This window comes from Poecilia mexicana, unplaced genomic scaffold, assembly GCF_051168715.1.
Source record: "Poecilia mexicana isolate PSO_F unplaced genomic scaffold, ASM5116871v1 scaffold_9, whole genome shotgun sequence".
NCBI classification, from domain to species: Eukaryota; Metazoa; Chordata; class Actinopteri; order Cyprinodontiformes; family Poeciliidae; genus Poecilia; species Poecilia mexicana.
In genome coordinates, this window is record NW_028263378.1 from 28,572,744 (window position 1) to 28,702,500 (window position 129,757).

At 40.4% G+C, this 129,757-nt stretch overlaps 14 protein-coding genes, 1 non-coding gene and 2 pseudogenes across 26 annotated transcripts in view; 11 read left to right on the plus strand and 6 right to left on the minus strand.

Annotated features, from left to right (window-relative positions):
* LOC148157737 (uncharacterized) overlaps positions 1-1,394 on the plus strand; it is a 1,441-nt pseudogene extending 47 nt beyond the window's left edge.
* Positions 1,395-15,342: 13,948 nt separating this feature from the next.
* LOC106909343 (cytotoxic granule associated RNA binding protein TIA1-like) lies at positions 15,343-28,854 on the minus strand. Of its 2 annotated transcripts, none has more exons than XM_088009099.1 (11): positions 28,597-28,854; positions 27,777-27,873; positions 26,643-26,741; positions 26,237-26,291; positions 26,021-26,108; positions 24,137-24,212; positions 23,745-23,853; positions 23,563-23,658; positions 22,413-22,497; positions 22,001-22,139; positions 15,343-18,423 (listed from the first exon to the last, which is right to left on the minus strand). In XM_088009099.1, the coding sequence occupies exons 1-11, from the start codon at positions 28,620-28,622 to the stop codon at positions 18,271-18,273; spliced, it is 1,023 nt and encodes a 340-aa protein (XP_087865225.1). In that variant the 5' UTR covers positions 28,623-28,854; the 3' UTR covers positions 15,343-18,270. The 2 variants fall into 2 exon arrangements, with proteins under 2 accessions (XP_087865225.1, XP_087865224.1); XM_088009098.1 differs by having other exon boundaries at positions 15,343-18,426; positions 28,597-28,849.
* Positions 28,855-29,144: 290 nt separating this feature from the next.
* On the minus strand, positions 29,145-29,215 carry trnag-ccc (transfer RNA glycine (anticodon CCC)). The gene has a single exon. It is a non-coding gene; the product is annotated as a tRNA-Gly (tRNA).
* Positions 29,216-30,513: 1,298 nt separating this feature from the next.
* rchy1 (ring finger and CHY zinc finger domain containing 1) lies at positions 30,514-36,987 on the plus strand. Its single transcript, XM_014975694.2, has 9 exons — positions 30,514-30,630; positions 32,241-32,360; positions 33,486-33,601; positions 33,908-33,986; positions 34,063-34,107; positions 34,257-34,315; positions 34,471-34,500; positions 34,823-34,943; positions 36,045-36,987. The coding sequence occupies exons 1-9, from the start codon at positions 30,580-30,582 to the stop codon at positions 36,264-36,266; spliced, it is 843 nt and encodes a 280-aa protein (XP_014831180.2). The 5' UTR covers positions 30,514-30,579; the 3' UTR covers positions 36,267-36,987.
* A 4,853-nt stretch (positions 36,988-41,840) lies between these two features.
* lrp13a (low-density lipoprotein receptor related-protein 13 a) lies at positions 41,841-48,475 on the minus strand. The gene is made up of 21 exons (XM_014975695.2): positions 48,365-48,475; positions 48,115-48,261; positions 47,462-47,677; positions 47,185-47,382; positions 46,799-47,014; positions 46,495-46,724; positions 46,270-46,399; positions 45,964-46,148; positions 45,695-45,881; positions 45,290-45,502; positions 45,032-45,215; positions 44,763-44,964; positions 44,493-44,657; positions 44,131-44,331; positions 43,254-43,800; positions 43,072-43,188; positions 42,875-42,979; positions 42,574-42,801; positions 42,160-42,490; positions 41,975-42,083; positions 41,841-41,904 (listed from the first exon to the last, which is right to left on the minus strand). The coding sequence occupies exons 1-21, from the start codon at positions 48,453-48,455 to the stop codon at positions 41,881-41,883; spliced, it is 4,026 nt and encodes a 1,341-aa protein (XP_014831181.2). The 5' UTR covers positions 48,456-48,475; the 3' UTR covers positions 41,841-41,880.
* An 892-nt stretch (positions 48,476-49,367) lies between these two features.
* LOC106930500 (SMAD family member 2) lies at positions 49,368-63,862 on the plus strand. Of its 2 annotated transcripts, none has more exons than XM_015008083.2 (11): positions 49,368-49,728; positions 51,109-51,535; positions 52,668-52,757; positions 52,847-53,040; positions 56,054-56,188; positions 56,290-56,352; positions 56,954-57,007; positions 57,668-57,880; positions 58,066-58,203; positions 58,468-58,612; positions 61,400-63,862. In XM_015008083.2, the coding sequence occupies exons 2-11, from the start codon at positions 51,300-51,302 to the stop codon at positions 61,521-61,523; spliced, it is 1,392 nt and encodes a 463-aa protein (XP_014863569.1). In that variant the 5' UTR covers positions 49,368-49,728; positions 51,109-51,299; the 3' UTR covers positions 61,524-63,862. The 2 variants fall into 2 exon arrangements, with proteins under 2 accessions (XP_014863569.1, XP_087865223.1); XM_088009097.1 differs by having other exon boundaries at positions 49,391-49,728; positions 56,290-56,364.
* Positions 63,863-64,560: 698 nt separating this feature from the next.
* Positions 64,561-66,227, plus strand: LOC106930508 (immediate early response 3-interacting protein 1-like). Its single transcript, XM_015008094.2, has 3 exons — positions 64,561-64,726; positions 64,899-65,000; positions 65,877-66,227. The coding sequence occupies exons 1-3, from the start codon at positions 64,636-64,638 to the stop codon at positions 65,930-65,932; spliced, it is 249 nt and encodes an 82-aa protein (XP_014863580.1). The 5' UTR covers positions 64,561-64,635; the 3' UTR covers positions 65,933-66,227.
* An 810-nt stretch (positions 66,228-67,037) lies between these two features.
* On the plus strand, positions 67,038-70,709 carry LOC106930505 (uncharacterized). Its single transcript, XM_015008090.2, has 5 exons — positions 67,038-67,367; positions 67,459-67,622; positions 68,104-68,340; positions 69,050-69,256; positions 69,337-70,709. Exons 1-5 carry the CDS (start codon positions 67,048-67,050, stop codon positions 69,525-69,527), a joined length of 1,119 nt encoding a protein of 372 aa, XP_014863576.2. The 5' UTR covers positions 67,038-67,047; the 3' UTR covers positions 69,528-70,709.
* A 93-nt stretch (positions 70,710-70,802) lies between these two features.
* On the plus strand, positions 70,803-74,948 carry LOC106930506 (uncharacterized). Its single transcript, XM_015008093.2, has 2 exons — positions 70,803-71,542; positions 73,716-74,948. The coding sequence occupies exon 2, from the start codon at positions 73,830-73,832 to the stop codon at positions 74,409-74,411; it is 582 nt and encodes a 193-aa protein (XP_014863579.2). The 5' UTR covers positions 70,803-71,542; positions 73,716-73,829; the 3' UTR covers positions 74,412-74,948.
* A 2,053-nt stretch (positions 74,949-77,001) lies between these two features.
* susd1 (sushi domain containing 1) lies at positions 77,002-90,562 on the plus strand. 4 transcript variants are annotated; one of them, XM_088009093.1, is made up of 19 exons: positions 77,002-77,305; positions 77,429-77,572; positions 78,838-78,993; positions 79,092-79,244; positions 80,015-80,194; positions 81,991-82,170; positions 82,972-83,151; positions 83,255-83,434; positions 84,359-84,538; positions 85,386-85,565; positions 85,943-86,122; positions 86,477-86,641; positions 87,490-87,584; positions 87,670-87,856; positions 87,986-88,079; positions 89,229-89,484; positions 89,577-89,616; positions 89,692-89,785; positions 90,404-90,562. In XM_088009093.1, exons 1-19 carry the CDS (start codon positions 77,239-77,241, stop codon positions 90,489-90,491), a joined length of 2,799 nt encoding a protein of 932 aa, XP_087865219.1. In that variant the 5' UTR covers positions 77,002-77,238; the 3' UTR covers positions 90,492-90,562. The 4 variants fall into 4 exon arrangements, with proteins under 4 accessions (XP_087865219.1, XP_087865220.1, XP_087865221.1 ...); XM_088009094.1 differs by having other exon boundaries at positions 82,030-82,170; XM_088009095.1 differs by lacking the exon at positions 89,692-89,785.
* Positions 90,563-90,705: 143 nt separating this feature from the next.
* Positions 90,706-97,723, plus strand: zbtb26 (zinc finger and BTB domain containing 26). Of its 3 annotated transcripts, none has more exons than XR_015764298.1 (3): positions 90,706-91,091; positions 94,449-96,586; positions 96,649-97,723. XR_015764298.1 is itself a non-coding variant. In XM_015008089.2 (2 exons), the coding sequence occupies exon 2, from the start codon at positions 94,480-94,482 to the stop codon at positions 95,818-95,820; it is 1,341 nt and encodes a 446-aa protein (XP_014863575.1). In that variant the 5' UTR covers positions 90,706-91,091; positions 94,449-94,479; the 3' UTR covers positions 95,821-97,723. The 3 variants fall into 3 exon arrangements, 1 of the variants encoding a protein (XP_014863575.1); XR_015764299.1 differs by having other exon boundaries at positions 96,680-97,723; XM_015008089.2 differs by having other exon boundaries at positions 94,449-97,723.
* Positions 97,724-99,279: 1,556 nt separating this feature from the next.
* LOC148157739 (uncharacterized) lies at positions 99,280-100,295 on the plus strand (annotated as a pseudogene).
* A 1,100-nt stretch (positions 100,296-101,395) lies between these two features.
* LOC106930498 (P2X purinoceptor 4a-like) lies at positions 101,396-106,448 on the plus strand. Its single transcript, XM_015008079.2, has 12 exons — positions 101,396-102,247; positions 102,335-102,482; positions 102,562-102,633; positions 103,528-103,600; positions 103,684-103,780; positions 103,869-103,949; positions 104,050-104,191; positions 104,777-104,913; positions 105,004-105,097; positions 105,192-105,257; positions 105,333-105,437; positions 106,226-106,448. Exons 1-12 carry the CDS (start codon positions 102,105-102,107, stop codon positions 106,256-106,258), a joined length of 1,191 nt encoding a protein of 396 aa, XP_014863565.2. The 5' UTR covers positions 101,396-102,104; the 3' UTR covers positions 106,259-106,448.
* A 918-nt stretch (positions 106,449-107,366) lies between these two features.
* Positions 107,367-113,371, plus strand: gucd1 (guanylyl cyclase domain containing 1). The gene is made up of 6 exons (XM_015008101.2): positions 107,367-107,706; positions 107,839-107,923; positions 108,082-108,247; positions 108,328-108,419; positions 110,641-110,882; positions 112,230-113,371. Exons 1-6 carry the CDS (start codon positions 107,700-107,702, stop codon positions 112,319-112,321), a joined length of 684 nt encoding a protein of 227 aa, XP_014863587.1. The 5' UTR covers positions 107,367-107,699; the 3' UTR covers positions 112,322-113,371.
* Positions 113,372-113,884: 513 nt separating this feature from the next.
* On the minus strand, positions 113,885-120,504 carry upb1 (ureidopropionase, beta). Its single transcript, XM_015008100.2, has 10 exons — positions 120,016-120,504; positions 118,836-119,007; positions 118,632-118,719; positions 117,315-117,409; positions 117,078-117,236; positions 116,821-116,990; positions 116,134-116,215; positions 116,015-116,057; positions 115,491-115,645; positions 113,885-114,078 (listed from the first exon to the last, which is right to left on the minus strand). Exons 1-10 carry the CDS (start codon positions 120,117-120,119, stop codon positions 113,995-113,997), a joined length of 1,152 nt encoding a protein of 383 aa, XP_014863586.1. The 5' UTR covers positions 120,120-120,504; the 3' UTR covers positions 113,885-113,994.
* Positions 120,505-123,804: 3,300 nt separating this feature from the next.
* c8h22orf15 (chromosome 8 C22orf15 homolog) lies at positions 123,805-127,651 on the minus strand. 4 transcript variants are annotated; one of them, XM_088009103.1, is made up of 5 exons: positions 126,808-127,647; positions 126,640-126,726; positions 125,488-125,610; positions 125,140-125,211; positions 123,805-125,057 (listed from the first exon to the last, which is right to left on the minus strand). In XM_088009103.1, the coding sequence occupies exons 1-5, from the start codon at positions 126,830-126,832 to the stop codon at positions 124,945-124,947; spliced, it is 420 nt and encodes a 139-aa protein (XP_087865229.1). In that variant the 5' UTR covers positions 126,833-127,647; the 3' UTR covers positions 123,805-124,944. The 4 variants fall into 4 exon arrangements, with proteins under 4 accessions (XP_087865229.1, XP_087865228.1, XP_087865227.1 ...); XM_088009102.1 differs by having other exon boundaries at positions 125,140-125,214; positions 126,808-127,640; XM_088009101.1 differs by having other exon boundaries at positions 126,640-127,651.
* Positions 127,652-128,172: 521 nt separating this feature from the next.
* Positions 128,173-129,757, minus strand: part of adora2aa (adenosine A2a receptor a) — a 15,672-nt gene continuing 14,087 nt past the window's right edge. For both annotated transcript variants that reach the window (XM_015008096.2, XM_015008095.2), the window contains exon 3: positions 128,173-129,757. This exon is cut by the window's right edge and continues 213 nt beyond it. In XM_015008096.2, the coding sequence (XP_014863582.2) occupies positions 128,932-129,757 (826 nt within the window). In that variant the 3' untranslated portion in view covers positions 128,173-128,931.

Sequence of the window (129,757 nt, forward strand, 5' to 3'; positions counted from 1 at the left end):
TGGACAGAATCTGCAAGGCTGGACTGAGAACAGAACGCCTCCCATTGAGTTACAGAGAGAGATCCAGAGACTTGGCTCTCTTTTGGAAAAGGAGAGAGCAAGATGGTTTGAGGAGAACCAAAAGCTAGTCTACGTGCAAAGAGACCTGGAGAATACAAAAGCCGAGTTACAAGGGCAGAAAAGATTCAAGGAGATGAAAAGAGAACTACTGACAGGAGAAGAGTTTTCTGATTCAGAGTCTCTCAGACGAGCTATAATCACTTCCAGGGTGCACAGCGACATAAAACACAAGACGAAAAGGTTGCTGCAGAAGGAATTTGAGCAATTGAAGGTAGCTCATATTGTTGGTGAGGAAGCATTCAGGTCACAAATCCAAGTAGAAAAAGAGAAAAGTGACGCCCTCCAACAAGAGCTGGACCAAATCAAGACTCGCTACGAGGAGCTTCAATGGAAACATGAAGCTGCAGGTGAAGGGAACCTGCAGGTCGACATGCAGATGTTTTATGAAGAAAAAATCAAGCAAGAGCAAAAGCTCCTTGAAAACCTGAGAGCTGAGAAGGACGATCTCCAAGAAAAAATGTCCAAGGAGATTGCCTGCCTGCAGGAAACAGAGAACCGTCTGCAGAGTGAGCTGGTGCTGTTTAAGATTTCATACCAAGAATTAAACAGGAGGAATGAAGCAGATGTTTCTGCCCTGTGAGAGAAAGCAGACATTTATCAGTATGAGGTGAATTGTGAGAAAGAAGCTAATTTGGAAAGAGCCAAGAATGACCATCATCTTATCAATGTACTTAGAGCTGAAAAGAACAATCTGCATCAGAAAATGGCACTAGAGTTCTCTTTCCTGCAGCAGCAATCCAGAGACCTTAAAACATCTCCAAAGTGAACTGGAGCAGGCTAAAGTTTCTTACCAGGAACTTAAAATTACATATGAAGGAGATGTTTCTGCTTAAAGACAGCAAGCAGAAATATTTAAGCAGGAGGTAGATAAAGAGATGAAAGCTCACTCACTGAAAATGATGAGGGACCAAAAGATTATCAGCGAACTTGGAGCCGAGAAGGACAGTCTCCAAAAGCAACTCACTGTCCTCCAACAACGGTACTGTAGCTGTGAGGTTAATTATAAAACAGAGCTGGAAAATCTGAAAACGGAGCTCCAAGACAGAGATGAACTAGGACCTCCAAGAAGAAAAGTGGCCAGGCATCAAGAACCAAATGGGGAAAACTACACTATCCCTGTAAAAACCATTTATGACCCTGCATCCATGGATCTGGAACATCTATTAGAGAATATTGAATTTCCTGATGAATCTCCCAATGAGCTAAATGACTTCGTAAAAAAAAAAAAATATATATATATATATATATATATATATATATATATATATATATAAAAAATTCCCCTCTCACCCTCCGTGGGTGGTCTCTTTCATCCTCTGAGCTCGGGTCCTCTACCAGAGGCCTGGGAGCTTGAGGGTTCTGCGCAGTATCTTAGCTGTGCCTAGAACTGCACATTTCTGGACTGAGATGTCTGATGTTGTTCCTGGGATCTGTTTGAGCCACTGCTCCAGTTTGGGAGTGACTGCCCCGAGGGCCCCGATGACCACAGGCACCACTGTGGTCTTCACCTTCCAGGCCTTCTCCAGTTCCTCTCTGAGGCCCTGGTATTTCTCCAGTTTCTCCTGCTCCTTTTTCCTGATGTTGTAGTCACTTGGTATTGCTACATCCACCACAACGGCTTTCCTCTGTTCTTTATCCACCACCACAATGTCCAGTTGGTTCGCCATTACCATCTTGTCTGTCTGGATCTGGAAGTCCCACAGGATCTTAGCTCGGTCGTTCTCCACCACCTTTGGGGGTGTTCCCCACTTTGACCTCGGGGCTTCCAGGCCATATTCGGCACAGATGTTCCTGTACACTATGCCTGCCACTTGGTTATGTCGTTCCATGTACGCTTTCCCTGCCAGCATCTTGCACCCTGCTGTTATGTGCTGGACTGTCTCAGAGGCCTCCTTGCACAACCTACACCTTGGGTCTTGTCTGGTGTGGTAGATCTGAGCCTCTATTGCTCTGGTGTTTAGGGCCTGTTCCTGGGCGGCCAGGATGAGGGCCTCTGTGCTGTCCTTGAGTCCAGCTTTCTCCAGCCATTGGTAGGATTTCCTGATATCAGCCACTTCAGTTATTTGTCGGTGGTACATCCCATGTAGGGGCTTGTCTTCCCATGATGAGACATTCGCTGAGTACATCGTCCGTTGAGGCTTTGTCCTTGATGTATTTATGTATCTTGGATGTTTCATCCTGGACAGTGGCTCTCACACTCACTAGTCCTCTGCCTCCTTCCTTACGGCTTGTGTACAGTCTCAGGGTGCTGGATTTGGGGTGGAATACCACAAGGGTGGTATATACCACAAGCTTGATGTCATCCATGTATAGGAGGTGACTGATTGTGGTATCCGTAGCCAGTCTTGTTGATGATTTGGCTGAGGGGGTTCAGGCCTATGCAGAACAGCAGTGGGGACAGAGCATCTCCTTGGTATATGCCACATTTGATGGACACTTGTGCAAGTGGTTTGCAGTTGGCTTCAAGGGTGGTTTTCCACAGCCCCATCGAGTTTGCAATGAAGGCTCTTAGAGTCCTATTGATGTTGTACATCTCCAAGCATTCAATGATCCAAGTGTGTGGCATTGAGTCATAGGCTTTCTTGTAATCAATCCAAGCGGTGCACAGGTTGGTGTGTCGGGTTTTGCAGTCTCGGGCGACTGTGTGTTTGGCTCCTCTGCTATTTATGCCGATGCCCTTCTGTGCCGTGCTCATGTATTTATCCATGTGCCCGCTTATCTTAGCTGCTATGATGCCTGACATGAGCTTCCATGTTGTAGAGAGACAGGTTATCGGCCGATAGTTGGATGGGACTGAACCCTTTGAGGGTTTGCATGTAGCCCCTCTGACTAGGGTTACTTGAGTAGTAGCATTCCAACAGATCCATGTTTTCGTCTCTCGCCCATTTCCGTCTTGTTCCAGTAGCCCATTTTTCATCAGCACCTGACGCAGACCTTGTTTGGCCGGGCGACGTCTGAGCCGGCATGTTATGCATATCAATGTCTCTCATGGTATGAGGTAGGTTATATAGCTCCAAGGGTCTTGCCTAGGGACCCACACTGCATAGCTCAATTGCACTGTTGTAACTTGCCCCAGCCTGGATTCGAACCCCGGTCTCCCGGGTGGTAGACTGGTGTCTTACCCACTATATATTTTTTTTTTTTTTTTTTTATGGGGGCCCCCTGCTGGTCAGGGGCCCTTGGAATTGTCCTAACTTTTCCCCTTCTACCGCAGCCCTGGTCCTATGGCTCTGTCAGATTGCCAGTGTACATACATTCATCAAGAGTCTGTTAACAGAAAGAGATCAGAACAAAATAATTCCTGAATCAGAATCAGAGCGTCTCCAGCAACAGCTACAAGTGCAAAACACGGACCAGTGTGGAACACACCAATTCAGGTTTTCTAGGACAATGGGCCATTTGTGGTTTTCATAGTAAAGATATGCTAATGACTGCATTTTTTTTTTGGTTTCACATGCAGCTTCACAAGATTTACCATCTAAAACTGTCGGAGCTAATCTGTACAGTATTAATATAATGCTGCCCTATGATGTCCGACATATTTAGGCAGCAGCTGTGGCTGCTGCTTAAATAACCAAAGCCCAAAGGAGCTCTGCCTTTGTGTTGTATCAGTCAGCGCAAATAAGGAACAAGTCTTCTTTTCTCTCAGAAATTGTAGCTGTAGTGACTAACTTATTTCCCAGCATTCCCAGCAGCAGGTGTCTCTGTTGGTTCTAGCCTCAAGGCTGAGTGGCCCAGCACTTTACACAAACTAGATCCAAGCAGCAGAAGAAGGAAAACTGATAATCAAAGATAAACCATTTCATTAGTCATTCTGCCTCACACACATATCCCCACCTCCCCCCAGCCTCCCGCTCTCTTTAGTGGTGCTTTATGGGTAATGTCGAGTGACACATTTAAGCAGGAGCTGTCAACTCTGTGTATGTACTGCTGAGTGGCAGGACCACTGAACGCTGGCGACAGGCACACACACACACACACACACACATACAAAACCCTCCATTACTCTGGCACCCGAAGACTGCAGAGGCCTCGATCCAATTTGCTTCACATCCGGTGACTTTCAGAAGTATTCATACCTTTGAAACTTCTCCAGTTTTTTCCACAAATTTCTGTGTTTTTGCTGGGATTTATGTAACAGATGAACACAGAGCATAACCAAAGAGGAAGGAAAAGGACAGGAGATTTTCAAAAAATGAATGCATTTGTACGAGTTAGGGGGTATCAACCCCCTTTACTCTGATGCCCCCAAAAATATCCCGCATCACGTGCCTTTGTTGTGACCCAATCACAATTCAAAACCTAAATTTAAAAGATTGTTGTTCAGCAAGGCTGTCAAAAAAAAAAAAAACAATCAATGGCAACTCTGGAGGAGCTGCAGAAATCCAAAAACGTATCGTGATACAATTTCGTATCAGTCGATATCGATATTGATTAGGTTTTTGTTTTGTTTTTATCTGAAATACTGCCAAACTAGTGATATGACCACAGGTTTTACTCCACGCTATAGTTTTTAAAATTATTTTTAAGCAGTTGAGGCACGATGGTGAAACCTGAAACTGCTGCTGCGGACGTTACTTAACAGGTTGTTGCAAGGCAACCTAGCAGCAAGCTAAAAATGAAGAGAAATTGTTTTGCAATCAGTCCAATCAAAGAAAATCAAAGTTTTAGAAAGTGCTAACCAAAGTAAAGAACTATATCTGTGAGGATACAGAACGCTTCATGACCCTTCTAATCCCAAAGAAAAACAAAGAGGTTTGTGTCTCTAACCTCAAAAAAAGTGAAAAAGATTTTTGCAGATGTACCTGTAGCTGACCTGGGCCGCTTTTTAAAAGCTACAGTCATGCGCGTGTTCATGTGCATTCAGGAAACGCCTCCCGACGCCATCCCTCCATCTCTTTCTATGAAATGCACTTTCCTCCGCTGTCTGCGGGCCATGAAGCTGTCAGCAGCGCGACCAGTGGGCCAAATTTGTTGAGTAAAAAGGAGGAAAATCTGGAACGCCGAGCTCAGCGCTGTCAGAAAGCTCCTCTTCTTCACTGACGTTTGGATTTACACTTCTCATTTTCCTGAGTGACAAAGTACATAAACACATGCTTCAAGTGCAGGGGCTTGGCAGGGCTTTCTGTTCCAGCACACACACACACACACACACACACACACACACACACACACACACACACACACACACACACACACACACACACACACACACACACACACATCCACTCACACAGCCTTCAGTCTGTCTTTTTGGATGAATTTAAGGAAAGGGAGGGGAGATCTGACATCTCCTCTTTGATCCATGGAGCTCTCTTCTACGCTCTCTGTGCTGGTGATGCGATGAGTCAAGTCAGATGGGGAATTTATATATATATATATATATATATATATATATATATATATATATATACATATATATTTTTTTTTTTTTTTTTTTTTTTTTTTTATTATTATTTTGAGTGCCACATATATTCTCAATGGGGAGAGGGGAGTTAGCCGCAGGCTGTCTTTGTCCTATATAAGACTTCTCCAAGACACCCACTAAACTGAGCATGCACAGGAAGCGTCCCGGCCAGAGGAGCGCCAGCCAACCGCTGTCCTTCGCTGGCGTCTCGCCTCTGCCTGCTCGTTGGCGGGCGCTGACAGCTTGAATGATGAGGTGACACACACCTGTCAGCGCCGAGCCTGTCACGCCCCGACACACACATACACACACACACAAACACAGCAGCGAATCGCTCGCACATGTACAAACAAGGGAGGGGGAAAAAAGCAGGTGTGAGGAGCTGAGCACAAACATAGCTACATTTGACGCACAGGGGCGCTGTGCTGGATGGGGCGCCAAAAATAATGGCGGAAACAAAATGATTTCCAGTCGAGAATGTGCTGGGGCTCCGTTTTTTTTGTTTCCATTTAAATCGTGTTGATGACATGGAGGTAAAGATGGAGAAGCAGAAAAGAAAGTTCTCGCGGGCAAAAAAACAAAACAAAACAAACCCCGCAGAATATGTTGGAGGGATGAATAAAGCTTTTCAACGTTGACAGACAGTAGGTAAGTTACGTCAGTCTGTCTATCAAGAGGAGGCTTGTAAATATTGAGGTTAGCTTAAGTTACTAAATGACGGGTCACTGTCGTTTTGCAACTGTACCATTACAGGTATTTTTTTTAGTGCTTTAACGTTTGTTACAGAAAAGACTTAGCTACGCCCCAGCCGTACAGTAGCGGGGTGTTTTACCCCATGAGTGGATTTATGTGTTTACACTGTGAGCACAAATTCATCTTTATTTGCTAGCTGGAGTATTCAGACGGAGCTTGCCGCAGTAACGATAAATCAGTCATGACTGTCATTGCGAGGACCCTGACAGCCACAAAATCACCTCAAAGTCTATTTACGAATGCCAGGAATGTGACTTGCTGCTCCGGCTGTATACGACACGTATAATAAAGCTGTCAAAGTTATAAACAGGGAAGCAAAGATCTAAAAAAAAAAAAAAAGAAAGAGAAAAGGTTCAGCACATAAAGCTGGTGTATTATCAGCTGTTGGTGTAGTCGTTAGCTCAAATGTCAGGCCAGTGTTGGCATTTTTTTGTGGGGGGTGGGGGGGGAGGATAGCAACCAATTTGATATATTGAATGTTGTTTGGTTAATCTGTGGTTAAAGGGCCAGCTCACCCAAAGCAAACACAGCTCTGAACTTTCTGAATAAAAGACGAGGCAAGCAGGAATTTATTTCTGCACATAAATATTTCAAACGATCCACAGGAAGATGACTGTACAAGCCAACCCTGTTCATTACCTCCCAGGCCAATTGCAGGTTTAGATGAGAAGTACACAGATCAGGCATTGCATTATGACCACATAGAGGTGAGGAATAGGACGCTGATTATCTCATTATCACAAAATATAGGTCGTGGTTTTGATGGACTCAAATTTTGCCTTAAAGACAAACAATCTAAGAATTGTTCCTGAGTTTCGTGTGTCTGGTTAGGTTCAGACATGGATGGAATATTTGAGACATTTTGTCCTTAAAGTCGCTGTGACAGCAGCAGGAAAAGTGGGCAACACACGGACTTAAGCAAGTTTTGGAAAGGGTCAGTAAAGCTACAGTTGTGATGGTTTAGTGTTTACCAAAAGGAATGCAGGAAAACACTAGTGGTGAACTGGTGATAGGTGAATGCCCAAAGCTGACTGATGAACTGTCGTGCTAAAGCTGTGCCCTCGATTCCACAAACGAGCCACTGTAGCTAAAATTGCTGGCGGTTGTGATGCTGGTTCCAAGAGAAACTTATCAGGAAACCCAAGCTGTGTTTCCACCAACATTTTTTTATGCACTTTTCTAAGTATCTTAAGCAAGAAGGTTGATGGAACCAGCAACATTTTTATATTTTCTCAATTGTAAGTGTAAAAACGTTTTCACACTTCCTTGATGTGTTTTTTTTTTTTTTTTTTGGCTTTTCATAAAAAGAGCTAATGCGCTAAAGAAGAGAGGAAACACATTTGCCGAGTAAGTAGCAAATTTTTCCCATTTCAAACTTCCAGCATGGAGGGGAGGACAGTCAGCCTGACGTGGCCAGTGAGAGGCACTCCAGGCTGGGATGGAAGTGGTGGAACCCTCCCATCCACCGGTGGGTCTTTGGGTGCGTTCACACTGCAGCCTGAAGTGACCCAATTCCGATTTTTTTGACGTAATGCGACCTGTATCCGATCTTTTCATGGCAGTGTGAACAGCACAGGTCAGATTCTTTTTCGAATGTGACCCATATCCAATACGTATCCGATTCAAATGCGACCTAACGTTCAGGTCACCTTCATCTGAATTGAACGTCACTGTTTCTCAACAAATCTCACTATTCTGTGTCCTGATATGCACAAGCGGGAGGAAAAACAACAACCATGACGGATTATATGAGGATTAAGTTGTTAATATGCTGCTCCGGCCGGACAACAACTTCAAATATATAAGCTAAGCTCCACCGTTAGCCTCCATGTTTACTTCTGCAAACACTGAGCTTCTTCTTTTTATGGCATTTGGCAGAACACTGAGAATGCTGACGCTATTGCGCCCTCTACTGCGCATGCGGGACACTTTCAGGTCGTTTGCCCGTTCACACTGCAGAACGCATACAGGTCGTATTTACTAGCAGTGTGAACGCCCCGGCAAAAAAAATCGGAATTGCCAAAAAATCGGAATTGGGTCACTTCAGGAGGCAGTGTGAAAGCACCCCTTGCCTCACCAGAAGGCACAAAACTCTGAAATATTTGGCTCTTTGTCTTTTAGACAAAATGAAATTTATTTGAGTCCATCAAAACCACAACCTTGAGATTTTCCATTGCTGAGTCACCGCAGCTCCTGTGTGCTCACAGCCCGCCCACATTCCCACATTCCTTTCCATATTCACACCCACAATAATGAGTCAGTCTTCAAATGAAGATAGACCTAACTTGTCTAGAACCGGACCGGACGCCAACTAGTGAGACTTAACAATGGAGACATGGCTCTAGATCAGGGGTCGTGTTAACGGAACATTTTCCGTATTTGTTTTAAACGATTGAAAAATTTGAAGCCTGTTGGTCATTTTGACAGGTTATAATTAACACCCTTGACAGGTACACATGGGCAGACTTTATAGACTTTTACGTAAAGAGTTAATCTCAGAGGCAACTAAAATCGATCAATAAAAAATCCTTTCTGAATACCATTTCATGGACACTGAACTAAATGCGTCTTTCTGACCGGAGCTGACAGCGTTATGGACCGGATGCTTTGGAGCGTCTGGTTCAGAAGCGTATTCCAAACCTTTGGTCGAAATGGCGCGTTTAATTCCAGTCTCCAGTACAGAACAGAAAAAGTTTAAGAGAATGCAACGTTGTGTTAATCCATAGCCTAAACAGAGGAGCCGGCAGTTTATCTTGAGGAAATAAATCAGTCATAGAACATGACTGATTTTTTTTATGCTGTCCTTTGACAGACAACAAAAATGTCTAGCGTGACCTCCACTCTAGATAACCTTTAACCAAACATAATGGAGACGTCCAAATAGTTGTCTTACGGTTACCAAAAGAAGATTGAAGTAACTTATTTGGTAATTGACTTCTACTATATGGAAATATAAGTGGAAGACATTCAAAACAACTGCTAACACAACCAGGGCAGAATGCCCAGGCTTGAAGGCAAATCCCAAGATGCTAAAGCTAGTCTCAAAACACTCCAAGGAAGAAACTTTTGTTTTTTAAGAAAAAAAAACATAAAGACCAAACTAGATCATGGACAAAGAGCAGGACTTTGGGAACAATATTTGTTGGACTGATGAGCCTAAAACTGAATTATCTGGACACCAAAGAATGGGACATGTTTGGCAAACCAAATAAGAAATGTGAATTATTGAGCTGAGTCACAGCCCATGTCTTCTACTGATTCACAATATCCTGAATGTGTAAGAAAACACCTCCCAGCTGAAACTGAGCAGTGGAGCAAACATTTGTAACACAGATGTCAGAGGTCTGAGGACGGTGCCTAGCAGAACACCTGTTATCTTGTAAATTACATCACAGGTATTTTATTTTTTTTTATTTATTTTTTTTGTCACACCTACTAAGTAATTTTTAAAAGACTTCATCAGAGAACCAAATATTGATGTACTTCTTCAAAATCACCATCAGAACGTTTTCTTACTTTGGTAAAATCAGGTGTTTGCTCTTTTCTGATATCAGGAACCAACCCTAACCCTAACTAAAGACTGTCGTCCCTTTAAGGAGTAGATGCCGTTCGTTACGCCTTCAAGATTTTCATTCCTTAATGTTTTACCACAGTGGTTAAACATACATGATTACATCACTGACAAAGTGGTATTTGCTCAAAATAAAAGCGTCTTTGAGGAAAAGAAACATGACGTCTGAGTTCGCATGAGCTTTACTTCTCCGCACCGACGTGAGCAAGTCTTTCCAACACACACTCGTCAGCGTTCTCTGACAGAGTGCGGTGTGACAGAATGCCTTAATTATGGATTAATTGTGTCATTAGCAGGTTTCTGCTGTTGGCACCACATTGGGCCTGTCAAGGTTAATTACTGGAACATGTTTATTTGCTGTCAGCCGCTGCAGCAAGCCGTCACTCGCATGGAAACACAGACAAACACGCACATTCGCTCAAACAATTCACAGGACACCCGGCGTCCCTCAAGACCCCAACGTTTTCCACAAACCCGTTTTTGCTTTGCCACTTTAACACACCTTAAGTCAGCCACAGCCAGTCAACGACATGCAAAGTAGAAGAAACGCTGGTGGTTCAGGTTATTCTCTCCATGTGGTCATCGTGTATGTTCAACAGCTGTAACAATCTGATTAACTTTTAAAAACTTTAAAGGAAAAATATAGGTTGGAGTGGGGGTAGCTTAAAGACACACACTCCTGTTAGAATGTTTAGTAGAGATGTAACGTAACCGTACACACTTTTGTACTGAAAATATGTGACATAGCCCTATCGGTTCAACCCAAACGTTGACATCTGCTGAATAAAAAGATGCATATACCTTTTACCAGGAGGAGAGTTGTGCAGCAGCTCCAGTCTGGTTCGTCCTTCGGAACAATTGACTGATGCTTGACGGTGGCGCCTTCCTCTGTTCAGACAATTATAAGGAAGTGTAGACATGATGGGAATGTCCAACCATCATAATAATGCTCTGGAAGGAGATTCATTCTGTGTCCCATAGAGGAATATATATTTTTTTCTTTGGTCCAAAATGTGTAAATCAATCCCAGAAATATGTGGAAATATTGAAGCAACTTCTAAAGACATCAACGAGGAAGCAAAAGCTTGGGTCACAGATCGGTCGTACAAATGGACCATAAACCAAAGAGGATACAATGTGGCTTAAATTGGCAGTAGTATGTAAAACTGACATTTTTGAGCTTTGCATCATGCTATAATGTATGATTATTATAGCATACATATATGCTATAATATGTATAGCATATACATATTATAGCATACATTCACTCCATGAATGTTTGAATCACAAACATTCATGGGGTGTTGCCTTGTTTCTTTCATGCATGTTTGAGAAATCCTTTAACAGCCATGGCAACCGTTCAGCTATGCAAGTCACCTGGATGGACATAGCTTCACCATTGAGATGCAGTTCCTCAGAGCTCCCGTCTCACAGAGCGGCCCTCTGCCACAAATCGCCAACTCAGCTCCTTCAGACTAGCCAGCAGCAATTAGCAAACACCTGGGGGAACTGAACATCAGCTGAGCTCATTATAGGAGCTAGCTCTCAATGAAACGCTGGTAAAAACGTTGTTAAAGGATTAATAGAGGAGCCATGTTGTGATGACGTCCTGAAGGCGGAGTTTCAAAAAGAGCAAGAGATTTTAAAGTGACAGAGACACAATTTCAAGACAAATTTCTTTTAAGTCATGTTTGATACAGTATATAAAGCATTTTTTAAACACCTGAAGGTAACATAGTCATTTGATTATGCTATAAAATGGCACCATGTGCCTGGAAAACACATAATACTGTCCCTTTGAGGACAACAAAGTCAATTTGAAAAGTCGTTCTCCAGGAACACCTGTGGAGCTATTTTAAGAGACTACTTTTAATTACCTTTTTCATACTATTTACAAAGTTATTACTGTAGGTTATACAGGGATGTTTTACCCTTTTAATTGTTTTTGTAAATCAATAGAGATCAACTAAATTTGGCCCTCTTTGACAGAGAGAGAGAAATATGAAAAGATTTTAGTAGAGCTGAGGGTTAGATCCAAGAAGATGAAAAGAAAAGAAAAAAGCAGATAAAAAAGCAAGCAAGCTGGGCTCTTTTGATTGATTACAGCTGTAATCTGCTCACTAAGTCATCTCCTGACATTTCTCTCTCTCTCTCTCTCTAACAGACTCTGCGTCCATTAAAGCCCAGTCAGGAAGACACAAACCATTTATCAGCCTGTCAGCTCTTGCTGCCGGTGTTTTTTCAGACAGTTAGGATTTACTCAGACTGTGGAGAACTGGCGCTGCGCTCTGATAGGCCGCCATATAATCTGCACCACACAAAGGTCAGCATGACCCTCAGAATATATATATATATATTTATTTATTTGGATGGATGGATATGTAAAAACATGATATGAAATAGTTTTGGGTTTCTGTTTGGATGAGTTCACATATTCACGTCTCTGCTGCCTAAAGCAGAAGCTGCTGATCTGTGGGACTCCTCTGTTCAACCTGCTTTTAAATGTGGACTGATGGCTCCATCTAGTGCACAAGCATGTAGTCTGCTTTTTCTCATCAGGCATGCTGTAAAAACAAACAAAATATTAAAAAAATTGTCCGAATACACACATAGTAAAAAAAAAAAAAAGCATTAGAAGATGAACACGGGTTATGTTTGAGAAGAACTCAGTGGATCACTGGTGGGCAGTAACGAAGTACAAGTACTTCGTTACTGTACTTAAGTACAATTTTCATGTATCTGTACTTTACTTAAGTAGATTTAATAATGGGTACTTTCTACTTTTACTCCACTACATTTTACAGTAAGTATCTGTACTTTCTACTTCACTACATTTCTACAAAACCGTCGCGTTACTCGTTACATCCAAGTCGCGTTGCGCTTTTTGTCCGTTAAAATGTGAAGTTCAGGGACTTAAGGTGGCGCCGTAAAATCCTAGCAATAACGTGACTTAGTGTCTGTTGTCACCCATCGGCTCCACCTTTACTCGCACGCGGAGCTCCAGACATGCAGTGGTTTCCTCTGAGCGGGAGAAGATGTCTAACTAATCGATAATAGCTGCATAAATCATAAGATATGGCGACATGTAAAACCAACAGCGCTTCGCTTTCACAGACGGTGGGGACTTTATCCAACTTTTAGTGTCACTGGGAAGGAAAGCTTAAAGAAAGGTAAGATCTGTGGACGTGATGCTAGCAAAGCTAGCTGTACGGAGACACATGTTGCATCTGCGATGAAAAAAAGTTGTCACTCATGCGCTGAATTATTGTGTGAAGGTGTTGACTGAGGTGTTGCCTATATGGGACAACGCTGTGACCAAAGTGCAATATAGTGATATGACATTCAGGAAAGATCCGATTCTCCTGGACGGATCTCTACTAAGGTTGATGGGACTGAAGCCTCACTGAGAGCCATTCTTTGTTCTTGTGTACAACTGCAATGTATGTGTGTGTGTGTGTGTGTGTGTGTGTTTGTGTATATATATATATATATATATATATATATATATATATATATATATATATATATATATATATATATATATATATATACACACACACACACATTTATTTAATTGCCGAATGAACACAGAGCATGCTCATTGATTGATTTTCGTCTACTGTCATGGTGGCAAACATGCAGTGGGAGGGAGGATGAGAACAGTCACGGTGCTCCTTCTGCTTGTTGTGCCGATGAACAGTGTTCATAGTGTTGTTTACCGTTAATTGCTATGTTTCATGGTTTAATGGTGCAGACAGTTGTGGTTTCTGACATGGGCAATATGGGCAACTGCCCAGGGCGTTATTTTTATAGGGATGGCAGGAGACCTCTGCGGATTGTAGCACAGCGATGAAAGCAAAACAGAATGAAATAAGTTTTAATTGATACTGGTTAAATATATTTCAGCTCTAAGTATTTAATATCTAGGTGTTTTTATGGAAATGTGGATCTTTCAGATCAATCTGAGAACCAATTTTGATAGGTGCACTTCATTTTATTGTGTCATGTAGCGCAGGGCGCTGGTCTTGGTCTTGGGTTCGGTGGTCTCGACTACAACTCTGCTACGTGGCTCCTTGGTTGCATGTCCTCCCTCACCTACCTTCTTTCCATCCCCTTTCAGTTGGATTTCTTTCTAAATAAATGTCACTAATAAAGTTCATGCTATGTTAGGACAGGAAACAAGATGTTTCCATCCCTGAAATTATGATGCATAGAATCACATATTCAAGTCTAAACTCTTACAGAGAATAAACACAATAAGAACATGTTTAATCTGTGACATTGTTTATTAAAATGGCACATTTATGATGTATTCAAATTAAATACTATTGGCACACTTAATGATAATAGTGATTAGGTTATGTATTCAGCAAGTACTTTTACTTTTAATACTAAGTATTTTTAAAAGCCAGTACTTTTTTACTTTTACTTAAGTAAAATGTTAATGTGGTACTTTGACTTTTACTTAAGAACATTTTTTGAGTACTTTCTCCACCACTGCAGTGGATCAAATATGAAATGCAAGATTTTCACAATAACTTTATTTAAATAAAATAAAATATGGCAGTTTTTAAAGTTGGATAAAGAGATTTTTTTTTAAAATGTCATGTCTAAGTGCTCATACTGTCAGCACTTATTACAGTGTCTAAAGAAAAACTTAATTTTATTGGAACTACAACGAACATCCACGCTTTTGGACTTTATAATCTCTTAAACTAAATTGTAATTTACAGAAGGAATAAATAAAGTACAGCTCATCTTGGAGTGTTTGTTACTTTTGGTATAACAAATGAACCTGTTCAAATGTTGACTGAACACAAACCCCACCTGAACACAGCGGCTTGTGACATGGTTCCTACCGACTGAAACCCTCTATTTAGGCGGACAGACTTGTCTTGGTTGGTTGCAGTCCTACGTTATTTTATTCTTACTAGTCAAGTGATTTCTGAAGGCATCTGGTATTTTTAGGGGCTAGAAATACAACTAGCACTTGTAAAGAATTTTTTTTTTTTTTTTTTACCATTTTACAGACTATTCCCATCCAATACGGCTGAGCTTAAGCCATTTCGCCAAAAAAAAGAAGGGGGGAGGGGAGTATAAATATTACCCCAAAAGATATTTGGTTGTTAATGGAGAAAAAAGAAAAGTTGCTCTACAAAGTCATTGAAGTTGAATACATATGCACTCCACTTTTGGGTTTTATTTGTAAATTATCACTTGCTTTTAATTGTTCATTTCTGAATCAGCTTGTGTTGGTCTATCACAGAAAATCCCAACCAAGTTCGGTTTGGACAAATGAAGCAATTTAAAGGTTCCAAATGCTTTTGAGATTTCTGTTTCGAATTTTGAACGGCGATGGTGCCGCTCATCTGTTCATTCAGTTAAAAAGGTGGAAAAGTGGGGAATAAATAAAATAGGAAAATAAGTGCTAATTGATTTTTGTTCATGGATAATCATTCTCTTGGAGAAAAAAAACAAAGCAAGCATGTGGTATGTGTGCATTAGCATTTTAATTGGACAAAGCAAAGAAAAAAAAAGAGAAAACATTGATTACAGTAGCAGAGTCAACAGTTATCAGGGCTGAACAACCTTCTAAACAAAACCAAAAAAATATATATAGGGCTTGAAAATGTCTGTAGGCACTGCCTAATTAAAAAGTGTTTCGTCAGCTAAAAGAAACCAGCTCTATAAGGCAACAGTTACGATGTAGGCCTCCCCAATTCTCTGGCAAAATGAGCGAGAGTAAAGGTTGAATCCACTCAGTTTCAATATAAAATACTGGCGTTTCAATAGATATTTAAAAAAAAAAAAAATCAACTTCAAACATACATATTCACCTTTTAACATTTGAACTCTGTTAGATTTAAGTATGCACTGCATGGCAATGCCGTCTTATCCCTGCCAGGAAGAATTGTGTTCACTGTACCAGTGTCACATTTAAATAGCGCCACTCTGCTACGTACAATGTTGCCGTTAACTGTTGAATTATCAAAACCGAACTGAAAGCAAAGCACCCACAGTCAACAGTAGCAATTGTTTTTTTTTTCTCCTTTTTTTTTTTTTTTTATACATACATCGTTTCCAAATGAATCAACAGATGGTTATTTACACATGGCGAGAAGGATTTGAGGCTGTCAGAAAAAAATAGGAGGAAGAGAAAAGGAATGCAGAAAGGAAACGCTCCTTGAAACCAAATGTGTCTGCTGAGTACGAGGGGGGGGGGAAGCTGTGCAATATTTACCTGCCCTTACGGAGAAACAGCAGTGGTAACAATCCCTGCAATTGATTTTTATCCAATAATTAAAAAAAAAATCTCAAATAACTCAGTTCACAAATTAGAGTGGGTGGATTCCAACGCAAGAAGAATTTTTTTTTTTTTTTTTTAATCCACCTTTTAGTGGCCGTCAAAGAAAATATGAGAAAATGGATTAATTTGTAAAACCCTGGGGGGGGAGGGGGGGGAGACAAAAAAAACATTTCAAAAGTTTCTTCTTTACATTTTTGTACTCATTTACAGTTAACTTAAAAAGGTAAGAGCCCTGGCCAGTCTTTCCCCACCACTAGTGGGCGCTCCCCGGCTCCCATTACCCCTCCCCTCCCTCACCCGTTCCCACCAATGAGAATCATTTACATTTCACAGATGTCGACCTTCCCCCGTTAGGTTCCACATCCCGTTAAGAGTCTTTAAGTCCTGCCGCAAACCGGGAAGGCGGAGTCTAAACATCCCCCGCCCACACACAGGGCACCGTGCAGCCAATCAAACGGGCCGAATCGCTGACAAACCTCCCGCCCTGCCCACCTATCAGTGCGTGGGGTATCCTGTGGCTCCCATACCGGGCTGGTTGGCTAGCATACTCCCATTCAATCCCTGTGTGGGCTCCATTACCCCACCGTTACTGATGGCGCTCATGCCAGTCCACCCAGCACTGGCCGGTAAGTGACTGCAAAAGAAGAGGAACAGAGAGAGAGAGAGGCAGAGAAAGACAAAATGCCAGCAGGTTAGAAGAGACGAGGTGAAAGGGAGCTAAAAGGACGCTGTGCACAAGAATTACTGGAATTTAAAACAGGCTAGAGACAGGAAGGTGAAGATGAGGAAGGCTGGATTAATAAAAATAAAAAAGTAAACAAAAAAAATAGCTTGTAACAAAATTCAACAGAAGTACAGAAAGAGAAGGTTTAATTTGGATGGGTGGACAAGCAGACCAAAAGCAAACAGGCTTAAAGCTGTAAAATGCAACCTTTATAAGAAATAGATTTTTTATGTTTTTTTAAACTGTCGCTATGTCGTTGCAGTACGGTATGAGGTAATCTTTAAATATATATATATATATATATATATATATATATATATATATATATATATAGCAGTGGATACATTAAGTTGATTGACAGCGCCTCCTTGCTCCAATTGGTAGTTTTTGGTCAGGTGAATTTATAGCTCTGGGAGGAAGTGGAGATCATTTCTTTTCACAGATTATCCATTTCATATTACACTGTCACAACATATTGACAGTTTTAATAAATATTTTTACAGAAGTTGCAAACTACAGCTTTAAGACGCCAAACTAAATCCATCCCATCTCCGCCGCCCTGACAAACATGGCCTCTTTTCACACCATGAGGAAGTCTTCAGCTGGCCCGCCTCACTCAAACAAGATCAGATTAAATCCCATCAACCAGAAAGTAAAGCTATTATTAAACGTTCAAGAGATTTTTACCTTCAAGTTTCAAGTGGAAACAGATTTTCACAGGAACTTAAATAATTCTATTCACCTTCGAGTGGGATCAATTAATACAAGCTTAGACTTTCAGCTTCTCCTTTATTATTGTCGAGTGCACATAGCACTGCACATAGGACATCTAAAAACACAAAACTCCATGACATTCATATTCAGACCAAGTCAGGGAAAAGCAAAACAAACAGAGCAATGAAATAAAGAAATGAATGGTATGAATGGACATAAACATCAACAACAGCTTTAAAGGACAGTCCTGACTAACAAGAATTATTTTTAAACTCTCATCAAGTTGCATGATAAATCATTTTTCATTTCTATTTTTAAGCTGCTTTTTTAGAATTTAGTCGTGGGGACGAGGGGGGGGGACAAAACTGGAACTGAAACATTTTTGAAATAAACTTGTTGAAACAGAAAGTAATGAGCTGTCCACAGGGAGCAGGGCTACAACACGGACGTGTTGAGGCGGGTTAGATCTCAGTTCAGAAGGGGGTCGAGGTGTGTGCTCGTTTCTTAATCTTCTAAAAAAGGTGAGGAAGGGAAGTCAAGAGGGAGCAGGGAAGGTGTCGGGTGATACTGCTCCCTCTTGTGGCCAGAGCTGGTTCTTGCTTGAAGGTGAAGTCCTGTGGTTGCTGAAGTAGGAGAAGGCGGTGAAGAGCAGCCCCCGCTGCCCACCGTGCTACTTACTTAAAGCCCTGCTGGTTCCAGGCCTGGCCGTACACACTGTAGGTGGGGACCTGCCACCCATTGGGGACGTACTGGCTGATCTGGGGCCCGTTGCCGTACCACTGGCCCCAGTGGTTGTAGGGCTGGGCTGCGGCGAAGCCGATCTTGTTCTGCTTCAGGGGTTAAAAGCGGACAAGGACGTCTTGAGTACGGATTTCTGCAGCACTCCAAACATCCACACACTTCACAAGTTTGAGATCTTTTTGAGGCAATAATGAATAGACATCAATACACATACCACCACAGAAATGTACAAACTTTGTCCAGACACCTGAAAATATACTGCTCAAAAAAATAAAGGGTACATTTCACTTTAATTTTGTGTGTGGCTCCAAATCCAGGCCTCCATTGGTTAATAAATTTGATTTCCATTGATGATTTTTGTGTTGTCAGCACATTCAACTTTGTACAGAACAAAGTATTCAATGAGAATATTTCATTCATTCAGATCTAGGATGTGTTATTTGAGTGTTCCCTTTATTTTTTTTAGCAGTGTACATTTGCACTTATCCTTGAGACACACAAAAACAGCTAGCTAGTTAGCAATGGTATGTTGGCAGTGAATCAATAACCCACCAAAAAAATAAATCTGAAAAACACAGAAGTAGAATCTCCTGCACAACCAACAAGCATGCAATTTCTGAAGAGCAAGTTTCCTGCTCATAAAACAGGTAAAACCTGCTGACCAAACATGCTGGGGCTCAGCTAGGGTTGCTAGCTGATGGGGTTGTTGCTAGGGGAGGAGCAGTGTCTGCTGATTTGTGATGGTACATCCTGCAGGTTTTTGAAATGGCACCAAACAACATTAACTTGTTGCCAAAAGCTGGCGGAGTGTTTTTGTAAGCAGTTGGGATGTTTTAGGAGCAGTAGAAACACATGGAAGTACAAAAATGTGCAAAATGTGCTGAGAAATCTTGTACATTTCTGTTTATATTTTGTTACTTCAGAAAAAACAATTAAAACCTCTAAATTGGAGCCCTGTAAGGGTTTTCTATTACAACTGAAACACATTTTCTCTTCATAGCCAGTGAGAATTCAAGAATATGTGGCTGTAATTTATAACAAGCATCTCAAGCCATTTACAGGACAAATGAGTCAAATTTATATCCAGTCTAGTTCAAGCCAAGGTTGTCTTATTTAACCCAATTCAAATGCAGTTTGATTCAGAATTACATCCAACAACAAAACAAAGTCAACCCAATTGATTTAAACCCTGAATTGACACATGTAGCAGATTTAGGTTTAGAGCAATCTTTTGTTTCATCAACTCGTCCGACTGTATTTACGCTAAAGGAGCAGTATTATGCATTTTCCAGCCACTTACTGTTGTTTTATAGAACAGTCAAGTAACTATGTTACCTACAGTTGTTATGATTCTAAATGTATATAAAATATGACTTAAAAGAAATGTTACTTCATAATTTAACGCCTTGAAATAGGGCGTATGTCTCTAAGAATCTCTTTGCTCATTGAAACTATGCCTTCAGGAAGTCATCACATCATGGCTCCTCTATTCACCTTTTATCAATATTTTTACCAGCGTTGAGCTGAGAAATAGCTCATATAATCTCAGCTGATGTGCAGTTCCACCACGTGTTTGCTAATTGCTGCAGGCTAGTCTGAAGGAACCAAGTAGGAGAGCTGAATGGTTGCCATGGGAGATTCAAGAATTTCTCAAACATTCATGACATAATCAAGAGAACACTCTATAGGTATGTTTTTAATGAAGGAATATCGTAACAAGACATTAAGCTGAAAAAAAAAGACTATTTTACATGATACTGGCCCTTTAAATATATATATATATATATATATATATATATATATATATATATATATATATATATATATATATATATATATATATATATATATATATATATATATATATATATATAGGGCTGTTGTAAACGAATATTTTAGTAATCGAGTAATCTATCGATTATTCTTACGATTAATCGAGTAATCGGATAAAAAAAATTATAAAATGAAATATTGGTAAATCTGGCATAATACCGGTGTTACTATCAGATATCAATATCAGTCCAATTTTTCATATTTGAGCATCCCTAACAGTTGCTTTTTTGTAGTTTAGAAAACTAACCTGTAACAATAATAGCTCACTTTCTAAGTTAACCAGAAGAAAAGTTATAGAAAAATCTGAAATTATATTGAATTTAATAACAAAGAGGCAGGCTCACAAATATGCTTATAAAAAATGTCTACAATCCAGCTTTTAGTTTATGTATTCATCTTCAGTGAGTTTAATAGATTAATTAAACTCACCTTGCCACCTAACCTGCCACGCTTTGGGTTTGAAAATATGGGAAATGCCGCCTGGAGTGGGAGGAGAGGGCGAATGAACGAACGTAAGATGGGGTGGAGGGGAGGAAATAGACCAGCGGACTGACGAACCGTTAGACCGGGGGACGAACACGGGGGGAAGCAATACGGGATATTTACGACACCTTCACTGGTCACACTCAGAAACTCATCTACCAGCCATGTACGATGCGCTCCGCCACCCGTTTCTTCAGACCGGGATATGAAATTTATTGTGCGGTTCGTCGGTAAAGCTACATTTACACGGTAAGCATCAGCTACTCAGCCGCCCGCCCTGTTCAGTCTATCCGCTCACCTCAGCGCTCTTCCCGCCGTTCGCTTTCAACCAGCAGCCCCGGAGGAGAAATGCTGCCGTACTCCAGGCATTCCCCCAGTCATTTTAAGGATGCTTATTGGTTCCCCAAAAACGATAAAAAGTCGGGCATTATCATCAATCCATAAAATCCCCACGGGCCAATCTTGAAGATTGGACTTTATGCCGCTGAGACTTAGCTTTTGTCAACAACTCAGAGGCGGAAGTGAGAGCTCCGCGCAACGCAAATGAAGTCCCGGCCGGAACACGGTGCGCTAACTATTAAAACATAAATTAACGAAGCTTCGAGGCAGGTAAATTTTCCTCGAGGAATTTTAGTAATCGAGGTACTCGAATCATTCGAGGAATCGTTTCAGCCCTAATATATATACTTGAACCTGAGAGAAACTGTGGAGGGAGCTAAAGCCTTTGGTTCTGGAAAACAGCAACAATGGAGCCATGATGGGTTTTTTGTCTTTTTTTTTTTTTCACATTTTCTTTTCCACTGTTTCTGTTAAATTTCCAATGTAAACTGAAGAAGGTAACGAGAAACGAAACAAAGTCGAACTACAATTGCTGTGAAGAACCTTCAGAATTAAATATTTGAATTTTTTATGGTAATGCTGATATGCTGCCACCTCCTGGTGTAATGAGGATATTACAGTGTCCTGCAAACTGTGAATGCTGTTTTTTTTTTTATTTAGTTTTTTTTTTTTTAAACCTGAAGGAAAAAATATCAGTTTGTATAAATATGAAATTGCTGAACTTGTATGCCGATATCAAATTGGGCAAAAAGATAAACTGACAGGAAAATAAGGAGCGGATAAAACCAGAGCCAGTTTAACCCCACAACAGAAAGGCTCACACTTGCTAGTCCTGTTACTGTAAATACTAGCTTGTGTCCAACATCACATACACTGACTGATTACACAGACATTGACCACAACAATTACTGCCTATGCCAAAGGAACAAGGTAAATTTAGACCGTCAGTCCATACTGTCGAAAACAACTCGTCCACTAACAGACGCTGCTCTTCTGCAGAATCCTTACCTGGGGCATCGACACCTGCTGCATGGAGTTCATCATGTCTGGCGTCTCTTTACCCCAGTAGCACTTCACTATGTGGCCCTCGATTGAAGAACCATTGACGGAGACGATGGCATGGGCCGCTGATTCATGGGAGTTAAACCTAAACACAAAACAGTTGGACAAATGAACCGTGGAAAAGTTGTTTGGATAAATGCTTATTCACTAAAGACAAAAAAAAAACAAAGAAGTCACAGAGATCAGAAAGGCCAAATGCTCTCAGTCAGAACAGAGACACTGCTTTGTATACAACTAATCGGTCCAAGTTGGAGTAGAGACCTGAAAAACCTGTTCTAGTTCTCATTTGAAAAAGCTGTAATAAAGTATTGTATAAGATCCGACTGGTACGATTATGAAACAGTTTAACTCCACATACCTCACAAATGAATAGCCTTTATCTGGAAAAACTCTGACTTCCATAATCTGTCCGAATGGAGAGAAGGTCTGTCTCATCAGTTGCTCTGGAAACGAAGCAGAAAGGAGCATTAAGGACTTGGATCTGGGGGTCAAAGGGTCATGATCACTAACAGGGGTCTAGATAAACCGTATTCATTGGTGAAAATTGTTTTAGTTTTTAGATGCTCCCAAAAATGTTAGTGATGTCATTTCCTCAGGCTGACAGCAAACCTGCTTAACTTGAAGTTTTCCTGGTTTATTTTTATATTGTTTCTAACAGCATTTTGTCAGGATGAGCTGATTTTATTTTATTTTTTTAATAATGAATTTGATTAAACTAGTTTTACCGGGGATTGCAGCTCTAATTTAACGACCAGAACAGATGTTGGTTTCCCAAACAAGGGAGTTCAAATTCAAAAGGGAAATAAATGTTTCAAATCATTAATTCAAGATTGTTCAAAGAATGATCGTAAATGGTGAAGGCTGTAGGAAGGAAAGATCTCCTGTAGTAGTCTGTATTACAACAAATTTGAAAAGGCTTCTTACTAAAGACACTGTTTTTCTACAATCGTGTCATAAGACACTAAAAAAGTCCCCTTATTAAAAAACATAAGACTTCTGGTAAAAGAAAAAAAAATCTGACATTAAAAGTGATAATTCTGAGAAAATTTTCCCTTGTCCTTTAGTGGAGAAAAGTAAAGTAACTTAAATATCCATATTCAAAAAGTATTTTTAAATACCTCTTTGGACTTTACATGTCCTGCATTTTAAGGATCAGGATAAAGTTGCAGAATTTTATGTTATCATGATCACAGCTGATCGACAGAACACTCTTCATCATTCTGAAAAACTTCAATGGCTCAACTGAATTGTGATTCACCACAAATATATAACTTATTGGCATATAATAAGAGATATTAGTGCGTAGAAGAGCTTCATTTTGACCAGAGTCAATTTACAAACACTTAAAAAAATCTCAATCTGATGAGTTTTCAAAAACATGAACAAGAACGATTAAAACATCGTCTGAAAAGTGTAAACTAGAGAGATTACATCCACAAATTTACTCACAATGTGAATTGCTACAAAAAAAAAAAGAACTGCAGTGACAAACTGTGGAGTTTGCCCACCTGTGAGTCCTGTGCTGACCCCACCACAATACACGGTGCAGTTACTGGGGCTGGACTGGCTCATGACGTCATCAAAGGAGAGGTGCTTGGAGTTATCTGGTGGGTCGAATGTCACACGTTACTGATAATCCATCGGTTCAACACAGCAGGTGATCCGAAACGGTATGATAATATGCACTAACTCTCATAGGTGGCCTTGGGAGCAGGGGGCTTTCTTGTGGCCCAGTTGGTCCGTATCTGTCTGCCCCCCAACCACTGACCCCCCATGTGCTGAATGGCATTCTCTGCATCCTGGAAAGAACGAACAATCAGGTTATCGACGAGAGCTGCACACCCAGGGTTCGTGCAAGTTTCAGAAAGTCATATTTAAGACTTTTTAGTACCAGATTGAATGAAATTTAAGGCCAAAAAGCAGAAAGAGAGAAAAACTATAAATCATGCAAATGGAAAACCGAGCTCGTTTTAATTTATCATACGATTTAATTGATTTATTACGACAGACCAAACCCTGCTTACCACAAAGTTTTGCATAACCACAATCTACAGTGGTAACAACACAATAGTGATTTCTTACCCATTTATTGAAGAAAGACACAAAGCCGTAGCCTTTAGATTTCCCTGTAGCCATATCTTTCACGACGCGAGCATCCCTGTTGACAAAGAACACAACCCCTTAACAAACCTGGAGCAGGCACTTCACACCACTGTTACACACACAAAAAACAACAAAACTGTACGTGGAACATTACTTCTTTGTTGTAACAACGCTTCTTGGCAATAAAAGTTCATTTTCACCAAAAGGTGCAGCATCAGTGGGTGGAGCAGCAGAGAATGAGGATTGTACCGGTTACACACCTCCACAGCTCAATCTGCTCCCGATTTCTGATGGGTTTTATTTGTTGGATTAGATTGAAGTTTAAAGGGCCAGTATTGTATTTTCTTCACATAACACATGTTGGAAAATTATACATTATAGTACCAAATGTAACCATGCAACATGTTACCTTCATTTGCTATAAAAATGCTGTATACATCAAATATAACCTAAAAGAAACTTTACTTTCTATTTTAACTCTGTCTCTTTAAGAAGCTCCAGCTCATTCTGAAGCTCCGCCTTCAGGAAGTCATCACAACATGGCTCCTCTATTAACTCTTTAACAATGTTTTTACCAGCGTTTCACTGAGAAGTATTGCTCTCAGAAGATTTCCAGTTCCTCCAGATATTTGCTCATTTTTGCTGGCTAGTCTGAAGGAGTCGAATGGGGAAAGGCTGATCTGGAAGGCGGAAGCTCTGACATGAGCAGAGATGCATCATGGTGTTAAGGTCATTCCAAATTATGGAGATAATCTCTGATAAAACTCCCTCTGTGAGTCACTTTGGTCCCTGAGAGTGGAGATAAACGATTGGCACTGGCTGCAAAATCTCATTCCTGTATCTCTCAGCACTGAGACTGCCTCTACTGATGACCGACCTTGTTTTTCCGGTTAGGCAGACGCTAATCTACACCATCACATGCCTACATTATAAGACATTTGTCGATGGCAAGATGGATTTAATAGTTTCTTAATGGGAATAAGCCACATATGAACTCATTTTCCTTACAAGTGTGACACCAGGTGGAATAAACTGGCTTTCCAAAGGTACAAGGTTTATCACAAACCCAACCAGTTTATATGAAATCCCCCCAACTCTACCAAGAAGAGTGATCAAATATATAAAGATAAGTGCTCAAGGAGAAACCAGTTGACCAACATTTATTCAAGTATTTGTGAGGGTGGATGTATGAATTTGAGTAAAGGCCAGTCATGATTACAAATCCCAAAAATGATTGTGATAAATGATAATATTGTTGTTTTGAGACTATCTTTAAGTGATGTAATAATAATTGTATAATAACAAAAGTTTGCCGTCTCAAAGATCAATAAATTTTAATTTTCTAAACATTTAACACCATTTTCAAAAAAATTAAAAATAACCAAATACAATAAAGAAAACGGAAATAAAAACCACACAACCAAAACTAGAAATTAAGTAGATTATGAAGTCTAAGCAAGATTGGTTTTAACTTTTTTTAAACATATTAAAAATGTTTAAAAACATTTTTAATATGTTTTTATACTATTATTACATCACTTATACATTCATTTTAGTCCATGAATGAAATTGCAATATATTGATTTATTGCAACAGGTTTATTTGAATATATCCAAATTATGCATACTGTTTAAACATGCATGTGTAATTTGGACTCTCCCTGGGTTTAAAAAAAAATTTAAATTAAGAATTTTGTGTTTTGGTTTTTTATTTTGTTTGTTTGCTTGAATCTCAAATACAAGTAGGTGATATTAGCCTGGAAAGAATAAATGCTGTGCTGCTTTCTGGCGTTAGAGCATTCTGTCCTTCATTTAAAGTCCATTTCTATAAAAAACAACAATCAATTTCAGGCTCCAAACTTACGATATCCTGCCGAAAGGGGCAAAGGCAGCTTTGACGTCTTCTGTTGTTATTTCTGGACTGAGGTCTCCGACGAAGACATGAAAGTGATCTGGAAGGGCAAAACGGTTTGCACATTAGTCCTTCTGGCTTCCACACATATCAAGTTTCTCCGCAGAACAACAGAAATACCAGATAATCTGGTCACAACAACATTTCTTTTTTTTTTGTAGTACTTACTACTTGTGTCTTTTTTCTGGCTGGATGGTGTTGTGGCCCAGTTGACTTTGACCTCCTGCAGACAGCAGAGAGCACAAGGCGGGGCGTGTTTAAAAAAAAAAGAAAAAAAAATAGATGACTTTACATTAAAGGTGGACAAAAACAATTTAATGTGAGCACGCCTAGGAACTTTATGAAGCCCTTTGCAGAATAAAATGTTAACCTTTTACTTCACTGTTCTTAACAACTCAATTTACATCAAAATCATTTTGGACAGATCCAACCTGACAGGTTTGGATGCAGCACTCATAAACAAACAGAACAGATTCACACGTTCTGTATGATTCATCTAGATTTCATTTCTGTTTTGGAAAGCCCACAGACCCGACTCCCCATCCCCACTCACCCTGTAGATACGATAGCTTACCTTACCCAATATTTTCCTTCCATTCATGGCTGCCAATGAGGCAGCAGCATGCCTGTGATCATAGAACTCCACAAAGCAGTATGGATCATTTCCAGCCGTCTGTCAATAGTAAAATAACACTAATCATAAGTTAACAGTTTAATTATGTGTGAAACACATCACCACACAGCTGCCTGGTGTGTCAGTGATGAGTTCATACTAGAGATGCACCAAGAAATCAACCGCTGAAAACAACCAATTTGACCCTGAACGGCGATCAACCTGTCAGAATGTTTAAAAACTCCTATTGTTTTTCTAAGCTGTAAATGCACCACACCGACGCATCTGTGCTGCATTGACAACGCTTCTCAGTGTAGAAGTTGTTACTGAGAGAGATTAATTATTTTCACTATCAGTAGCTGTGTTTTTCCATTGACCTTAAAATTGTGCCATTTGACATTTGGAAAATAAATTTGCTTAATGGAAATATGGCAATTTAGAACAAACTCATTTCTCAATATAAAGTTTTGGCATTAGGATGAAGTGCTTTGTCTTTTGCTGTACACTGTTTAACGGAAACACTGAAATTGCAAAATCAAATCATGGTTCTTGCCAGTGTTTTGGAAACCTCACGGTTGAGCGTCCACCAGGTCTATAGGAAATACACACTGAGAATTAAGTTAACAGTTAGCATGGCTGACCATGGCTATAAGAAATTAAATGAAACCAAACTGCGGAGCTGTGTAACACCAGCACCCATTGGGCGATTGTTCCCTCTGCTCCACATACTAGTAATGACTCATTACAGAATTGCTGAAAACAGTAATAGTTGTAGTATATGTGTGTAATAGCCTGAAAGTTTTTCCTGTGTTTTGATACACAGAGAGACCGTTTTGTACATGTATAAAACAATGATTTATCTCATAATAAGCATTATGTAATTGTTAAAAGTTTTAACTTATCAGGAGTTGGGAACAATGGTGTGCTAAATGAAACGGAATGGGCTAAAATCGGTATCAGCAGATCAAAGTTGCACAAAGTCAAAGTCGGAAATCGGCCTCAGGTGCACCTCTAGTATTTGATATTTTATGGGCATCATGTGAGCAACATTTTGAACAGGAGATCTCAAACCATGGGAGGGAAAAAGTCACTTACATCATTGATCATTTTACAGCTCTTACAAGGTCCTATCTGTTGGAAGACCTGTAGAATGAGGGGCTCGGTGACATCCCTGGACAGATTTCCTACATACCTACAAGCAAAGACAGAGAGATGGGCGAACTGAGTCCCAGTCAAACAGGAAGTAGCAAGCAAACAAAGGCTAGTTCGCCGGGGTAGCCACAGACACCGCAATTTCTAATATAAAAAGAAAAATAACAAAAATGGGGCGCTATTAAACTAAAGATTGGTTTATGTTTCCACATGCGACTGGTGAAACGGACATCCCCGCAGTCAGGGGTGTCCGGTGCGGTCTGTGAGCGCGTTGACGTGGCTCGTCTGCCAGCTAGCTAGGCTAGAGATCTCGCTAACCGGTTCAAACAGGCCTCGGGTTAAGTTGTGGCTCAAACTATACTTTCTAAAATCTCCTTACAGTCCACACACGTTTTATATATTCTCTTAAGACACCACAATGGATGCAAACACGGATATGTTTTATATAACTAAAATTAAATGATGTCCCATCTTTAGCTAATTGCAGCAGTGCCTAGCTAGCTACTCAGTTTCGATTTAAAGTGAGTTACCGATCCGTTTATTTACACTTGAAAATAAAACCTTAATTTTGTGCGCCGAAATTTTTTAATTTTTGAGTCTTTCAGTGTGGCATACTTGATGTGAGATAATAACAAAGTATAAATATATTGCCAGCGAAATGACAAAGGTTTACAGCTTCCTAATTGTAACAACGTGGAAACATTTGCAGTAACTAGACGAAGCCTGAGCATTCCAGGACATAGACAGTGCCACAGTTACTCACAGGGTTCTAGGTTGTTCGTCGTCCATCGTCAGGGTTCAGTGGTCGAGTCCTCGGAGGGGGCTTTATTCCAATGACATACAACAGGTCTGGACTGAACCCGAGAGACCAGGAGCACAGGGGCTATATCTTCCGTTCAATGAGAAATCCGTCTCCAACTCAGGTCTCCCACACGCAGCATACAGCCCCCTCTCCGTCTGAGGCAAACAATAGGAAGTTGAAGATGGCGGAGGAACGGCGTCAGCAGCGTCAGCCTAGCAGCGCGCTGAAATGAAGCTAAAATCAAACGCTCCTTCACCCACACAAAGATGTGCCTTCCAATCACATCTGTATGGCGGCCACTGTAATTTCACACCCTGTTACCACTCACAAGATGAAACTGTACAATTAATTGTTCCCATGATTTATGGTAATTTGTTATTTTTGTATCCACAGACAAAAAAGGCGCTTTCAAGTCACGGTTGTTGGATTTGTGTGTCCTATGCATATTTTTCGAAATTAAGCGTTTTCTGCAACATAGCAAAACTATAAAGGAAAAACAAAAAAACACGTGCGCCGCCCGGGAATCGAACCCGGGTCGCAAGAATGGGAATCTTGCATGATACCACTACACCAGCGGCGCCGCCTGCTTGCTCTCATCAACAAAGAGTATCCATCCTCAACATCCGGAATGGTGTGGCTGTTGTACCAGATTACTGCTCCAACTAATGACTGAATTTGGTTTGAGCTTTATAGTCATTATAAAGCTGACACATAAAAACTTTTTTAATTTCCACAGAAATTTTGGAAAAATATTAATCTAACACGATTATTATAAAAGAACCTAATAGCTGTCTGTATTGTTTTTGATTGATCAACTTGTTTTTCTGGCATGGAACATGTTAACATGTTCGTGTGTATCGTGCATGTTTGCTAGGGTTACCAGTAATTATGGAAGGTCCTGTAATTTTAGGAACGCTATCAATTGATAACATACGGAGCCCTACGGTAACAGAACATTATATGATAATGGGGGGAAAGCCTGTCAGCACTACAACTGATGTAACCCTCATTGTTAAGATAAGTCAAGACAAGTTAGGATCAGAGATATAAAGTAACTGATCATTAATCTTAAACTGTTAAAGTTAAACACGTTTCCATGGAAACCAGAGAAATACGGTATCAGAGAAAAACTTAAATTGAGCATTTTTTTTTCTTATTTAACAAGTCAATATCAATATACTTAATGGCTGTAATTGTTACTTCTGGAGACTGTTTTCCTTTTTTTATTCATTTGAGATCCACCAATAAAGCAGAGCGTTTCAAGAATTGCTCATGGTGGTGGAGTAGCGCTTCAGTAGTTCTGAATTCAGTAGTTCAATTCCAGTATTGCTTTGTATTTATCCATATCTATCTTTGTAGAAGAAAGATAATCATCCCTGCTCCATGATAATACCACTACCGTGTTTGAAAGTGAAAACATTGGTGCATGTATTAGGTTTTTTTCCCCACACACAATACTTTGCATAATAGGCCAAAAAATTTGGTTTAATCTAATCTTAGTATATTCTTCCACATGTTTGCTGTAGTACTTTTATGGAAAACCTTAAATGGTTTCTTCTAGGTGATCTTTCTTAAAATTTACAGAGTGCATGGCTGATTGTTAACTTGTCAGAATACGCTCTTTTGTCTGTTTGCAGTTTGTAGTGAGAAAAGTCCATCCATTGAGATGAAAACATTAACAAATTTTATGTTAGAAAACTGACATTTGAAAACAAATGTACAAATGATTGCTAAATATTTTGCAATTGTTTTTGCGAAAAAATTACTATTTCCCTAAAGTAATTATTCGTTTTGGTGACTATTTTTCCGTCCAGCAGATGGAGGTAACGCGCCTTTCGGTCAGTTTGTTAGCTGTACCTGAAGGGGGAAATAAAAGTCAAGAAGAAGAAAGGGGGTTGGCAACAGAAAGCACGCGAAGAAGAGCTAGGCGTTGGAGTTGTAAACATGGCTTCTTCTGTCGGCTGTCAGCATTATGTACGCAGTTGCCTCTTGAAAGTGAGTAAATTTTAGAAAAAGTAATTTCTGGTACCCGGAGCAAAAGAGAAACCTCTTGAGTAGAAACTTAGTTGTCTAGTTATTTTCTGTTTTGACATCTCAGCGCTCTCCTGTCAGTCATTCCAACGTTGCTTGACTATAAGTGTGTTATTACATAACGTTTTAGTGACTTATCAGTTAGTAAATCGTTTATAATGTCATAAAGTTTCACTACAAGCAAGGACCTTTAAAGAAGTCATTCATTGTCTCATAAGCATACTGGTGCTAACTGCTACGTTAGCTTAGCGGCCATATGTACCTCTCTTTTTTTTACCCAGCTTTACCATTGGATTTGTTCTTGAACACTTTGCTTGACTTCTGTTAGGAGTTTGTTAAAACAGATAGGTTGCACCCAGCCTCTGTGCAGGCAGTATACAAGTAAATATGACGTAGTAACTAGAATAGATTAACTGTACAAAATCAGTAAGCAAATCAAATCATATGCAAGCTGTCATAATGTGTGAATCATGCTCAATCAGAGCAGATAAATTGTTTTAAAGAAGTTGTGTTTTCTGAAGATTTGTAAAGTTTTTTTCCCTCTTCCTGGTTGTATTTCAGTTGAAACAAGGAGACTGTTCCAGAAATATATATGTTTCAGCCTGAACTTTGATACTTGTAAACATTGTTGGTCTAAAAGACCTGCAAGATGCAGTACCATCCATGAGGACTCTTTTAAACTGATAACATTTTCATGTTAAATTCTAAAATAAAGCAAATGCAAGGAAGTTAAAATGGCCATGTTGTTTCAACATGGTAAGAAGGTGAGTGGGAGAAATTTAAAGCTGAGATGGATCCAGACCAATCAAACAAATTTATTCTAAATCTGTGGAGTTTGATCTGAGTACTTTCCAGGAAAGAAAATGGAGAATGGACAAATATTTGAATTTCAAGATGTTGTTCTCATTCATTCATTTATTCATTCATGGATCAGTTTGCCCAACCATCTGTTTTTAGAAGTTTCATATCGTCACCTTCCTAAAATAATTGCCTAAGTCATTTTTTTGCCAAAAGTAATTTTTTTGCCTTTATCAGATTTTGTCAATAAAGATGTGTGTGTTTTTTTGTTGCAAAAATCACTTTAGCCAAAAAATGACATTATTTTAGGAAAGTGATGATGTTAAAGCCTGATATCATAGACTGTTTTTCTACAAATAGAAATGGTAGAAATACAGTCTATAATTGAATTAGAATTTTTATATTTATGCTTAAAATTGGATAATAGAACTGAGAACTTTGGAAATTTAAGTCTGGGAAATTTCAGAAAATTTTACCTGAATATTGTAGGAATCCAGTTGCTATACTTATTTGAGTTATAAGATTATTCTCTAGCAAACATTAAAGCAAGGTTTTTGGCTATTGGATGGAAGAAACAAGCTGAAAGACCAACATTACTATTTTAACCACTCAAGACATCCACAATTGAAAAATACACAGACTTCTGTTTTTGTTCTTGTTTTCTATTTGGGACAGTTTGTCTTTAACTGAACCTAATCAGAGCTTTTAACTCTTACGGGCAAATCAGTCTGTAAATCCTCAGTGTAGTAAGAGGTTGATGTGTTTTCGTTCCGCAGGCTCCATGCTGTGGGAAACTGTACGTGTGTCGGCTCTGCCACGATGCGGAAGAGAACCACCAGATGGACCGTTTCAAGGTCCAGGAGGTTCTGTGCTCTGAGTGTCAAACCCTGCAGAAGGTAACGGAAAAAAAAACAGAAGATGGGGCTCAGGCACGGCTGTGGCAAAGTGTTTCACCTGGGAGGCTAGAAAGGAAGTCGAGAGTTCGTAATAATAATTATAATAATAATGAGAAGGTGTTTAGTTTCTTTTGATGTTATGTTTTTGACAGTAATTATCTTGACAGAAACAAAACAGTTCCCTAGAAATAAAAGTAGTTCATATGAACATTGGGCTGGTCAGAGGTTTATATACACTTATCAGTATGAACACTATTATATTTGGCTTTTCATGATGAATTCAATCTAAGTAGATTCTAGGTTTGGAAAATAGTACAACCATCACAGAGAATTATGGCAGGGCTAAGAAAAAAAAACATAATCATGAGAATTAAGTCATAATATTGCAAGAACAATGAATAAGACAATGAAGTTGTATGAGAATGAGGTTGAAAACAAGAATAAACTTGTAAAATAGTAGTAATAATACAAGAAGAAAAAAAAGCAATAGGGCAAAAAAGTTGTAACACTATGAGAATAAAGTCATAATGTTACCAGAATAAAGTAGTAATATCAAGAGAATGAATATGTAATTTTTTAAAACTCCTATACAAAATACAATAAACAAAATAAAATGAGGAAATCTTGTGAAGTTATACTTTGGTATCGGTTTTACAAATGGGACAAGCTAAATCTTTTAATCAGCAACAAATCATTATCATCAGTAGCAGGACTTTGAAACGATCGAAATAAAAAAACAAAAAACAGAAAACTTTACAGAACTTTAGTTATCTAAAGTTTGGCCAAACTGGCAATGGAAAAAAAAAACAGTTGGGAAGGATCTTGAAATTAGTTTAGGACTTTTTTGAATTCCAGCTGACAGACTGACAGACACTAATAGACATGTTGAGTGTTATTGTTTACATTTGGAAATTTTGTGCATGTGCACAACACAGGAGGGCAAAGAGATTATTCTTTTACTTGTTCTCTGAAGGAACATGCAGCATTTTTAATCTCCTTATGATTAACTTTCAGTCAGACATTTACATACACCTATTTGTTGCCTGTAGATTTGTATCATGATTAGCTCGAGTCATAAAATAAAGGGGGGAAACAAAGGTAAAATGTTGGTTTCTGCTCCTCCAGGCTCAGAAGAACTGTCAGCAGTGTCACGTGCAGTTTGGGGAGTATTACTGCGATATCTGTCACCTGTTTGACAAGGATAAGAAGCAGTACCACTGTCAGCCTTGTGGGATATGCAGGTGAGTCTTTGTGGAAACAGGAAGGAACTCTGTGACAGAAATACAGAATCACTATTTTCTTAATGGATTTGTGATAAACAGGACAGTTAAATTTATTGCGAGATCACAATCCCACCATATTGTGACGTGAGCAATAAAATAAAACAGTATTATTGTAACTCTTTAGATTTTTTTTCCACATTATAGGTTATGGAGATAAAAAGATACAGTCAAATCTGTCAAAAACATTCAACCTGAAGTTGTGATGTAGACACTCCAGAAACTCCAGACTTTCAGACACAAACACTTTGTCTTTTCCTGTCGCAGGATTGGGCCCAGAGAGAAATACTTTCACTGTCAGAAGTGCAATCTGTGCTTAGCCCAGGACCTGCGAGGAAACCACAAGGTGATTATTATGAATCTACAGCTCCACATTTCCTCCCATGGCTGCTTTGATTTACAGCTTGTCCTCTTCATTTCAGTGTGTCGAGAATGTATCAAGGCAGAACTGCCCAGTGTGTATGGAGGTAATCACACACACACACACACACACACACACACACACACACACACACACACACACACACACTCATCTAGTTTTAATGTATCTTTTTGTTTACTTTTTTTTTTTTGAGATTCACTCTTTGCATCTGAGATGTTTTCTTTGATTAATCAGGATATTCACACATCCCGGATTGGCGCTCACGTTCTTCCTTGCGGCCATCTTTTACACAAGTAAGCCTGGTTTTTAGCGCGTTTTGCCAGCCCTCCTTCTATCAGAGCAATCAGAGAATGTGTCATTACAATGGAAACATCTGTATTATATGTTCAGATTCTATGATTGTGGATCTGTCATGATATATCATTTAGCTTTTGTCTTTTTTTCACAGGACGTGCTTTGATGACATGGTCAGAACAGGGTAAGTGGAATGAATCCTTTTTGTTTCTGCTGATATTAGTTAGATTAAATGTGCTCATAAGTTACTGCTGTCTTCATTCAGCTGTTAATCTAATATCATCAGCAGTTTTTCATTATTCTGGATTGTCAGGGAGCAACTTTTTTTTTTTATATACATTTTTTTCCCATCACTTCTGTCTAAAGTTAAACTGACAAACATTGCTGTCCTTTTTGGCTCGAGTTAAGTGTTGCAGTGTGTGTGTGTGTGTGTGTGTGTGTGTGTGTGTGTGTGTGTGTGTGTGTGTGTGCGCGCGTGTGCGTGTGTGTGTGTGTGTGTGTTTCAGCGCGTACCGCTGCCCTCTCTGCATGCATTCTGCCTGGAACATGGACGAACACTGGGAATTGATGGACAAAGAGATCACTCAGTCACCGATGCCTGCTGAGTACCAGGGTGCCACTGTCAAAGTAAGAACTCACTAACTGCATTCAAAGACGTTTTAGAAAAATGTATCAGTCACGACAGGAAATGATATTTGTCGTTCAGCCTGCCATCTCACAGACACTGTGAAATGGTGCTCTCTAACAACATTCACTGTTTCAAAATTTCCCAGCATCTGGATCAGAAGTTTTCAAAGTGTGGGACAAGGTGTCCGCACACCCTTAAAACGTCTTAAATTAATAAATTAAAGCCTTAATTTAATTAAAGTCATAAATTCATTTTTTTTTTTAAAGAAGTTGGCCTCTACATTAACCACAGGTCTTACATTTTGTCTAGCCAGGACTGGCTAATCTGGTTTATTCTTTTTTTTTCCCTCTCTTGTGAGACTTTTCTGTCAGGCAAAAGTTTGAGACATATTTATTGTGTTCTATGACTTAAGGAGGTTGAAGCTACCGGTAACTAGCTGCTAATCGACCCATAGCTAGCCAGGTAGCTTACATGGGTAAGTGTAAGTTTATCACCACTTGGCTGTGTGACGTTTGTACGTTTCTGTGGAAATGTAGGTCTTAAATTTGAGTGATAGTTGTCTTTAAAAGATCTTAAAAAGTCTTAAATCTGAATTGGTTTTTAAGTTTCCAAGCTTCCGCCTCACAGAGTAGCCCTCCCCCATGATTCGCCCACTCAGCTCCTTCAGACTAGCCAGCAGCAATTAGCAAACATCAAGTGGAACTGAGCATCTGCTAAGCTCATTACATGAGCTTCTGCTCAGTGAAACGCTAGTAAAAATATTGTGAAAGGGTTAATAAAGGAACCGTGTTGAAATGACTTCCTGAAGGCGAAGTTCCAGAAAGAGCAGGAGCTTTTAAAGAGACAGAGGCCCAATCTCAAGGTGTTAAATTACAAAGTCAAATTTCTGTTAAGTCGTGTTTGATATATATGGCATTTTCATAACAAGTGAAGGTAACGTAGTTACTTAATTGTTCTATAAAACGGCAGTATGTGCCTGGAAACCACCTAATTCTGCCCCTTTAATAGTCATAACATGACAAAATTGGGCAGAATACTAAGTGTATCAATAGAGTGACAGATGTTAAAATGTTTTAACCCCCGTCCTTCTTTTTCTCCAGATTATTTGTAACGACTGCCAGTCCCACTGCACCGTGCCTTTCCACGTGTTGGGGATGAAATGCGCTGAATGTGGCTCTTACAACACAGCGCAGGATGGAGGACTTATGCAGCAGCAGCAGCAGGAGCCGCAGCCGCAGCCGCAGCCGCAGCAGCCCTCAGACCTGCACACGGAGAATGAGCCGGAGTCGCAGGACCAACCCCGAACCCAGGCGCCACATTAAAAGCCAAGCCAAGAGGCAGTGACTTTTCCACATTTGACATTTGTTTGATGAACTTAAACATATTAATATAAAAACAAGTGAACCCATTCATTTCATTCAATATGAAAGATGGAGGAATTGTTGAATCTCTAATTAACACCGACAGACGGTTTGCAGCCACAGACCTGAATGCTCTTAAACTGTAATAAACTGGTGCTTAATACAGCTGCCTGAAAACAGCTGACTTTGTGCCATCTCCCCTGGATAAAAGAAAAACAGACCTGTAATTTGTATAATGCATGTCATGTGACATTTTACAGAAGATCTTGAGTTTTGGAAAATGCCTAATAAAAAAAAGGAATAGGTATGCAGGACGTTGTTGCTTTATCATAACAGCTTGTTAAAAAAATATTTGCTGTTTTCATCTTGTTGTTCTTGCCGTCATTATTTAACTGCTTGGCTTAAAACATTGTTAATTATGTCTAAATCCATTTGGATGAAGATAAAACTCCCATCTTTAAAAAAAAAAAAAACATCTCAGCTAGTAGCTTCATCTGTCTTTTGTTATTGTTTTTAAGTGGGTTGTATGAAGTACACATGAGAAGTCATTATCTTGCCAGGAGACAGTCATCAGGTCACTTTGTTTACCAAAACACTCTCGTGGGAATCTGTCAGTTTGTGACTTTCATAGTACGATGACCTTGAATAAAATTGTTACACTTTTTGTTTATTGACACCAAAATCTGCAACATTACCTAGCAGCTTTTATTCACAGGAAAGAAAAGCAAAAAGATGTAGGATCTGTTCTGCAGCTGGCTGATCAGCAGTGTGCAGCAACATGTGAGGGAGGGGCTCTATGCTCCAGACAGGTGGAGAAAACATTTGTTACTACAAAACAATATCTGGTATTAAAAGGTTTTTAAACCCCAAGCATAAACTGAAAAATTGATGCAATTTAAACCAGAACAATGTTAAAACTTGAGTTCTCTAAGCAACCCTAACCAAATGCCTCATGCTGTGAACTTGAGTTGCTAAAAATATTGAACAAATATTCTTAGAAATCTCATTTCCACTTGTTGAAGCCCCCTCCAAAAAATATTACAGTCTGAAGGAGTAATTAGGAAAGAAGGATGGTGACTCCATGACCATCAACCGTTCAGCAGTAGCATGTTTTAGTAGCTATCGGGTCTACATTTAATTGTTTAAGTAAGAAAATATTGACACAAAGTGTAAAAAAAAAAATTCAGTTTTTCTTCTTGTTTTCAGAAAGATTGGAGAATTCTTTGGGTTTCTAATGACAACTTGTTTTCAGAAATCGATCTCGCTGTTGACAGACTCAGACTTCTCATAAACATTCAACAAAACCCTGCTTAAATCATTTAAACCTGTGTTTGACTTCAAGGTTATTCACTCTTAAACTAAAACTTCCAACAGTTATATTTGCATGTGACAGACCTGGTGGTAATGGGTCATAATAAGATCTGTTCTCTTGTTCCCAGTCTTATTGGACTGTGGAATGCTGTGTGACAAAGTTCCAGCTGTCATGAATCCAGATGTTGAGTATTTATTGCTTAATATTTAATCAAGGTAGTCGGTGGTGAAAAATGTCCCATACATGAGGACATGCTTAACATTTTTAACAAATTGCAGTTAAGTGTAAAGAAAGCTGTCCATTAAGCTCTACTGTGTTGTACTATTGTATTAATTGAAACATGTAAGTACATCTTTTTTTTACTCTATAAAACATTTGAGGTGTCCTTTTATTGATTTGACTAGTAAAGCAGTTCAGTCAGAAACTGTAATTCCTATGTTGTATTGCGTTTATGTAGCATTCATTAACATTAGAATCATTATAAATAAATTCCCACTGATTAAATCGTAAAATCAGACAACGTTCATAAACAAGGATGTGATACCTCATAGGGGGAGGCATTTATCGTATCATTTATCGTGGTAAGTTTCTTGATTTATCAGTGTCACGAACGATAAATTGCAATTAATGTTTGAAAGCCCCGCCCCAGTCAGTCAGTATCATCGGGATTGTTAGTTTTACTATTTTCTCCACTGATTGTTCAATAAAAGAACCAATACATTTGGGGGGCGGGGGGATGATTAAAAAAAATGTGAAGTTTAGTAATACAAAATACATTGATTCATGTGACTGGTGTCCCTAAGGCGCTACAAATGAGTGTTTTTCGGGAGCCGTATTTGTGTTGGTGGGACTATGTCATTCCTTAAAATGAAATAATAAATAATTCTTAATGTCACCTTTATTGTTATCACAGTAGTACCGATAAAATATTGTGATAAAACTTCAAGTCCATATAGCCTAATTCCTCATATGCTGTCTCCTCGAGGTGGCGGCGGCTCGGCTGTTAGAAGCTGCACGGTGAAACAATCCAAACTGGTAGCAGGGGTGTCTTCGGGGATGGTGGAGGGCGTGTCCGTGGAAACCGACAGAGGTGTGGGTGTGAGGACCTGTACAGGAGCGGGTGGGGTGGCTTCCCGCTGGAGGCCCTCGTATGCGCCGGTGCCTTTTGGTTTCGTCGTGATTATTGCCACGCCAGCATCCGGAGAGTCGGGTGCTGCGCCGAGAGAGCTGTCCACCTGGAGAGCAGTCTGACAGGGACCCTGTGGGAGGGGTTGTAGAGGGTCTATATATGTGGAGGTCTGTGGATCCTCAGGCACCGGCGATGCTGCCGAGTCGGTTGTGGATGAAGAAGGATTGGAGTCCAGGAGCTCCGTCTGCAGGCCCGTGTCTGTTAGCGCCGGTTGTGAGGGTCCGAACTGGACTTCGGTCTCCTCCGATGATGACATCGACTCGCTGGACTCTGATGATTTTGAGGAATCGTCTTCCACATGTAGGCAAACCTGTTTAAATAGAAAAAAGGTAATTGGCCTATTTATTAAAGCTGCAATATGTAAATTTTATTTAAAAAACAAAACAAAAAAACAATAATATATAGTGTCATGTAAAAAAATGGAGTTCCTCTACCTCCTAACAGTGCTCCCGATGCAGACTAGAAACAACCAATAAGAGGCAGAAGGCGGGTCTTCGTGATGTCAATCACCCCCAACCCTTCTTTCTTGTCCTACTAGCCTCTGTGTTCATGAATGCTGGGCTAGTTAGCATAGCCACCAATGACGGTGGAACTGTTTTACTGTAACTGCAAGTTGTTTCTCAACCACTAGCACACTGAACTTCATACACAAGATTGATTGACAGCACTAAGAACCTCCTCATGGCTCTGATTGGTTGTTTTTGACCAGTTGCAGTGCATTTTTGCAGACTGCTATAGTAGATGGAGGAGTTTGATTTATTTGGGGGGTTTTTCACAGATTATGTGTCTCATATTACACTGTCACAACATGGTGACAGTTGAAATAAATATGGGGGAAAAAAAACTTTGTTTTTAAATATAAAAGTTACATACTGCATCTTCGAGTAGTAAAAGGTAGTCAGAGAAGTAGAGCTACTCACCGGTTTAGATGTCACAAATGTCACCATAAGTGCTGCCCAAAATGCGGCCCCTGCAACTTCCATTGTCCCCTCTACTATATTTGAAGAAACAGGTAGAATGTAAGTAGGTGGATGCTTCGTATGACAATACAGGTCATCAGTTTACACCCGCTCATCAACTACATTTGTGCCATTTTATTTCTGGGCTCTTGACATATCTGAACTGGTCATATTTCAGGATGAACAGGTTATCAACATAACGACAGTGACACCATTGTTCCATAAGCTTCCAGTTTATAACAGGTTTGAAATGTTGACGGGTTTTTGGGATGTTCTTGAATATTCTGACTCATTTTCTTTCATTTTGGTTTCAGCCTGTACACAAAAGCGGTTTGGAATTGTTAAACCATATTTGTTTTGTCGTCATACCCTGGAAAAAGAACTATTCAAGCAAATCATTCAAGTCCCTAAAAGTAAAAGACATTAATTCCAATAAGGAATGTATGTCTCTCCTAATACGTGTTGCACTGTCATACGAAAGGTAATCCTCTTTTCAGGCTTACCTCAGCAGTACCTCCAAGACGATGCTTGCCTCTTCTATGTCCAGAATGAACTAAACATTTGAGATGGGCCTGTTTTATATGGCTGTTTACATATGTGGGGGCTACGCAGCAGCAATCCATCATCTGGAGGGGGGGGGCGGGAGTCCTTATTATATTGTAGATAAACTCTCCAACTATAGAAGCTGAATCATTTAACACCCACACATGAGTTGAAATTAAAGAGTTTAAAATTCTTATTGGAAAATGAGAGAATGAGCGCACCAGAAGTGGCCTCACAGCCAAAGTAAACATGATTTGCGGTTTTTGTGTAAACAATAGGAAGAATTTGGTCCAGACTTTAAATAACATCTAGATTCTGGGCTGAATACACTGGGGTGCCATGGAGATGTTTGCAACAAAAATATATGCATGGAATTCAAACAGCCTCACTGTGGAACACACAAAGCTTTCCTAGAAGCAGTTTCATCTCACTAACCATCAGAATCTGTTACCATCACTGTGTTTTCCCTCATAACTTAAGCTTTCCTGAGGTAGCAGTCATCTAATGTGTTCAAATTTTAAAAGCTGTCAGCTAAGGAGCATCTTAGTTTTCAGATGCTGAGACATGACCCTGCAAATTTTAGTTCAACACTGTCTCCCTCCACTCCAAATACACTTTGCATGTAAAGCAAGGTGTACCTAATATCCACTATCAAGTACATCTTGAACCCCCTTTGACAAATTTAGGGCAGACTTTAGTCCATATCGACATGCAGTTCCTGCTCATCAATGAGGTGCAGCTCATGTTCCACCACATCCCACAGGTGATCTGGTAGAGTGCTGGCTTTAAAAGCTAGTTGGATATATTCCAAGCTTTATGACATGGACCTTTTCCCTACTGGAAGTAGCCAACAAAAGACTGAAACAGTGCCAAAGGGATAAACTGTTATTTAAGCAGGGTGTGACATTTAATCAAGGGGCCCAAAAAAAATATCCCCCACCCTGTCAAGCAGTAATGAAGTATGCTTATGCCAAATTGTTACCAGACCAAATTATCCCTCAGTTATCAAATCTTGCTTCGCTTCCTGTTAGCCGACAGCTTTCAGTGTGAGCATCTGCTCCTCAGCGTCAAGGTTTGACATGAGCAGTCTCTCCACTTGTAAAATGTCAAAGTCTGCACCCCATTTGTTTCATTGCGTTCTTGAAGTGGACAGTACAAGTAAAACTTTGGTTCACTTGAAATTGAAGTAAAATCCCAGGCAGGTTAGTGCCATGTTTGACTGCAGAGATTCTAGCCCTTGTTCCCATTTCAGAGCTTCCTTTTAGGTCACAGAATTCACTTCTGGGGGTGCTCTACATGCATGTTTAAGGACTTTAGAACTCAAACACTCGAGTATGACAATTTACCTTTTCACAACTTGAAATTAATATTTTAAGCAATCAAAGCCCTTTGTAAGACTGTCGGATAATTTACTGAAGTTGCCAATTGCACCACATCCTCATGCACATCCGAGCAGGTGTCACTAAACAATTAAGTGTCAGTTGTTTTTGTTGCACAAAGTGTTTTAAATATTGAAGACGCATCAAGCCAACTGAAAATGCAAACTCTTTATTAAAAAAAAAAAGTTATGAATTAATCCACAGAAGATACTGGTTCCTGCAAGAAATGACAGGAAGTTAGAACTGCAAAGACAGGAAGTAAAGAGGTTCCATGTTCATCATGTCACCTCTTGCTTCTTTGAAGTTGCCTGGGTATTCTGTGTGCCAGTTGTGGTTTCTACTTTTTTCTGCAGTTCAGACATGCTGGTTTCCACCGTTTCATCTGGTCTCCCACCTCTGTATTAAGGAGGATACAATTAAGTTTGTGGCACCAAGAATACATACACTTCAAATTCAGAATAAGTGTAAAAACCTTGAGGCAGCATTTTTGAGGACCACTGCTATCACAGCAATGATAACTATGCCACAGAGACCTGCGGCACCATAGATAATGGGGCCCTGGATGCCTTTTGCTGCAGTGTCCTGACAAGATGCTCCACTGTAGTCCCCAAAACATTTGCATGTCGTGACCCCATCAATTTTCACACAGTGTCCATTCCCACTGCAACGATTCTGGCTGCACTTTGCCTCCAGGACCTCAACAGCTTTGCTCAGGTTCCTCTTCGAGGATGGAGTGTGAGGAGGAGGTGTACTCTTATTTGAAGTAGAGACCTTTGTTTCTGACTGTTGCTTGGCACCAGCACCTTAAAGGAAGACCAGTTTCAAGCAGAGGTTTAGTGAAATTTGAAGCCAGCCATACAGCTTATCCATTTTAAACGTTACATACAGTTTTCATCCGAGTGATCGGCACAGTCAGCATGGCCGTCGCAGAATTTCTCAGCTGGCAGGCAGGTTTGGTCCAGACATTTTCTACCACCAGCTGAGCAGCTCTGATCAGGGCTGCAGTTTGTGTCTTTTGCATCGAAGTCATGGGCACATTTGCACATCCGTCCTGTTGGGGTGGCAAGGCACAGGTGCTGGCAGTTGCCATTGTTTGCTGCACACTGGTTGGAACCTGAAAGGAATGAGACTAGACTTTAGAATTTTAAAGCATCACCATATCCTCTTGGAATTAAGCCATCACTTACCAGACTGCGTAGACTTGCTGTAGGCTTTCAAGCCAAGTACTCTTGTGCTGACCTCAAACCATAGTTTTTGCTGCTGATCTTCTCTGTACCAAAGTCTTGTCATATCTGAGGGTAATTGACAGGCATGGCATTTAGAAATATACAAGTTAAGTTAAATATTTGAGGTAGCATGTTCCCTCCAGCAATATTGACATTACCACCAACAGTCATCCAGATTGGCAGGTCACCAAGAGCTACAGCAGTCAGCCCATCTCCAGCCTCTAGTTCCTTGTATCCAGAGCCATCAGTCTTGACTAAACTGATTTTCCCCATTCCTGTGAAACATTTAGGCCATTTAATAAAAAAAAAGTGAAACAACATTACTCTGATGTAGTTGTACCTGTGTTAGCCCAGTAGATCATGTCCCCAGTACTGGAAAAGACTAGAGATGCTGGTTGAACTGCATCTTTCCACACAACTCGTCGCTCTCCGCCATCCATGTAAGCACATTCTACTGCAGCCTTGCTGCCAGCATCTTTCAGATTTAGGTTGGTAAAGCAAACTTTTCCACTTTTAGGATGAAGGGCAATGGAACCCACTCCAGCAATTCCATCTTTTATTAGAATGGCTGTGTATGCCCCGGTTTTTGACGTAACCTGCAGTCGGGGCTGTTTGTTGCTGCTCCAGTATACATTAAGGGTCACCCAGTCAAGGGCCATGGCAGTGATTTGGTCATCTAGCAGTTTGAGAATCTGCCCTTCAGCAACCAAGGCCAAGTCTCTCAGCTTGAAGGACTTTACTGAAGTTGTGTTGGCATCTGTCAAGACCAGAGTGTTGTCATGTGTGCTGTAGTCCATGATTTTTGCGTCACTTACGCCAGGGATCATCATTGCCAGATGGTCAGGCAAGCCTTTTAACTCTGTTGCCTGTTGGGCTTGAAAATAGATCTGCAGAAATACATTAGTTATGCAGGTCATTAAATAATTTTGAAGTTCCATTGGTTTAAGACTCAATTTGTCTTTAGTTAAGATTTCTTTGACATGACCTTAGCATCTAATGCTAAGGTCTTCAGAGAGCTGCTGACCGAGTTTGCAGGACCAGAATCAATTTCCCCATATTCCCCTAGTCTTGTGGAAGACTTTGAATAGTGCTACACAAATAACCACTTGTGTTCCAGCTTACAGGCAACTTAGTCACCATGCTTTTCTGCATTCCCCTTCCCATAGAATATAAATTCTGAATTTGAAGCAACTACACAACTGACATCTAGCACAAACCTTTGTGACAGCAGGTGGTGACAACAACAGCAGGAATGTTGATTTGGGCAGACTGGAACAGACCAGACCATCTTCAGCCAATGACATGCCACTGGGACACTTGCACACAGCCTGGCGTCTTGGTGCCAAAACACACATGTGGGAACAGGCCATCTTCTTACAGGGGCTCTCTGTGTCCATCTGCATTATTGGATGTATAATCTAGAAATGGGGAAACCAGAAACTGGTTTTGACCAAACCAAGATTTGCACCCAACAGGTGAAGACATTGCAGCAGGACACTACTGTAGACAGTTAGGCTCGTCTTGAACATCTGGGTCAGTTCTAGTATGCATTTCCAGTTCCAAGTTAGACAAAACTCACCTTAATCGCAAAAGGTTGGGCAGGTCTCTTCAGGATAACCTGCCTGTTCTTACCGGAGAGTTTATTAACGGCTTGCACCACTCTCCTCTTGGCATCAGACCAGTAAAGCAAGTCATTGAATACAGCCACAGAAAAGGGATTGGTAGTCTCCTTCAGCTGGAAAATCTGAAGGATAATCAAATGCTTTAAACTGATTAACTTTGTTAGGTTACTTTATTGGGGAGGCTTTTGAAGCTAGTTAATCCTGAGAGAACTTTTGGCTTCATTTACCTTCACATTGTCACCGTCTAGTGTGGAAGACCCAATTGCTTTCAGTCGTTCATCTGTCCAGAAAACCCTCTCTGAAAGGACATCTACTGTAATGCCACCTGGCCAGCCCAAGCTGGAGTTCACGATTGCCTTCCTCTCAGACCCATCCATGCCAGCTCGTTCAATCTTAACCAAGTTACCAATTTCTGTCCAAAACATCAGCCTAAGAAAGGGACAAGTATGAATGTCAGCTCAGTACAGTTTTTACTTCTAAAGTCTTTTAAGCCAACCCTTTTTGTGGCAGCAGGGTCAGAGAGCGAGGCTGGTCCAACTCTTCATCCAGGATGATGCTTTGGTCCAGTGACTTGACAGATGCTTTTGCAAGGCTGATGGCAACAATCTGACTATTTACACCATCAATCCAGTACAGGTTCCTTGCAAGCCAGTCTACAGCTACAGAGTCTGCCCGGACACCTTTAACAAGAGCATTTACATTATGCTTTAAACTGATTCAGATGCCAGTAAAAGTTTTTCTTGTCACCCCGAACCTTTAGTGAGAATTCCTGTAGTCTTCTGGTCCATAGAAGACCACCTGATTGTTTCAGTGTCCACACCAACCCAGAAAACCTTCTGGTCCCGCCAGTCATAGTCTACAGACAAGATTGCCTTTTTGGCAGATGAAGACAAGACATCAAGGCTTCCGGTGCGCAAACCATACATGTACAACTCTGTCTGGACAGATGCCAGCAGGAACGGTTCACCTATGAAGAGATTGCAACAATAGACAAGGTATAGAGTGAAAACATGTAAGCTTGATGAATGTACACAAGGTTTCAAACGAACATTTGGGACAAACTCGCCTTGTAGCATAAGAATTCAGGATATAGCAACCATTGAGAAAACAGTTGCAGTGTCCCAGTTCACCGTATGCCCCCAATGTTGGGATACTTTACCTGTGATTTTGCATTGGTATTCATCCGCCTCCATTATAAAGCCTGGATGGCACTCACACTGGTATGACCCAGGTGCATTAATACACAGATGACTGCACACACTTTGTGCCTGGTTGTCACACTCATCTACATCAGAGCACATTTGACCATCTTCCAGCAGCCTGTACCCTGCTGTGCAGTGACAGCGCTATAAATAGAATACAAGATTCACAAAGTCAAGCCACTACTGTACAGTTTTATGCCTTTTCACAGTTTAAGTGGTCTCTCACCGGTCCCTGGGGTGTGCTGTGGCAGCCCTGTGTACAGCGGTCAGCAGCAGTACAGGCCATATGGCAGCTGCCCCCCTCATCTGAACCATCTGCACAGTCTGTAACGTCATTACAGACAAGGACTGGATCCAGACACTCCTGGCTGCCACACTGGAACTCATGAGGGAGGCATGTTCCCATGCCACCTGGGAAGTTTAAGTTTAACAAAAAGTCAGAATTTTAGGAACTAAACAGCAATCATTTACAGTCATCCATTATTTAAAGAAAACTATGCATTGAAGTACAGTTAAATATGCATATACTCACATTCTGTCTCATCACTACCATCGTCACAGTCTTTAATCTTATCACATCTCCAGACTGTAGGAATACACTGGGTGTTTGATTTACAAGACCACTGGAAGGCACCACAGCTGACTGGCGTCACAGGACAATCCTACAGTAGAAGGGATATCATGAGTCCTTGTGCAACTCCAGAGCGAAGGAGGGACAAAAAAAAAAAAAAAAAAAAAAAGACACATTAACCAGGACCTTTTCATCCGAGCCATCTTTGCAGTCCTGGTCTCCATCACAGAGCCACTCCTGCACCAAGCACTCCTTGCTGTGAGGACAGCGATGTTTGGTTGTGCAGACCGGTGGCTTGGTGCAGCCGTCCTCATCCGAGCGATCCCGACAGTCAGGATGACCATCACAACGCATTGACGCCAAAACACACTGGCCACTGAGGCACTTAAACTCTGTAGAGCTGCACTGCAAATCAGCTACAGGAGGGCCGTAGCATGTTAGAGCACCGCGAAGGAGCGTCGTCACAAATGGTGAAGTCGTGCGAGCATACCACAGGTTGCCTCGTCACTGCCGTCGCTACAGTCCTGCTCCCCGTCACACAGGAAACTGCTGGGGACGCAGCGGCTGTTTTCGTCACATAGATGAGCGCAACCCTCCATGCGCTTGGCACAGGCAAGTTCGTCAGAGCGGTCCTGGCATTGTGGCACGCCGTCGCACACTTTACTTCTCTCAATACATTTTCTTCCGTGGGCGCATTGGAACTGGTCTGTAGCAGGATTATAAAGTCACTCAGCTAAAAACCAAAATATGAATGCAAGGTGTAGCAGTCACCACTATCTTAGATGCCTTTTTGTAGTGGTCTAGCAAGCGCCTATACAGCCAGTTGTGGCTTAAGAGTTTACTTGAAGCAGATTATAGCCAGTTTAGGTCACCTACCAGTTCCACATTCTGAGACACAATCTTCCTCATCTGAGCCATCTCTGCAATCTGGTTCTCCATCACAGACATGATTGTAGTGGACACAGTCCGACTTGTCTTTGCACATCTGGGAGCCCAAGCCACATCTGAGGGGACGAGACTGACCGGAAGGGGCCGCTGTAGGTCCTGTAATTGTTCCAGCTTCCTTTTGGTCCTCTGAAAACCATGCAACACACACAACTGAAGTTGAAAACTGCCCACCCTAGAGTCAAAGAGCAAAACAGAAGCCACATACCACAGTTTGCCTCATCAGTGCCATCCAGACAGTCCTTCTCTCCATCACAGATGAAGTTTGCAGGCAAGCAGTGGCTCTTCTCATCACAGTGGTGAGCACAGTCTTCAGGGTGTTTCTGGCATTGTTGTTCATCTGAGCGGTCCTGACACTGAGGTACACCATCACATACCTGATCTTTGTCTATACACTTCTTACCATGGGCACACTGGAACTGGTCTGTTTGGAAACAGGTGTTTGGTTGAACTTCAGGCAACATACACACACTTTTAAAAATTCATTGCAACAAGACTTCACTGAAAGCATTAAGGCAAATCACATTGGGCCAGCAATATAGCCATGTAGGATGTTTATGGATGCACAAATTTTAGGAAAATAAAAATTCTAAGTTATATACAAGGAAAGGACCACTACATAACTTCAAGTTTATACTGAGCAATAGCTCCCCCACCTTCTTGAAGGGGAAAAGAAGTTAATGTGATAAGTTTGAGTTAATTGAGAAATTTGTGAACAGTACATAGTTCAGGTAGGAGTTAATGTTAATTTGAACTCAATTTATGAGTCAAGTTCTCAGCTCTACATATCAATTCCAGTCTGAGCAGGCTTTTGCTCCATTTAAAGAAGGGTAAGCTCCCAGTTAACCCTTTGAGTCATACCAGAACTACATCCTGCTTCACAGTTCTGTTCATCAGAACCATCCTTGCAATCCTCCTCTCCATCACACACATGGTTGTAGGGGATACATTCTAAGCCATCCTTGCATAGACTATACCCCATTCTGCAACGATTAAGATAGCTTCCAGCTGGGGAAGAGAAAAAAAAAATTAAGTCAATGGAAAAGAAAAAAACAAAGTCATAAACATATAAATACACACCAAAATTGTGGGGCTGGGTGGAGTTCCTTACCTTGTAAAAACAGTGCCAATAAGCCCACACAAAGCCATAACTGACCACCCATTGCCACAGGCAAGTCAAAATGAACCAGATACCAGGACATTCTGGGGAGGCAGCTTATAAAGGCACCAGATTCAGCCAGTTGAGCCTAATTGCACACTTAAGTAGGGGCGGAGCTGCTGGAGATGTTAGGAGCAGCTGTATGGCATGCCAAAAAATTCCACAATTCACAAAAAAATAGCCAACTATTAAGGATAATGTGTGTGCTAATTTATTTAATCTAGATGTAAATTAATATAAAGAAATAAAATAATCTTTTTTTTTTAAAAAAAAAGAAAAAGTTCATTGTTAAAATCCCATCAAATTATTTTAGTATTTATTGAAATATTTCAGAGTCCATGTGCTGGATCCTGAATTCATAATAATTGACTTCATAATAAAGTGAGGCCTGTGAATCAACTATTTGATTAGGTACCTTTCCCGATAGTTTGACATGAGACTTGAGTCAATATTGCAGTTTTAACTCCATCCACTCTCTTTAAGGGTCAAAAATAACATGATTCCAAAAATGAAAGGAAAATTGTTAAAATGTAACTTAGACTTATTTTGAAATTTTAATATTTGACCTGAATGGTTAAGTTTTTTTTTTAATAAATAAATTGTTATATAAATACATCTGCACAAATATTTATTTTACCTGTTGACCTTAAAAACATGAAGTGGTTGGAACTAATATTGCTCTTGGAAAAGGTGATTAGTGTGAAGGTGACAATACTCCTATGTTCTTTAGAGGTTGTATAAAAATGACTTTAGATTGTGGGTGTGGTTAATCCAGAGAACAATGAACATGTCAAAAAGAAAACTATCAACTACTAACTACAATTTAAAAAAAATCTTATTTTCGGCCTCCCCTCATGAGTTGGGGTTATGTCTCAGTCATAAGTAAGTATTAATTAAACAAGCGCTGAACATGGCAACTTAATTCATTTTGCTAACATATTTCTTTCTTTCTTTCTTTCTATTAATTTTGAGGTATATTAATGGACATTTAGTCAAGTTACTAGTCAAATCAAGTTACCACTGTTATTTTCGCCTCACTTCTAAATTTCGGCACAAAAACTCTCAAAATCACAGAACGAACACATTTCTGTGTCCAATCAGGAGGGATTAAGAGTTCTTGCGTCACTGTGACGTTTGTAGCCTGTTCCGGTGTAGCTAACTCAGCTAACGAGCAACTGTAGCGCTGGTAGCAACTTGAGAGGAGCCCTGTATGATTTGGCTGCTGAATTGTACTCAGAAAATATTTTTATGAGTGTTTTTATAGGTCTCCGGACGGTAGCCGCTGTTGAAGCGGAGCCTTGGTTTGCAAAGCTGGGGTAACTATTGAAAGGCTTTTCGTTGCTTTTTCGGCTTGGGAGTGTGTTGTTTTGAAGCTGCGGTTGATGTTGCTCCGTTAGCCAGCGGGAGCCTCAACTCTGTTTGGAAGAGTTCGTGCTAACAAACCTAGATGCGGATTTTTCAGGAAAAAGATGGGTAGCTGCGCTGAAATGAAGAAACGTTGCATGTACATCGCCAAACAGTTTATTAAAAATAATAATAATAAAACACTGGGCCTGAATCAGATGGGTTTTGTGGAAAACTCGCTAGGTGCCGAAGTAGCCCCACTTGACTGTTGCGCACAGGAGGGTTTTCCGCGGATCACAACAAAAGGATTTTTGATAACAAGCTGACTGCTAGCTCCGTGAAGCTAACGTCAGCTCCTTTAGCTCGAGTTTGCATTAGTATTTAATCGAACTTGCATCTCTAAAATGTGCCTGCTTTTCTTTGCCACCTGTTATTTTAACAAATGTTCTTTGGAAATGTTGGGAGCTAACGCTAGTCATTGTGGTGTTGTGGTTTGAGCCCAGTAGGCCCCCCCCAGGCAGCTAACAGTTGGCCCTCTCAGGGCAACCAGGTTCTTGTAGCTCGGCTGGCCTTGTCTCTGAAAATACACTACCCGCTTTCAGTCATTTAGCAGCATTCTTTCAGTTGCTTATCGGGCTCGTAAATTTGTCTTGTTTGGAAACGGAAGTCCTGCAGTTATGTTAGCTTACGAGCCAGTTAGCTCGGACGCCTGTGACGAGCTAATATTAGATGGTCAGTTCTGGTCACCAAATCTGTTGTTTAGCATCAGATTGCAGTGATTCTGTTCTAGTTTTTGAGAGTTGCTACACTTGGAAAAGTTTAGAGACCACAGTGGACATCAGTATGGAGCTCTCCGTTTTATATACTAGGTTTAATTTAGAACTTACCAGCGAAATTATCCAGTTCTGTAATAGTTTATAATTTGAGATGAGCCTCTAATTGTTTTTTTTGATCGTTGAGATCTGATTTAATGATTTTGGTTTATTTTTATTTATTATGGCTCTGCTGCAGCTTATCGTTAAAACCATATAATTATTTCCAGACTAACATATCTACGATTTTCATCCAAATCCCCCGATTTTACTTGGATCGGAGCTGACTCGGGTCAACTGCTGAAAAGATCTGAGTTGGATCTGCTGTTTGTGAAGTACATCAGTGCACTTCGACAAACTCATCCTGTTTAAACAGTGTGTTTTGGATTTGTTAAAGATGAGATCAAGGTTGTGAACATATGGCTGGTGGCTAATTAATTGGTTGATTAAATTTTTGGGGTTTGAAAACAGGTTTGAAAAATATTTTTCTTTCTGATTTTGTGATTTATAATACTTATGTTGGTTTTTTTCCCCTGCAAGGTGTCCAAATCTTTTGAGTGACTTCTAGCGTTGGCTTCCACCCTTTGATTCACTCATTACCAGAAGGGCCCCTCAGAGCAAGGGCCCAAAGCTGTAGCTCCAAGTTCGCCCTCCCCCCGCCGTGCGCCCCCTGCCTCGTCGGTAATCGAGAGCTCACACCAAAACCTCCTCGAGGCTCTCGGCGGGTCGAAATGTCGTCCATCTTGCCGTTCACCCCTCCTGTGGTGAAGAGGCTCCTGACGCTGAAGAAGACGTCGACCGGGCCGGGTTTAGCGGGAGGCGGCGAGCAGAATGGGCAAGAGGAGAAGTGGTGCGAGAAAGCTGTGAAAAGCCTGGTAAAGAAGCTGAAGAAGACTGGTCAGCTGGATGAGCTGGAGAAAGCCATCACCTCCCAGAACTGCAACACAAAGTGTGTCACCATCCCGAGGTGAGCTTCCTCCTCGTGTTAATGGTTGGAAACTTTTTTTTTTCCCCCGTTTCTCTCCCTAACTTGACTTCATTTCCAAAGACGTATTTGAGCGTTGGGTTCAGCTGAATATTACAGTTTGCCTCCCGCTGTGCCGACAGCGTCTGCAGGGTTTGTTAAAGGTCAGGAGAAGTCGTTCCCCTTTATCGGCCGGCCTTGATGACCCAGACTAAAACTCAGTGGGAACATTTTTGGGAAAGATTTGCTTCCTGGAATTCCCTGGTGTTTGTGTGTCTGATGAAGCAACAGCTCATTTGTCAACTTTCCCTTTTGGACACTTTCTGTAAATGTTTTAAGAATTTCTGAATCTAGGTTTTTTTTATTTATTATTAAAATGATTTTGATTAACTTTCCTCCTCTCATTTCCTTTGTTTTGTGCTATTTGGTGTGCTTCTTGCTGGACATTTATCGTATCGTTTCTCATTTATCTGGATAAATTTGTCAGCATAATAAGAGTTTTGATTTATCGTTGTCACAACAAATTCCAATTGATAATGTTTAATGCCCCCAAAACTGTCCACATTGATGGGATTGGTACTTTTACTATTTTCTCCAGAAACATAAAGTTTTCAGTTAACAGTCGCCTCACTGTTGCCAACTCAGCGACTTTCTTGTTACATTCACCAACATTTCAGACCAAAACAAAAAAAAATACTACCGGCCAAATCGGTGGTCAGGCTTTTAAAGATCGGTAATCAGCGATCGGCCAGAAAACTACAATTGGTGCACTCTCAGTTCTTATTGTCACTTTTGTTATCATCACAAGTGATAAAACCTTTAAGTCCATACCCCTCCACCCCCAAAAACTCCATATTTTGTTTGTCTCCACATAAGTTCTGAGATATTTATCTGCAGAAAAGCTATTTTTAGTGTTCAATACAAAGCCACAACATGGAGAACGGATTTTTAACATCACTCTTATTTTTCCTCAATTCCTTCAAAAGGCTTCTTTTGCTTGAAGTTCATTTCCACAGTTGAATCTGGTGGCTTTATTTTGCCACAGAACTCCAATAAGAGTTTCCACATCCTTACTGAAAAAATACTAATGTTTCTTTCTGTTTTTTTCCTGGTTGTGTTTCTTCCCCGTACACAGCAATTGCTCTGAAATATGGGGACTGAGTACACCAAATACGATAGAACAGTGGGACACGTCAGGCCTATACAGCTACCCCGACCAAACCAGGTGAATATCCTCAACTCGCGTTTGGTGTTTCACAACGTTTTAAGATTGGACTTTAAAAACATCCTTGTTACTGTTCGCCGTCCAATCAGATCCCTAGACGGCCGCCAGCAGGTCTCGCACAGGAAAGGCCTTCCTCACGTCATCTACTGCCGCCTGTGGCGGTGGCCAGACCTTCACAGCCACCATGAGCTGCGTGCCATCGAGGCCTGCGAGTACGCCTTCCACCTCAAGAAGGACGAGGTGTGCATCAACCCCTACCACTACCAGAGGGTGGAGACCCCAGGTGAGAGCAACGCTTGTCGGCCAAATCGCTGATACACGACTGGTTGTAGCACTGCACAGAGTGCAGCCGAAGAGGCAGTCGTCAACTTTTTAAGTCGTTCAACGCAAAGTAAAGCGTTGCGTTTTGACACAGGAAGGAATTTGTTTCTGGATGTTTTAGTTCTCTCCCTGGCTTAGCACACCTAGATCCAAAGATGGCTCATTAGAGGCCTAAGAAGAACATTGACATGCTGAAAAGGTTGTTACTACCACCAGAGAGGGAACTAAAAGGATGCAGGATGCTGACCCTCCAGGACCAACTTTGGGGCACCACTGTTTTAGAGCAAAGGTGTCAAACTCCAGTCCTTTTGGGCCACTGCAACTTTTAGATGTGCCTCTACTGCACCACACTTGAATAGAATAATTAGGTCATTAGCAAGGCTCTGTAGAACTTATCTACACAAGAAGGAGGTAATTAAGCTATTTCATTCCAGTGTTTTGTACCAGTGGCACATCTAAAAACTGCAGGACAGCGGCCTTTGAGGACTGGAGTTTGACACCCCAGTTTAAGAGAATCAATCACATGTTGGCCTGATGTGCAGTGTGTAGAAACAGGAGCTTCAAAAATGATCTTGGAGATGCTGGCCTTTGACTTTCATCATTTAAGAACAAAAGGTAGTTAATTAAATGAGCTCAAATTAAGGCCAGTGAAAGGTAGTAAGAAGTAACTAAAGGTAGTTGTAAATTTTTCATCATCCCTTCAAAATATTTTTAATTTTCCACTGATGCTCACTTATTGTTTTAAGTTCGTTTCACGAAAATCTGTATAAAAAATGATGACTACCATACTGGCAGGACCTGAGCTGTCACTGGTAGACTCCAAGCTACTGTGCGCATGCGTAGTGTTGGAACCGCCTAGCGTGTTGAGACTAGCTAGTTATTTTGCGCTTCGCCAACTTTGGCTCGGTGATCCGAGATTCAAAGACTAGAAATGACCGAAAGGCATTTTGTAAAGTATGCAGGAAAAAAATCTAAATTTGACCTGGGACGACTTGACGGTGATCAAATCAGACCGACCGGATCAGCCACCATTCATCAGCAGTGGATTCCTGCGCGGGTTGAGGCTCCACCGTGGAGCAGATCCCCGTTTCGGTTTTTGGTGCTAAACGAAGCGATGCAACTGCACACTCAAACTCAGCTACGAGCTAAAGTTTTACCAGCGACGCGATGGGAGCTGCAGACAGGCAGCAGACCTTGCTGACTCTAAAGCCAGCGCTCAGAGCTGAGCTGCTCTGAACACCGCAGCAACTAAAGTAAGCTAAATAACACCAACTGCAGCGCTAACAACAGACTGCAGTGTGAACATACTCAAAAGTGAAAATTCCACTGCAATTGTAGTAAAAGTGGTAAAACTTTTACGTACAAGTTTGTCATTCATTATTACTGATACCATTTAGACACGTTTCATGTTGTTTACATCCGGAAATTTCGCGAAGGCAAAAAGACGATTCTTTTCCTTGCCATCTGTAGCCGCGGTAGAACGGTTCCGTAAACTAAGTGAAACTTTCTTAATTTAGAGCAGTGCGCCACAGCAAAGGGGAAATAACTCAGAAAAACCGTCAATGAACAACTCGAATCCAGTCGTATTGCCCACCCCTCACTTTCCGCGTCTGCTAGCTACGCGGAGACTCGTTGCCATAGCAACAAACAACTCCACTGTTTGTGAGGATCCAAAACCATAAAACCCGCAAACGTTTCCCACACAAAGGACAACACATTCAGTCCTTAACAGTTTCATGTTTTCAGGCTTGATGTTTATTTTGGGATTATAAAATGATCATCTGAACACAGCGGTGGATGATTAGCTAATTTAAACAGCTGCTCAAATTGTAACGATGATCTGACAGAGTTGGTGTGTTGGTCACAGAAACACCGAATTTCGCTGCATAGATATTTGTTTATTTAAACTTTTCAATGAGTGGTGAAATATGATGCCCTTGAACCTTGTTATCAAGTTGTCCTAGTGTTGACATTTAGTAGCAAACTAATTCTGAGAAAAAAACATCAGCTTGTGAAATTGTAATGTCATTGCATTTTACTGGTATTCTTTAAAAAAATAAAATAAAAATTATATATATATATTTAGGATAAGCACTAAAAATAGTGCTTGCTGTTTTTAACGTGAGGTTTTGGTCAAGTTAAAGTCACAGTTAGACCTTCAAGTAAGTGGGATAAAGTTTTGTTTTACATGAGCCGTCATCTTACATGGGTCAGTGAGCCAATTGCAGCTTTCTCGCAGATCATAGATTATCAATCTATAAAAAGTTTGACCTGCCAATTTCGATTTTAGACAGTGCCATTTTGTTGATTGAAATGTCGCTAAATATAGGAAGAAAGTCTCTGAGTTGTTAACAGTGGGGTCACTATTGATAACTACAAGCTTGCAGACATGACCTGGTGGGCCGGTCTATCGGTCAAACCTCTCGCTGCAGAGCAGAAGAGGAACATGGCTGATTTTTAGACCTTTGCTGAAGTAGAAAAGATCAGAGGATGAGATTGGCTTCACGTAAATGTCGACTGATCACAGATCTCCCAAAATTGAGCACATCGGTGCGAAATTGGCTCGATTTTGTGTTGGTAGTAAAAATATTGTAGAGGTAGTAAATTCAGCTCTAGGACTCCTGTATAAACTCTGAACAAGTAAAACAGAGAAAAAATACAGCAGCTGAACAGACACTGCAGAGGACCGACCAGAGAAACAAACAAAAAAACTCCAACCACAGTTTAAAACAAAACATGTCACAGTTCAACTTCCTGTTTCAAGTAAAACACTTCCTGTTAGTTGAAAAAATGCATCTCAATAAATTCTTAATATAATTAGCTAATATTCCCAAGTCTGTCTTATAATCTTTATGAACTAATTATTCATTTATTTCCTATGAAATCTGTTAGATCTGGTTTTAAGTAAAAAAAAAACAAAAACATTTTGCAACACGGTGAGCTCACGTCTTCCTGCGTTTCATCCTCCACCATAGTGCTGCCTCCCGTTCTTGTGCCAAGACACTCAGAAATCCTGTCCGAGCTGCCACCTCTGGACGACTACACTCATTCCATACCCGAAAACACAAACTTCCCCGCAGGAATCGAACCTCCAAACAACTACATACCAGGTAGAACTGTCTGGATTTGACTGCCGCCATCATTTGATGAAGAGTTTTTCTCTCGAACTCCAATTCAGCATCGTCTGGCTTTCTTTCGTTTTTCTCAACAGAGACGCCTCCACCGGGTTACATCAGCGAGGATGGAGAGGCCAGCGACCAGCAGATGAACCAAAGTATGGACACAGGTACCCTAGACTAGCACGTCCTTCTCCCTTGGTGCCGATTAGATGGACGGTATTGTTTTGAAATGAAGTCATGGTATTATCAGAACCGCCTGTTTAGAGCTGCACAATCTGAGGAAAAGACGTGAATATTGGTGGGAACTGCAGTAACGACATGACTTGCTGTAAACAAACACTGACAATGTGAAATTGTTTAGAGTTTAAAGTTAACATGAGCTACATTCAGACAGCAGGCAAATGAAATGTAATTAAGCCATTTTATTCCAGTGTTTTGTACCTGTGACACATTTAAAAATTCAGGACAGCGGCCCTTGAGAACTGGAGTTTGACACCAGATTTTTATTTTTTATTATTTTTTGACTCTTTACTTCCTAAAGCCTTTTGTGTTGCATTAAACGACAAGTTTCACCAGACATATTACAGATGTAGAGAGGTCGAATGCAAGACACTTAAACAGTGAATGATTCTTTGTGATATGTTTATTGCAGAGTATATAGATATCAATTTTGATATTGTGATGATGATAAATGAATAAGGCTGTCACAATGTGACGATCTGCTGTAAAACTCTGTTGGTTCTGTTTTTGCTTCAGGTTCTCCACAAGAACTTTCTCCCAGCACTCTGTCTCCGGTCAATCACAGCATGGGTGAGATGTGAACCACCTGCTTTATCACTGTTCAATATTATGTCATTTGTTTAGATGACGATGCGTTTACTGATATCACAAAGTATGCCACAATACGACTACTATTCAGTTTAAGTCACAAATATGAGATAGAAATGATATATCATCCATCCATCGCAGTTATTTACATCTATCTGTGTCAATGCACAAAAAACCCCAACTAAAACACGACTTGGCCATTTTCTTTCCAAGCTCTTTCAGGCCCTGTTATAGGTTTAGCTTCACCTGGTTCAAATTCTGTAACGATAGCAAAAAAATCTTAAGCACCTTTTGTGCTTTACTAATTTCAGTTACTAATAATTTAACAATTTCCTTTACAGCTGCAGGTGCATCCTTTGCTACAAATGGTCATGTATTCACTAAAAGAATTGTTATTGCATTTTAGGCAATGAAATGTTTTTCTTATTTAAAAAAGAAATGAATCATTTGTTTATATCTTTTAATTTATTTCTAATATCTTTTTTAAAAAGGCCTAAGTGGTTAAATTAAAAAATATCTGCAGAATGCAGCAAATTTTTTTTGTGTGTTTTTCATCTGGTCATGTGACCGGTTTGTGGAATGGCATTTGTGTTACCATGACGACTGTGGCTAACTACCGATGCGGTGCCTCCCGTCCCGCAGACCTGCAGCCGGTGACGTACTCGGAGCCGGCCTTCTGGTGCTCCATAGCGTACTACGAGCTCAACCAGCGCGTGGGCGAGACCTTCCACGCTTCTCAGCCTTCGCTGACGGTGGACGGATTCACGGACCCGTCCAACTCGGAGCGCTTCTGCCTCGGCCTGCTGTCCAACGTCAACAGGAACGCCACTGTGGAGATGACTCGGCGGCACATAGGTTGGTTCTAGACAGCAGAATATCTGTTTCATTTTTTCGCTTCATAATTATTCTGTAAGTTTATCTCAATAGTATCCAAGTAAGATAGAAGTTTGAAAATTAGTTCTAGATTTTGGGGCACAAATTTGCATGTTTTCCTATTTGTAAGGCATGATGACTTAGATTTTTTTTTTTTTTTTTAACAGGAAGAGGAGTTAGACTTTACTACATTGGAGGGGAGGTGTTTGCAGAGTGCTTGAGTGATAGCGCTATCTTTGTCCAGAGTCCAAACTGCAACCAGCGGTACGGCTGGCATCCAGCGACAGTGTGTAAAATTCCTCCAGGTAAGAGGCTGAAAATGGCAGCATGTAGGAGAAAGACGGACTGTTTAGTCAGATAAAACTGAACAGTTATGATAATTAACCTCCTTTTAAAATGTATTTTTAATGTAAGTAAGTTCAAAACTTCTTTATTGTTTTGTATTCACAAGCTGTCACAAAAGCCTCAAAAAGCTGAACAGTAGTTGGCACTTTATTCAGAAATAAGCCTTTTTTTTGTGCGTCACCTCTAAAACTCACGCTCCGGTTCTCACGGCTTTCTTCCTCCAGGTTGTAATCTAAAAATCTTCAACAACCAGGAGTTTGCGGCCCTGCTGGCCCAGTCGGTCAACCAGGGCTTTGAGGCCGTCTACCAGCTCACCAGGATGTGCACCATCAGGATGAGCTTCGTCAAAGGCTGGGGAGCCGAGTACAGGTGAGCACCGTCACAACTAGCATTCCCTACTGCTGTGTGCGCTAGAGTTTTCAGTTAATTAGCAAGATTAGCAAGCAGCATGTCCTCACATCATTAGAAAGTCTTCAATTCATGTATCTTAAATGAAGGCCTTAACATGGCCTTAAAATGGGAGCACAATAACAACGAGATAAGATGCAGGAGCCAGAGTTCGTATTCACATTCTTATAGTCAGTTCAGCTAATTTAAAATGACCCTGAGCAATAATCTGTGTAAACATTTCTACATTCGCTGCACCCCAAACAAGCACTGTGGCCTTAACTACGCTACTCACAGGTCTTACAATTTTGTCATGACAGGACTATATAATCTTGTGTGTATTTTATTTTTTCTTGCTGAATTTTTCTGTCATGCACAGATATATTTGTCGTGTTTGGTAGCTAGCTACTATTAAACCTTTGGTATCTTGCCAGCAGGGCTAATAGTCGACCAGAGAAAGTACCCCCAGTTGGCTGGGCAATGTTTGTATTTGCCACTGGCTCCCTTCTTTTGCAGTAGTAGTTCACAATCACCGCATATATTTTTAGTTCTTTGGTCTTAAAATGTAAAAATCTGGCAGTAAAATGGTCTTTTGAAAGTCCTAAATGTGACTTGCTGAAACCTGCAGAAACTCTGGCCATGATTTAAATATGCGTGTTAGTTTTATGTAAATTTAACCTGGGATGCTAGCTAGAGACTTGGACTGTAAATGAACATTACAAAATGCTAAAGAAAATACATGTTATGATAGCTTTGGGAAAATCTTAGAGCTGCTTTAGCAAATGGTATCCTGCTGCAGGCCGCTGCCACCTCTGGACCCACCACTCCCAGTACCTTTTCCATTCCATAAATTCTTTACTTTTGTACCCAGAACCTTAAACATACCTCTACAGGTCCTTCTCAAAAAATTAGCATATTGTGATAAACTTCATTATTTTCCATAATGTAATGATAAAAATTAAACTGTTAGATTCATTGCACACCATCTGAAATATTTCAGGTCTTTTATTGTTTTAATACTGATGATTTTGGCATACAGCTCATGAAAACCCAGAATCCCTGTCTCAAAAAATTAGCATATTTCATCCGACCAATAAAAGAAATGTGTTTTAATACCAAAAAAGTTAACCTTCAAATAATTATCTTCAGTTATGCACTCAATACTTGGTCGGGAATCCTTTTGCAGAAATGACTGCTTCAATGCGGTGTGGCATGGAGGCAATCAGCCTGTGGCTCTGCTGAGGTGTTATGGAGGCCCAGGATGCTTCGATAGCAGCCTTAAGCTCATCCAGAGTTTTGGATCTTGCGTCTCTCAACTTTCTCTTCACAATATCCCACAGATTCTCTATGGGGTTCAGGTCAGGAGAGTTGGCAGGCCAATTGAGCACAGTAATACTGTGGCCAGTAAACCATTTACCAGTGGTTTTGGCACTGTGAGCAGGTGCTAGGTTGTGCTGAAAAATGAAATCTTCATCTCCATAAAGCTTTTCAGCAGATGGAAGCATGAAGTGCTCCAAAATCTTCTGATAGCTGCTGCATTGATCCTGCCCTTGATAAAACCCAGTGGACCAACACCAGCAGCTGACATGGCACCCAGACCATCACTGACTGTGGGTACTTGACACTGGACTTCTGGCATTTTGGCATCTCCTTCTCCCCAGTCTTCCTCCAGAGTCTGGCACCTTGATTTCCGAGTGACATGCAAAATTTTTTCATCCAAAAAAAGTACTTTGGTCCACTGAGCAACAGTCCAGTGCTGCTTCTCTGTAGCCCAGGTCAGGCGCTTCTGCCGCTGTTTCTGGTTCAAAAGTGGCTTGACCTTTGACCTGGGGAATGCAGCACCTGTAGCCCCTTTCCTGCACACACCTGTGCACGGTGGCTATGGATGTTTCTACTCCAGACTCAGTCCACTGCTTCCCCCAAGGTCTGGAATCGGCCCTTCTCCACAATCTTCCTCTGGGTCCGGTCACCTCTTCTCATTGTGCAGCGTTTCCTTCCCACTGAGGTGCCTTGATACAGCACTCTGGGAACAGCCGATTCGTTCAGAAATTTCTTTCTGTTTCTCACCCTCTTGCTTGAGGATGTCAGTGATGGCCTTCTGGACAGCAGTCAGGTCAGCAGTCTGACCCATGATTGCGGTTTTGAGTAATGAACCAGGCTGGGAGTTTTTAAAAGCCTCAGGAATCTTTTGCAGGTGTTTAGAGTTACTTTGTTAATTCAGATGATGAGGTTAATTGCTCGTTCAGAGAACCTTTTCATGATATGCTAATTTTTTGAGACAGGGATTTTGGGTTTTCAAGAGCTGTTTGCCAAAATCATCAGTATTAAAACAATAAAAGACCAGAAATATTTCAGTTGGTGTGCAATGAATCTAAAATTCATTGCACTAAAAAGTTTAATTTTTATCATTACATTATGGAAAATAATGAACTTTATCACAATATGCTAATTTTTTGAGAAGGACCTGTATTTATAACAAGTGGACCTGTTTTCCAAAGTGTTTAAATGATGTGTTGTTTATTGTCCTTTGCACATTTGCTAACTGAAATCCTTTCCAGTTTATGCAAGATGATGTTTAGTTTTTGCTAGTTGACAAACTAACCGCCTTTTTTTAAAAGTCTGGCTAATGTGCTTAAAATGCTGATACACACGTGGCTTTGGAAAAGTAATTAGTACACTAAATGTCTAAAGCATTAGCAGATGGAATGTTGGGAAATCTCGGGACCAAAACTGCTTTTTTTTTTTTTTTTTTTTTTTTTTCTCCCCCAGGCGACAAACCGTGACAAGCACTCCATGCTGGATCGAGCTGCACCTGAACGGCCCGCTGCAGTGGCTGGACAAAGTTCTCACCCAGATGGGCACCCCGAATGCACGCTGCTCCAGTATGTCCTAAGCTGCAAAGGAAACGCCCAAAATGACCCTGATACAAAGATGGCTACACTCCAAACTGGAAAAAAAAGAGAGAAAAAAACAGAGGAAAAAAAATCATAACAGAATTTGTTTTTGTAACATTCTCTGTAGTATTTGGGGCTCGGTTCCACATCCCCGTTTTAACTTACACACACACACACACACACACACACACACAGAAGAAGAACATCAATACATAGTTCAACTCACATATACACACATACAGACTTATTTTTTTTATTGAAAATTTAAAAAAAAAAGAGTGAGATTGGCACTTTGTTACCCACCTATGTCATGCACCTTGTTAAATTGCTTTGCCCCAAATCCTTAATATTAGATCTATTTGTGGTACAAATAAAAAAAAAATGTATATTGGTTGTTGTCTGGGAAGTAGAGGAAATACCAAAAATATCTGTGAATAGGTTCTCAGTGTTGAAGATTGCTTGAATGCTGAAGTGATATATATATCTATATATATATATATTTTTTTTTTTTCCGTTGTTCCATCCCACCACATCCATTGTTCTGAACCTAAGTTTACTTTTCTCTGGGAGACTTCTCTGTTGTCAAGGGGAGGCGGCTTATTGAAGAAACGATGGCCTTGGTGGCTGTTTTTCTCCTGAAGGAAATACCACAATGTGTTTATGAAATTTGATTCAATTGCCTCTGCCACAATGGCGCCCAATTTGTTTCTTTTTCTTTTCTTTTTTTTTTTTTTTTAACTAACACAGTGTGTCGTTCTAAGACATACCTTCAAGATAGACGTATAGGAATGTTAGTAAAATAAATATTTCCATAGCTCTAAAGAAACTGCACTATCAGACTGGCTGTAGTTTTATTGTAGTTGGTATTTTTATTTTTTTTTGTTTGGTCGTCATTTGGCACTCTTCGTTCTCTTTAGCTGATTTGCATCCGATCCGATTCGCCTGGTTTTCTAGCTTCCAGCCAGGTTTTACAGAGCACGCTGGGCAGGGACCAGAAAATATATCAGAAGTTATCAAAAACTATATTTCTTTTTGGACATTTTTGTGTTTTTGTTTTGTTTTGTTTTCTATCTAACACGGAGACTGCTTGAGCTCTGGAAGGCGAAACGGTTAAACGCCTCATCAGGAGAACTTTGAAGGCATCAGTGTAAATTCATTCTGTCCATAGTCAATATCCCTGTTGTTTTGCTACTTTGTTTTATTTTGTGCATTTGTGTGTGTGTGTGTATACACACACACACACACACACACACACACACAAATAAAAATAAAAAAATGAATTTTCCGTCATTCATCTTTTATTTTCAAATATTTTCAACACCTCAGTAATTTCTAATATGAGAGAGAGGGTAGATCATTCCTACATTTTACCCCAAATTTCTAAGTGGCATATCTTTTCTCAGTGGGGGAAAAAAGAGAGAAAGTAATCACTGCCCTTACATCATATGTAGCTTATATCTAGTCTTTTTTGTTTTTTTGTTTTCCAAAGAAATCTGCTGCGTTTAAAGCTCAAAAAACCAGATTTGACTGAAAGTTTGAATCCCGTTCCTTGTAGTTATAGTTTTTTAGATGTTTAAAAATTTTTATTTTACCCATTTTGTTTTGTGCGTGTGTAATTATTGTCCAAGCACATTTGACCTCCTCTAGCTTTTTTTTTTTTTTTTTTTTTTTTTTTGGTGCTTTGTCGAGCAAGTTAACCACACTCAATTGGCTTTTAAAATGTTACAGCTAAACTGGATGGGAGTGAATGTGCCTGCACACTGGGACATTATGTGTTGATGTGCGTATTGTGTTCGTTCAGTCTTTAAAGGACAGCTTGTACAAGACTTACTACCTTAAACTCATTACTTGGTTGTTGCAAGTTTAAATATGTCCCTGGCCCACCATTTGATGTACATGTGTTTACCATATGACACTAGAGATTGTACTTGAAGTGCAACTAGTGCATTATGAATTTTTTTTATTTTTTTTTGGGAGCGGGGAGGAACTGAACCATGTGTTTGGGTCCAGTGTTACATTGTTCTTATCTTTGGCCTACAACATATGAATGTGGAAAAAAGAAAAATACAATACAAAACTGACATGGACCAGATGTGCATATGCATAAAAGTAGTACATTATGTGTGTATTTAACAGTAATCTTTTTTTTTTGCAAACCAGTCAGTACTGTAGACGTCGCAATTGTTTTACCAATAGAGGGCGGTATTGATAGAGCAGGTTTTTTTTTTTTCTTCTTCTGTTTTTTTTTTCTTTTTGTTTCTTGACCATGAGCTTCTCAGGCGTGTGGCATATTATGCAGACTTCATAAAACACTAATAAAGATTTTTATTCTCATGAACCTGCCTGTTTTTTGTTAAAAATAATAAAAGTTTTCATATGTAAAGGGAGAGTAATGTGTATATTCTAGGGCACATAGTCCTATTTTATAGCACAATCGAGTATGTTGCCTTCAGTTGTTATAAAGATGCTGTTCATGTCAAATATTACTTCAAAGAAATTCAACTTTGTAATTTAGCTCCTTGAAATTGGGCCTCTGTCTCTTTAAGAAACTCCTGCTCCTTCTGAAACTCTGCTTGGTGTTGGCTAATTGTTACTGGCTAGTCTGAAAGCACTCAGTGGGGGAGTGGCAGGGGAAGGGCTGCTATGTGAGGCGGAAGCTCAGAAGCTTGGAAACCGCAGTGCAGAGGAGGAGCTGCGTCTTAAAGGCGGAGCTAGGTCCACCCAGGTGTTTTCCACAGCAGAATGGTTGCCATGGAGATTAAAGGATTTCTCAAAAATATTGAAAGAATCAAAGTAACACTTCAGGTATGTTTTTGATGAGGGAATAACATGATGTAAAGCTAAAAAGTTGATTTTACATACTACTGCCCCTTTAATGATGCTCTACAACACACAAAATACAGTGTAAAATATGAGTATTTCTGCGGAGTATTGTAATTAAACGGAGTATTTATTGTAACAGAATACGAACGAAGCTTGATTCTGTGTATTATAACAATAAAGAGTGCGGACTTCGACCAATCGGACACATTTTCCCATCCTCGGCCACCGTACTCCGCGTCATAGGTAAATAGCTTCAGCTAGCCTGCAGTTAGCTGCTGTATACTTATCATGGCATTTACGCTGTATTCTCTAATTCAAGCAGCTATCTTGTGTATAAACGCTGTCGCTGTGTTACACGAAGAAAGGTTCCTCAGTAAAAGTAAGTAGCTAGGTTGTAAATTCCTCGAGTCATTGGACAGGACTACTGAATGTAGCCGACTTGTTAGCTTATGCTAACTTCCTAAATTAGATATTACAGGCTAATGAGTTTAACAGAATGTAACGGAATTATATGTTTGTGTTGTTTGGTGTTTGTTTTCGCTCTCGGTTAGTCGGCTGGGGAGTGGACCAAAGCGTTGGAGGGTTTGGTGATGAACCAGGCATCAAAGTACAGCTGATGAACCTCATCCGCTCTGTGAGGACAGTGATGAGAGGTGCCTGTTTCTTTTTACACTGCAGTTTCTGGCTTGTTTCTGATCAACTTTTTTTTAAATTTTATTTAAAAACTCTTGGGTGGGATATTTTTGAATCCCTCATTTATATGTAACAGATTGAGTAACATGTTGACTTTCATGTATTTTAAGGTTTTGTGTAGCATCTAGTGTAAAATACTAAACTGATAAGTTCCATTAAAAGCAAAGTTTATAGCCTCACAGTTATAAAATGCAGGCATATATTATGAGATGTAAGCATTTCTTTTCATTTTTGCTAAAAAAAGAAAAAAACATATTTACTGCTAACCACTAAAATCAGCCAACTAATCCTTTTTCAACTTATTGAGCTTAGTAAACTATCCCGTCAAACACAGCAACAGGGTTATACAGTATTGTGCTAATTCATAGTTATCGCAGTATCTGTGTGTTCAATATTAATAGAGGACTGTATAGAATTACTTATAAAGTAAAAGAGGGTCAAAGGTGTTTGGCTTCTTTCCAATTCTATTTACACCAAATTTGGGGGTTTACAGCAAATAAAATTCTTAACTTATTGGAAAACAATAACATGTGACATTGTAAAGGGATTTTTATCACAAGGAAATGAAAAAAAAGTCTATTCAAATTGCCAGGGTGATGTAATCAAAACTCCCTGTTGAATAGGCATAAATGACCTTAAAAATGCTAACAGGACACAGTTTGCACTGTCTCCTTTAGAAGGCAAATAATACTTGAAAAGAAAAATATAAAGTTAATTTAAAATATTATGCCATTTACATCAACGCAGCCAAAGTTATGCAAGAAATTAATGAAGATAATGTTATTGTGTTAAATGTTTCTTTAAATAACCTGATCTTGACGTGTGTCGTCCTGCAGTGCCGCTTATAGGCGTGAATTCAGTCTGCATTGTTCTGCTGCTTCTGTTCGGATGAAGAACAGTCGATCCAGTCTGGATGGACCAGCCGACTGCCACAGGTCCGTCTGCTCAGGAACCACTCCGAAGAACCGGCTTCATAACATCCCCATGGCGACAGCCTTAATACGAATGTCTCTTTCAACAACAAATAAAGTCATAACTCTGATGACCTTTTCCCCAAAGAGATGATCAGCTAAATACAAGTTTTACAATTCATCATCAGAGATTTAAGAACTTGCAAGAAATTGGAATCAGTTGTTGAAAATGTTGTTTTTGTCCGAATGCTCAAGAATAAAGAGCTTTTCAGATTACTCTGTGTTACAAAGTGTCACTGGAAAATTTCCTGGAGGAATATGTTATGTACTATAAAAGTTAAAGGATTCTTCTGGTTTTATTTTGTCATTTAAAAAAAATGCTAACTCATTTAGTGCTGTCTAACTTCCTTCTGCTATAATAACATAACCTATAAAATCTTGAAGTTTTTAAATATTTTTGTGCCTGTTAGTTTGATTTTCAATTTATTCCCTTACTGAAGTTTTGAAGTAAGGGAATAAAAATGAGCTTTGTTGGGGGCTTTTAATGGCTTGACAACCATTTCAACATATAGGACTAAGTTAAGTTTCTTATTTTGATGGGTATCTGTGAGTTTTAATCTGAAAGGCCAACAGAATCACGTTTTCCATGTGTCGTTTTGAGCGTTCATTTAAATGCCATATTTTAAAAGGTCAACATTGCCCAGCAATAATATGGAACCTACTCTTATTTTGAAGACCATCTGCAAACTTTATTTTGAGTGATAAAAATGGCTAACCCTATGAGTCTCTGGAGTAGGTCCATTGGGAATTTGTGACCTATTCTACTCATAAAGACTGAGTTTATTATTTTGAGAAGGATGTTTGTTCTACTGTGAAAATTCAAATTAACCCTTAATGGTTGCAGACCTGACCAATAAAGGGTCCAACATACTCTTTCAATAATAAGGTTTAACAATTTAAAACCTTCTCTTGAAATTATCCAACATATATCGGAATACTTTTCGTATTTTGAAGAATATCTTTTAGTTCAGAATAAATGAGTGCTTTAATTCATTATTTTCCAGCCGTTTTTTAAATAATCGAGCATGTTTGTCTCATGACGCTTGCCGTAGAACTCAACAGTATCCTGCGCCGTCTGACCTCCGAGTTCAAAACACAAAGTCTGAGCAGCATGGGAAATGCTCGAAGCTGTGTTGTTGCCTCGCTCTCTGTATGTTCCGTATGTTTAGGCTACATGTACATTTATCGCTCTCACAAATTGCTGCGTCAAAATGCGCTGAATAGCGACAAACTTCCGAGTTTTGTGTATCTTTACATCAAATACCTGAGCAGAGCTGTGACGCGGAGAGCAGGCCACCTGTACGCAGCGCGCGCCACAGGAGCGCGTGCTGTTGTTTACACGGTGCTCAACTGCAGGTGAGTAAGTAGTGTGATAAAACACTTTATACATTAGCCGGACTGCTGGACGTTCTCGTTTTGAGTTAGCGTATCTGTGCTGCTCTTTGAGGCTGGACAGAACTGTGCTGAGGAGATTCTGCGGAGCAGCGGGTTATGGATGGGATTATCCGGACACTGAATTCAGAGACCTCCCGCTGTGTTTCCCGGAGGTTCTCTGCTCCAGACTAATGCTTATGTTGTTAACAGACCACAACTTTAGGCTCAGCCCAGCAGGTACAACAAAAACAACACGAACAAATGCAGTTCCTTACGGCGTGGTTTAACATTTCAATTTATATTTCAAGTTTAGCCGCATTACAATTAAACATCTGGTTTCTGTTGAGATTTTACATGAGTAATAAACTCAAAAAGAGAATGATACCTGGTTTTCATTTTCAGCCATACTGGTCAGGCCTTTTTTATTAAAATGATATCGTTAGCTTATAATTTAATAAAAATTATCCATTACTTTGTGTTGGATAATTATGTGAAAATCCAACTAAATCAATTGAATTGTGTGGTAGTATCATAATAAAAGGAGAGTGAATACTTTTGCAAGGTATTGTAAATGCTGAGGTTTTCATCAGACCCATGTCAGCAGTAAAAAAAAAAAGAAAAAAAAAAGAAGCAGTACTGACACTATCTGACACTCCTGCAGAATACTGTTCACCTCCCTGCTGCCGGTATTTCACCAATATGAACTTTCTGTTGTCAGGTCTTGTCCGTGTGCGACAGAGCCTGAAAACCCTTCAGCCAATCGATGAGCTGAAGAAGGGTCCTTTCACACTGCAGGTCGCGGTGGAGGGATACCAGCAGACGGATGCAGGGGTGGAGGTGGACGTCTGTTTGTCCGCTGCGTCTCGTTCCGGATGTCCGGTGTGGGAGAGCGTCGTAACGCTGCTGTCACAGAACCGGCGCCACAAGCCCAGGAGAGACCTGCTGAGGAACGAAGGCTAGTGTGAAATCTTCTGTGGTGATTTCTGCTCAGAAACATTCATACCTTACATTTAGAAGCAAACAAACAAACAACACTTAGCCTGGTGGGGAAGCGTTGTTATCCCTCCAGGCTAACGATGCCACCAAATACAGCTTGGTGGCCCGCCAGGCTTATAGTACACTGGGGGAAACTCAGCATTTACTCAGTTACATTTACTTGTGTAACCCTTTGGACAAAATGTACTTTAGGAGTATTTTTACTGTGCTGTACTTTTTGCTCTGTAAGGCAGAAGCTTGGAAACCGCAGCTCTGAGTAAGAACTCGGTCCACGCAGGCGTTCTGCACAGCTGAATGGTTGCCTTGGAGATTAAAGTATTTCTCAAACATGCAGAAAAGAATCGAGGCAACAAGTATGTTTTTAATGAGCAAATGACATTATAACATGAGGTAAAGCTCTAACAAGTCGGTTTTACATAATAATACTTCTTTAAAATACCAACATTTTCACATAACTTTATAATTTGGTCTGTCTGATATAATTTTTAAATATTATGTTTGAATAATTGGTCAGTACTTGGGTAACCTTTTTACCAAATAACGTTTTTACTCTTAATTTTTGAATGACTACTTTTTACTTTTACTTGAGTAAACATATGTTACTACTATGACTTGCATACGATTTTTGTGTACTCTTCCTTTCATAAATGTGAATTTTACTGTTTCAGAGGAGGAACCAGACGATAAGGACAGTATGAAGCAGATGGAGGTCAGAGTCCCCTTGTTGGCCGGCCCTCAGTGTGTTTGGCCCTTCACCGACTACTCCCCGCATCGCCTCCTGTCTCTGCCGGCTGTGTTCTGCGGCCTGAAGTCTCGAACAGTGCCGGGTCTGTGGATGCTGTCTGTCTGCTTGGCTGAAATAGAAAAGCACAAAGGTAGGAAGGCAGCCGATTATCGACCACAGATTTATCTGCAGCCAGGCAAATGACGCGTCACATCTCTGTTGTGCCTCCAGGTGTTGAAATCATCACGGCTCCTGTCTGTGTCACAGCCCAGTTTAAGGAGAATCCACCAGCAGCAGGAACCGTAACTATCAGGTTCTGGGACACGAGCAAAAACGTGGGTCAGTCTGCTGATGAAGGCCTGAGTTTCCAGGTGCAACTACAGGGACAAAGCTCCTCCCACATGGTGGGACTGATTTCGTAGGATGGAGAGCGTCTGTCAACAAAAATGTTTACGTACCGGTTTTCTGATAATCTTTAACTAGGTCATTCTAACTCATAAACAGGATCTAATTTTTTCTAATTCTATGTTTCAGGTTATTATCAGTCATCAGCACATTTTTTCCTTCTTTAAAAGATCTGTTGGGAAAAATCTGTGTTGATTTCTTTTGGTTCTTAGCTTACAGGATGATTTTTCACCAGAAGAATCTTCACTTTGTTTCAGTAATAATAAATGTTTTATCTAGTTTCCCTTCAGCAGGTTCCAGTCAGATTGAGGTTACGGTTTACGCTGGACGTTTTGTAGACCCACTGAACACTTTGTCGGTGCTGTGTCGACCCGCTGACCGTATTGGGTCAAAGCAAACATCACTCCTGCTGTGACTGAATGTTTTTCAATATTTCATCACTCCAGTATTTCCGTCTGCAGCTTCCATGTGTGTGAGAGTCTGTCCTCTTGGATTATTTATATGCTGCCCTTCAGTGTGTGGCACAGAGAGGAGTGGCTCTTCATGCATCGCTGCACAGCTGAGAGGTGTTAGTTTTAAAAAATTAAGTTGTTTTGAAAAGTCTTAAGCTTTGTCAAACAAATCGGACTAAGAGGATTTGATTATAGTTGAAAAGCAATTTACTAGGTGTTTTCTCATAATATACACATTTTTGTTTTTTGTTGTTTTTTTAGGATTTGGATGAATGGATTTTTTTTCTAAGATCATGCAATAATTATGACCTCCTCTGTCTTCTGGTTGAACATGACTTCCAATGCATCTGTCAGGGTAGCTTTACAAAGAGTGTGACTCTTTGTTAGAACGTAGTTTAATGTTTAAATTGGCCCTAAAATTTATTAAATTTCGTCTGCGTAAATTCACCGTAATAAAGCTCCATTAGCCATGTTGTGCTTGTCACTGCTTTCACATTTTATTTCATGTAGAAGGAGCCCCTACCAAGCCCCTCCATGTTGACTGCATAAACGTGTAGACACTTTTCAGTAGCCTCTCATTTTTGTGTGTAAAAATGTTTTTTTTTTTATCTCTATAAAATATTCACATTTTTCAAGAAATTGATTTTTATCAAAATAAACAGTGAAAATATGTCAATCTTGTAATTAATCTGTATGAGCTTAACATACACATCTGAATTACTTAAATAAATTTCAATGATTTTTGAATTTATTGAGAGGACCTCTGTGTAAAAGCTAGTTCTGTATTGTTTTCATTAAAGCTGCAGTATGTAACTTTTATTTATTTATTTTTTAAATATGTTTTGACCATAGAGTATTAGACGTGACAGATATTCTGTGAAAACAAACGGAGCTCCTCTGCCTGTTCCTAGTGCTCCCAGTGCACACAGCAGAAACAACCAATCAGAGCCAGGAGGAGGGTCTTAGTGCTGTCAATCACCCTCATGTTGCCTGGCCTGAATGTTCAGGTTGGTTAGTGTGACCACCGGTGATGGCAAATAAACAGTTTCTCTGGATTGGTAAATTGTTTCTCCACCATTAGCATATTGTTCAATACACGAACATGATTGACGGCGCTAAGACCCTCCTCTGGCCTGATTGGTTGCTTCTGACCTGGAGCGGTGTATTTCTTCAGACAGCATTAGCATCATGAGGAAATGGAGGAGCTTTTTTTTTTTTTTTTTTCATAGATTATCTGTCTGGTAGCATTCTGTAACAATATGGTGACACGTTTAACAAATATGGAAAAAAACATATTTGTTAAAAGTTATGTATACTGCAGCTTTATGCAGCTGTTTGAATTGTCAACACTTGACTAAATCGACTCATATTTAGTCAATTAAAAATGACACATATTTGTAACCAATCATGTTCGTGGTTTTGGTTTAAGGCGTGGTTTGTTCTCAGTGCCACAAAGAGCAGTTGTAGTTTCTAAGTGGAGGCTGGGAGTGTCTTTGTTTCCAGTTTCTGCTCAGATGAGAAGTCATTTCCACCGGCTGTACGGAGGATCAGAGGGAGGCAAGCAGCTCAGACGGCTTCAGGTAAAAACACAATGTCATTATTACCTGCCTCAATCTTCTGCTCTGTTATGTTCTTGTGGGTTAGTGTGAAAAAACGGTTCCCTTCTTTTTGAAAATCGGCAGCAAAACTAAGCAGCCACTTAAAGCCCTATGTATCTTTTATCTGCTCGGTAGCCATTCTAAGTTCCAGTGGCTCATGTTTTCGTGCATTTTGTTATTATTCATTTATAGAGTCCCGATTCTGTCATGCATATGAATCAGTAGAATGTAACACGGTCATTTTGTCAAGCTGTTGTACAACGTGAGCTGCATTAAACTTATAAAGCCAGAAACTGGAAACGTCCTTCATCAGGACGTCATTCAATTTTGTGTTTATTTACCACGCTAGCCAATCTAATTCAGAAAATACTGCAGCCACGTTTCAGGAGGTACTTGTAGATGCAGACATTAATATTAGGACGGAGGTGTGGGGTACAGGTGCACCACAAAATGATGGATAACAGCCACTTTTCCTTTTACAAAGATGATTACTATAGTAATATAAATAGCAGCAATAGTAATTCAATAAATGAAATGTGTATTTAACTTGCCACCACTAGGTAGCAGTATTTTTTTATTTTTTTATATCTCCGAAGCTTATTTTTAGGTATTTGCTGCAAAGGGTGGCATTCTGGATTCACAATATCACCATAGCAACCAAACACTCTGCACAGTGATTAAGCCTTTTGTGTCCTACCAACTTAAACGCAAACATACAAAGTTTGCTCAAGGGTATTGTCTCTTTTACTTGAACTTTGTACTTTTCTCTGATGATGGATGATTAAGGGTTAAAAAAATGTTCTGTGATGCTTTGGGCCTGTTTGTCTGTCAAAGACTTTATTAACTTTGTCAGAGTTGATGGGAGATTTAACTTAAGAGAAAATGAAAGTAGGTCCTCCACTGGATCTAAAACGTGGGACCATAAACACTTAATGGTTCACCAGAGATTACTCAGCTAATCCAGATTTCTTCCGTTGCCATCTCAGTGTCCAGATGTAATTTCTGTGGAGATTTTTCTCAATAAGGAATGGTTTATTTATGTTAATGTTAGTGGTGAACCCATATCCACAGTGACTTTTTCTGAGGATGGGAATGAAAAAGTGAGAACGAAACAATCATTTTCCTCCTTTTGTTGGGGCGCATTAGAGAAAATCATCTGCGTGTGTCTTCAAAGAGCCAGTCCTGAGGGAACGCAAGTTATTTTCTGCTTCTTTCACAGTGCAGGCTTCATTTCTTGATCCAGAGTCCTATCCCAAATGACAGCTCGTTCTCTCTCTCTCTCTGGTTTGTACAACAACTCCCCCCTGCTTACAATTATCTACTCCAGTTAATATGGAAGTGGAAAAGAGCAGAAACGTGAACAGAATAATCTGAATAAAATATGGCAATGACGTAATTTGTAGATGATAGATTGTCTCCAGCGCTGTTTCACTAGTGTGAACAGCAGCTGTGGTCATAATAACCAGTAGTTCTTGGTAAATAATGGAAAGTAAAGTTAAGTAAAGACCCTCCGCCACCATGCTTCAGACTCTTAGACTGATCCTGTCTGTGGTTTTTCTCCCCTAAAAGCTCCAACCTTTTGTGATGGCAGTAACACAGAGAATAATTGTTCTTTGTCTCACAACAACATACTAATTTTGTCAAACCAAAACCAAATTAAATAATTTTTAAACAGTTTTCATGCAGCTTTCAGAACAAGTCAGCTGGTTTTAAGACAACAGATTAGCCCTTTGTCAGCCTCTGTCATGTTTTCTTTTTATATTTCACCAACTGTTTTAATGCTGATTTTCACTTCTAATGCTATCTTTTTTTCTAATTGTTGTGCTTCTTCAAATTACCCCCTGGCTATCTTTTTTGGACTTTTTTGAAGTTTCTGGTCATTTTTTACATCCTGCATATTTTCCAAATGAAGTCTAATACTTTATGTCATTCTTCATCTTTACATTCTCCACACTCTAATGAAGTGCTGAAAAACTTTAGGCAGGTTTTTCTTCTTTTTTTTTGCATTGTTCTGTTTTGCTTATTTGTCAGAATTATCAAAACATCCCAAAGCCTGTTTTTACTATTTGGATATCATTAAAAAGTAATTAATAGATTTAATCTTATGTATATTCACACCTTTGAAGTGAATCTCCATCTTTGTATTTTGCATCAGGACCGATCTGTGACGTCGTGAGGAGGCGGCAGCAGTGCCAGCACTTCCTTCTCTCCGCCACCAGGGAGCAGGAGTGCGCAGGTCTATCATGACTGCCTCTGAGTGGCTCTTAAAATGTACCCCGGGAATGGCCACGCTGTGGAAGTCAACGCTCACAAACGAAGAGACCAGCTCAGGAGCCGAGGTGACACAACACACAGGGTTCCGTCTGCTCCGGATCTCATTCCTAGAACCGAAAAGGAACAAACGTTCAGTGTGAGAGGTGAGACGTTCCACAGAAACTCTACGCCGGTCTTGGATTCAAGCAGCCACATCTACTCGGGCCCTGAGGACAACTCCACAGAGCCACAGGAGTCGCTCACAGAGTCTTCCACCATCACCTTTGTAGATGGCTACACTCTTGAGGAGTCGGTGGAGGACCACAGTCTACATAGAGCAGGGACGATGTACCTTAAGGAGTTTGTGTTGATAGACGATGACGAAGACGGGGACATGTCGCTGAGGGAGAAAACTGTGACGGACTTCTCCGTCAGGGATGGGAACGCCGCCGACCTGGTGTGCGGGAGGCTCCTGTCCACGTCCACGGGCTCGCTGTCCGAGTCCAAGGATGAGTCTTCGGTCCGTGGCCCCCCACCACTGGAGGAGGTCGAGGCAGTACACAAAGACAATCCCTGCTGCTCCTGCACTGTGCTATGACTGGTCAGGAGCTTCTGAAACCCAATGACACAGCCTGGCAAAAGTATCCATACTTGTTAAACATTCTGGGATTTTCTTAGGCTACAGCTAGGGATGCACAGATATGAGAACAACCACATGTTATCATTCTTTGTTAAACCTTTATATGCATGAAAAACTTTTAAGTTCCACTTCCATTTCTACTGGTTTCTTGCCTTTCAGGAGAAACATTTTGTGATATGAAGCACATTTGTACTTAATGGTTAAACTGGCACAATAGGCTGTTTGAGACACTTCTTAATATTGACTTCCAGAATTTTTTTCATGTACTTTTTCTTTAAAGAAAGATGTTTATTTTGATTTCGTGCACAGAATCTTAGTTTAGATGATCAGTCTTGAAGTAAACAAATACTTCTCGAAAGTTTGTTAGAATTTTTTTTTATACTAAACGAAATGCATGTTTTTTTTTAGATCTGTTCATGGTGAAGGATTTTAGAACTACACAGAAGTTCATAAACAAATGTGTGCTAACCTGAAATAAATCAAATTTTTAAGGTCTTTTTTTGTTCATTCTTGTTGTTTACGCACTTCATGAGTAAAAAAAAATCCCAAAACAACTTATCTAGCGACTTAAGACAGATAAAATGTTTAAGAGCTACCTCCAGTAACTGTTAACTGGAGGTAACGAAACCAAAACATTTGTTTTCTTTTTTTACGTTTTTTTTTTTTTTTAGTTGAAAAACTTCTAGGGACTTATAATAAATTATCAATTTCTTTCTGTTTCCCTGGGATAGGACTGTGATGTGACACTGATGCCCAATTCTTTCAGCAAGTAGCTCCAGACAGGAAGAGGACCTCCTTTTATCATGTCACCATGCATGTAAGCAGGATGGTAAGGAAAATAGTGAAAGAGAAGACCCAGAACTCTATATTCTCCAATCTTGCTAAATATTAAAGAAGAAGTGTCGTCCTGTTGGCAAAATGACGCTGTACAAACAGCAGCGGTACCAACGACTGAGCTTCTGGTGATTTTAATGTTAAACACACTTATTTTTTTCCTACTGAATAAATGTGCTCAATTTGTGGATTCTTTGTTACTACCAACCATGTTGAGACCTGAACTTTTGGGTGAAGTCCAGTTGCCTTCTTAAGTTGAATTCATTTTTAGTTGTTTTTTTTTATATACATCCAACAAATGTCTGGACAGATGTGGCTCAGTGGCAAGAAAGCAGTCAGAAAGTTGCGAGTTTGATTCCACCTTCCCCAATTGCCACTTGTCAGTGTGCCCTTGGTCGAGGCATCTAAACCAGTTTTAATCTATACATAGCTACAGAAATGGATGTGTGTGCAGTTGAGTGAATGTGGCTCTTGTGTTAAAGCCCTCAGAGTGGTGAGTATGACTAAAAACAGTCCTATGCAAGTTTTCTTCCGTTATCATTTCCAAACTAACATCAGATTGATACAGATCTAAACTGCTGCACCTTTTCCAGGCTGATGTAACCTAACTGCTCTTTGCTTTGTCAGCCTGAAGCAACACTTGCAGTGTAACTTTCAGATTAAAGCAAATCTCAAGCGAAAACTCCTGACAAACATATAATTAAAGAATCCTTTAATAGCTTTCAGTTCATATCTTCTGTCTTTATACTTAGAAGACCAATGTTTATAGCCTGAAGTGTGCACTTGGAAGTTGTGTAAGAAGTCTCTCCCCCTTACCCCCCTTCAGAGGGAGATGGGACTATTTTACTGCTTTGTATGACAGCAAAACCCCAGTTAGGACCCTGCTGGGCTAAGATAGGAGTTTACCAGACTTATCTCCCCCTCCCACAGCTCACCAACTTACCCCCCCCCCATACTCCCCGCCTCCCACTGCCCCCCTCTAACTCTATACATACACTACAGAATGGATCAGAACGGGTGTAACAGCAAAAAATGACTAGTGGATTATTACTGAAGATGTCCTAGGTATGAACAAATATAGAGATAGTTGCTAAAAGAAAACGTTCAAAATTTGACAGGCCTGTTTAAAGCAAACACAATTAAAGTAATATACTAGACCAGTTACACAACAATTTAAGAAAAATTAAATAAAAAATTGGGGCATGACGTGGCGTCATGGTATAAGCCTTCCCGAGTTCGAGTCCGGTCGTCGGTGCCCCCCCCAAGCGCCATTGCCCCCCCCCCCCTCGGCCTGCGCTCAAGCAAAGGCCCGAGAGCCAAAAAAAAAACTTATTTAAAGAATAAATAACGCCAGGTAAAATTTATTTTTAAGAACTGAAATAGGGGTGTTGTGTCGCGCTAGCTAGCGTGGGCGCCCCGTATGTAGAGGCTGTGGACCTCGACACGGCCGTCCCGACTTCGACTCCCGTCCATTCCCCAATTTCTGTCAGATTACTGCTAAATAAAGGCCACTACTGCCGATTTTTTTTTAATTACTTTTTAAAGAAACTAACATTCATCAAGATAAAAAATAGTTCAGAAGTTTCCATTTAACTTTGAGAAAGAAAATTGACCGTATCATTGGTTTTAATCAAAGTCCAGCAGGTTAGTTAGGCCAAATATAGTCACTATCAGCTGTGGCAGCATGAGTGTGCAGTTTACCAGAGCCAGCCCTGGAGCTATCATCAGCAGTGGTGACTGATGAAGCCTCAACAGCAGCAGCAGCCTGGAGACCATTGAGAAAATACGTCGTTTTCAATGTGACCTCAGCTCACCCACTCTCAGCAGCGGTTATCGAGAGCTCTCAGTGTCACAGCTGTACGAGAGGAGGAAGTGCAAAAATAAAGAAGAAGAATAGGAGGGGGGAGATGGGGATGAAGCGAAGACAGGCGATGGGAGACTCTCAGAGAAGATGAATGGAAGAAACAGAAGAATGATGATGATGGAGTTGAATGTTTTTCTGCTCCTCGTGTTGTCAGGTAAGTAAACTTACTCTCTCAGATTTGCTGATCACTACTTGTTTGAAATTGTTAAACACCACTTCCTGGTGGAGATCAATGAGGTGAATGTATCCTCCACTGGATGTTTCTGCCGTCTCTCAGTCGTCCCAGCATGGAGCCAAGCCGTGCTGGATGTGTGCGCAACCTGCCACCCTAACGCCACATGTGAGGACAAGCCAGACGGCTCTGGAAAAGTCTGCAACTGCAACTACGGCTTTGTTGGAAATGGGAGAACCCACTGTCAAGGTAAGAAAAAATAAAAATACAGTCGATTTTTCAAATGTATTTATTGTCGTGTGAAACCAGATTATGTATTTTCCTCTTAATAAGCTTTTGTCTGCTAAGAGAATGTGTGTGCAATCAGATTTTCACGGAGCAGCTTTGGATCTAAAAGTGAATTGTCAAACATCTGATGATTATCTGTCCTTACTGTTCTCACAATTTATAAAACTTATTGTGTTAAAAATGTAGAATAAGTAGAAATGTGTAAATAAGTAAACTTCTCTGAACCTTTGATTGATCTTTTAGGATAATTTGGACTTATGGTTTTAGCCTCTATAATTTGAATGTTTTATATTAGCTCCATTCAGGAACATGAACTGACCTCACATCAGAAAGTAGCTCCTTGTACAAACATAAAGCTCTTCCAGTAGAAAACATTTATTAAGTTTGTTCACATCTTTGAAGCATGGTAATATCATAGTAATGTATAATGTTTGAATCCAGAAACACAAATTATTTCACAATGTTTTAGCCATAAAGCTGCGATATGTAACATTATTTTTCACATATTTGTTAGTGTTGTCACCATGTTGTTACAGTATAATATGAGACAGATAAATTGTGAAACAAATTGATTCCCTGAGCTTCGTTTGCTGAGGAAAGACACTGCTCCTGGTTAAAAACAGCCAATCAGAGCCAGGAGGCGGGTCTTAGCGCTGTCAATCACTTCATGTACTCAGCGGAGAAACAGCTTACTGTTAAAAGTTACATACTGCAGTTTTAACTGTGAACATACAATCTTTTATGATTTGGACCAAAGTATAATATTCATATAGTTTTTAAAATTTAAAATAAAGTATCTATCTATCTATCTATCTATCTATCTATCTATCTATCTATCTATCTATCTATCTATCTATCTATCTATCTATCTATCTATCTATCTATCTATCTATCTATCTATCTATCTATCTATCTGTATCTGGGATTTTATGTGTCACATTTTTACAAATAATGCATAATTGAGACTTTGAAGGAAAATAACTCAAATAATAATTGTATTTAATTCCATTTGCCTCCCAGTCTTCCCATATCCTGAAGGAAAGGGAAGCCCACAGGATGATCCTTCCCCCACCATGTTTGATCATTATGTGTTTAATGTTAGTTTAGTGTTAGTTTTCTCCATGCTTAGCTTTGTTGCTGTTGGGCCAAAAAGTTCAAATTCGGTCTCCATCTGACTACAGCACCATTTTCCATGAAAAAAAAGGGAAACCTTGTCGTTCTTCCAGATAAAGACGAGTGTCAGATAGGAGCCAGTAAGATCTGTGGGCAGCACACCACCTGCCACAACACGTATGGCAGCTACTACTGCACCTGCCTGTCTGGCTACAGGCCGTCTAACAACATGGCTGTCTTCATCCCAAACGACGGAACCCACTGCCGAGGTGAGCGGAGGCTGCAGCCGCACGAGAAACCACAGTGTAGGTCTGAATGAGTGGCTTTAATAGCTGAAAAAATGTTGCCTTTGCTTTTGTTTCTGCAGATATTGACGAGTGCAAGATCACAGGGCAATGTGGAGAGGGAGGTCAGTGTAGAAACCTTGAGGGCAGCTTCGACTGCAGCTGCCAGATTGGATACAGAGTCCACAATGGAGCCGAGCCTTTTCGTCCGCAGAGAGGCGGAGCTGCCTGCAAAGGTAAACGGGAACCGATTCACAGTGCGTGGGACCATGATTCGTACTCCCTTGAGCTTTTTCATATTTAGTCACATTAAAACTGCAGACCTCCACAGATTCAATGTGATAGATCAGTGCAGAGGAAGACCTATTTGAAGTTTCTTGTCTAAAATGTTGCTAAATAGAGCAAGAAAGTTACTGAGCTGGCAACATTGGGGTCACTATTATTAACTCCAAACTGTCTGTTCGAAATACAATGAATAAATAAATAAACATGCAGACATGACCTGATGGACCGGTCCATTGGTCAGGTGGACAGTGGCTGATTTTTAGATCTTTGCTGAGGAAGATATCATCTGCTTCACATGTAAGTATCGGGCCGATCTGCTACAATTAAGGAAACTGGTGCCGATTTATTGGTGCACCCCTAGCTGGAGGATGACTCTACAGCAGGAAAACAACCTTAAATGTGGCAGAACTTAGTAATTGATGTCGATCAGCTGATCCAACTGAACTTTGGTAATTCTGTCCTGAAACAAGGGTCAAAACCTCTATCACAGTTGTGCAAAAAGACTTGTAAGGTGTTACTGTAGTGAAGTGTGGCTCTACAAAATAACAGTTCTGAGTAGCTGAATTTGCAGTTATCTCCTGCTTGGTAAAATCAGGTTTTGCAGAGACAAAACGCAAGGAGAACCGTTCGAGCCGCGTCTCTGTCTTGCTAGCGTCGTTCTGAAAACCGATAAGGTTGAAACCAGGAAGTGAAGTTGCTCTTGGACCTCTCTCCCTCCCAGTGGTCGACTGTGGTCCGCCTGTCTTGGTGGAAGACTCGGTCCTCCTGTCCATCACATTCACCACGTACGGTGGCGTTGCCAGGTTTGGCTGTGAGGAAGGCTTTGTGTGGCGGAGGGGAGACAACAGCTCTGTGTGTGGAGCGGACGGATCGTGGAGCGAGTCCAGCCTGGTCTGTGAAGGTAAAAACAGCTACTGCTTTAGTCTAAAACTACACAAATCTGTTTTTCCCCCACTTTAATACCGTACTCAGGTTATCATGCAGAAATCCGGAGCAATAATTACAAAACTACACTACAGGGACTAACAAAACCACAAACAGAGCAATATTTGTAAAGTCAGTCAGTTTACTGACATAGTGAAACTAGACAGCTACAATTCTTTACAAAGACAAAATTACAAGAAAACATACAACAATTGTGTAAGACTAAAGAGAAAATGTAAAAGTTAAGGGGTAGAATCACAGTTTAAAATATGCTAATTCAGAACCACTAGAAAAAATTTTGTTTACACTGTAAAAAGGAACGTCTCTAATTTACGGTAAAATTCTGTCAACCACAGCTGCTGGTATTTTACCGTAAATTAGACTTTTTTATTTTTTTACAAAAAATGTGAATGTTACTGTTAATCTGTGTTGTTTTATTCTGTGTTGTGCATTAAAGGCCAGTCACATCAGCTGATGCAACTTTAAGAGGCTTTTTCTAAATAAACTCTACATGAATATGTGCAATAATACTGTAAATATGGCCTAATATTACAGTCCATGAAGATAAACAGTAGTCAGTCCTGGGTCATCAGTGACTCAATCGTTACCTGTTGCATCAGGCAAGCAAACTAGAACACCGTGTGAAAATACTCACTCCTTCCTCTTTATGTCAAGTGAGGTTTGTGCAATTTTTTAAGCACACAAATTTAAGCCTTTTGTTTTGTAACGTAACCCAAAAGCTGGAAACTCTCAAAAAATATGCAATAAAATTCACAAAATACTCACAGGTCTGTTCTGAAAGACTCTCTACCAGAATTACTCTTCTGTCTGAGGAAACGGCCATCGGATGAGGGAGGAGTTTAGCAAGAATATGCTCAGATTCCTCTTCTTAAATTGCAACATTTAATTCTGCATGAAATCTGACAGTTAAAGAGTCATTTAAAAGGGAAGTTTGAGCGAACGCAACGAGAAGCGTGTTTTCTTTCTGTGGGTCTCTCATGTCAATCAATCAGTTCAGATTCTGCGCCTAGAGAACCGTTAATACTGCTAAATGTAACACAGATGTTAGAACAAATGACAGTCACACCAGAAAATACGAGGTAAATAATAATAATAATAATAATAATAATAATAATAATAATAATAATAATAATAATAACCTGATGTGAGATGTAAAGCTAAGGAAATATATTTGTGTTTGTAATGAAGAAAGTCTAGAAGCAAGATTTAGACATAAAAAACAGGATAATCAGTGAAGGTGATGCAGAATTGTTTTTTATGATGAAAGAAAAACATTTAAAAATAAGAAAAAGATTAATAGTATCAAAGGAATTAAGTTTAAATTAAACAGTGTAACATAATCATACAAAATTAGTACTTATTATAAATAAAATTAAATGAAGCTCAACTAATATTTTGACCATGTTATAATTCTTAGACAAAAACTGGCACCTAAGTCGGCAGGAACAACCATAGAACATGTTCCTTTATTTCAACGTGTTTTATGTTCGGGGTGATGAAAAAATTCACATCAAATCAACTCATCAACAAATCAACAAACCTACTTTTTATGTTTACACATATAGAGTATGAATAACATCAGTTTAAAACGTTCATTGATCCTGGTTCTGGATGAAATGTAGTCTCTCTCTCTGTGTTGTTTGTCTTAGCTCCCCTCACTGTCTGGTCAGGGCTCCTTGTCAGCTGTATTGCAGTTCTGCTCTGTATTTATCATTGCAGTGTTAATACCTCTGGTAAATGTTCTCCCCATAGAGCTCTTGTGTGGGAATCCTCCTTTGATTGAATTCACAGAGCAGGTGTGGAGCAGCAGTTCGTCCCCCGGCAGCACAGTGCTGTACCTCTGTACAGAGGGCTTTCATAGTAACGGAGGGCATAATGTTTCAGTCTGTGGTAAAAACGGACAGTGGACATCTCCAACTTTGTCATGCCAAGGTAACACACAAAATTAGTAAATTGATTTCCTTATTTCAGAATCTTTAGTTTCCAGTCTTTTTGACTGCGGACGTTTTGCTGTGGCCTGAAAAAGAAAGCTAGCAAATTTTATCTTAGTTAACATCAAACATTTGGTTAAAGTGAAATTTTGATTATGCTCAGGTTATTCCTGGAAATTTTGGGGGGCAAACAGTCTGAACATCTAGTTGGTTGTTTTTTATTTTGCATTTTAGTTCCATCAAGAATAACTAGTAAAAAAAAAAAAAAGATAAGTTATTGGAGCATTTGTTCAAATCCTATCAACAAAGAAACAAAACATACCAATTCATTATTTAAGAAAATCAATCTTTCTCATTAGTGCACATGAGAACTATATATAGTCACAACTTTTAGCTCTAAACTGACTCAGAGCTAAATATTTAGTTTGGAGCTAAAATGTTAGTTTGCTCACTAGATATTTCATTTCAAACTTAATATTTTGGTTCTAAAATAAACATTTAGCTCATGAAATATTTATAAATGAAAGAATAACATTGTGATAATATGGCCTTGAAAAATGAAGCCCCCATTCTTTTCCACCAGCTAAATAACCTGATTTACTGCTGCTAATCTTTGACTAATTTCACAAACACACAGCCTGGTGTCCCATACATTTCCAATTGTACAAGAGTTTTTGCCATGAAGCCGTGTAACAACAGATCAGCTTTACTTTTTTCCAATATGTCTTCTTAAAATAAAATGTATTTTTTCGTTTTGCTGATATGTTTGTGTGCTATAAATGTGCATCATTTCCTGCCTCAGAGACTCTGTGTGGAGATCCACCTGTGGTGCCCCACACTGTGCAGGTGTGGGACGGCAGCTTCACCCCTGGAAGCACAGCAGCTTATTACTGTAACATAGGATTTTATCATCATGAAGGTAGCAATGTGTCAGTGTGTGCAGATAACGGTTACTGGACAGTGCCTGGCATTCTCTGCAAAGGTAATATTTTTCTCAAAAAGGCTCATTTTGTTGCCCTACATGTGGATCGTTCCCCCCCTCCACCTCTCTCTCTCTGCTAAATAATTAATGTCCATCTCTGTAGAGGTTGACTGTGGAGAGCCCACATCCGTCCCTCACGCTGTAATGGAGTGGGATAACATTTCCACTGTGGGCTCTAAGGTTGTTTATAGGTGTGACCGTGGATTTGTCAATGTTGACGAAGGAAATGTATCAGTTTGTACAGCCAGTGGAGGATGGGACGCGCCCTCTCTGTCCTGCCAAGGTGATACTAATATGTTCATTAGTTATTAGTGCACAGCAAACAATTTGAAAACCTTGTTTTTCAGATTTGTGACTTGTGAAAAATAGCATTTGTGTTTAAAGTGACTTGCAAAAAAAGTATGTTTGTATTTTGCTGAGATTTTATGCGACAGACCAAGATAAAGTAGAACATTATTTATAACTGAAGGAAAATGATCACAACTGAAATAAATGAGAGTAATTAATGGGAAGAAAGTATAACAAACTGGAATTATATTGTGCGTTCATAAAACTAAAATATACTAAAAGCATAGTTGTAATATCCTTCATTTTTGTGTTTATGAATCTTTTTAGTAACTTTTCAAACTGATGTGAAATTGATGTTTTTTCCCCACACACAAGCAGTTTACATCAGCTGTCGACAAATTACGGTGCTCCACGCTGCTGCTGCTGCTGGAGCTCAGTCCACAAAACGGCGACAGCAAAAGCTGGGAGAAAACACCAGAGTCAGTTGGTTGTTCAACATTAATTGAATATATTTTTTGAAAGTAGTATCTTCTGTTGAGTATTCATTTTAATATGCACATGATCACAATACAGTACTTTGATTTGTTTAAATTCTGCACCTAAAAATGAACCAAAGTATGAAAAAATTTAAACTATTACTATCACTAATAGAAGCTGAACTAAAACTAAAAGAATATTTAACTGGTAATAACAAATATAAACTTGCAAACACTCTATAAAAGCTAATTAAAACTAAATGAATTAAACAAAATTTCACAATGAAATAAAACTAAACTATAATTAAAAAAAACTATTGTTTTGGTCTATCACAGAAAATCACAGCAACAAGCAAAGGAGTTCAAGGGCTGTAAATAATTTTGTAAACACCATATGTCCAGTTTCCAGTGCGCTCTGTTCACCGTCTGTCTTCCTGTTGTAGAAATCAGCTGCAGGAACCCTCCTGTAATAGAGCACGCTAACATGCAGTGGAATGGGACGCCACACGGTGGCGCTGTGGTGTATTACCAATGTGAGGAAGGATATTACACCCGAGGCCTGAGAAACTACTCAGAGTGTGGAGAGAATGGATTATGGGAGGATGTTGATCTGTCGTGTGAAGGTGCAACATTTTATGACCCGAGAAAGCTGCTGGTTTAGTTTCATTTTGGACTCTTGGTAACAATTTAGAGCACAAATGATGGCAAGTTTAGCAAAGACTGCATGACAGTCTTTATTTGCTTTAATGTTTATCCATAAATCACTGTAATGTAATCTGATAAATGTTTGTTCATTCTTTTGTAAATGTTTTATCTTGTTGGACAGTTGTTGCTCCAAGTTGGCTGTGAAATTAAATTTGCAAAGGCTTTGTTAGACCTGAAAATTTGGGGCTAAAGCTCCAGCTGAGCTTTGGATTGTGTTCGACATATATATACGTATGTAAATTTTATTTAAAAAATAATTTTTTTTTACATATTTGTTGAGATCGCTGCTGTCATACTCTACAAATTATCAGGAGAGTGCGAGACTGATGATCTGTGAAAAAATCAAGCCCCTCTGCCTTCTCCCAGTGCTCCCAGTCAGTGGTAACTGGAAACAACCAATCAGAGCTGGGAGGAGGGTCTTCTCAGTGCTGTCAATCATGAGTGCGTATTGCCTGGCTGTTTTTCCTGTCTCCGTGTTGATCTATGACAGAGTAGCTACCTGTCCAGAGTGAACCCCACCTCAAGCAAAAAGTGATGAAAAAAACATTTATAAAAATAAAAAATAAAATCACTATCGCTGCAATGCTCCCAAAGTTTCAGGATCCTAACAATGCCTCTGCTTATTTATAAATAAGTAAACTAAAAAAAAAATTATCCACAACAATTTTCTTAAAGATGTATGAACTGCATCAGTATGTTTCTACTGTAAATACCAGACGTCCAGCTGCTAGTGCTTTGCACTGACCGTCTGTCTTCCTGTTGTAGAAATCAGCTGCAGGAACCCTCCTGTAATAGAGCACGCTAACATGCAGTGGAATGGGACGCCACACAGTGGCGCTGTGGTGTATTACCAATGTGAGGAAGGATATTACACCCGAGGCCTGAGAAACTACTCAGAGTGTGGAGAGAATGGATTATGGGAGGATGTTGATCTGTCGTGTGAAGGTGCAACATTTTATGACCCGAGAAAGCTGCTGGTTTAGTTTCCGTGTTGGAGACCAAGCAATTTGTGCCCTAAAAGATAAAAGCATGTTTATGTTATGTAAAGAGTGTTAAAACATTAAGGTTGTTGATTTTGTAGGAGTTGGTGTAATTTATTTTTAAAAAAGCACTTTAAAAAAATCTATTCAAGAAGTGAAACTGCAATAGTTGAATCTTAATTGTACTGTTATTTATTTCGACGCACCTGTACATGAAACTGAATGTCCTGCAGCCTAATGAAGCAACAAATTAACTCTTCCTTCATGTTTATTTAGCTGATTGTGTGCTAGCAGTGGTGACCTGTTGCACCAGGTCTATGCTAAATTCTTATCTGTACACAGAAGTAAACTGCGGCCCCCCGAAATGTCTCCCCAACACTAACCTGCTGTGGGACGGCAGCAGCACACCGGGCAGCGTGGCGCGGTGCGAGTGTGTGGACGGGTTTTACCAAGAGAGTGGAAACGATTTGTCAACATGTTCTCTGTCAGGAGTGTGGGGGGAAGTATCTGTAAAATGCAAAGGTAGGGCGGCATCTCTTACGCCTGGTTGTTGCCCCCTTTTTGATCTCCTTGCACGTTTCTCAAGCACTCTGTCACCTAGTGTCTGTCACATGTCTGACCTCTAATCCTGCACGCTCCGGCTGTTAGACGAGGGGAGTTAAGAAACTGCATGCGATTTTCTTTTCCGTCCACAACGGCTTGCAGCGATCACCAGCCACCAGCACAGCGGGACGCCTGGGTGTTTGTCAGATACGTGTTACTTAAGCGACATCGTTTCGGGTCTCCTTTGGGTGCCTGCTGAAAACAAATGCTTCCTTCCCAGTGTGTGTTGAGTGATGCCATTTCTGAGCGAGTCTTTGTGTTCTGTTTCTCCAGCTAAATGCGGCCCCGTTCCCTTCCTGGCCCACTCGGAGGTGGTGTGGCACAACAGAAGTGTTGTGATTCACCGCTGTGTGGCGGGATATCACAGCTGGAGGGGCGCCAACGCGTCCGTGTGCAGCGGCTCCGGACTGTGGCTGAGAGCTACTCTCAACTGTATCGGTGAGTTTAAAAGTAGCAGCGCTCGGACGCTACAGTGTTTCAATCATTGGTCACTGTATATAAAGAAGGAAAAATAAAATGCATCGTTGTTTATCTCTTTTTAAAGGGGCAGCGTTACGTAAAATTAACTGTTTTGAACTTTGCATCATGTTATGTTATTCTCTAGTCAAAAACATACCGGTAGTGTTCCTTCGATTTTTTTTATGCGTGTTTGAGAAATCTCCCCCACTCAGCTCCTTCAGACTAGCCAGCAGCAATTAGCAAACACCTGGTGGAACTGAATATCCAGAGTGTTGAAAAGACCAGGAGCTTCTTAAAGAGACAGAGACCCAATTTCAATTGCAAAGTCACTTTTCTTTTAAGGCATGCTTGATGGATGCATACAAATTTTTGTAACAACTGGAGGTAACAGTCACTTGATTGTGCTATAAAATGACACTTGGTGGCTGGAAAATACATAATACTGCCCTTTTAAAAAGTTCTGTATTCCAGTGATTTAACCAAACATTAATTTATAGACTAAATTACTTTGATTTCTTTGTTCTTTGTGTATGCACTGCAAAAATGCAAAATCTCCACCAAGTATTTTTGGATTAGTTTAGCGCAAATATCTCAATACATTTAAAATAAGACAAAATTAACTTACAAGTAACCTCTTACTAAGCTTGTTTTAAGTCAATCATTTAAAAAAAATATTAGTTTCACTTGGTCTGCTTAATATTTATTGTACTCACTGAATATGTGCTATAGCACAGAATTAATTATCAAACTTTAAAAATTAAACACTGGACATGCTGAAACAAGAGTAGATGTAAGCTTCTCACAGCAACTACTAATATGTGATGCAGAAATCAAGCCGCCTGTTAACCAGCTGACACTTTACAATGGAAACTGTCTGAAGTGGAAGGCAGAGAAGTTTGAGGAAGATACAGAACTTTACAAGGTAGGATACGTTTCCTATTTTTTTTTTTTTTTTTTACCGAATCAACAGTGAACTTTGACTGAATGTGTGGCTTTGATTATTTCAGGTGGTTTATTTGGGATCCAGAGACTACCAGAGGTCGTTTCTAGACAAAGGACGACGTCAGCTGAGCTCCAAAGGCGATCGGCTGATAATCTGCCTGCGGCTGCTTCCATTAACAAACTACAGCATTTCCATTACTGCAGTAGCTGCCAGATTCACAGCTACCATCACAGCCAACACCAGTTTAACAGGTAGCACAGAACCTCCAGTTTAAAGAAAGAGGGATAGTGAATATTTAATACTAATTATAGAATATTTACTGTAGTCTTCTTCATACTTACCGGTGAACATAACAATAAATGTACCTCTGTTTCTAAAAGTACCTCCAGCACCAGTTGTACACTACACAGAACTGGAGACTCCAGTTCCAACGCTGAGACTGAAAAGATCTCCCAACACTCTGGATCCCATCAGGTGACCAACGCCCTCCATGCAAACATTCACCATGTCTAACATTCACAAGGGAGGAAGGAGCTTTTTCATGACAAGCTTTCACACTGGATGTGAGGAAACTCTGCCTTGGAAGCATGCTTTGATCATTTCTCATTTTGCAACCACAAGCATCAAAGAAATCCGGTAGAGATTTAACGTGACAGACTCAAAGCGGTGCAGCTTTGTGAAGTGGAAAGAAAATGGCAGAAAATGGTTTTCAATGTTTTAGAGAAAAAAAATTGAAAACTGAGGTCTGGAATTGTGTTAATAGTTTGTAGAACCACATACAGTGGTTGAAATTATTTTACACTCAATGTCTCACACATGCTGACCAGGCTTATAATAGTTTTGGGTTTTACATTATAGCTTAGTTTTTGTTGATCTAATTCAGTTAGTTTTAATTAGTCTTTAGAGTGTGTTTGGTTTATTTTTAGGTGCAGAATTTAAGTACTGTATTATGATTTTGTACACAAAACAGAAGATACTATTTTTTTTAATATATTCAATTATTGAACTACCAACTGACTCTGGCTTTTTCTCCCAATTTTTACTGTCGCCGTTTTGTGGACTAACATTAGCACCACCAGGAGGAATACACAGTCCTGTATTTTGCCAACAGCTCACAACTTATTGTGTGGGGAAAAAAACTATTTCACATCATTTTTAAAGGCTAATAAATGCTTTCATAAGCACACAAACAAATGATATTAAATGTACATTTTCAGTATGTTTTAGTTAGTTTTATAAAGGCATGATATAGTTTCAGTTAATTGTACTTTTTCCCCATTAATTTGTGTTTTATTTATTTTAGTTAATGAAAATTTCAGTTTTTCTAATTTCGGTTCGTTTTAATTAACTGTAATAACCTTGGTGCTGCCATGCTGAAGTGATTAATAATACTTCAATTGCTAACACTTACATTCAACAAATATGGTTTTTACGAACTACATTATGTGGTAGGATACGAGTAAACACACCAAAGAAAAAAATCTTCTCAGTTGCTCGGATCATGTAGAATGACATCTGAATGTGTGAGGAAAACAGGAGTTTGCTAACAACCTACAAACCCAACAGGACGACAGCAAACAATGAAGATAAAACTTTCCTCTTTGTTTTTTTTGTTTTTGACAGCTTCTACCAAATCTTTGTGCTTCCTGTGGAGGAGCTTGTGGTGTTTGACTGCTCCTCTCCCGCCAGCCTTGACCCCTCAAGCAGAGCAGAGTCACCAGCTGAGTACCTGACCGCCCAGCTTGGTGTGCAGAGCCTTGGAGCAGAGGTCAACTTCACGGTGGGGGACGGAGTCCTCTATGGGGGCTTCTACAACGCGCCGCTGCAGAGCGGTAACACCTACTTCATTGTTCTTCGGGTTGTCAGTCGGTGGAAAACGGTGAGTTAAAATCCGCTCTGATACAAAGGAGTAACGGCAAAGCAATGCTGTGGAGGGTGCAGCAGATTTAACCCGAGTGTTTCCTCTCCCAGATGTCGAGAAGTTGCTGCGTCCTTTGGGCTAAAGTTGCAGGTGCTTCAGAATTGCACAAAAATTACAGAGATAAGTTGATATCACTCAATGAAAAGCTTTTTTTTTTCTTCCCAGGTACATCTTACATCCTGAGGGTGTCGTCGCTGTGTGCTGCTGCCTCTATAGCAGCGGTTGCCATGGTTTTATTAGCGGCATACAGATTGTCCTGGTATGAGCGAGACGTTACGCTTTTATCAATGCTGTTTTTCACTAAATCAACTTAGAATAAAACGAGTAGAATTAAAAATAAATTAGAAAAAGGCACCAATACATTTAAAGTGGCAGTATTATGTAATATTGACTGTTTTTTTAGCTTTACATCATGGTATGTTAATACTTCATGTAAAACATACCTGGAGGTTTGCTTTGATTCATTCATGGCAACCAGAAGAAGAACAAGAATTTTCCATTTATGGTTTTTTGTTTTTGCAGAGTGTATGTTTAGAGGCTAAACCTCTTAACTGGTGTCAGTGTTTGGATGTGAAAAGTCTAGTCATTTTCTAACTCTAAATGGGAGAAGTTCTTATATTGATTCATCATCTTGTAAATAAATGAAAAACATTGGACTGAAATCAACATTTACTGGGTTTTGTATAGTTGGATATTAACTGCAGAAAACCCTTCAGATTTCTCCTGAAACATTCCAGTTTGGTTAAATGACTTATCTTTTTTTTTTCCCCCAGAATAATTTTGCCATATAGAAAGAATGCAGCTTTTAGTTCTAATAAAAAAATGAATGTATAGAAACTGTATTTAGGACTTAATTTTATTCTATGTTTTCTTTCAGGTGTGTGAACAGGACGCAACCATTCTCAGGCCCGCTCGCTTCAGTCCATAGTGACAAATATAATGACTCCAAACTGTATATTCTGTAAATACTTACGTCACATATAATCATTTACATCCCTCCAAACGAATAAACGTATCTTTTCCACCATCTACTGGATTAGGCCTAGGAATGTGATCATTCTCTGTCTGCTGTGTTGCTATTGTTTAGACAAAGGACATGCTCTTTGTTCTGCTTTTTAATCACAAAATGTTTTTGAAAACTGCTTCCTCTTCACAATTATCCAGTACTGTTAACAGAAACCTCCCAATAAAACACTCTGGGGTTTGTGGTTGTGACATGAAAAGTGACAAAATGATAAAAACTTAAAAGACCTGGTCATATTTTTACAAAATATTGTGCACTGCATTGTAGAGAACTGCAGCAACCAAAAATATATACATTATTAATGTTTTATGGAAGACAATCTTTCAAAAAACAGAAAAAAATATATAATAATGTTAACGTGTGACTTTTTTTATGGGTTTTGCGTTGAATCCTCAAACGGGCTGACTTGGCATTAAAAAAATGGTCCACAGGTACTGGGCCTTTAATTGTTTTGCATCCGGAGCAGCTCCCTCTTTTCCACAGGCAGTTACAGGCCAGGATCCTGCCGACAACAACCCAGCTACATCTGGTGCGTTAACAAGTAAGTAACAGGAACACGGCGCTCCATTACTGCTAGAACCTGAATTAAAGAAGGGATGAATTCGTTGTTCGCAAAGATTGCGCAAGTTATCTGAGCGGTTAGCTGAAAAGCTACTGAGTAGGCCGTTGCCACGACGCTTTTTGAGGATTATAATCATGTAGCTACACTTTGAACGCATGGTTACTTGGAAAATGGGTCATTTTTCTACCACTGTGACCGGAAATGTACTCGGCACCCCGTTTTCCTAAATAGGGGATGTGCACGAGCGTTCCGTTAGCCAGACTGATGAGCTAATTTTCCACGGACATGGAAATTTGCTCACAAATGAACAATTTTACTGAAATAACATGTTCAGCTGCAAGCCACAAGCTATTAACAATAAAGTAACTGCGGTACTAATTAACTCATTTTCATAGTTCAGTACAATAAAGCCTTTGGCTGTTGGCTCTGTTCACCGATATTTAATAGTATGTTTATGTCTGTGGCTAGTTCTCATAGTGATGGGAATTGCGGTTGTTTTTTGAGATCCTGACCACTTGGCTCATCCCTCCAAAAGAACCGACTCTGTCTTAGCTCCTAAACAGCTCTTCATCATTACTATTGCGGCAGTACCATGGCTAGATAAATTGATAAATTGGTAGTTTATTAACAATGAAAGGCAATTATTTTAAAGCAGTGCTAAACAAACAGCACAGTTTAGAAAGCGAGTGTAAACAAGAGGAGAACCTGAAATTTCCAGCTGGCTCCATGGTAAAAATCAGAGAACATATAAATTCAGTCTTCAGATCGCTAAGGTGTGTGCACCAGAGGTGAAAGAAGGTGGGTACTAATCAGCCGTGACTGATTAGTATTTCAAGAACAATCTAAAACATGACTTAATCAGTTAATAAATAACTTTTTTCCCGTTTCATATTGTTTCTGAACTCTTAGTGCTTTACTACAGAGCAACACGTCGATCGCAAAAGGTTTTGAGTCGATCTCGGCATCAGGTGACAAACTGAACGCCGCCAGGACGTTGAGTCCAGCACGTCCTCCTCTGACTGGCTTAAAACGTTCGTAACTTTATTAAAGAACAAACAAACAAAAAAAAATAATCATCCAAACGTGTTGAAATTAATGACCCAACAACAATAATAATCTCAGTGATTATTGTTTCAACAAGGTGTTGCGGAATTCTGTGCGTTTCGGTTCCATTACCAAAATAACTATCAGAGCAGGAGTTTAAATGAACTAATCAACCACCGCTGTGTTCAGGGAGCGCTTATTAATGATCGCAAAATAAATATCAAGCCTGAAAACCTGATATCATAACGGACTGAATGTTATGTTTTTAACGTAATCTCTGGTCGGTTTGTGGAGCGCAGGAGGTTGCCATGGCAACGGGTGTGCTTAAATGACAGAGAGAGACGGAGAATAAAAATGTGCGAGTAGTTTAGAGTTGATCACCTGTTCAGGTTGTTTTACCTCATTACAGCCGCTGTGATTTCTGAACGTTCAATAAACGACAAACTTGGACTAATTATCTTGTTAGTCTGTGAGTGTACGTCATTCGCAACAAACATCAAACACGGCAAATATGTTTCATTAAGTATTTAACAAACCAATGGCTTCTACCGCGATAATTATGTGAAATTAAATCAATTGTCTAATATAAAACATAGTTTGGTGTTGTCGGGCTCAGAGTCTGAGAGGCTTTTCCTTTATCAAATAATTTTTTTTGCCTTTTATTTAGTGGAAATATTGATGTTGATGAGACTTTCTCCAAAATGATAACCTTTTTCAACCTTAATAACTCCACTGTTGAAAATGAGGCTCTAACATTCACAAATGACAGTGAAATAAAATCCAGTCCAACATCTGGTTTGAGGTGATTCCTCTGGAACCTTTTGGAGGAAAAATATCCCAACTTCAGAAGATTTACTTTAACCTAACAAAGCTCTGTGGTTCCTCCTATCAGTATGAGAGTCAGGATGAGGAGGCGCCATGTTAGGAAGATGAAGTGGAAGCTGAAGGATCTTCAGAACAAACAGGTCATGATGCTAGGCTACTGATTATCCCTCTGTCTGGACACAGGATCAATATAACCAGTTTAAAAGCTAAAATGAATGGTTATATGCCAGACATGGAAAACTGGGATGCACTCCATGCCATGATGTTCAGGATTTAGGTCTCATGGCATCTCAAGGTGTCAACATTGCTGCCAATGGGCTGAAGGAAACATGGCTCCATTTTGTAGCAATGCAAGAGCTACCCAGCTTTTATCGCTTCGGAAACCCATTTTGGCTGCTTGTATCCGTGATTTTCGGTCATGACCCAAAGATCATGGCCATAGATGAAGGTGGGAACGTAGATCGACTGGTAAATCGAGAGCTTCGCTTTTTGACTCAGCTCTCTCTTCACCACGACGGACAGCGCTTCACGGCAGACGCTGCGCCAATCCGCCTGTTGCTCTCCCGCTCCCTTCTTCCCTCATTCGTGAACAAGATCCCCAGATACTTAAACTCCTCCACTTGAGGCAGGACGACCCCCCTGACCTGGAGAAGGCACTCTGCCCTTTTCTGGCTCAAGACCATGGCCTCGGATTTGGAGGCACTGATCCTCATCCCGACCGCTTCACACTCGGCTGCGAACCGCTCCAGCGAGAGCTGCAGATCACGATCTGATGAAGCCAACAGGATCACATCATCCGCAAAAAGCAGAGATGTGACCCTAAGGCCACCAAAACGGATCCCCTCAACATCTCGGCTGCGCCTAGAAATTCTCTCCATGAAAGTAATGAACAGAATCGGTGACAAAGGGCACCCTTGGCGGAGTCCAACTCTCATCGGAAACGGGCCCGACTTACTGCCGGCAATGTGGACCAGACTCTGACACCAGTCATACAGGGACCTGACAGCCCGTATCAAAGGGCTCGGTATCCCATACTCCCGGAGAAGTATGGGAGAATCCCTTGTGGAGAATCTCCCACAAGGCCCCCCTAGGGACACAGTCGAACGCCTTCTCCAAGTCCACAAAACACATGTAGACCGGTTGGGCAAACTCCCATGCACCCTCCAGGACCCTGCTGAGGGTGTAGAGCTGGTCTAGTGTTCCACGACCAGGACGAAAACTACACTGTCTTCCTGAATCCGAGGTTCGACTATCCGACAGACCCTCCTCTCCAATAAAATGTAAATGTACATTTAGCGACATTTGTTAGCTAATAAATGTATGTTTAGCCAAATTAATTAGCTTAGACAAACATGGTGTCTTCTATGATGGAAAACAGTCCTCTGAGTCTGCAGTGTGACATAATAACTGATGTCAACAGTAGTGTCATTGTGGGGCTGATTCTCTGTTTGAATCTGTCCTGGCCAGGTGTGCTGCTGCGGCTGCCCAGTGGTCCACTATGGCCCAGAACCAGGTGATCCTGCAGTTCCGATTCGCCACGTTTGGGGACTCCATGCTGCAGAAGATGAACCTTCTCCGACACCAGAGACGCTTCTGCGACGTCGTCGTTCGCATCAACCAGCTGGAGGTCCCTGGCCACAAAGTGGTGTTTGCTGCCGGCTCGTCTTTCCTGAGGGACCAGTTCATCCTGCAGCAGGACTCCAGGGAGGTCCAGATCTCCATGATTCAGGAGGCAGAAGTTGGCCGGCAGCTGCTGCTCTCCTGCTACACCGGCCAGCTGGAGTTTCCTGAGCTGGAGCTCGTGCATTACCTGACGGTGGCCAGCTTCCTCCAAATGGGCCACATCGTGGAGCAGTGCACCCAAGCCCTCAACAAGTTCATCAAACCTCAGGCCTCACGCCAGCTGGAGGTGGATCTGGACCTGCGGAGGGAAAAGGGAGGCGAGGGTCCGCCCTCCCAGGCTCAGAGGGAGCAGGAGCGGTCTCAGGTGCGGATTGTACCTGAGGGAGAGGAGGAGGACGAGGAGGAAGAGGAGGAGGACGAGGCGGTGGTGATGGGAAAGGTGGAGAGAGACAATAACGTCGAGAGTGACGACGACGAGGACGACGATGTCATAATCCAGCCGTCCATGAGCCCCGTCCAGGTGTGGCGGAGGCGTCCGAGACCCGGTTTGGTGGATAACGACATCACCATAGTGAAAGTGGAATCTGTGTCCGACGTAGCGGAGAACACCATCACAGGCCACTTCTCCGCTAGCCCCCCAGCCGCGCTGCACTCCCCGGAGCCGCAGCACTCGCTCATCAACTCCACCGTGGACAGCCGTGGCAGCGAGATGGCGGCTCCGCCTGGCATGGCGGGTTACCCGCTCAGCCCGCCCCCCTCGTCCCCGCTCGCCGAGAAGCACGTCGGACACCAGCGGAGCTACGACAAGCCTCTGCAGTGGTACCACCAGTGCCCCAAGTGCGCCCGAGTCTTCCGGCAACTGGAGAACTACGCCAACCACCTCAAGATGCACAAGCTGTTCATGTGCCTGCTGTGCGGGAAGACCTTCACGCAGAAGGGCAACCTGCACCGGCACATGCGCGTCCACGCCGGGATCAAGCCCTTCCAGTGCAAGATCTGCGGCAAGACGTTTACCCAGAAGTGCTCGCTGCTGGATCACCTGAACCTGCACAGCGGGGACAAGCCGCACCGCTGCAACTACTGCGAAATGGTGTTCGCTCACAAGCCCGTGCTGCGCAAGCACCTCAAACAGATCCACGGCAAGAACAGCTTTGACAACGCAAATGAGGGCAGTCTGCACGAGGGCGGACTGGAGTTTGATTTTGGACGAATGTAGTTTTTTTTTTTTTTTTTTTTTTTTTAAGTAAGGTGATTGATTTTTCAAAGATCCTCACTGTGGTCAGCCTGTACAGTTGACACCAGAAGTTTACATACACTGCAAGGTTTACCCCAGAAAACTTGCTAAGCCCTGTGGTTGGTAGCTAGGGCAGTCGTCAGCCTGTGGCCCATCGTGTTTTTCAGTTAAAACACCAAAAATAACGTCTTAAAAATTGCAAACATTATAAAAATACTTAAGTATAAAAATACTTAATTACTTCAGTAATTAAGCTTTACTTGTGCCTGGTAGGGGCACAAGTAAAGCCTGGTGTCCCGTCAGGCTTATAAAACACTGGGGGAAACCCTGCACCGCATAAAAAGACACAAACATTTCTTTTGTTTGTTTTTATTTTATTATTGTCTGACCAAATGTCTGTTGTTTCAGGTCAGGTAGAATTGCCTAAATTATTTCTATTTGCTAAACAACAAAAACTTGGCAAGAAGATTTTTTTTCATAACTTATTTCAAACAGACGTTTGAATACAGTTGAGTATCAGGAATCCTTTTTTTTTTTAGCTGCATCACTTAAGTCAAACCTTTTGGGTTTCCTTTTGCATACTTCTAATAGATTAACTGAGCTGACACATTTGAGTTATTTGGAGACACACATGTGGATGGATGTATTTTAAGGCCACATCTGAAACCCACTGCTTTCCTGTTTGACACTGGCCTGGTAAAATCCTGTTCTTTGTTCTACACTTCACTTTGTGCAGTGAGTCTGGAAGGTCACTGCACAAAGTGCAGTGAGTCTGGAAGGTCACTGCACAAAGTGCAGTGAGTCTGGAAGGTCACTGCACAAAGTGCAGTGAGTCTGGAAGGTCACTGCACAAAGTGCAGTGACCACTGCACTTTGCTCTATCAGGAAGAGAACTGTAGAGCTTCCCAGATCTGGTTCAATTCAGGAACAATCTCCAGATGCTGCATTCGTGGTCCGTGGTGAATGGCCTGTGCTGCTCTTTATTCAGTCCAGAGGACCCCAAAGCGCTTTAGGTGTAATGGGTTATACTGGTTCTGTTAGGAGGAACGAACCAGAACTCCGGTAAACTGTTGGGAGACATTTGAGCAAGAAAACCCAAAAGATTTAACTCAACTCATACAGTTTAATAAAACAGTTACCCCTGATATTGACCAAATGTATGCTAACCTCTGACTTCTGAGTTCAAAGAAAGTAAAAATAATAATAATAAAATCTACAAAATAAAGTCTTGCTTCGTTTTTTGGCATTTAGCAAATAGAAATAATGCTGGTAATTCTAACTAGCCTAAAACAAGTTAAGTTTGTCCTGATTTAACTTCAGACAGAGAAAATAAATTGTGTTTGTGTCTTTTTATTCTGTGTAAGTAAATGTCAGGATTCAGCTGTGTGTTTTAAAATGGAGAAAACAACCATATCTGCACTTCACCATGGCTTCATTAATGTGGACTGTTTTTTTTCCTGTGTACAATACAGTGCAGATGCCTTTGTGTCATACTTGAAACTTAAACACTGAACCACAACCAATAATGACTGAAGATCTTCTGGTAATGAATCCTGGCCCTGTGTGTAGTGTTACCTTAAAAAAAATAAACACTGCAAAATCAAATGTACAGTATCTGTTTGTATATTGTGCTTAACATATGTAGCTGTTCGTTATTATCTGTATGAATATGACAACAGGAAATTCATTAGCAGAAGAAACTTGAAGGAGCGTTGGTACTAAAATGTTGTACTGCAGGATATTTCTGTCGTTTGTGGAGCTAGAAACTGTTTGTATGACATGAGCTGTTTTCTGTAGACGTAATATCAGAGGTAACATTGGACCAAAATGACATTGTCTCTGTTCTTTGTTCATAAAATAAAAAGTTCTCAGAAAAAAATGAAAATTCAAACATTGCCTCTTCTTATCAGATGCTTTATTTGCAGATATAAACAGACTTATTGGCACTACTGGTAAAAAAAAAATGTGCAAAGTGCATTAAAATAAAAGTTCTTTTTGCAGTAGCATAATCTCACGATGAACACGTTAGAAGATTTTTAGCCTTTTAATTTGAATAAAGTTAATCAATGCACGGGGGGGGGGGGCAATCTGTCCCCAAAACAGGTTAAAAAAATGAAATAAATAAATATAATCTATCTAGATAGTTCTAACTCTCTGATTTTGCCATATTTAACACATTGTTGTGAGGAATTAATTACAAAAGCTCTTTACATCCACTGAGTATCCTACAGAAACATCTGTATGTCTTATAGAGCTCCCTCCACACCTATTCCCTGACTCTGGTAAATAGCTGATAAATGAGCTAATAAGGGACTTGAAGACTCTTTAAATGTTTCTCATATTCCTCTGACTGCAGAAATGTGGAGGTAAGCAGAATTTACTGATAACTACTTGATACATGTCAGAATTGGAAAAATATTTGTATTGCTAGTGATCCAATATGCATCTGCAACATTTAAATGGAAATTAAATGTTGTAATATCCACCAAGTATCTTAAAGAGTTGGTGGATGTTGTTGCTGTGGGCAGGAAGGATCATCTCCAGTATCAATCATTCTTCTAAAGACAGTGTTGCTGTCATGACATGCTAACACTTCAATATCCCGATTGCAGACACAATATCCCACAATCACAAGTCTTGGATGAGACCATAAGTTGTTGCAATGAAGTGGTAAATCAATCTCATCTGCCTCTACTGCTGCTCCCTTGTAAATATCTCTCTGGCTGTTTGGTTTGAAAGCTGGGCAGAAAGATGTTGGGTTTGGGGATATGATTCTTACCCATTACAAACTGTGGAAGACATTTTCTCTGCTCTGCATGAACAAAACCTTCTTTTCAAGTCTCATGAGATTTGTGGTTGTAGTACAGGTGGCAGTAGTTAGTTCACTATTTGATCTTTGAAATAATGATTAACGTCTCCCAGTCGTAAAAATAAACCTAAAAAAGTATTGCCATGGATACACATCATACCAACTGCCCAAAACTAAAAGAGAAAGAGCAAAAAACTTCCAACTGTATGTCATCCAAAACCAGAGGGGACAACTGTCCTAAGATGCAATGCCTCAACAAAAAATAACCATGAACAAAAATCTACAGAAAGAATAAATCAGAGCCACTCTAACACTATATAACCCATCCCAATTCCAATATGGGGGGTAGGAAGGTGAGGAGGAGGATGATGGGGGAGGTTGGTTGGTCAGTGTGGTAGAGTTCTCAAACACTCACATCATCATTCCAAAGATGAAGGAAAACTCTGTGATGTCACAACTAGAGTCCTGCTTGTGATGTCATCAGCTCTGTATGTATGTAACAAACTTCTACATTCTTGTCATTGCTTGCTGCACTACTGACAAGTTCAGACGTTCACAAAGCTCTTTCAAAGTTGAACATTGAGATTGTTTGCGGATCAAAACGGATTTTAACAAACATTGTTTTGTCCAACATGTCGAACCAAAGGCCACATTCCTCCAACGGTGAGATGAGACCCCAGCATGGAGCATGGAAAGCTGGACAGAATCTGCAAGGCTGGACTGAGAACAGAACGCCTCCCGTTGAGTTACAGAGAGAGATCCAGAGACTTGGCTCTCTTTTGGAAAAGGAGAGAGCAAGATGGTTTGAGGAGAACCAAAAGCTAGTCTACGTGCAAAGAGAACTGGAGAATACAAAAGCCGAGTTACAAGGGCAGAAAAGACTCAAGGAGATGAAGAGAGAACTACTGACAGGGGAAGAGTTTTCTGATTCAGTCTCTCAGACGAGCTATAATCACTTCCAGGGTGCACAGCGACATAAAACACAAGATGAAAAGGCTGCTGCAGAAGGAATTTGAGCAATTGAAGGAAGCTCATATTGTTGGTGAGGAAGCATTCAGGTCACAAATCCAGGCAGAAAAAGAGAAAAGTGATGCCCTCCAGCAAGAGCTGGACCAAATCAAGACTCACTACGAGGAGCTTCAATGGAAACATGAAGCTGCAGGTGAAGGGAACCTGCAGGTCGACATGCAGATGTTTTATGAAGAAAAAATCAAGGAAGAGCAAAAGCTCCTTTAAGGCCTGAGAGCTGAGAAGGAAAATGTCCAAGAAAAAATGTCCAAGGAGATTGCCTGCCTGCAGGAAACAGAGAACCGTCTGCAGAGTGAGCTGGTGCTGTTTAAGATTTCATACCAAGAATTAAACAGGAGGAATGAAGCAGATGTTTCTGCCCTGTGAGAGAAAGCAGAAGTTTATCAGTATGAGGTGAATTGTGAGAAAGAAGCTAATTTGGAAAGAGCCAAGAATGACCATCATCTTATCAATGTACTTAGAGCTGAAAAGAACAATCTGCATCAGAAAATGGCACTAGAGTTCTCTTTCCTGCAGTAGCAATCCAGAGACCATAAAACATCTCCAAAGTGAACTGGAGCAGGCTAAAGTTTCTTACCAGGAACTTAAAATTACATATGAAGGAGATGTTTCGGCTTAAAGACAGTAAGCAGAAATATTTAAAACACACTCCAGTAACAGTCGTTTGGGGTCGAGTTTGTCGACAAAAACAAGTAACATTATTTGACATCTTACTTTTCCCAATGAATAAATGTACTCAAATCATCTCATTGTCAAATTACACTGCAGCAACAAAGTACGAGTTTATTTTAAGGCTGTTTCTACATCTTCGCCAGGGTTCTCAGATTCCACACACAGATGCGTTTGTGTGTGGTGGCTAAAGCGCTAAGCTAGTGTCTTGATCTGTGTGCAGGCTTGGCGTTTCTCTGAGTGTATCTGAAGGTGACATGTAAATGTGTGGTGAGACATTGAAACAATGGTGTCATTGTGCATGCTGCACTTTGTCCAAGTATCTAGAGTGGAGAACTTTTTGCATGACAGACAGACGGCCTCACTCTCTGGTCATGCATTGCTCACAGAGTGACATGGTTTGTGTGTTATATAATGGGCTGTATGCTGGGTCCTCAAATGGTGCATGTGTTGTTTTGCATAGGGAGTCTGTAGCTAATGGTGGTCATGGTAAGGTCATGGTAAGCGTCTTACATCCCCTTTCTCTCCAGATCCCCACATACGTTGCAGCATCTTCCCAGGTCTTGAGGTCTCTTTTAAGATGTTATTTTCAGTTTATTTTTATACTTTATCTTTTCACCTCCTGATGTATGTTTTGCTGTCATAAAACTTGGTAGAACTTGTTTCATGAGGCGTGATTTGTTTAATGTGGCATTCTGCTAACGTCGAAAAAACAATTTCGCAATTGCGGTGTTTCCACTAAATAAGAAACGCAATTGAAATCACACGTGAATAAATTTGCTCACACAATAAGTTATTAAAAAACATGCCGCGTCATCCTCCTCCTTCCACTTCCTGTCGCCTTGTTTGTCTTTTCCGGCAGTAGTAACATCCACTTGTTGATCACATGGCCTGTGTGGCTCAAAAAAAACAAAAAAAGGATTTCTGTTGCATTTTTGTGAACTACAGTAATTTTGATACGGCCACTAGAACCATTTCATCCTAGCGCAAAAACCTTATATCAATGGAAGAGTAGCTAGTGATGGCAGGAAGACCAGCCTCCTCCAAGATGTTTGTGTGTCTCTCCTCCCGGATAATCTTGATAACTTTCCAGAGATTATTATCATTGTTATTATTGTATTATTGATTATTGTTTTTTGAGCATTACTGATGAGATTTAGCCTGAGAATGCTCCAGGTAGATGTTTCCTTCTTGGGGCGATTGTCTGGTGTGCTTCTGATTGGCTGGTCTGTGCAGGTGTTGAGGTGAAGACGACATGCAGCCAAAACCTTACCAACATCCAAGGGAAAGAAAAAGGATAATGAAGTGCTTGTTATCCATTTTTGATAAATCTCTCAGAGACTCAAAAAATACCTTGCAATATGATGACTGACAGTTTTTTTTGTTTTTTTTTTAAACTTGTCTTTTGACCTTTTTTACTCTTTTCACACTTCACATTTGAGAGTTTTATCTTATGGCTTCAATTGTTTTACCGTTTTCCAATGAAAAATTGTTGCGACACAATAATTTCTATATCAAACCAGAATGAAAGTCAAAATGACCCAATTCACCCAAACATGCAACACAAACTTATCTATCCATGCCAAGCTGTTAGCACAGAAAACGTATCCAGTCCTGTGTGTGCAGGGTTTTCTTAAACACACCGCTGTTGAGTGTTACATGTCTACGTCCAGCATGATTTGAATATAAAGATTTGAATAAAGGCAGCAACTGTCCATTTATCGAGATTGCTCAGTTCATTATTGTACGTGGAGCAGCGATGAGCAAGTCGACAGGCTCCTGCCAGGGCTTTCTACATTATGTGTTTGACTACGAAACGCCAAAAACTCTGATTATTCCCAGCATACGTGTTGGATTTGTCTTCAGGTTCACACAGTTCTTGGTGCTGCTGTATGTGGTGGGGTAAGTCTGAAAATAATAATAAAACAAAAACAATAGCCATACATTTTATGATTTCATGAGCTTAACCATTGCTGCTGCCTGAGGCAGGTATGTGTGTGTGGTGCAAAAAGCGTACCAGGAGACAGACTCTGTCATCAGTACTGTCACGACTAAAGTGAAGGGCTTTGCCTTTACCAACATCTCCGACATGGAGCCTCGTTTTTGGGATGTGGTGGATTACAACATCCCCCCACAGGTATCTGGAATGTTCTGGCTTTGCCTGAAATTTTGCTACAAAATGACTGTGATTAGAGTCTGGGACCTCTGTCCAACAGGGAGATGGTTCATTCTTCGTGTTGACGAACGTGGTCATGACCCCCGGGCAGACCCAGTCACGCTGTGCTGAGGTAGGACTAGATGTTTAAATGTATTAAAGAGCAGAGCATGTTCTAACTGTGTCATTATCAGTAGTGTGATAAAGGATACTGGGTTTTTCTCCCTCATTGCACTGCAGGTACTTTCATCTCTATAATCATGGGTATAGTGTTCTTCAAACTTTTACATGATTTCCATGTAATTCATTTCTATTTGAACTGGTTGGCCTTTTTTGGTCATCAAGACTCAGTATATCAGGTCATGGAAGTCCCAAGTATTAATGTTCTGCCAAGCCAATCTGTGTTACCCTGTCAAATTTTCCCACCATCTCATTAATCTGGCGTTTGGTGTGAGTCCTATTGAAAACTGCTTTCAGCACATGTATGAGTTTACAGATACTTAAGGTGAGAACCATCGTAGTCACATATATACTCTTTCCCTAAGCGTTTCTTAAGATAACGAGTATATTTTCCTGTTCTTTTTAGATTAACTCCTCGTCTCAATAAAACCATTGGGAAATGAAGTTAACTGGAAACTGAAGATTAACTTAACTAGATAATGTTTTCTAGATAATGTTTTCTCTCGTTATCTTGAGAAAACAGGAAATTAACTTGCTATCTGGCGAAAACCATCAGAAAATGAACTCGCCTTCTCAAGAAAACAGGAAATGAACTCGTTATTTTGAGAAAATCGTTGGGAAATGAGCTCCTTATCTCAAGAAAACAGAAAATTAACTCGAGAAAACTGTAGGGAAAAGGTCATGTTATATTATGTTGCAGTGCAAAACTAACTCCGGTTGTTGAATCAACGTCAGCCTAGAGATCTGTCTTCTTATCCCCCCTTAGAGGAGGCAGGCATGGAAAACCATAAATGAACTCTAATAAAGTAAAAAACTTTAGCATTATCCCTGCAAATTTCCTTTCCAGCTTCCAAACCCTTCCACTATCTGTGTGGACGACTGTGACTGTGTGGAGGGATACAATGATCCTCGGGGGAATGGTACGCCTCAGTCCCAAATACATCCTCATACGCCAGCTTTAAAAAGCATCACATCATGCACCATGACGATCCTTCTGCCTCAGGTATACGGACAGGACTGTGTGAAAACTATTCCTCCATTGTCAAGACCTGTGAGGTTCTCTCCTGGTGTCCCCTGGAAATAGACACCAACCTGCCCAAGTGAGAGCCGATGTAATGCTGCAGGATTTATAGGATGGTTTAAGGTTTTTAAGACGAGGCTAACCGTGCCGTTTTCCCTGCCTAACAGGCGAGCACTTCTGGCGGAGGCTGAAAACTTCACCGTGCTGATCAAAAACAGCATCACCTACCCAAAGTTCAACTTTCACAAGTGAGCATACTGCATCTGAATCTAGAAGGGAAACAACTCCTGCAGGAAGCGGTTTTATTGAGTGCGATTTTAGCAAAAACGCTTGTCTTCCCTCCTCCAGAAGAAACATACTGTCTCACATTAATTCCACGTATCTGAAGAGGTGCGAGTTCAACCGCAAAACAGACCCCAACTGTCCCATCTTCCGCCTGAAGCACATCGTCTCTGAGGCCGGAGAGGACTTCCAGGACATGGCTGTGAAGGTACTAAGAATAATTACCACTGACAGTGGATTCAAAAGTATTCATTCCCTCTGACTTTTTCACTTTTTTTAAATCATGCCACAAACTCAAAATTCAATGGATTTCAATGCTGTTTTTCATAATAGACCAAAACAAAGAAGTGCATAAGTATGAAAAGAAAGAAAAACAGACAAAAGTCTGAAAGACGACCTTGACACTTTGGGTGGAGATCCACCTTCCAGCGGGACCACAACCCTAAACATGCAGCCAGACCTGCAACGCAGTTATTTAAATCAAATTAGTGTTAGAATGTCCAGTCAAAGTCTGGACATGAGTCCACTTCAAAACATGTGGCAACACAAAGAAAAAAACAGACTTGTTCACTGATTCTCTCCATCCAGCATTGGCCTCCAGATGTGCTGTCCTGGTTAATGCATCTGCTAAAACTCTGCTGCTGTCACTGCAGCAAAAGACGGAGTGATTGTCTCTGTGTTTGTGTTTTTTATATACATTTCATTTTTTTCCACCACGCTGTCAGAAAAAATGCCCCTAAAGGAACAACAGTGAAGTGGTAGAAGTGTTTTTGCTGTGCTGCATGTTTTAAAGGGCGGTGTTCTGGGTATTCTTATTGACTGGAGCTGCAACCTGGACTGGTGGGCAAGGAAGTGTTATCCCAAGTACACCTTCCGCAGGCTGGACAACAAACATCCGGTCAACAATGTAGCCCCGGGGTACAACTTCAGGTGAGTCTGGTTTCCATAGACACCTTTTTTTTTTTCCCCCTGAAAAGAACAAACGTTGGGTAAGCAATTCTTTTCAAACCATTTCTTTAGGTTTGCAAAGTACTACAGGACAGCAGAGGGAGAGGAAGTAAGAACGCTGATCAAAGCGTACGGGATCCGTTTTGACGTCATTGTGTTTGGAACTGTGAGGCTCAGTAGATTGTGAGATTAGAAGGACTCTTGAGTAACTTTGCTTCTGTTCACTTTCCACTGATTTGGATGAATTTGTGTTGCTGCAGGCGGGAAAATTTGGAATTGTACCAACCATAGTGAACCTGGGCGCAGCTTTGTCTTTTCTGAGTTTGGTGAGTGAAGATGTGTGTTGCTGCTCCCAGAAATGGATGACAAGCAGAATGTGAGCATCTTTATGTCCCCATTAGGTTCCCATGGTTGCAGACTGGTTCATGTTGACCTGCATGAAGAAGAGAGAGCTTTACAGCAGACAGAAATCAACCTATCTGGTTGAGGAATCTGAGGTCGAATCGGTGAGACATGTCCTCTCATACTTTGCATTTTAGCATGCGCTTCCCAAACGTTTCAGCCTCTAACCATGAAAAAAGCAGTGACAGAAACATAATGTGACTATGTCAGTTAGCTGGAGTATTTAATATATTGCTCTTAAAATTGTTAAATAAGAACATGTACACATACTGAAAAATCTGTGGAACGTCTTAAAGCGGCAATATCAAGTAAAATCAACTTTTTTTTAGCTTTACATCATGTAAATGTTATTTCCTCATCAAAAACAAACCTGGAGTGTTGCTTTGATTCTTTCATGCATGTTTGAGGAATCCTTTAGTCTCCCATGGCAACCACTCTGAAAATGAGTTGTGTGACTGAGTGTTGCCTTTTAGAAAAAAAAACATAGAAATTTCTGAGTTTCAAAAGTCAAAATTTTTTGCTTTTGAAATAGAAATTTCCACCATTTTTCTACAAAAGTTCCAAGATTAATTTCAAAAATTTTTTGGTGTAAATTTCTTCTCTTTTTTTTCTTCCTACAATGGCTGCTACAGAACCAGTTTCCATTATGCCAGCTTCATCTTCAGCGTATTACTCTTACTTTTGTTCATATAGTTAGAATTGTAAATGTACATATAATAATAATAATAATAATAATAATAATAATAATAATAATAATAATAATAATAATAATTTTAAGCTTCATCATGTGACGTTTTCCAACCACTAAATAGTGGTTATGAGTGTTGATACTTAAAGTATGAATCACTTTTAACATCTGATTTATTTTCTTTCTTTCTTTTTCTGAATCCAGGCATCAATGAGCACAACGTATGGAACCCAGTAGCAGCCCGAAGTCAGCATGAGAATACATTTTCTTCACATAATTTCATTCTTGCTCTAAAAATGTCACAAATAGACTGTTAGAAGCCTTAAATAAAACTGTTCACGTGTGTAAAGGGAAAGCTGGTGATTTTTTGTGCTCCAGCTCCCTCTTGACCCTGCAAAAATGAAGCAAGAATAAATAAATGATGAAATGTTGTTTTCAAAAGATTCTTTAAAATCTTTTTAAAAAATTTAAAACTGTGTTGCATTCAGAATTCAGATCAGGTTGTAGAGTGCTCCAAATATACTTCACATGCAGGTATTAATAAACAGAACTCAAATACATTTTCTCTGTAAAGAAGATTCAGCAGTGTGTACATATTCATTTATTTATTTTTTTATTCTGATGTATCTACATCTTTGTGTGTCTGAACAGAGCACATGAAAAGGTTTTATTATTTGATTCAATTTTACTCTCCAGCCAAAGTTTTTTTTCTTTTCTTTTTTTAAGATTAAGATAAGGATTTCACAATCTGCAGAGTCATTTATTAATCAGTAACATTGTTCTGATGTAATTCCTCCTGTCATATGTAGTTGTTAAAATTTGAAGGCATGCCTCTACTGGTCAGGATCAAGAGTTCTCTATTAATTAAAATAACATTAAAAAGGTCAAACATTTTACCTCAATCTATCTTGATCACTTCTAAAGCAGAGTGACTGAGAAGAGGGCAACATTTCTGGGATTCTACAGTAAACACATTGGTACAAAAAACAAAATAAAGTAAATAACCAGAAAGCAGACATTACATAAATTATGATATATTAAAAATAGTCAATGACCTACAACGCTCATATGTGTTCGCAGCTTTTGTGTTTGTACTCTGAGATAGTGGATAAATAGTTCCAATTTCTTAATCAAAACTGTAAAAAATAAAAAGAAGGTTGAAGATGATGAAAACTTAAATTTGTGAGTATTAAAGTTCCCAAATGTAATAATTAGAATAATTGTCTATTTTCTGTCTGCGTTCACATTCTTTCCATGAAATCCAAAAAATAAATGTTCATTATTATTTACCTACCTTTTGGGGAGACTGCGCCGCACCGCACGGGGGCGGTATAATACTACCGGACAACACAAGAAGGTTCAGAGTAAGCTAGCAAACAGCTGGGAAGGGAGGCAGGAGAAAGAGGGAGAAGAAACGTCCTTTCCTCTCGTTGTTTCGCTTTTGTAGTTGATAATTGAGTGTTTTTTCTGGAAGTTCGTCTAGTAGTTGTCTTCAATTTGTAAGCAGCTAGCATGTCAGCGGTGTTACAGTGGGAGCTAAGCTAACAGCTGGGCAGCTCAGTTCTTGGAACTTGTTAGCATCGATGAGGGAAGCTAACCCCGCCTTCAGAGTGGTAAACAAGGCTCCCCACCTCGCCCTGACTTAGCTGGCCTCCTAACAACGTCAGAAGCCAGCAGAATGACAGGTGAGAGAAACACACCTGATAGCAACACTCTTTTATATGAACCAAGTTTTAGCTTTTTAATGGGCTCTTCAGTTTTTATGGTTTTCTGGAGCCTTTTTTTTTAAGGGAAACTAACACGGTTCCTTTTCTCAGAGGATGCCGTCCTGCTGAATGTACCCGTTATTCGGCAGCTGTACCACTGGGACTGTGGCTTAGCCTGCTCCAGGATGGTTCTGAAGTAAGTTTTATTATTATTATTAGTCACTGAACACATCAGAGATCTAACGGAGCTGTCCTACTGGAAAAATGTGGACTGTAAAACTGAAACCGCCTCAGGGTTCCCAGTACCAACAAAGTCAGTCATTTTTCCGTGAAACCCGGGGTTTTGTCTGACAGGTACGTTCACCCGGTGAGTGATGAGGAGTTCCAGAGAGCATGCTGGGAGCTGCAGCTGACGGAGAGCGTGTGGACCATTGACCTGGCCTACCTCATGTGTAATCTAGGGGTCAAACACTGCTTTTGCACACAGACTCTTGGTGTAGATAAAGGCTTTAAAAACCAGGTATGCTCCAGAATCTGAGCGCACACTCAAATTTCTCTATAATCTGTGCACGAATGAATGTCTTCTGGTATGGTCCACAGTCTTTCTATAAGAAGCGTTTCGATATGGAGGAAGACCGGGTGAACAGACTGTTCCTCAAGGCGGAAAGCAAAGGTGTGGTGGTGAAGAAATGGTGAGTTTTCTGTTTGTTATTCTCTCTTCAAGACCTTTTAAAGTATGTAACTTTTATTTATTTTTTACATATTTATTAAAACTGTCACTGTGTTGTGTCTGACAGATAATCGAGCTCCTCTGCTTCCTCCGAGAGCTAACTACAGAAATTCGGAAAGAACCAATCAGAGGCAGGAGGAGGGTTTTAGCAATAATAACATTCAAGTATTGCTACATCTTCTCCTCGTCAGCAGAAAGCTGAGGCTAGTAGCATAGCCACTGATAACGGTGAACAAACAGTGTTTTTGTAACTGAGTTGTTTCTCTGCCGTTTGCACGTTGAGCAGCTCATACATGAGCCTTATTGACAGAGCTAAGACCGACCTCCAGACTCTGATTGGTTGTCGTTGACTGGAAGCAGCGCATTTCTGTCAGAACATGGTGACATTTTAGCAAATGTAAAAAAAAAAAAAAAATTTTTTTAAAGTAGTAAAAATAAAATATGAGGGATTAGAGCTAATTTCTTTTATTTATTTATTTTTGGATCCCTCAAAATTTAGAAGTTTGCCATATGAAAATGGCTATAAAATATTATATAAATGATGTGTTAAGTTGTTAATCTGTCTATATTTATAGGAGGGCTGAAACGATTCCTCGAATGATTCGAGTACCTCGATTACTAAAATTCCTCGAGGAAAATTTACCTGCCTCGAAGCTTCGTTAATTTATGTTTTATTAGTTAGCGCACCGTGTTCCGGCCGGGACTTCATTTGCGTTGCGCGGAGCTCTCACTTCCGCCTCTGAGTTGTTGACAAAAGCTAAGTCTCAGCGGCATAAAGTCCAATCTTCAAGATTGGCCCGTGGGGATTTTATTGATTGATGATAATGCCCGGCTTTTTATCGTTTTTGGGGAACCAATAAGCATCCTTAAAATGACTGGGGGAATGCCTGGAGTACGGCAGCATTTCTCCTCCGGGGCTGCTGGTTGAAAGCGAACGGCGGGAAGAGCGCTGAGGTGAGCGGATAGACTGAACAGGGCGGGCGGCTGAGTAGCTGATGCTTACCGTGTAAATGTAGCTTTACCGACGAACCACACAATAAATTTCATATCCCGGTCTGAAGAAACGGGTGGCGGAGCGCATCGTACATGGCTGGTAGATGAGTTTCTGAGTGTGACCAGTGAAGGTGTCGTAAATATCCCGTATTGCTTCCCCCCGTGTTCGTCCCCCGGTCTAACGGTTCGTCAGTCCGCTGGTCTATTTCCTCCACCCCATCTTACGTTCGTTCATTCGCCCTCTCCTCCCACTCCAGGCGGCATTTCCCGTATTTTCAAACCCAAAGCGTGACAGGTTAGGTGGCAAGGTGAGTTTAATTAATCTATTAAACTCACTGAAGATGAATACATAAATTAAAAGCTGGATTGTAGACATTTTTTATAAGCATATTTGTGAGCCTGCCTCTTTGTTATTAAATTCAATATAATTTCAGATTTTTCTATAACTTTTCTTCTGGTTAACTTAGAAAGTGAGCTATTATTGTTACAGGCTAGTTTTCTAAACTACAAAAAAGCAACTGTTAGGGATGCTCAAATATGAAAAATTGGACTGATATTGATATCTGATAGTAACATTGGTATTATGCCAGATTTACCAATATTTCATTTTATAATTTTTTTTATCCGATTACTCGATTAATCGTAAGAATAATCGATAGATTACTCGATTACTAAAATATTCGTTTACAACAGCCCTAATTTATAGAGGAACCTGAAAAAGCATTTCTGATTCATCATCGTTTATTTATGGTGCTTGTTAGAAAGCAGCCAGTGATGCTCAGCAGAATTTTCACTGTTATTCCAAAACAAATTTAAAATTGCAGAGCTGATATTTTAAACTCTGTAGCTTCTTATATGTGGACTTCTGTGTGAGAAAATTCCCATCCCAGTGTGTTCTGTAACTAGATTGTTCAAAACAATTAAACAAAAAAGTAAACTGTAGGTTTAATGTCACAACTCACTGGTTCTAAAAGGAGTTACGAGTTTGTTTTTTTTCCTTCAGTAACCATATACACACCGAAGAGTGTTACTGTGACATAGTACTGCTGCGTTTCTAACTAGAAAAGATCAGATTTTCAGTTTCCTAACTGGTTGATCATCATATTCTGTCGAGTCTAAAGCTTCTCTCTCCATCCCCAGTTGTGCTGCCAATAGATCAAGTTTTGCTTTTCTTTCTTCCTTTTTTCTAGTTCAGTAACCATTCAGGAAATCCAGTCTCATCTGGAGCAGGGTCACGTGGCCATCGTGCTGGTCAACGCCGTTGTCCTGACGTGCGAGTCATGCTCTTCGCCCGTCAAATACTGCTGCTTCCTGCCTGTGGGGCAGAAGTGTTTCTGTAGGAAGCCGGAGTACCAGGGTCACTTTGTGGTCGTGTGCGGCTTCAACAGGACCTCCGGCTGCATCTTCTACAACAACCCGGCGTATAACGACCGTGAGTGACCTAGTTCGTCCAGCAGGGGACGGCGGTTTCACAGTTCAGAGTCAGCTCATGCTTAGTTTTCACCAGACATTCATAAGACTTATCAAAAACTGCTGCTTCCTCCAGTGTTGTAGTACTCGAGATCGGTCTTGGTCTCGAGACCATTTATTGATGGTCTCGGTCTCGGGCGCTGAGGACTTGGCATTTTATTTCAAGACCAGTCGAGACCGCAACTGTGAAAATATCACTAAACGTACAGCATACTGTCCAGTTTATTTGTTAACATCGTTGTTTTCACTGGATGCAAAACGCACCGATTAAAATCCAAGCAATAACGTGTTTCTGTTACAATTGATATGTTTAATGGTGCATAGAGTGGTGGTTTTTGACATGAGCAATACGGGCAAACGCCCAGGGCGTTATCTTTTTAGGAATGGCACCAGACCACCGCGGATTGTAGCACAGAGATGGAAGCAAAGCAGAACAAAGAGTTTGTTCTGCTTTTAATATTTGTAAAATTTATTAAGTATTTAATATCTAGGTGTTTTTATGGGAATTCAGATCAGTTTGAGAAGTAATTTTGATCATATTTCACATTTTATCGTGTCATATAGCGTGGGGCGCTGGTCTTGGTCTTGACTTGGTCTCGGGTTAGGTGGTCTTGACCACAACACTGACTTCCTCCTTGTGTGAAACGATATAGAACAGTTTAACTTCTAAAATCCAACTTTTTTATTTTCGTTAGGCTGCAGGCAGCATTTAAGAAATGCTCATTTTCATTGTTAAGCACCTTTTGCTACCCAGTTATTATTCGGTTAATAGAAAAACGAATGGACAATTCAGCTCTACTGTAGTGATAAGTCAAGCAGAAAGGAGCAGAGCAAACATTCACTAGAGAAATGTTACTGCTTTTTAGGCCAATTTTTTTTTTACTTTAAAAATGTATTGATATGATAATTGACTACTAAAATAATCATTAGTTGCAGCCCTCATACCATTTTTCAAACTAACATCAACTCCTAAGACTTATTGTTTTTAACTTCCATGTGTGTGTGTGTGTGTGTGGGGGTGTGTGTGTGTGTATCATGTATTTAATAAGTGTGGGAACCATTTTCCTGACACATTAGGTTTTGGGGACCCACTGCTCTTTGTGGGGACCGCAGCCTGGTCCCCACAAGGCGAGATGATGTTATTGGGTCAGGAGTTGGGTTGAGTACTGGGGTGTCAACTGAGTTTTGATTAGGGTTATGTATGTAATGGTTAGGGTAAGGTTTAGGCTGGAGAAATGAATGGAAGTCAATGGAAAGTCCCCACAAAGATAGCCTGACAAACATCCATGTGTGTATGTGTGTTGTCCAGGTGTGTGTTGCACCAGCGTCGGTAACTTTGAGGAGGCCAGGCGGAGCTACGGAACAGATGAGGACATCCTCTTCGTCTTCAAACAGAGCTGAAGGACAACGTTAACGACCTTGGGTCTTCATCATCAGCCTGACTGCAGCAGCTCCCAGGTCTATCGGCGCCACTTCTGGTCTGCTGGCAGAACTTCAGCCAGCTTTTCTTTTTTTTTTTCCCCTCACGCTCCACACCTCAACAGTTCACCCCACTGATGGATGTAAATGTTCACAAGCCAAAACCTCTTCATCTCAGATGGATTATTTTTCTACTCCGCTGCGTAATACGAGCAGGTGGAATTTTACCGTTTTAATTTTGACGCCTACAGCCGTTCTCGCTCAGCAGTTCAGTCGAGCCGTTAAAACTCCTCGGAGTTTGGAGGAATTATGTGGGGAAAACGGGGCGTCGAATGTGAATTACCAGGGACTGACATGCACATTATTCAGGGCTTCTCTTCATGACTGACAGTATTGTGCATTTACTCTACTTGTTGTGTTTGTTATTGATGTGAAGCTGCTCACCTTTAACCCCTTCAGCCCCTCTGCCCTCCAGCCTCGCCTCTACCTGCCTTTTAGGAAGACCCCACCGCTCCCTTTTCATCCACAAGAGTGTAGGAACAGGGAAAACGGAGCGTGGTGGTGTTTTGATCGTCTCAGGTATTCAACGCTCTGAAGCGTACCAGCGCTGGATCAACACAGTGTGTTCTGTCTGCCGGACTCCACGCGACACCCAGAGACAAAGGTTTGTCGGGTTCACCAACTTTACTGGAGAAACGACACGAGTCGAAGCGATTTGTCTCGGGTCGATGTCGATCAGTCAGATGGATTCTATTAACTCTAGGTGATTTTCCTCATTGCCTCTGTTTTATTTTTTTAAGTTGCGGTAATGTATATACATCTTTGCACTACCTTGTTTTTTTTTTTTTTTCCATACCAGACTCGATTGTGTTATTTAAAAGCGAATCTTTTTCTAGTGCTACAAAATGTCCGCGCCGTCTGCTCATGCTCTCTGGTGGAAACAAGCGGCACGTTTTAAAACCACAATCTTTATTTTTTTTAAAACATAGAACTGCATTTTATTATGAGGTGTAATTAAAAGATTTCAACACATGCTGCATTCACTGTCTCTTAAGTGAGATGATAAATATCTTAAAGGGGCAGTGTTATGTAAAATTCACTTTGATGGTTATGTCATCAAAAACATGCCTGTAGTGTTGCTGATTATTTCATGCATTTTTGAGAAATCCTTTGGTCTCCCGTGGCAACCAACCAGTCAGCTGGGCAAGACAGACGAATGACTTCCTGAAGGTGGAGCTTCAGAAAAAGCAGGACTTTTTAAAAGACAGAGGCTCAATTTCAAAGTCAAATTTCTTTTAAGTCACATTTGATATTTATACATATATTTTTTATAGCAACTGAAGGTAACACAGTTACTTGGTTCTGCTATAAAATGACACTATATGCCTGGAAAACATAATACTGCCCCTTTAAAAAAATAGATTTTTGCCTAACTAAAGGAGGATAAATTATGAAAAGATTTTAAGTGTTTTTTTAGTCCAATCTAAGTGAACCCTTTAATTTATTAATTACCAGCTTTCAGTTAATTTACCACACACTTGCATATGTTGTGACCAGGGTGCCTTTATTTGCTATCTGAAGTGACTGCATTAAATCTTCAAGCAGATTTTTACTGAACAGTCACTTGTTCATAGAGGGTGCTGAGGAAATGCGTTCTACTCCTTTATTATTTTGGGTTTGAAGTCGGGTCTTACAGCCTCTCCCAGTTTTTCTGCGTACTCTGCATACCGTCCAGTCATCTGCAAAATAAAGTACAAGAATCAGAATCAGTTGAAGTGCAGATGAGAATGCAGGCATTATACTAAGGTCAAAAGGAGGCATCTTAAAATGTTTTTATTTTAATTTAAAGACATTTAGATTCATTACAGACAGATATACTCAAATAATTTCTTAGTGATACTTTTGTTTTTCTTTACTTTGTTTTGTAGCCTAAGTGACCTTTAATGATATGTTATGCTGGAAAAAGGCAGCCGGATGTCTCATAGTCTCTATATGTGGCTCATCCACTTGCCTCCTGCCCCACCTGCAGCCTGTATTGTTCATTTTGATGACTATGACTTTCATCTAATTTAAATCCAACACCTGGACGATCAGGAAATTAAAATATCACCAAAAGATTCTGATTAATAAAATCTTAAAGCCATGTTTTAGCTATGTTGAAAGCTGCTGACGGTTAATTACAATCTTTACAAGATGGGAAAATTACAAAACATCACTGCTAAAAAAAAATCCAAAAAACTCCCTGTTGAGTGCAGCAACCAAGCATATCATTGAAAAGTTGGGTGGACGGATGAAGTGCGAAAGAAATGGGTACATAATTACAACCTCCAGAAAATTGGGATGCATCATGTTCATGGATTGCCTATGAGGTAAGTTTGTCCAGGACTTTACAGCCATTAGTGGTTTCCTGGAAGGAGGCTGGACTTCTCTTATTTATGATCAGATTTTGGATGAGATGTGAAACAGGAGAAGTTAATTTCCCTTCTGTTTTAGCTCTTGGGGTTGGTCTGACATGACCGACGGTGCAAACCTCTACCAGAGGTTTTTTTTTTAGCTTGCTTTCCTCTCCTGAACAGTTTTGTGGCGATCAGGGTCTGAATTTATCGTATTGTTTATTATTTATCGTGATAAATTTTGATTTAGATAAATTCCAATAAATGAAGTTTAAAACACCGTAAACATGTCCTTGTCTGGATTGTTATATGATTTTCAACCATATTTGTATTTGTGAGGCTTTGACTGCTGTGTCACTTTTATTGTTATCACAATACTATCACAGAATATCTATAAAACTTTAAAGTCCGTATCGCCCACTCCTAACTGAGATGCTGATTTCATTTTCCAGCAGGTTCCAGCTCCGGGGTAAAGTCCTGATCACACAGCTACTGACAGCTCTGTAATATGTTTTTCTACAAGTGATGCCTCTCTATTCAAAGTGTATTTTATTAGTGTGACGTAATCAAATTGAGAAACTGAATTTTAAGTTTTTGTTAACTCTAAGCCATAATCATCAAAAATTAACAGGAAATTTATTTTTTGAAATACATCGATCTGAGTGACCATTTTAATACGACTTTCACTTTTTGTCACTTCCTGCACTGAATTATTAAACTAAAAACCGCCAACTCTCTGAATGAGACTGAATGTTCACCTTAAAGCTCCATTTGTCGCTGACTTGTCTGTTGAGATTCAGATCCAGCTCCACCACCAGCAGTCCGTCACGGGTCCTGGAGAGGCCCGGGGTGCGGCTGCCGTCAGGACCAGCCACATAACTGGACCCATAGAAGTGACCAAAGTCATGGTGAGCTGGAAGAAAAAGCACAAGAGCTGTTGTTGTTCCCATCTTATAAACGTTTCTTTTGTGGGGGGGTTCTCACATTTTGTCAGGTTACAAACACAAACTTCACTGTATTTTATTGGGATTTTTATGCGATAGGTTGTGCTTTGGGTTGGTTTGTGACATAAATTCAACTAAATTATACTGAAGTTGCAGAGTGGAATAAAACAAAATGTGAAAAGGTTAAAGGGATATAAATACTTTGGCTAGACTTGCGATAAAGTTTCAGCTTCCTGCTATAAGGTTACAACAAACATTCAAGGTAGCTGCTATAACTACTTCATGTTGCTGAAATGTTATGAAAAAACACAAAAACATTATAAATTTAAACTATATACCTTTCTTTCCATCCCCAGATGTGAATTCACTTTTGAAGTGTTCCTGTTGAAAACATATTTTCCTACATGATTAAATCTGTTCTGCTGACTCGACATCAGCTGATGTTGCAGAAACTCACCGTCCCAACACGGTTGATGGCACACGCAAAGCAGTGATTGGCTATCGCTGCGTTCCTGGCCTCGATCGGCCACATGGGCTCACTGTGGAGGACAAGCACAGCTTTCCGTACACAAACAGGCAATCAGTGGCAACAATAACGGACAAACTCAGCTTGCAAATGTCATGAAAGCTGCACTACACGACTTATATGCATCTATAAAATGTTTAAAAAATGTCTCTATGTATGTCATAATATTAGACAGACAATATGTGGAACAAAATCAAGCTGGTCCACCTCCTGCCTGAGCTGCTACTGCCGTCTGAAGAGACGCGCCGCAACAACAACCAATCAGAGCCAAGAGGCGGGTCTTGGCGCTGTCAGTCTACATTGTCTACTCAATGTGCTAATGACGGAGAAACAACTTGCCATCCCACTAAAAAGTGAGAGGTTACTCTAAAGAGAATCAACCAGTTTGAGACCTAACCTCAATGAAAATTTGTATTTGTAATTAAGTTATCATTTTTCTATGACATTTGTTTTTTCACATGTTCAAAGTAAACATTTCATCATCATTGACATCAAAACATGTGGGAAGGCTAAAATAGATGCTTGGAAGAATAACTCAGAGCAGCAAAAACTTGTAGTCAAATAATTATTTATAAATTTCCTTTTTTCTCTCTCTCTCTCTCTCATCCTGTTTCCTACCTGAGAGCTCCAACGGTGGCAGAGGGGTTGAAGATGATCTCCGCTCCGTTCATGCTGTACATGAACCAGTTGAGCGGGTGGTGACGCCCGTAGCAGATGTTCACAGCGAGCTTCCCGAACTGCGTCTGGAACACCGTGTGGCCCGTGTCGCCCTCCATGTAGTACGTGGACTAAGGGTGAGGAGCGAAACTCAGTGTTCTGCTGCCCTCCACAGCTGCAGAGCAGCTCATGGTGTGGCTGCTGCTCCTGCTGCTAACCTCATTAAAGTCTCCGACCCTGGGAATGTGGTTCTTCCGACTCTTCCCCAGCACGCTTCCTGAGTTGGAGATCACCACCGCTGTGTTCCACAGAGTGCTGTGCAGCTCCTCTCGCTCAAGAATTGGGGAGATAACCACCATGTTGTATTTTTTGGCCAGCTAGTGGGCAGGATGAGAAAGAGCAGTCAGGGTTGTGCGTCATATTACTTTAGCGCCAGCGATGTTGGGTTATCTCACCTCCTGGCAGAACCGCGTGGTGTTCCCTTCCTCTGCAGACTCTGCAAACTCCGTCCACGGTTCTTTCTCCCGGGTGCAGAAAGCAAACGGCATGGCTGCAAACACAAAGACCTGGTTCATGTGTCATGAATGGGTTTACAAAACACTTAATGGTCAAGTAGATTAAAGCTAGTTGCAGTCAGTTAACGAATAATGTCCGCTTAGACCAGTGTTTCTCAACCCTGGTCCCCACCACCCCCCAAACAGTCCAAACAGAATTCAGTGTGGGATCCAAATTACGTTTTATGAGGTTTTGTTTTGAAAAATATAAACACTCGCCTTAAGTTTACAACTAAACAGCACCAATTCGGCCGAACTGCATGGATAATGCAGAAGAGTTGATGGAAAAAACATACCACTAAGTGAGGCGAGTTTTCAGGGCTGTCATGAACTAACGTTGCAGAATTTAACGTTAATTAAAAAAAAAAATATATATATATATATATATATATATATATGTTTGTTAAAACTGTAAACATGTCGTGGCAGTATGGTATGAGACGGATAAGCCTTCTCCCAGTGCCAACCAGAAGCAACCAATCAGAGCCAGGAGTTGGGTTTTTCAATCCCCTCCTCGTTCCCTGGTTTCTCTGTCAGCACGACCACCTATGAACCTGTTTTCCTTTAACGGTAAGTTGTTTCTCCACCATTAACGCATTTAACAGAGAGAACATGAGGTTGATTGACAGCGCTAAGACCCTCCTCCTGGCTCTGATTGGTTGTTTTTGGTCGTGAGCGGTGAGTTTCTTCCCATGACGAGTTCAGGGAGGAGATTGATCTTATCACAAAATATCTGTCTTGTACCTTACTGTCACAACATGGTGACAGTCTGAACAAATATGAAATAAACATTTTTTTAAGTAAAAGTTACATACTGCTGTTTTAATGCTCTTCATGAAGCGAAGTCTTTAGCATTCCTTCCAGAGTGACCACAGATGGCACTTCTATATGTTACACTTTACTCTTGTCCTGTTATACTGTTTACATAAGTAAAAGCTTAAGAATGTCAGAAAACCACAATTTTTTATTTATTCGGTCAGTGTTTAGTACAGCTAGCACAAAATAATGTTTTATTATTATTTTATATTCAGAATACAAACAATGTTGCCCTTCATCAACCGTCAGCCCTGTTGATACAACAGAAAACTCAACCCTTTAAGAAAATTGCCACTTACAAATTAGTCATCAGTCAATCGATAAGCTCAATCAGCTTTAGATGAACTCAGTGATCAACAGTTTGCATCGCTGGCCATGAGTGTATCAACTGTGTGAACTCACTCCAGGTCTCCTGGAAGCAGATGACGTTAACGCCACACATGGCGGCTACCTCCACGATTTCCCCGACGCGGCTGTGCATGGCGCCGACCTGCGAGCAGCAGGAGAGGATTTCATGTGTGTCATCCAGCATATTCCACACCTGATCACTGAAAAACGGATCGTCCAGCCGTGGCTGTGTCTGAATCTGAAACGTGTGGTGCTGACCTGGTCCAGGATCGGGGCGTCGGTGGGCAGGACGATGCGGTGCTGAACCAGGCCCACTCGGACTCTTCTGGGCGGCCTCAGCTGCTCCTGCGCCGCGTCAAACTTGTAGCCTTTCAGCTCAAACTGGCGCTCGGCTGCAGCTTCCACAGCGCAGGACGGGAGAGTCAACTTCCTGTGAAAACATCAGATTCCTGCCTGAGCCCAGCAGAGAAGCACGGTGGCGGCAGCATCATGCTGCACAGAAAGGCTCTTGAGTTGGAATGGTTGATTGGAACATTAACCCAGGCTAAAGGAAAGGAGTTTCTTTGACGAAAATGTCACTTGAGCTCAGAGAAAAATGCTCTCCCTCTTGGCATCACAGAAATCTGACACGACTTGATGCCAGAAAAAACTTTGAAAAGACAAAGCTGGTCAGAAACACGTCCTAATTATTCTGATGGAGCTTGGTTGGATCTGCCAAGAAAACTGGGAAATTATACTTTCAAAGATGTCCAGTTGACAATAATGGAGCATGAAGGTGTATACGCACGCACGCACTCACACACACACACACACACACACAGAAATCCCAATGACACTGTAGCTTATCCTGACTCAGCAGATAGAAATACCATTAAAGCAACACAAACAAGAGGTCTCACTTTGACATAAATTGCATTTTGGTGCATTTTTGGTTAAAACGTCTGTTTATACCTATTAGTGGGTAGAGGAGCCAGAAATTGTACTTGGCTCAGATTAACGTTATTTCAAGTAATATTACTCAAAATGATGGTGGACTAAAAACTACTTTTTAAAAAAGTTACTTTAGTAAATGTAACTAGCCGCCTCTGTTATGCTTCTGTCCTGTTGGTGGGAGAGGTACTAAATAACTAGCAGGGAGATTTTGTTAAAACAATTATGCTATGAAACTCACTGTGAAATTATGCAGCTTCAACAAAAGAGTTTTTGCACGTTTTTACCAGCGGTGCCAACAAATGAGTTCATATCATTCGCCTACTTGTGATTTAATATTATTTGAACGTTTTGAGTCTTCATTCTCCCTTTGTGTGTTGTTTTGCAGCTCTGAGGGGCCTGACCAAAGTCCGGCCTGCAGAATAATAATTTACCAGCAACAAGCGGAAAGTTAAAATCACAGCTCTATTAGCAACATGAACAGAAATGCAATAAACGAAGAACTCACGGTGTTTCTCTCCCGAACAGGATACGTTTCACTTCCGCCAGCTCGGCCTCCGGAAGGTGGGACTCCAGAGATTTCTCCAGCGACTCAAACTCACATGCGGACATTTTTGCGACTTCTTTGCGCTTGCACCTCCTCGGCAGCGCCTTGTGTCCTCCGGTTACTGTCTCTGTTTGCTCGTGTTTCACTCGTTGTGCAGCTTATCTGTGTTTCCGCGGCTGCAGCCTCTGACTGAGGGCAGCCGCCCGCAGCTGGTCATTGACCGGTGTTATGCCCAGAAACGCATGCCTGCCCAAAATTGCATCCCCTCTCGCGGGAGCGCGCATCGCTCTAACGTCTCGCTTATTGACGAGAAACCGGACTGAAATATGACCGAAGAGGAAATTTTAAAGATATTTGTAACATTATCACGTTTCTTAACCATGTAATTCCTAAAATGGTTGATTTTATTTCGCAAATTACTTGAAATAAATACGGTTTTTACACCTTTATTGACACATATGAGTCGAACTTTTTTTCAGTCCGTGTCTGTTGAAAACGTTCTCCGCAAATGGTTTGAAATTCTCTGCTTTGTTTTTAGATACCATAACAGCTTAAAAGCATTACAAAACAGAGGTCCAATATGTAGAACATTTTACATCATGCTTAACTTTCTAGTCTGTTAATGTAGGAGGAAATGCATTTTAATTCATCAGCCTGAAAATATTTGCATCCATCCTGTTGATATAAAACTTATAGCATTAGCTATAAGTTTTATACTTGTTTTATACTTGACACTTGTTCATTAGCTCAGAGAACAAGTGTCATTACGTAGAAAAGGTGAAATCCTTTCAGCTCTTTATTTCTCCTAGTTAGCACAGGGATGCATTTTTTTTTGGCAATTTGCTTTTCCAACCTGCCAAAATATGCATCCCCTCTCTATCCTCCCCAAATATTATCCTATCGATATAAAACTTATACCAGTAGTTCATGGAACTATTCTGGTTATGTAGAAAAAGTTATTTGACTCTTAACTTTTTAATTCTCCAAGTTAGAACAGGGATGCATTTTTTGGCAATATGGATTTCCAGCCTGCCAAAATATGCATCCCCTCTTTATTTTCCTCAAATATTATCCTATTGATTTAAAACTTATACCAGTAGTTCATGGAACTACTCTGATTATGTAGAAAAAGTTATTTCACTCTTAACTCTTTCATTTTTCAATTTAGCACAGGGATGCATTTTTGGGCAATATGGATTTCCAGCCTGCCAAAATATGCATCCCCTCTATTCTCCTCAAATATTATCCTACTAATATAAAACTTATACCAGTAGTTCATGGAACTATTCTGGTTATGTAGAAAAATATATTTCACACTTAACTTTTTTTTTCTTAAAGTTAGCACAGGGATGCATTTTTTGGCAACATACATGCCTTATTTATTGTCCCCCATATATGAAACTTATGTATTACATATGATTTTCTTGTAGGATGTTCAGTTATGATACTTTTTATATCGGTACAAAAGTCATGTTTATTATCACTGTTGCTAAGATAGTGAAGGAAAATTATCTGACATGCAACCTTGCTAAATGTAAAGCACATACAAATTTTTTTATTTTGGTTTAACATAAAAATGAAAAAAAAATTATTAACTTCAATGAAATGGTATTCATAACAGTAACTTTTGGAAAAGCCTTGCTGCTGAAATGTGCTATACAAATAAAATTTGAGTGATTGATTGAAATACATGCATTACGAATGAGAAGTACACTGGTAATATAGACAAGTATGAATTTTAAGTGCATACAACACAATGTGTTGAACAGTCAATTCAAATACATTCATATTTAAATGATGCTCTCAATAAATAAAAATAAAATGAAAAACTGTAATAAGGGGAACCATTTACAATCACAATACAGACAATTTTGTCAACATTATAAAGTGTGATTTATTATGACAACAATAAATAAAAATGTTCAACATGACTTTTGTACCGATATAAAAAAATATCATAACTGACCATCCTACATAAAAATTATATGTAATACATAAGTTTCATGTATGGGGGACAATAAATAAGGCATGTATGTTGAGAAAAATGCATCCCTGTGCTAACTTTAAGAAAAAAAAAGTTAAGTGTGACATATATTTTTCTACATAATCAGAATAGTTCTGTAAACTACTGGTATGAGTTTTATATCAATAGGATAATATTTGGGGAAAATAGAGAGGGGATGCATATTTTGGCAGAGTCAAAATCTATATTGCCAAAAAATGCATCCCTGTGCTAACTTTAAGAAATAAAGAGTTAAGAGTGAAATAACTTTTTCTACATAACCAGAGTAGTTCTATAAACTTCCTGTATGGGTTTTATATCAATAGGATAATATTTGAGGAGAATAGAAGGGATGCATATCGTGGCAGGCTGGAAATCCGTATTACCAAAAAATTAATCCCTGTTCTAACTTTGAGAAATAAAATGTTAAGGGTAAAATAACTTTTTCTACATAATCAGAGTAGTTCCATGAACTACTAGTATAAGTTTTAAATCACTAGAATAATATTTGAGGAGAATAGAGGGGATGCATATTTTGGCAGGCTGGAAATCCATATTGCCCAAAAATGCATCCCTGTGCTAAATTGAAAAATGAAAGAGTTAAGAGTGAAATAACTTTTTCTACATAATCAGAGTAGTTCTGTAAACTACTAGTATGAGGTTTATATCAATAGGATAATATTTGGGGAAAATAGAGAGGGGATGCATATTTTGGCAGGCTGGAAATCCATATTGCCAAAAAATGCATCCCTGTGTTAAATTGAAGAATTAAAGAGTTAAGAGTGAAATAACTTTTTCTACATAATCAGAGTAGTTCTAAGAACTATTGGTACATGCTATGCATTTAGCAAGGTTGCATATCAAATTTACTTCCTTCAGTATCTTTGAAATAGTGATAATAAAGAAATAACTTTTTCCACATAATCAGAGTAGTTCCATGAACTACTAGTATAAGTTTTAAATCACTAGAATAATATTTGAGGAGAATAGAGGGGGGATGCATATTTTGGCAGGCTGGAAATGCATATTGCCCAAAAATGCATCCCTGTGCTAACTTGGAGAAATAAAGAGTTAAGAGTGAAATAACTTTTTCTACATGATTAGAGTAGTTCTGTAAACTACTGGTATGAGTTTTATATCAATATGATAATATTTGGGGAGAATATAAGGGGGATGCATATCGTGGCAGGCTGGAAATCCATATTGCCCAAAAATGCATCCCTGTGTTAACCTGGAGAAATAAAGAGTTAAGAGTGAAATAACTTTTTCTACATGATTAGAGTAGTTCCATGAACAGCTGGCATAAGTTTTAAATCACTAGAATAATATTTGAGGAAAATAAAGAGGGGATGCATATTTTGGCAGGCTGGAAAAGCAAATTGCCAGAAAATGCATCCTTGTTCTAACTTGGAGAAATAAAGAGTTAAGAGTGAAATAACTTTTTCTACATGATTAGAGTAGGATTTCACCATTTCTACGTAATGACACTTGTTCTCTGAGCTAATGCTATAATTTTTATATCAACAGGATGGATGCAAATATTTTCAGGCTCATTAATTAAAATGCATTCCCTCCTACATTAACAGACTAGAAAGTTATGCATGATGTAAAATGTTCTACATATTGGGCCTCTGTTTTGTAATGCTTTTAAGCTGTTATGGTATCAAAAGAAAAAAACAGAGAATTTCAAACCATTTGCGGAGAACGTTTTCAACAGACACGGGCTGAAAAAAAGTTCGACTCATATGTGTCAATAAAGGTGTAAAAACCGTATTTATTTCAAGTAATTTGCGAAATAAAACCCACCATTTTAGGGATTACATGGTTAAGAAACGTGATAATGTTACAAATATCTTTAAAATTTCCTCTTCGGTCATATTTCAGTCCGTTTTCTCGTCAATATGCGAGAGAACAGAGCGATGCGCGCTCCCGCGAGAGGGGATGCAATTTTGGGCAGGCATGCGTTTCTGGGAGAACTGGAGGCGCAGGCAGGGGCGTCTCTAGAAGGTTTTGGAAAGGGGTGGCAGGATGGGGGCCACTGATAATCTTTGGGTGGCTCAGCCAAAAATAAAAGCTAGAATATTTGGATGTTTATTTACATTTGTTGCTATGATTAAACGGTTTATTTTTTGTCTTTTTTTGGTTTGGTTGTTTTTTTACTGCTTTAAAATAATAGTCTGAAAATTCATGTTCTTCAAATTGTGTTTAGCAGCATGTTGACAATAAATAATAATAATAAATCACCATATTCTTTCCCAAAACCTATATTATGGGCAATATTCTTTGTTTCCTCAATGTGCAAAGCTGGTACAGACATATTGAAAATGATTTAAAGCTGCAGTGAGGGAAAAATGAGACGACCAGAAAATGTTCCTCCCATTTCACAGTCCTGCTCTACTTGCTGCTGGTCAGTCACATTACTCCGTATGGATGACAGTGAGATTCACTGGACCTTAGTCTCTTATTGTCATGACACGACAACAAGGAGGACGCACCAACCTGGGGTCAGGCGTTCATTTGAACAGCAGCAGAAATTAAAATGTATGCATAAATTGAGAAACTTTCATATATTACAGTGATTGGACAGTGTGAGATGTGCTGAGTTTTGGAAAATCTAATGGTGGCTGTAACATAGAGTGCATCTTGAAAGCAAAATAGACAATAGACTTTGGTTGGTGTTAATATAAACTTCTTTCATCATCTAAATCGGTACATTACATGTTGGTTGACAGAGCCGATTACTGACAGTGGAAACGTTTCTTTAACCTGTTGGCTTTGATTAATAACATGCTGTAAGAGAAGGTGGTTCACTTTTTGATGTGAAAACCAACATTACAAGCTAAGGAACAATAAGGCATTCATTAAATAGTCAATGAAATGATAAATATTTAAGATTTCTTATTCCTGACAGTTGAGGAGATGTTTTTACTCCTTTGTGTCCGCTCTCTTCTGACCTTCCTCTCTGTCTCCTTGTTGGGATTTGATAGTTTCTTCAGCAGTTCTGCAATAAATAAAAACAACAGGCGTCACAAAATGATTTGGCCAGCAGGGGGACCTAATGAGCCACTAGTAGTTTTCATCACCTGTAAACTCGGGGTGGCTTTTGGTGTTGTTCAGGAGAGAGACATATCTGCAACCCCGCAATTCTTCATTTCCTTCTAGGAACAAAATGAAACCATAAACACCCATCGCAGTGAGCTGCTGCCCTTCTGCACCACGTGACTTCAAAAACAAACATCGGGGCAGCAACATGTGCAGTATTTCATTTTAGGATGAAACCTCTAATCCTAATTGTTTGTGTTCTCGATCTAATACTCATGGAATCTGATAGGTCTGCTCAGACTTGATCCAGCTTTGAGAAAGCTTTGCAGGTCTGAGCAGTTGTTCCTTTGAGGATGTGCTGATGGACGGAGCAGGCGAGGCGGACTCACGGCAGACCCGCAGGAGGACGTAGAGCCGCCTGGCTGCCAGCACGCTGCTGGCCGGGGCCCCGCTCCGCTGCAGCGGCTCCAGGTTCATCACGCGGCCCCCGCTGTCCATCAGCTCCACGCGCTCTGCGGAAGGAAGGTTCGGCTGAGGACCGTCCGAAAATGTTTCAGATATTAAGTTCAGGTTACCGAAATGTACGACTGTCAGGTACATTTCTGAGGTTTATGCATCACCCGTAGTGATGCTGTAATGTCTTACCAACTGTCTGTTGGGGGGAAAAACACTTTTCATGGCTTCTTTATTCTTGTCCCCCTTCGGTTTTTTGTGGCTGTTTTTGTTTGTTTTCTGTCCCTGAGAGCTTTCTGCCTCTCCGTAGCTCTCTGTCATATACAATGCTGTATTACCATTGTAGTGAGAAACAAAAAGGAAAGTTTTGCAAAAAGAAAAGAAAATCTGAAATTTTGAGACTAATCTCAGAAATTTTCTTGAAAAAATATAGAATTTTTGATTTTCAAAAGTCAACATTTCTTTACTTTTCAAACTCAGAAATTTCCTTTCTTTCAAGAAAATTTCTGAAATTATACTGTTTTTTTTTCAGGAAATGTCCGACTTTTCAAACTCAGAAATGTCCAGATTTTTTCTAGAAAATGTCTGCGATCCACCGCTCAGATGGAAGAATCTGTCAACAGGTCAGCTACTGTTAGTTGCACTTTCAAAGTCCAGACACAAATCTCCTTGAAAACTTATGTCAAGACTTAGAAATTGATGTTTGCAGACGCTCTCCACCCAAGCTTCCTGAGTTTCTGCTGTTTTGCATTCAGTCTCCAGCAGTGCTGGTATAGACAAACCCCACAGACCCGAAGCTGTAACTGCAGTAAGATAAGATTCTATTGACCCAGGGAGCCGAACACAAATTTTCTAATATGTATAATTTTTCTTTATCATTTAACAAGTGTTAAATGTTTACACATTTACACATTAGTCCCAGCAGTATGCACTGAAGTTTTTGGCTGTAACATGAGAAAATAGAAAAAGCCCAAAGAGTACAAAAACTACTGCATGAATGAAAATGAAAGTGAAAAACAGAAGTTTATTTGGTTAAATGTTCATGTTAAATAGTTAAATTTAGAGCCATGACTGACCCGTTCAGTTACCTTTGAAGTCCAGACCACACCTTTCCTTCAGGTGATGAATGAAGTTGACCAGCTTACAGTTTAGGTTTAACATTTCCATCCTGCCGTCTGCCAAGATAAGCTCCTTCGTCAAACCACTTACAGCAGAAATCAACAATGCCTCAAAATGAGTGCAGGGAATGTTCTGACCTCCAAACAGGACAGTGACAAACATCCTCCAGCGCCCACTGTGTTTCGGCTCCACAGCTCCAACTCAACCAAGAGCTGAAATGTAACACAGAGTCCAGGACGTTTGGAGAAACAGACACCAAATCCTCACATAAAACCCTTCCCTCTTGTGGTGTGTACTTTTTGTTTCCTAAGAACTCAGTGCTAAATTGAACGAATGTGCCAGCTGACCACACACACACACACACACACACACACACACACACACACACACTTCTTTGAATTCACCTCTTCTTTTCCTTCACAAAGCTCCAGTCTTGTGAATGAGGAGACAAAGACCTGCTGATGCTCGTGTCCATGGAGTCTCTACAAACAGAGAGTCTGGCTCTCTGCGTCTCACCGATGTTTACTGGACAGTGATGCCAAGTCTGAGGGAAAAAATGCACTTTATAGTTTCACTGCTCATGCTGGGTAAAGAGTCCGTACAGCATTACAACAGTCCTAAACTACAGCGTGTCTGGTGTAGATCACTTCCAGTTCTGAGGAACCAAACCTTTCTCCTGACCTGAGATGATCCTGATGGGCAGCCCAGCAGAGGCTATGCCTCCTCGTCTGCTCTGCCGTGATTCAGTCAGTTCTGTGTTTGTCCAGTCTGGTTTGGTTCATCTATAAAATATTTCAGGACCAGACTGCAATGACCAATCAGGTGTGCAGAGCGGATATCTTTCCCTTTCCTTCTTCCAGAACTTGTCTAGGGTCAAGAAAAGGTCACCTAACAAAAAGAAAGAACCACTAACCTGTTTCTTTTGTATTCCTGTATGCAAGGCTAATGTATTAATAAGTTTAATATTGACAACGTGGCATTCTGATGCAAACTGTCAGATGATCCAGCTGAGGAGATTCTGCAGGTCAGCAGCAGAGCATGACGTCTCAAAGGACTTGATGAATGACTTATAGAAGAAAAAAGTCCTAAAGATCCCGGAGAAGCTTTCAAAAAGAAGTGGGAACCTGAACCCACGGGGGAGATGTGATAAAAGCTGGGAAAATAAAGAAGTCCAGAGATAGTTGGAGGCCCCAACTAACCGTTTCCCAGCATAGACAAGCGAAGAGCTCTGACTCAGTTTGTTGGGCTTCCAAATCTGATATGAAACGTGTTCCAGATAAAAGGCAGGAAAGCCTGGAGCTGCACTGAATAATGCGTGGGATCACTTTGGGGCCATTGTAGCGTTTAGTTACTCTTTTGTCAGAGCTTCTATTTAAAGGCAGGACTTTCATGCAAACCTACACTAGAACGATATAACAGTGGTTCTTCTGGAACAAACTCATCACAAACTGTTTGTTCAAGTTGCAAGACACTGAGAGTGTAACACATTCGAAATACAATCGTTTATAATGATAAATTACTTTTTTTTATTTTACATCTGAATAAATTTTTACAACACGTCAAAGCCTCATTGAGCAAACATTAACATCAGTTTCCATTTCAGCATTGCATTATCCCATTTCCCCCCCTTTGGCTTTAAAAAACAAAAATAAGGAGAAGGATACCAGTCTGAACTGTTGGAAACCCTGAGGAGCAAAATAAAACTGGACGTCTGTGACTCAGTGACAAATGTTGGCATTAATGAAGGGAAAAATACAGAAAAGGTGAAATTCATGTGTAGCCCTATATATTCTTATTTCGGAAGTTTTGAAAAGCGATATTTTCCACAGATGGCTCGAGAAAGTTTAACAGCCCAGGTTGGGTCAGGTAGATAATACGAGACAAAGTGCATTTTCAACAACCACGACTTATTTGTAAAGTAAATACAAAAGCGCTTGCTGGTCTCGTCTGCTAAAACGAACAGTTTCTGACTGCAAGAGGACCTTGAGGTTGAAGATGGATGTGTCAGCTGCTTCATCGATTTAAATCATTGCCCTCTGTGTCGGAGGCGAAGAGGCAGTTTGAGCGCTCCAGACCACAAGCGGTGCTTTATAGACTCTTCCCTCCGGCTTACATAAAAAAAGTCAGTGTGTTTAATTTATCTCTGTGACATTTATTGCCTGTTATCCGTTATCACCGCTCCCATCTCCTCTCCAATCCCCGGAGGACATTTGATCGCTCGGCTCCTGAATTAGTTCCCCCTCATCCTTCCTGTGTATTTGTCAGGACACTCTTTGTGGCTCGCAAAAGCAATTCTTCCTGCTCTGGTTGGCGAAGAGCGGCGAGACCTGCGTTGAGGCGACGTCCCGTTTGCCTCTGTCCTCCAGACTTTCTGCTCCCGCGTGGCCATGCTCTCGTTCCTCAAAGCCCAGACGGCGGGCCAGCGGGATTTCAGTTTGCCTGAGGGCTTGCAGTGCACACGTCCCAGCTTGAGGACAATTGGAGATGATGACTGACAGAGGAGGGTGAGAGACCGCCACCAGGCCGCCCCCTACAGGAGAGATGCTAGTGGGGCGGCTGTTGGAGTCTTCACAGCTGCTGCTCTTGCTGAGCTCGGTGAAGAGGTCCAACTTGAGGCCGTTGGCTTTGAGTCTGATGGAGTCCGTGATGGTGGTGTGTGTGGAGTTGCGCTCACTGCCGCTGCTGTCCAGCACTGGATGCCAGCCCAGGATGTGGCGCCGGATGATCTTTCGGAAGGTCCGCCTGAACTCTCGGATGCGGTAGGCGTAGATGAAGGGGTTGATGACGGAGTTGGCGTGGGAAAGGATGATGGCCACGTACATGATCCAAACGGGAGGGCGCGGGCACTCGGGGCAGAACAGGGTGAAGCAGTTGATGATGTGCAGAGGCAGCCAGCAGACGGCAAACAACCCAACAATGATGGCCAGAGACTTGGCGGCCTGGACCTCCTTCTGCAGAGTGGAGCGCGACTTTTCTCCGCGAAAGGCCTCCACTTCAATCAGTTTGAGCTGGTGGCGAGCTGCCATGAAGATGCACAGGTAGATGGCTAGCATCAGCAGGAGGGGGATTAGTACACAAGCAAAGAAG

Excerpts from the sequence above, each read along its gene's own strand:
- LOC106909343 (XM_088009098.1), bottom strand. The coding sequence starts at position 28,622 with ATGGACGACGAACAACCTAGAACCCT. Across the intron at positions 23,854-24,136 it reads TGTCTTTCTTCAATAAATGG|GATGCAGAGAATGCCATTCA; the intron begins GTAAGAAATCAC and ends CGTTCTTTCCAG. Across the intron at positions 18,427-22,000 it reads AGCAGGTGTCGATGCCCCAG|CAGAACAAGATCGGCTTCGC; the intron begins GTAAGGATTCTG and ends TAACCCCTGAAG.
- rchy1 (XM_014975694.2), top strand. The coding sequence starts at position 30,580 with ATGGCTTCTTCTGTCGGCTGTCAGCATTATGTACGCAGTTGCCTCTTG. Across the intron at positions 33,987-34,062 it reads ACCTGCGAGGAAACCACAAG|TGTGTCGAGAATGTATCAAG; the intron begins GTGATTATTATG and ends TCTTCATTTCAG. Across the intron at positions 34,501-34,822 it reads GATGACATGGTCAGAACAGG|CGCGTACCGCTGCCCTCTCT; the intron begins GTAAGTGGAATG and ends TGTGTGTTTCAG.
- lrp13a (XM_014975695.2), bottom strand. The coding sequence starts at position 48,455 with ATGTCCTGGTATCTGGTTCATTTTGACTTGCCTGTGGCAATGGGTGGT. Across the intron at positions 43,801-44,130 it reads CACCACCTGCTGTCACAAAG|ATCTATTTTCAAGCCCAACA; the intron begins GTTTGTGCTAGA and ends GTATTTCTGCAG. Across the intron at positions 41,905-41,974 it reads CAACTTCAAAGAAGCAAGAG|GAACCAGTATCTTCTGTGGA; the intron begins GTGACATGATGA and ends CATTTCTTGCAG.
- LOC106930500 (XM_088009097.1), top strand. The coding sequence starts at position 51,300 with ATGTCGTCCATCTTGCCGTTCACCCCTCCTGTGGTGAAGAGGCTCCTG. Across the intron at positions 52,758-52,846 it reads AGCTACCCCGACCAAACCAG|ATCCCTAGACGGCCGCCAGC; the intron begins GTGAATATCCTC and ends CCGTCCAATCAG. Across the intron at positions 57,008-57,667 it reads TCCGGTCAATCACAGCATGG|ACCTGCAGCCGGTGACGTAC; the intron begins GTGAGATGTGAA and ends CCCGTCCCGCAG.
- LOC106930508 (XM_015008094.2), top strand. The coding sequence starts at position 64,636 with ATGGCATTTACGCTGTATTCTCTAATTCAAGCAGCTATCTTGTGTATA. Across the intron at positions 64,727-64,898 it reads AGAAAGGTTCCTCAGTAAAA|TCGGCTGGGGAGTGGACCAA; the intron begins GTAAGTAGCTAG and ends GCTCTCGGTTAG. Across the intron at positions 65,001-65,876 it reads TGTGAGGACAGTGATGAGAG|TGCCGCTTATAGGCGTGAAT; the intron begins GTGCCTGTTTCT and ends GTCGTCCTGCAG.
- LOC106930505 (XM_015008090.2), top strand. The coding sequence starts at position 67,048 with ATGACGCTTGCCGTAGAACTCAACAGTATCCTGCGCCGTCTGACCTCC. Across the intron at positions 68,341-69,049 it reads AGACCTGCTGAGGAACGAAG|AGGAGGAACCAGACGATAAG; the intron begins GCTAGTGTGAAA and ends TTACTGTTTCAG. Across the intron at positions 69,257-69,336 it reads TGAAATAGAAAAGCACAAAG|GTGTTGAAATCATCACGGCT; the intron begins GTAGGAAGGCAG and ends TTGTGCCTCCAG.
- LOC106930506 (XM_015008093.2), top strand. The coding sequence starts at position 73,830 with ATGTACCCCGGGAATGGCCACGCTGTGGAAGTCAACGCTCACAAACGA.
- susd1 (XM_088009093.1), top strand. The coding sequence starts at position 77,239 with ATGAATGGAAGAAACAGAAGAATGATGATGATGGAGTTGAATGTTTTT. Across the intron at positions 82,171-82,971 it reads TCCAACTTTGTCATGCCAAG|AGACTCTGTGTGGAGATCCA; the intron begins GTAACACACAAA and ends TTCCTGCCTCAG. Across the intron at positions 87,585-87,669 it reads AAGATACAGAACTTTACAAG|GTGGTTTATTTGGGATCCAG; the intron begins GTAGGATACGTT and ends TGATTATTTCAG.
- zbtb26 (XM_015008089.2), top strand. The coding sequence starts at position 94,480 with ATGGCCCAGAACCAGGTGATCCTGCAGTTCCGATTCGCCACGTTTGGG.
- LOC106930498 (XM_015008079.2), top strand. The coding sequence starts at position 102,105 with ATGAGCAAGTCGACAGGCTCCTGCCAGGGCTTTCTACATTATGTGTTT. Across the intron at positions 104,914-105,003 it reads GCCCCGGGGTACAACTTCAG|GTTTGCAAAGTACTACAGGA; the intron begins GTGAGTCTGGTT and ends CCATTTCTTTAG. Across the intron at positions 105,258-105,332 it reads CTTTGTCTTTTCTGAGTTTG|GTTCCCATGGTTGCAGACTG; the intron begins GTGAGTGAAGAT and ends TGTCCCCATTAG.
- gucd1 (XM_015008101.2), top strand. Across the intron at positions 108,420-110,640 it reads GGTGTGGTGGTGAAGAAATG|TTCAGTAACCATTCAGGAAA; the intron begins GTGAGTTTTCTG and ends CCTTTTTTCTAG. Across the intron at positions 110,883-112,229 it reads CAACCCGGCGTATAACGACC|GTGTGTGTTGCACCAGCGTC; the intron begins GTGAGTGACCTA and ends TGTGTTGTCCAG.
- upb1 (XM_015008100.2), bottom strand. The coding sequence starts at position 120,119 with ATGTCCGCATGTGAGTTTGAGTCGCTGGAGAAATCTCTGGAGTCCCAC. Across the intron at positions 117,410-118,631 it reads CTGCTTCCAGGAGACCTGGA|CCATGCCGTTTGCTTTCTGC; the intron begins GTGAGTTCACAC and ends TTGTGTTTGCAG. Across the intron at positions 115,646-116,014 it reads ATCTGGGGATGGAAAGAAAG|CTCACCATGACTTTGGTCAC; the intron begins GTATATAGTTTA and ends TTTTTCTTCCAG.
- c8h22orf15 (XM_088009100.1), bottom strand. The coding sequence starts at position 126,832 with ATGTTTGTCACTGTCCTGTTTGGAGGTCAGAACATTCCCTGCACTCAT. Across the intron at positions 125,611-126,639 it reads GTGTGGTCTGGACTTCAAAG|AGCGCGTGGAGCTGATGGAC; the intron begins GTAACTGAACGG and ends TTCCTTCCGCAG. Across the intron at positions 125,058-125,139 it reads AAGCCACCCCGAGTTTACAG|AACTGCTGAAGAAACTATCA; the intron begins GTGATGAAAACT and ends TATTTATTGCAG.